This window comes from Terrapene carolina, unplaced genomic scaffold (assembly GCF_002925995.2).
Source record: "Terrapene carolina triunguis isolate 2854851 unplaced genomic scaffold, T_m_triunguis-2.0 Scaffold211, whole genome shotgun sequence".
NCBI classification, from domain to species: Eukaryota; Metazoa; Chordata; order Testudines; family Emydidae; genus Terrapene; species Terrapene triunguis.
In genome coordinates this window covers 20,548,931-20,662,194 of record NW_020664562.1, presented here as the reverse complement: position 1 = coordinate 20,662,194, position 113,264 = coordinate 20,548,931, and the positions used below count along the sequence as shown (strand labels likewise).

Below are 113,264 nucleotides of genomic sequence, written 5' to 3'. Positions count from 1 at the left end.
CCCATATGCCACTAGTCTGTGGGCTGAGATGGTGCCAGCCACATTCATCGCAGAGTGGTGTGGGAAAGTGTCCTATCATGGAGTAAGAAATAAGGCCGACATCCCTGGAAACCTTCCGGAGAGGACTGCAGAATATCTCCATGAAAGTTTTATCAAGATTTCTCAGCAGATGCTGACTATATTTCTGTTTGTTCTACCTCAAAATGAGCACAGGACACTGAATCAATGTGATTTATGTAATCCAACTGCCATAGTACTGTTCAGAAAGAAGGTAAGTGAGGTAATATCTTTTATTGGACCAACTTCTGTTGGTGTGTGAGACAAGCTTTTGAGCTTACACAGAGCTCTTCTTCAGGGACCTGAAGACTAGCTCTATGTAAGCTCGAAAGCTTGTCTCTCTCACCAACAGAAGTTGGTCCAATAAAAGATATTACCTCACTTACCTTGTCTCTCTGGTATCTTGGGATTGACATGGCTACACCAACTCTGCATATAGTATTGTTCGAGAATTTGGCTTGAATTTACTTTTTACTCTGACAAGATAAGATGGTGAAAAACAGTCCCTTTATTTTATAATATGGGGATGGGATGGGTGTCATCTTTAAATGGCATGGGGAAGGGGGAAGAGGAAGGAAAAGTAAATAAAATAAAATTTAAGGAAAATTGCCTGCACACACTTACCTAAGCTCACTTCCCCTTCATCAGTGGGCTCATCTGAGCTCACTTAACAAGACTGGCTAGAGTTCTGTGGCATTTCAAACAGGTCTTGGCTCATGGCACGGTAGGAGTCCCCCACTGCGTTTCTCTACTCCTGCTCCTCCTCCTCCTTGCTGTTCAAGCCAGTGGTCTCCATCTTGGGCTCCTCTGAGGTATCCATAGTGGTCTGTCGAGTGCTGGTGGGGTCACCAAGAAGTATGGCGCACAGTTAATTGTAAAAGTGGAGGGTCTGTGGGGCAGCATCAGATTTCCTCTCTCACTTTGTGGTATTCCTAGTGAACGTCCTTTACTTTCATGTGGCATTGCTGCTGATCCTTATTGTACTCCTTAGCCTGCATCCTCCATGCAATCTATTCAGAGAGATCCACATTTCTAGGGCTGTTCCATATCTGTGCTTGCATAGCCTCTTCTCCCCACAGGCTCAGGAAATCCAGTTCTTCCTGCCTGCTCCAGGCAATAGTGCATCTATTACCTGTGTGTGTGTGTGTAGTCATTGTTGGGTGGACACAATCACAAAGGTGAGCTGCTAAGTATGTTCACCAACGTGGGCAACAAGCAAAGTACATTTAAAAAAAAGTTTTGAAAGGGTGGGGGGAAAGCTTTCAGTATATGTGACCCCTCAACTGTGGAGTTTTAAATCATGAGCAGAGTGGTCACTGTCGTGGGGACTGGGGCATTGTGGGATAGTGGCTGGAGGACTGTTTGGTTTGACACTGGTCATACAGTGTCTACACTTCCACTACATCTATCAAAGTAGGTTGAACAAGGCTCTATGCTGTTTGGGGAAGTGATTTTACTCTATCACCATAACAGAATATTTATGCTGGTCACAGACAAATTTAATGTAGACACATGCATCAGTAGGTTGATGCAAGGCAATTTATGTCAACTTAACTTTGTAGTGTAGACCGGGGTGAGCAACCTGCGGGCTGCGAGACAGTTTGTTTACATTGACCGGCTGCAGCTCCCAGTGGCCGTGGTTCGCCGTTCCCGGCCAATGGGAGCTGCAGGAAGTGGTGGCCAGCACGTCCCTGCCAAAACCATGAGGTAGGACCCAGGAAATCATGAGATTGGCTTAAAAATCATGAGACTATATATATATATTTTTTAACAAAATGCATGTTGAGTTCTATTTATTTCCCTGCTGGTTTTTGAGCCCTTATCTTACCTTTGGTTCACATTTTTAAAGCTTTTCTCCATAAACACAAAGGCTAGAAACGTTTATTTTTTTTCAAAGAAATGAAAGCTGAGATTCTCCCATAATCAGCCATCTCCAGGAGCCTTGGATATAAGTAAAATATCAAATATTGCAAGACTCATGCTAAAACAGAGAGAGTTTGCAACATTGTGAAACCAAACATGCTACTAAATGGCCTTGTAGTGTAAATATACCTAGTTTAGATTTAGGCCCAAATCCTGCAATGTACAACATTTCAGGACTGTTGTGGCCATGAGGAAATTATATGTTCATCTTAATACCAATTAAAGTATATTTGTTATCAGCTTTGAAGGGGGAACCCTAACCCCAAGGGAAGTATGAGCCATTGTGTGCAATCTTTAATTGCTTGGAGGGGGGGAGGGGGAACATATTATAGCATGCTTGATGGTTTTGCTTTTTTGTTCATCAGGGGTCTTAAGAGTGGTTGATATCTAGGACTAACTGCACTAGCTGTGATTATTATATTGTGTGCAATAACATGTCTATCTTTTCCTTGCTCGTGTTTCAGGGCATAAGCTAATGGTTCTCAATTTAAAACAGGAAGAATTTCTTTCCTATCCTTTGAAATTCTGTTGCACAATTAGATGCATTATGTAGGTAATAATTTCCTTTGAAGGACCCTGCACTGGCCAATTGGAGAGGCAGGATACTACAGAAGATGGACTACTGATGGCAATTCCTCTCCAAAAGTTTCCATTACATGAGGAGAAAGGCTTTAACTACTCCCTCTCTGGCCCCAGAAATGAAGGAGATGCAGCACCAAGTTTGGACAGTCTCTTCCTGCAATAAGTGAAGCCTGGCACCAGGGCTGGAGCCTGGGGCATCCAATCCAAGTCCTGGGGCATCAGATCTGGCAAGTTTCTCGTCTCAGGCACAGCCGGGCTGAGGAGTCTCTCCCCAGCTAAAGGAGCCAGACTTTGAGGGAAACAGTCAAAGAATTTCCCTCCAAAAAGCGGGCCTCCAGTTAGCAGGGCTGGGAGATGGGCCTAGGAGTGGGCCTTGTGGGCAGCAAGGCTAGGAAACCGCCCTGCTTATCTAGCCTGCGTTGGCCCCCGCGGGGGGACTAGTTTGGCTCAGACAGGCAGGTGACGAGGGGCATCGCAGAAGCGCCAGTAGCTGCTGCTACTGAGCATGCGCACAGCGCACGGGCATGCCCAGTGACAACGAGGGAGCCCAATCTGATGGGGAGCAGAGCCTGGCACTCGGCAACCTTCGGCGGTTTCCGTGGGGGCCCGGCCGCCATTTTCTCGTTGCCTCTCTCCGCTCGCTGCCTGCGCGGCTCCCTGCCCTGCTCGCCAGCGCTTTGTCTTGTTCGGCGATGGACGGGTGAGTAACGGGGCGGTGGGGGAGCGGGTGCCGCCGTCGCACCCGCTGGTTTATTGTTGCCTTCCCGTTGGGGGCTGGGCAGAGCGGGGCTCGCTCTCCACCCCGCGGGTGTCTGGGAGGAGCAGGGTGCCCAGCACACCCCACTGAATAACGGGGATTAGCTCCTGCATCCTCCCTGTGGGGGAGCTGGAGACCGACTGGGGCCCAGCGAGGATGGGGGGAGCTTCTGCATAACGCGGGCTCAGATGCGGGGCTGGGGAGGGTCCGTTCCTGACTCACCTAGGGCTGTGTGAGCCCTTACTTAGCGCCCTGTTCATTCTGTGGCCCTCTCAATGGTGTGTGTGTGTGGGGGGGGTGTGTGCCCCCATTCCCTCCCTCTTATTCCCTCCCCCTCATTTGTGGGGTTAGGGGAAACGCTCTGAACAAGACCCCTGCTTGTTTTGGAGCTGGCCAGAGAGGAGGAGCAGCAGCAGGAGGAGGCAGATGTCAAGCTCTTTTGTTTTCAATAGCTGTTTAATAGCCCTCTGGCTTTTTTTTTATTTAAGGTAGAAAGATGCCTTTGTGTATACTGGAGACAGGCAGTAAAAGCCTAAGTAGGGAAGCGTTTGCAGGCGTCAACCATATGGGACAGCAAGGGCCTTCATTCGTGGCAGGGAGCTTGGGTGGGTAGTTATACACAAGGCCCTCTTTTCATTGGGGCTGGGAACCACCGCTGGTGTTTATAGCTACTGTCAGCATAAACACTTGTACTTGTGCAGCATCTTACAGTCCTCATTTAACTTTCCTCCCTCTTTTGAGACCAATTAAACAATCTCTTGTGTTTGTGTGAGAAATGTATAACCTATTGGTAATGTGATTTTAAAGTCTTTTTATGGTTGCTTGTCAGCATAATGTTGGTGTTACAAACCCTGTCTAAAAAGTCAATCCTTTGTGCTACTCACAAATTGATACCCATGGAAGTGGCATACTTTACTTATCATGTTTTGTTTTTAATATTTTATGATATTTGTGTTAATTAGGGTATCCTGGCTATATTCTGTTTTGGGTTGTTATATTCTGCCTACCCAATGCTAGATCCTGTAAATGGATCTGCATAAGAGCATGTCTGTGCTGTTGTTTCACATGGGTGTAGGGTGCCATTTGTAGGCGCTAGCCTTCAATGTGGTCAGCTTTTTCAGTTCAGAAATAGTATTAATCACTTTCTGCCCTGAATTGTTCTGTAGGGATCACTGTTAAAGAATGAACAGAAAGGTATCTTATGTACTACACCTGTCCTTAAATCCTCCTATTCTCACTCTATCCATTGTCCCACAAAGTCCAGAGACTTCCTCTTCAGACTTTCTGGCATTGGCCAAAATGGATATCTATCAGACTCTAGAAAGAGGAGGCTGGATGGGGTGGGTTCTCTGACTGTGGGACCTAATTCCTCTCACTTCTTAAGTCCTGTGTCCAGACAGAGCTTCTTTGGGTAGTGTTCACTGACATCATGGACACCTTTTGTAGCTGTGGGCACTCTCTGGGATTCTCTGTTCAGTGTGCCTTCTGGATGTCTTTTATTTTGAACCTTTGAGCCCACTCCCATTCCTGTTTTGTTTTTTGTTGACCCCTCTCCTCTTGAGGGGTCGGTCTTTGCTATTTTAATTTCTAAATACTAAAGTTAATTAAAATATATTAAGAGTTCAGTTTTATGGGGAAATCATTTATTTTGAGAGTCAATCTGTGGCTTGAAAACTCAGACATGTTTCTTACTATTAAATCAGGTTTCTTGTTTTCTTTACAGCATTGTCACTGATGTTGCAGTTGGCGTGAAGGTAGGATGTGAAGCTAGTTGATGCTAAACTAGCAACCTGTTAATATGATATATGTTAATTTGTGGAGTTGAAGTGAGCTGCAAGATTTTAATAAGTGATTGTCAGCTGACATTTTGTCATCGGGATATGCTTTAATAAACAGAAAACGTTAAGTTGGAAACTGACTAGAAATGAGAGAATCTGTTATCAAGACCAGTCACGTGGATGGCAGATGAATATAGTGATATAATTTATTCTAAAGATTATTCAAACAGATGTATTCTCTCAGAAATAATGTTTGGGCAACGTTCTGTTCTCACTGCTGCATGATGACCTTAAAAGCTCATATTTTCCCCTCTCCCTACCTGTAAAAAACTCCAAATGAGGCCAACAAGAATTGGATACCTATAATTGGAGCAGAATATGGGAATGAAGTTTTGACCTGCAGATCTGAGAGCAGAAGTTAGCTGTTTTTTTGTTTGTTTGTTTTTTTTACCCCCAAACTCCCATTTCCTCATTGGTACACTTCTTATAACTGGAGAACTTTCATATAGTTAATTTCAGTTAGCCCTCTGATTCTTTCACTCTTCAAATGAATTTTGCATTCAGGAATCCGATCAATACTTTTAGGAGCTGGATGCGACAAAAATATAGTTAGCATGAAGGGAACAATGACACAGGGCTAGCCTGGAACTATACAGACAAATATGTTGCCACAGGTGCACAATTTATGAACAGATGAGAGAGTTGTCTAGTGTGTGTATATTACTTGTCGAAGAGCATATTTGGGATTATGGAAGTGAACACAGCAAAATTCTTTCATTATGAAGTAGACTCTTGAAAGTAACACTCCATAAAATAAAGTTCCAGCTGTTCTAGAAACAACTAAATTGTACAATTTCAGCACTCTAACCCCTTTCGGTATCAGTCTCTTAGGGAATGCCCTGAATCATGTGTAATGAAATAATTCCTGTTAAATCATGCATTGTTTGAAAGGATTGTGCAAATTCTGTTAGAGATCCTTTGTTTTACATCCTGGGTACTTAAAGGCAACACTTTCCTTCATTGTAAAACCATCACATTCTTAGAATTCTAAGTTCATGTTGATAAGTGTAACTGTTGATGTGACATGTTCAGAGCAAATTGAGGCCACTTATCTGAAGTGTGTTTTAAAATAAATGTGAAATTTCTTGCTATCCACTTGCCTATGAAATGTAAACATTTCAGTGGGGATATTTATTTTGTTTATCTGATTGTGGAAAATGTAGTGTCATGAGCTTAAGCAAGATTAGCAAGCTACAACAATCATAAAGGGAGGAGCCTTTAGAGAACAAGCCTCAAAAATTAGATCAGAAATCTAGAGTAATATATAGACAGGGAAATAGTCATGGGTACTTGATAGTGTTAGCGGTATGTACCTCACCATTTTTTCTTGAAGATAGACTTTGTGGTATGTGTTTTTAAAGGGAAAAAGGATCTATTTGCACAGACAGGGAAAGTACAGAATAAGAGCTAGTCTTTGAAGAAAGCAATTACAAGCCATTAAGCCTAACTTCAGGCAGATTGGTTGAAACTATAGTGGAGAACAGAAATATAGATGAACGTGATATGTTGGGGAAGAGTTAACCTGGCTTTTGTAAAGGGAAATCATGCCTCAACAACATATTAGAATTCTTTGAGGGGGCTCAACAAGCATGTGGACAAGGGTGAACCAGTGGAATAGTTTACTTGGACTTTCAGAAAGTCTTTGACAAGGTCCCTCACTAAAGCCTTTTAAATAAGCTAAGTAGTCATTGGATAAGAGGGAACGTCCTCTCGTGGATCAGTAACTGGCTGAAAGATGGGAAACAAAGAGTAGGAATAAATGGTCCATTTTCAGAATGGAGAGAGGTAAATATTGGTGTCCCTGAGAGATCTGTACTGGGACTAGTGCTGGTCAAGGTATTTGTAAATGATCTGGAAAAAGCAGTAAATAGTGAGGTGGAAAAGTTTGAAGATGATATAAAATTACTTAAAATAGTTAAATCCAAAACAGATTGCGAAGAGTTACAAAGGAATCTCACAAAACTGGGAGATTGGACAACAAAATGGCCTATGAAATTCAGTGTTGATAAATGCGAAGTAATACATATTGGAAAATATTATCCCAACGATACATACAAAATGATGGGTTCTAAAATTAGCTGTTACCACTCAAGAGAGAGCTCTTGGAGTCATTGTGATTAGTTCCCTGAAAACATCAGCTGAATGTGCAACGGCAGTCAAAAAAGTTAAAAACTTTAGAAACCATTATGAAAGGGATAGATAATAAGACAGTAAATATAATGCCACTATATAAATCCATGGAGTGCCCATAGCTATTGTGTACAGTTCTGATTGCCCCATTTCATAAAAGGTATCTTAGAAATGGAAAAGACAGAGAAGGGCAACAAAAATGATTGGGGTATGGAACAACTTCCATATGAGGAGAGATTAAAAAGAATGGCACTGTTAGTCTTAAAAAAGAGGCAACTAAGGTCTATAAAATCATGAATGGTGTAGAGAAAGTGAATAAGGAAGTGTTATTTACCCCTTCACATAACACAAGAACCAGGGGTCACCCAATGAAATTAATAGGCAGCAGGTTTAAAACAAACAAAAGGAAGTACTTCTTCACACAACGCACAGTCAGCCTTTGGAATTTGTTGCTGGGGATGTTGTGAAGGCCAAAAGTATAACTGGCTTCAAAAAACAATTAGATAAGTTCATGGAGGATGGACCCGTCAAAGGCTTTTAGCCAAGATGGTCAGGGACACAACCCCATTCTCTGGGTGTCCCTAAGCCTCTGACTGCCATAAACTGGCACTGGGTGACGGGATGAATCACTCTATAATTGCCCTGTTCTGTTCATTCCTTTTGAAGCATCTGACATTCGCCATTGTCAGAAGACAGGATACCGGGCTAGATAGACGATTGGTCTGATCCAGTATGGCCGTTCTTATAAGTGAGCCAGACCAAGGCTATGTTTACACTAAAAATTGATGTTTACTCAAGTTACATCAGCATACAGCTGCCGCAGTTAGTACATCTCTTGTGCACGTGCATACTTGGCTCCTTGTGCTGGCAGTGCATGTATTCACTAGGAGTGCTTGTGTCAATGCAGAGTGCAGTGCCCAATGGGTAGGCAGTCTCACTGTGCAACTAGACACTATCCAGCTCGCTAGTTTTGGGGGAGTTTTGGCAATGCATGATGGGGCCAAAACGAGTCGCATGGGGTGACTGGGAGCATGGGTCAATGTCCCAGTTTACAGCTGTCTCCATCCCATAATTGTATGTGTCTCCCATAATTTTCGTGTCTTTTTTTCAAAATCCCACAAACCCACGTGTCCCTCCTTGCTGTCCGCCATCTCAGACAGAAGCACGAAGCCTGCACAGTTCTGCACTATTGTCAGGAGCATTGCAAGCACAGGGTTCCACGATCCTGTAGTATTTGCAGAGCCGCAAGAAGACCTGAATTGGGGGAAGGAGGGGGGAAAAATGATTCCTTGGAGGGCAGATTGTCATGGGACATAGCAAGAATCAATTGAATGGTGTGCATGGAACAGATGGAGAAGGTGGAGCACCACTTCTGGACCTGAGAAACAAGCACTGACTGACTGGTGGGATCGCATCGTAATGTAAGTTTGGGATGATGAGCAGTGGCTGCGGAACTTTTGGATGTACAAGGCCATGTCCCTGGATCTGTGTAGGGAGCTTACCCCAGCCCTTCAGCACAAGACACCAAAATGAGAGCTGCACTGACAGTGGAGAAGTGAGTGGCGCTCACAAGTGGAACACCAGATTGTTACCTGTCTGAAATCAATTTGGAGTCAGGAAATTCACCGTGGTGGCTGTTGCCGTGCGAGTGTACAGAGCTTTTAAATGCCTCATGCTGTACAGAATTGTGACTCTGTAATGTGCAGGACATACTGGATGGCTTTGCAGCTGTGGGGTTCCTGAACTGTGGTGGAGCAATAGATGGCATGCATATTCCTATTCTGGCACCAGACCATGTTGCCACTGAGTACATCAATAGAAAGGGCTACTTTTCTATGATTATGCAAGCATAGGTGGATCACTGGGACGCTTCACCAACATCAGTGTCCGATCCTGGAAGGTGCGTGACACTCACATCTTTAAGAACACAGGACTGTTCAGAAAGCTACAAGCATGGACTCTTTCCCTACTGGCAGATTGCCACTGGCAATATTGAAATACCAATCCCTTGCTCCCCTGGCTCATGAAGCCATAGATTGGTCACCTCGACAGCACCAAGGAACGATTCAACTACTGGCTCAGCAGGTATTGAGTGACAGTTGAATGTGCATTTGGTCATTTGAAGGGTCGCTGGTGTTGCCGACTCACAAGATTGGACCTCAGGGAGAAAAATATCCCAATGTTTATATCCCACAGCTACCTGCTGTGTCCTGCTTAATATCTGTGAAGCAAAAGGGGAAAAGTTTCTGCCAGGATGGAGGGCAGAGGTGGAGTGGCTGTCTGCTAAATTTGAACAGGGCTATTAGAAGAGATGAACATGGAGCTATACAGCTCAGGGAGGCTTTGAAAGGCAATTTTAACAGTGAGTGGAGTAATGTGTGGCGTTGTAGTATTCTCTATCTGGCCCTGCTCTTTTGTGGCCTGGTAAGAATTGTGTGGTGATTACTGTACATGTAGGAATATAACATTGTCAGCTCACCTATTATTTTTGTTTGTGACTGATCCTCTGAGTTGTGTGATACAGTGCAGTAACAGGTAATTGGTTGCTTTCTGAATTGCTAAGCACTCAGCAGCATATGTTGTGAATTAATAAAGATGAATTATGTTCCAAATAATAGAATTGTATTATGTAACAAAATCAGTGCAAAAGAACCACTGCAATTTTAAAACAAATAAATTGAAAATTTAATAAAACTTTCTAAATTAATAGAACAGAACTTTTCAAGAGGAAAGAACGTTGATGTCCATTTCAGCTACCACATATATCTACCATGGCTTTTGCAAGTCAGTGTATGTGAAGCTGTGTTGTCTTTAATGTCTCCCAGGGTGGAGTGGTAGGGAGAGTGCATTGACCTTTGATGCCATGTGGAATGTTAGTGGAGGAGGAAGAGAAGGTATAGGGAGATCCCAATATTGAGTTCTCAATGGGCTGCAGAGGGAGGTCCACCAGAGTCTGCAGGATCTGTGTTTGCTGCCTGAGAAGCCCCATTATGTCCTGGTACATCTCCCTCTCCTTTTTCCTGCTGGGACTCCTGGGCTTTTCTCCTCTACCACTCTTTCCTTCTCCAGACTGTCTACAATGTTCATCCTCCAGGCCCTGTGCTCATGATCCAATGCAGCACGGGCTTGCAGGATCTCATTGAACATGTCATAGAATCATGGATCATAAGGGGCCCACAAGGTCATTAGTCTAATCTGCTGCCAAGATGCAAGATTTGTTGAGTCTAAACTATCCAAGACAAGTGGCTATCCAACCTTCTTTTGAAAACCTCCAGTGAAGGAGTTTCCACGAGCTCCGTAGGCAGTCCGTTCCATTGTCCTACTGTTATTACAGTTAGGAAGTTTTTCCTGAGATTTAATCTACATCTGTTGTGCTGTAATTTGAACCCATTGCCTCTTGTCCTGCCCTCTGTGACAAGAGAGAACAGTTTTTCTCTATCTTTTTTTTTATGGCAGCCTTTCAAATATTTGAAGAATGCTCTCATGTCCCCCCCACCTCAGCCTCATCTTTTCTAAGCTAAACATACCCAGTTCCTTCAGCCTTTGCTCATATGGCTTGCATTCCAGCCCTTTGATCATCTTTGTCACATACCTCTGGATCCTTTCAAGTTTCTCCACATCCTTTCTATACATTGGTGACCAAAATTGGACACAGTACTCCAGCTGAGGCCTCACCAGCGCCGAGTAGAGTGGTACTATCACCTCCTGTGACTTGCATGCTATGCCTCTGTTAATGCAATCTAAAATTGCATTTGCTTTTTTTGCAACAGCATCACACTGTTTCATGTTGAAGTTGTGATCCACCACAACTCCCAGATCTTTTTCAGCAGTGCTGCTGCCAAGCCAGTTATCTGCCGTTCTGTATTTGTGCATTTGTTTTTTCTTCCCTAAGTGTAGCACCTTACATTTAGTGTTGTTGAATTTAATTTTGTTGTTTATAGCCCAGTTCTCCAATTTATCAAGATCCCTTTGAATTTTAGCTCTACCCTCCAAAGTGTTTGTAACCTCCCCACCCAGCTTTGTCATCTACAAATTTGATCCTACATCCAGGTCCTTTAACCAATTATGTATCTGCTTAATGGTAGTTTCACTGAGTCTGCATTTCTCCAGCTTACTTACCAGAATGTTATGTGGAACTGTGTCAAAAGCCTTGCTAAAATCCATGTATATATGTCCACTACATTCCTCCTATCCACCAAACCAGTTACCCCGTCAAAGAAAGAAATCAAATTTGTTTGGCATGATTTGTTCTTAGTAAATTCATGTTGGCCACTAGTGATTACCCCTTCATCTTCCAGGTATCTACAAATTAATAGAGCCCTGCAAATCTGAAGCTGTCTGCTTTGTATCCACGGATATCCGCAGACCATTTTTGCAGATCATAACTTGGATGTGAATACAAATTTTGTATCCGCACAGGGCTCTGCAGCACACCCTCACCCGAACAGAATGGCTGTCACCCAGCCTGCAGACTCCAGCTTGGCTCTCTGAATCACGCAGCAACATGCTGGGCATTCTGGGAGTTGTAGTCGTCAGCTTGCTCGGAAGGAGGAGGTAAACTACAACTCCCAGAAGGCAGTGAGCCAAAGCGCCATTTTGAAGGTGTGGTTGTTCTTTAAATGAGCAGGCAGCTATAGCTGCGTGCATTAGAGCCTCCGCAACTGCATAGGGGTGTCCGAGCCCACCATGGGGAGGGCGGCACTGCATAGAAGGGCCCAGAATTGTAGCCTCCCTGCCCAGAGTGGGTACGGCAGGGGTAGAGCGGGTGGCAGGGCAGGAGGTCTCTGGGGAGAAGTAGTTCTGGAGTGGGCGGTTGGGGGCTTGATGCAGTCCTGTGTCATTGCTGCGCCCTGACCTGTGGAGCTGTTTAGAGCCCTGCAAATCCCCAGCTATCCGCGGACAATTTTTGCAGATCAGACGCAGATACACCTTTTTGTATCCACGCAGGACTATACAAATTAAATGTTTTATACATTGCTCTAGTAGCTTCCCAGGTATCGAGGTCAGGCTGACTGGTCTGTAGTTCCCCAGCTCCTCCTTTTCTCCCTTTTTAAAGATGGGCACTCCGTTAGCCCTTCTCCCATCTTCCAGGTCCTCTCCTGTCATCTATGAGTTTGCAAATTTTATTGTCTGTGGCTTCGAGATTTCTTCAGTTAATTCCTTCAGCACCCTGAAGTGAACAGCATCAGGCCCTGCTGACTTGAGTTCATTCAGATTAGTCAGAAGATCTGATGTATTATTTACTTATCCTTATCTGCATTCCTTCCCCTTTATTGGCAATGATAATATGACTGGACAACTAATGAAGTTATTGTGAGAAGACTGAAACAAAGTAGGCATTGAGCAGCTCTGCCTTCCTATAATCTTCTGTTACCAACTCACCTTCTCCATTGAGCAGTGGGCCCACACGATTCATGATCTTTCTTTTGTTGTATGACATATTTGTAGAGCCAATTCTTGTTGTCTCTCTCATTTCTTGACTGCTGTAACTCAGTCTTTGCCTTGGCTTTTGTCCCTATATGCTCACACTATTCCCATGTATACTTCCTTGGTGACATGCCCTTGCTTCCATTTCCTGTATGTATCCCTTTTGGTTTTTACATAGCTAAAAGGTTCCTGATGCAGCCACATTGACCTCCTGTGGCTCTTCTTATCTTTCTTCTGCATAGGGATAGCTTGATGTTGAGCCTCTAATATTACATCTTTTAGGAATCATCAGCCCCCTTTGACTCTTTTTCTTCCTAATTGGTCTTTCCATGGCACCTTGCCTATCATTTCTCCGAGTTGGTTGAAATCTGCCTTTCTGAAATCTAGTGCCCTTGTTTTGCTGTTCTTATGTCCTCCTTTCTTTAGGATCTCGAATTCTATGAAATCCTGATCGCTTCCTTCCAAATTCCTGACCACCTTCATGTTCACAACTGATTCATCCCTGTTGGTCAACGCCAGATCCAAAATGGATGACCCCCTCCTGGTTTCTTCAACTTTCTCAATCAGAAAGTTGTTCCCTACACATGCTAAGAACTTGCAGGACATATTATGCTTTGCTGAAATAGTCTTCTAACAGATATCAGGAAAGTTAAATTATTACTAGCTCATCTTTGGTAATCTTGTTACCCGCTTGTAGAATGCCTCGTCCATTTCCTTCTCCTGATTTGGTGGTCTATAATAGACCTGCACCATAACATCGTTACTATTCTTTTCCCTTTTTATCCTCACCCAGACACTCTTAGTAGGTCTGCCGCTCACTTGCTCTTGGACCTTAGAGCAAGTATATACATTCTTGACATACAGTGCAACAGAGTTGTCCCACCAAGTCTCTGTATAATGCCAATTAAGTCATAATTTTCAACATATACCATGACTTCCAATTCATCCTGCTTGATCCCCATACTCCTTGTATTGGTATACAGACATCGAAGATATTTTGAAGACTGTCCTGTTGCTTTTCTCCTTGCCTCTTTAATGCAGTTGTAGTTTCTAGTCCCTTCTCCAGAATTTAGCCCCTTCCCCTTGACTTCATTACTTGAGCTTATATGTGAATTGGCTATTTTTTTGTCACCAGACCCCATCAGACCTAGTTTCAAGCTCCCCTTACTGGGTTAGCCAGACAATGTCCAAAGATGCTTTTCTCAGTGTTTGGTAGATGGAGCTGATCCCCGTACAGTAATCCTCTTTCCTGGAACATCAGCTCACTGTCAAAGAAGCCAAAACCTTCTCACCGTTACCACCTGCATAGCCATGAATTTACATTCATAGTTTGATGGTCCCTGCCCAGGCCTTTTCCTTCGGGAGAGAGGATGGATGAGAACACTACTTGCATCCCAAACTCTTTTATCCTTCTTCCCAGAGTCATGTAGTGATCCACTCAAGGTCATTCTTGGCAGTATCGTTGGTGTCCACGTGGATAAGTAGGAAGGGGTAGAGGTCCGAGGGCTTGATGAATTTCGGAAGACTCTCTATCACATCCTGAATTCTAGCTCCAGGCAAGCAGCACACTTTTACAGGATTCCTGGTCCCAGATGGCAGATAGATGACTGTCCTGCTTAGGAGGGAGTCCCTGACCACCCCCACCCTTCTCCGCCTCTTGGGACTGGGGGTCATGGAACCCCTGTCCCTATGACAATGCATCCCATGCCTTCTGGTCAATGGGGTCTCCTGCTACCTTCCTTCAGATGACTCTTCCAAGGCATTCTCAACAGGAGTACCTGTGCAGAGAGCCTAAAAGCAGTTGTTTGCTTCTATATGAGTTGGGGGTATATTGACTCTCCTTCTTCTGGAGGTCACACGCTGGCAGTTTTCTTCCCTGTTCTTCAGTCCCCCCTGCACTTCTGTCTCCGATTCTTGGGCATACTGTGCCTGCAGTATCAAATCTTGACTTCTGTCCAGGAAGTCTTCATTTTCTCCGATGCAGTGCAGGGTCGATACTTTGGCCTCAAGTCCTTTAACCTTTTCTTGCAGCATGGAGATCAGCTTGCACTTTGTGCAGATGAAGTCGCTTCTATCCTCTGGGAGAAAGATAAATATGACACATCCTGTGCAGCTGATCTCTCACTACCCACATTTTTTTCCTTGTAATGTATCACAAGCCTCTTCAGATGATGTATTTACCAGGGTGGATTTGATTTAAATCACTAAATCGAGTCTTCCTGACTAATCATGGATTTCTACATAAAAGTGCATTCTTGTTGGTTGTTATAACCTTAATACATATTCTTCACAACTCAGAGATAGATGTAGGTTTCATTTTTAGAAGGTACATACTATACATTTTTAAAGTGATTTATCTTGAAAACTTTATAGGTTAGTTTTACAGCTATATCATTAAATGAATGATTGGTTATTTCATTTTACCAAAGGTAATTGAAGCAGATATTTATGAAGTCATTGGGAGGTGAACTATCTCAAATTCAACAGGCTAATCATTAATATTTGGAGGATTTTTCTTGCCATGCTGTATTATGAGGAGAACATCACCAGACGTTTAACTAAAACAACAACAAACATATAATATTTTAACAAAATAAGCATATGAATTTTTGAATGTAGTTAAACATTCAAGTGTTTTTAAAATCAGGTTTGTTTTTTTGTTTAAAATAGTCTATTTAATTTTTTTTAAAATTCATTTAACTATGTCAGCCAGGTCAACATGAGAGAGTTAAAATATTGGCTTCTGCAGCTAACTCAGTTGTCTTCACTTTAATTTTCCTGTTTGTTCATAATCTGGAAAAGAAAAACAAGCTTTCCTGCTTTTTCAAATCCAAAACAATTTCTCAATTTGGAATGAATTAGTCCAAAGGAAGAAAATATTCTTTCTACACCGACAGAAGAAGCTACTGCTTTTAAAAGTGAGATTATCACTTCCACAGTCTCTGAATCCAAGTGCTTAAGTGAATTCCACCAGTTCACTGGTGTGACTTTCTTTAAAACATCAGCAAACATATATTTCTTGAATGGTTCACCCTTAGCTCTGAAGTTTATTAGTTGGTATTATTGAGGGACGATTGCTGGATGTCCATGTGATAGCTAACTCCTTTTTTCAGCAGTTAAGGTTTGACCCTGGTATTGAGAATATTTGCAAGAAAATGAGCTGGAGATAGTGCTTGTCCGATTCGTTTTTTTAATGTTTGTGATTTAACTGTCGTTGCATATTTCTCTTTTTTTAAGATCTCACTCAGTTCCTTCCAAATTTCAACAGCATCAGCAATAAAACAGCTATTTCCCTGCATTTTGTTCAAGGCTACGGAAATAGGCTTCAGGATACTCCGCATGTGTTCAACATTTCTCTTAAGCCCAATGTTGAGAACTTTGGCTGTGACTGTGAACAAAATCGTGAAAAAATAAATGGCACTAACTGTCATTGGATTAGGCCACTTCTTGATATAGTGCTCAAAACAGTCCACTACTGAGTTCCATTGCACATCTTGTGGGAGAGTTAGTTGGTTCCTCCCACTTTTTTCAGAGCAGCTGCTGCAAAGTGGTTGTTACGGAAGTATTTTGCAATTTCAACAACATTAGCCTTTATTTCTGGAATACTGAAGTCTTTGACTAGGAGGTGCATCAAATGAGCACTGCAACTGTATGTTATTAGTTTGGGACTCTCTTCTAAATAATTTCTTCTCATCTTGGATACATTTGCAGCATTGTCTGTGACCAAGTTGCGTACTAGACATTTGAATTTTTTTCTATGGTTTGTTATAGCTTTTACTGCTACTTGTAAGTATTTTGCTCTATGTGCATTTCCTGATGTATCAGTTGTTTCTATAAGGAAGACATTCCCTTCTTCTGTTGTCACACAAGCACATACAACAGGATCATTGTGGACATTGCTCCACCCATCAAAACTCAGGTTAACAATTTCTCTAGACCTTTTGCACGCTGCTCAATTTCTCTTTCATACACTTTATCCAGCAATTTGCCTGCGACATCTGCTCTGTTGGGTGGACTGTATCCTGGTCTTAATGACTGAACCATGTTAATGAAGTGTGGGTTCTCAATCATACGGAAAGGAGAGTTTGTTGCATAAACAAACCGGCAATTTATTCATCAATTACCTCTTTTTGTAATCTGCTGGTTCTTATCACAAACTTATCTATGGTTGTTTCTGGATGATGGAGATTTTTTTCTTTTTGCTACAGGTGATATACTGTGGCTATGTGACATACATGATGTGACTGAAACACTATCATTGGCAGATAACTCTGAAACTATAGAAAATGATGATGATCTTGAAGGTGGATAGTCTTCAGAATCCTGTATGTTGAGGATGGATTCTCCTAAACAAAATAAGTCAATGCAGTACCATACTGCTCATTTAGTATTACTCATTGCATTCACTGACACTCAGTACTACTTTAAAGGTGAAATTGTAAAAGGAGGTTCTGCCTATTTCAGCTATTTATTTTTTATCACAACTGCATCTAAAATGATAGTACGATAGAGTAACAACTATACTTTTTTTCTCAAACATGAGAATTCAAGAATAGTCCAGAAGGAAGACAAGCAGTCCTTAAGAAAGAAGTATGAAATAAAAGTTTACCAACCTGAAGACCCTGCGTGTTCAGACATGTTCCTTTCGTCATCTTCAACGCAACTTTCTCCTGAGAAGGAATGCTTCTCATGATGTTGTTTCATTCGGGTAATCAGGCCTTGCATTTTTTTGTTGCACTGTTTGCATTTTGCATGCGTGCCTGTCTTACCCACAGGTAGAGGAACTTCATTAAAATATTTCCAAACTGGGTCTCTCTTACGGCCTGCTGCCTTTATAGGTTTTCCCTTCTAGTGAGAGAATGGTATAGTAGATCTCAAATCAATGAAGGCTACACTCAGAAAGACCACAAGACTTCTGGACTATGCTGCTCAAACAGTTTCACTTTTGTTTCTACTGCTCGTCCCTCCCTTCTCACATTTATCTCCAGACTTCTTCCCCTTGTCCAGATCTATTCTGCCCCCAACATTGAACTTTTTGAAAATTTGCACGTTTAGAGAGAGGTAAGGGATTAACTCTGTGTACACAAATTTGCAGAGGGACAATATGGTTGAGCTCTGTTCTTTCTCACCTCTATATATTATTTATTTATTTAAAATATCTTTGCTGTTAATAAGCATGTTATCTCTGGTGACACAAATCCAGTTTGAGAACTGCAAAACTAAGCATCTCTAATGGTATCTTCTAGATTGAGCACTGAGTCCATTGGGTAGATAGAAAGATTAACCTAAATAATCTATACAGAAGCCCCTGGAACCTCATAAAATTGGGTCCGTAATCCATGAACTGTTGGAACTCATTTACAAAACTTTTCTTAAACATTACATGAATATATTGTTTCATACTATAGAATTTATAATCCCTATTCCATGAGGAGATACATTATAGCTCAAAAGGTATCTTAATTAAAACTGTCTTTAGATAGGTTTTTTCCCTCAAAAAGCATCTTATCAAAAATCTAATTTTAAATAAAAAAACACATTTATTATTTTATTTATTTTATTTTTTAAATAATTGATTTTTATCCACCCTGGTATTTACTGTTCCCAGAAGCCTGAAAGGCAAAAACTCTGTGGGCTCTATCCCTAGATGAACTCCTCGGTTGGTTCGCCTCTGTTCACTGCTCACTAGGTTGGCAACTGGCTGCCTTTTTATAAGGCTGCTGGCTCAAAGCAAGTGATCACAGGTCTGGGCTTCCCAGCCATGGCTGGGTCTGGGCTACTGTGGCCATGCTTGAGGCTGGCCCGTGCCGTGCCAAAGCAGAGTTGGGGCCAGAGGAGGGGCGCCCTGCGCCCTTGCTGCACCTAATTGTGGGCCAGGCTAGTTGGGGGCCGGGGAAGGGACGCCCCTCCACCAGCCGCGGCAGGTCCCCAGGTGGGTTCCTTGAGCACCTGCGTGGCACTAAATAGGCTGCTGAGCGGCCGTGCAGCTTACAGGGAACTGAGGTGAGAAGTGAGGAAGAGGGAGAGGACTTATAGGACAAACGAGGACACATATGCATGTAATGTCCAATTAGTCACAGAAAGACAAGTGAACTTAAAAACAAATTACTGCAATGAGTTACCACCTGGTGGTGGAATACGGAGTTGTTGGGCTGGTCTACGCACAGTTCTTGTCCTGATTTAACTAAATTGTATTTAAATCAGTAAAAAACTGTGTGTAGACAAGTCTTTTGTCTATATGGTGATGTGGCAGAGATGAAACTGGGGATTTTTGTAGCATACCTGTGAGCCTGCATGGAATTTCTTTTGGACTGTAGGTAGGATGAGAATGTGTACAGATGTAACTCGTATTCTTGGGGCCCTGGCCTTGGGGAGTCTAGTGATTCTATGTTGCTGTACAAAGTGAGTTGGCTTCTGTTAGTTATTTTTGGAGCAGATTGGGGATATTGCTGTTTGAGGTCAGTGTGTACGGTAAGATGTCTATACATAAATGCACTTCCTCTTCACTAAATAAGCATAAACAAAATATACGCATGCTGTATTTCACTAAAAATTCATCATGTGACAACAGAATATTAATTAAATTCATATCTATCTCTCATGCAAATTGAAATCTGTAAATGAGTGCTTATTGTTCTGTGCCCTCTCCTTCCCCCCAATATACTAACTCAAACTCTTAGTATTTTCATCCCTGGAGACAATGTTTTTTTTAAATGCCTGAAGACACTTTATATTTTGGATTTGCAAGAAACTTTCCCTGAAGAAGAATGACTCAAGCTACTGGAATGGTAGTCACTGATTATTTTGAACACTTGTTTTTGAATGCTGCTACTCCTCCATCATACTGATAGTTTTCACTTGCCTGCAGATGCTGTTAGAAGTTAAGGGTACATCTACACTTCAGTAAAAAACCTGTGGCACCAAGTCTCAGAGCCCGGTCAATTGACTCAGGCCAGCTGTGGCTCTGCTGTGGGTCTTTTATTGCAATGTAAACATACCCTGAGTGTTTCACAGTGGTGTTCTGCTCATGGCTTGACATATGCCCCTAGGCTGAGACTAACTGTGGTAAATGTACAATGTAACTAAAACTACCATTTAACATTTTTTCTGCTTTCTTTCATCACAGAAAAAGTGTCCTATTCTCTACTTAAAATAGATATGTATCATCGGTAAATCAAAATCTCTCCCAAGAGTTAACAGAATTTCTTTTTTAATTATTATATCCCCTTCACCAGATTGTAATTAAAAACTGTTTAGATATTAATTGTATCACAGTAGAGTAGATGATAGTGCTGGCTCTTACTACTATGTTTGAAATAGAGGGATAGTTTTGTTCATTTGTTGACTGTTTTTAGTCAACACCATTTACTTCGTGTTTTGTTTATTTCCATTGTCAGAGGAGACTGCAAATTTGAGTGATGCTTTTATTAAGCCTTCTTCAACCTAAACAAATCTCTTACGTTAGGTATAAGAATCGACTTCCGAAACATTTTTCTCTACTTAAGAGTTAATAAAAAATTGGGCAGACAACTTTTGGATATATATTTTTAGACTTTTAGAATTTTTTTGACAGGTAGCTGCCAAGTTTTAAGTGCAGTAATAGATTTTAAAAATGTTTGCGAATTGGCTTCTTATTTCTATTCTTTGCTTCTTACATGTGGAAAGAGATTTCTACTATAGTTAAAATATATTATTCCTGAGATGTGGGAAAAATAGTTGACAATAGATTTTTTTTGCCAGCCTGAATGGTTTCATGGTTAGACTTCAGGGGATTTTGATGACTGTAATGGCCTGATAAAACTAGGAAGGTGTATAACATAACCTGTGGCATTCAGATTAGATACATTTTCAAAGTAATACATGTTGGGACAAACCATTTTGAAACGAATTATAATATGGATACTAAATTAGTTGCAACATTTAAAGCAAAGATCTATACACTGTGGCTAGTCTCTGCACTTTCGTCCTCCTTTTCTATAGTTTTGTCCTGTAATTTTTGAAAGAACTAAAAGATTTGATTGTATTTGTTGTGCAGTGGTATTATACACAGTTAAACATTCCCTACATTCCACTTCTTTTAATTTTTATATTTCAGATTTACAGTACATGAAGCAATTTATGCTTCTGAAGTTTGTAAATTGCTTTTAGGAGTCACATATTGAAGGCTTAAGTTGACAGTTGAATCTCTTTTTCAAAATTTGGTCCTGCATGAGGAATCTCACAATGTCACTCTTACACATCTGCTTTTCTGGGTAGAACCACACTTTAAATATTTTTCTTCACATTTCTGGTGAAAGACTGCGTTGAGGGCGACAGGATGAGTTAGGAAGGACAAAACAGAATTTGCAGGCATGAGTCAGGATTATTTAAGAGGCTGGGTCTAATACCCTCCATGTTTAAGTTGTAAACTAGTAGTTCATCGAGTAGTTTGTTCTGTACAAAGTCTTCCCTTCGTAGGGTTAGTGTTCTGGCTTTTACTTAAGACAGATCAGGATTCCATGATTTTAAGAGTTGTTGCTTTGCCAAGACTGAAATAGCATCCATCTTTCCAAAACAAAAAGAAAAAATCATGAGAAGCAAGGGACTTGAAAGCCTTCTAGACTCAAAATTGCATGTGCCTAGATCCAGCACTCTTAGAGATGTGGCCTGTGAGTCATCTATGTTCAGGCATGAGAATGAGCAGGTAATTGCCCTCAAGTGAAGCAATGAAAACAGAATCTGAATATATCCAGGTCAGTACAGTGAGCAGCATGGGAATTCCCTTTGGATGTAGGGGAAGGGCTGTGTCTTACAAGCAAACTGAAATCTTAAATATGCAGTAATATTATATTACAAGTTTTTTTTTTTGTTGAGAAACTACCATAGTGTTGGTTTTTTTTAAACAACCGTGTATAATCTGTTTAATTAGTAGTAAAAATAACTACTTTTTTTTTTGTGATGGCTGCCATCACTAGTTATTTTTGTCCATTGCAAACAGAGGTAAAATATCCCTCAGTGGAAATATATTGGTGGGCTGACTGCACAGAAGTGTAGGTATTTTTTAAATTCAACCATCTTGTCGTCCATGATTTTACTTCCATAATTTTGATGTCAAACTATGATATCCTCCCCTTAGCAAATATTGGGGTAGAAATTTAGATCTTCAAAGAGAAAGAAAAAACATTTCAATGAGTTCCATCTGCTACATTTCAGTCATCTTTGTACTTGATAATAGTCATATAGAGTGAATAATGGAAAGGTTCCATAGCTTCTCTGATTGGCTTTCAATTTTGTCTGTTTTAAGTTCATTCTTTTGATCTAATTAAAAATGGTTTCCTCTGACAAGACTCATTGCTGTTTTCTTTTATTAAATTTAAAGTCAAATCATGTTGCCAGTTTGAACCCCAAAATTTGTAGAGCAGAATCTAGAATCAGCAAGGGTGTGAGGCAAACTAAAATTATTCAAAAAAAGAACAGGAGTACTTGTGGCACCTTAGAGACTAACAAATTTATTTTGTTAGCCTCTAAGGTGCCACAAGTACTCCTGTTCTTTTTGCGGATACAGACTAGCACGGCTGCTACTTTGAAACCTAAAATAATCTGTTTAACTTTGAGAACTAGTGCTCAAAACTGAATAAGCTTAGTGACTAATGGCTTGGTATGTTGTGGATTTTAGATATGGGATACTTCAAAACGTGTTTATATATTCCTCTTCATATTCCTATACGTGTGTGTGTGTGTGTGTGTGTGTGTGTGTGTATATATATATAGAATATATACACTAATATTACAGTTTGGGCTTGATTATATGCATCCTGGTATAAGCATACCACTTAGTATTGTGATATTCTCAGATTAGTTTAGTATGTATTTATTATTTAGAATGAAGAACTATCCAAAATATACAGGATGCTTTTCAAACAGAGATAGATAATACCTGCCTCAAGGACAGTACAGTCTGAAACATCTTGATTATTATAAAGATTTTTGTAAGTAAAGCAGTTTGTGGTCAGTACTCAGAATGGAAACAGATTCCATGCAAAGTAATATTTGGTGATTCAGTAACTGGCACTCATCCTTTTCAGCAATGACCCAATGGCCTGGGTTAGTGCTGAGGGTACTGGAGATACCTTTGAATTAAGACACAAAACTGAGGCCCTAACCTCTTTTGGACGTAAAAAATCCAGTAGCCTATTAATGATGACATGCAAAGGAGGGGAGGTTTATGCCCGTTTTAATTCATTTTGACTTCTGAGGAAGGCCTGAAAGATTTAAAAAAAATACACAAACAAAAAATCCTACTTGTTTTACATTGGGTATCTGGGTGTTTTTTTTCTATCCTGGAAGGAAATGAAACCTGATCACTGAGAGGGGAAGTATATTTTTTTAAGTGTTTAGACTGCTTCAGACTTATTTTTTATACTTATTTAACTCAAACACTTGGGGGAAAAGGATCCCTCTTTAAGGATTCAACACCAAATCTCCTCTGGTATCTGCATTCCACATTGAAATCATCTAAAAAGAAGACTCAGAAAGAATAGACTTGATGTTCTTCATAATTTTATGAAGCTTAAACCAAAAAGAAATCCATCCTCCAACAAAAAAAAAAAAGTGTTTTCAGCGTTCCTTTATATACACACCTCTACCTTGATATAACACTGTCCTTGGGAGCCAAAAAATCTTACCACGTTATAGGTGAAACCGCGTTATATTGAACTTGCTTTGATCCGCCGGAGTGCACAGCCCCTTTCCCCCCTCTCCCCCTCCGAGCACTGCTTTACCGTGTTATATCAGAATTCGTGTTATATTGGGTTGCGTTATATCGGGGTAGAGGTGTATTATAAAGAAGTGCAAAACACAACAGTCTGCTATGAACTTTTTCTAATAGGAGTGCTAGCCCTAGCACGTTGGTCAAATTCTAATTTCAGTATTTGCCTGAATTCCCCATTTAGTTTCAGTGGATAAAATATTAACTTCCTATTCTAAAATATTTCGTAAGTCGTGTACTGTTGGACAGCTCTTGTGGTCCCTGGAGGTTGCATTTCAGCTGTGGATGAAGTGATTGTGTGTATGGAATTATTTGAATCGAGAGATGCTATGTAAATATACTGTATTGTCTAGATTTTATTTTTTTTATTTACTGTCACTTTTCTGAAAAGGGAGAATCTGCCAAATCTTATGTAATGTTCATTTAAAGCTCTCTGAAGGGATTTGCCCTGTCAAACTGATATTTTTAATATCAACATTAAAGATGACAAAAATAGAGGGAAAAAAACTCTTATTGTCTCTTTCTTTTTAGAGAGGATCTGACGAACTTCTTTCAGGCAGTGTACTCAATAGTCCGAACTCTAACATGAGCAGCATGGTAGTTACTGGTAAGTGTTTCAAAGGAGAAATCTAACATTATATCTCAGAATCGTTTCCTGTTTACAAGGGGGAAATAGTAAAATTAAAATAGTAAAAGTAGATTCCATCCTATTGTACAAGAATAAATTGTTGGCATGCACCAGACTTTAACAACCCTGTATCTACATTGAAAGACTCAAAAAATATTTGAACGAGTAAACCAATTAAATTAATAGAAATTTACAGATGATGAAACAATTCTTAAGGCTGGGGAACTGGATGGGACATGAAAGAAATTAAACTTTTTAATATGGAATGAGTTATACAATTCTCTTCAAATTAAGGAGTGATACAGAGCAAATAATGGCTAACAGGAACTGCTATAGGAATTTAACTTTGTCATGTGTAGGCATCCACATGTCTGGGCATCCCTGCTGGATTAGCCTGCTCATTTCACAGTAGTGGAGTAACTTTATGAATAATTAAAATTCTAATAACCCTCAGCTAAACTGCCACAGCACAGACTCTGATCCTAGTTCACTGCCTTAGTATGGAAGCAGCTTTAGGCTCACAGCAGCACTTCAATGCAGCGTGTGTTAGTGTTCCTTTGTCAAACTGCTGGGGACTCCAAATAAATTGACTTTTCAGTAATTGAAACTTGTTCCCCTTTCTTTTATAACTTCCTTACAACTATTTCAGAGTATGTCTGTCAAAGGAGTTTTGCTCAGCCTGCTGTTTTGGCATACCTACCACTTAGGTCTTTCATTCTGGTGGCAGAGTGGTTTAGTTCATACCTCTAGTCTGTTAGTGGGTGATCTAAATAGTCGTAATCAGAAGACTTAGCTCACCACTTTACTGTGGTAGGTGAATTCTCCACAGCAGTGCAGCAGCGTGGTCTAGTAGCTCCTACTATCAGTGGACCATATCAGCAGTAATCCTGCAGTAAAAGGTAGCACTTTCCTCCCTGAGTGCTAATGACTGTGGCATAGCTTTAAAACCACTACAGAGAGCCTATAAATTATTTTTAGATTAAAGGAAGGCTTCTGAACACCAGTGCTTTACCCAACTCTCCTAGTTTCCTTTTTGCTTCTGGGGGATATCCCTATTTCATTTCTAGGTATCCTTGGACACAATAATAGTATGCTTGAGTTAGAAAGTGTCCTGACTTGCCATCTTTTCTTTACAATCTTTTCCATCTTCTGGGAAAAACTATGATTCCTTCTCCCCTGCTCCCAAACTTTCTATGCATCAGGACTAAATCCATGTTATTTAATCAAAGAAGATTCTAAACAAAAAAGCTATATTACTGTCAAGTTTTACTGCTACATTACAGTTAATGTCACTTTTCAAGTGAGCCAATATTAAAACACAAATTTGAGAGAACTAAATTAGTTTAAATTGACTGCAAATTGGAAATGTTACTTTCTTCTCAAATTGATCCTTTCCCCCAGGCTCTTACAAGGGCCACCAGTTGGTTGTGAAAGACTTCACTGTACTCAAATGGAACAAATGAACTCAAGATTTTTGTTGAAAAATATTCATTTACCATACTATTGGGCTTTTAAAAAATTATGGTCAAGATTTTAAAATGTGATTTGAGTATCCAACTTAAAACACCGAATAGGGCTCAATTTTCAGAGAAATGGGGTTTGGTACTTTGAGAAAATCAGAGCCTTTCAAGGTGTCTCAAGGTAGCTATTCAGAATCACTGTCACTTTTGAAAAATCTTAGCCCATACTTTTATTTTACAGTCAAACTAGCCACAAGTTTCAATGAACTAAATAATCTTAACCTGAGCTCTTCTATGATGCCCAGGTCCGTTGCCCATTCTAATGGTAATAGTAAATATTGGAAAAAGAGGAGGAAACTCTAAAAGAAATATAAGAATCCCTAACAAAGATGCTCCTGAATGCAGTAATATAATTGTCATTTTCAATGGGTAGTCTTGAAAATATCCTTGGAGAAAACTTTCAGGAATTCATCAAAACATAACCTGTTTCCTCAGTCCATCTCTCTTATGAGACATAAGCCTCTGAATAGAAAATATTGACTAACTCCCACATCTTGTCTGGTGAGATCTAATGGACAATCCTTCCAGCTGTATCCAGAGCCAGGGAATATTTTTCCAGCTTTGCAAGCGAGAGGTCAGTACAGATTCTTCTTCAACCACTCATAATGTAAATGATCAACTAAGGCGTAATTAAGTCTAAAAGGGAAACCAAGCATTTTTCTTATTCAAATTCTTGACCAGGTCTTAAGGCATATGGGTTTGAAATGTCATTTAAAAATGTATTATAGGTCAATAGACTAATAGGTTCACCTCTAATCTTTCTTCTGGCCTCTCTGCCATTGAATTTATATATATGTAATAGTATTGACATGAGTCAGAGTTCTGCTATCGCACTCAAAGCATCATGACTGTGAAGCCCTTATAAAGAAAGGATATAATCCTTGATCACTCTGTTTGTAAAGGAAGCATGATTTGGAACAGTAGCTACTCCATAACACACTCGAGAAATGACTCTACCTCCCTCTTTTGCACTGTGTAGTTCTCAAGAACTTTTCTTTCTGATTTGTCCTGGTCTTCATTTTCTACTATTCCTGGGAAACAAGGTGTATTTATGACCTTGTCACTTCTGTCATCAGATTCCATAATACTGTCCAAGCTGATGTCTTCATAGAAGAAGAGAAGGAAGAGGGCAATTTACATTTCTGTAACCGGGATGTGACCTGTTGGTGAAAATGCACCTGAAAGCAACTTACCTTCACGCAGCCCAGAGTCCACCTACCATTAGTTCTACCCCAACAGTGATTCATAATGAAGACTCTTTTTTTGTTTTTTAAAGCTTTCTCTCTCCTTTCTTTCCCCTTTCGTCCTATACCTTGTAAAGCACTTAAAAACGTTTTTGTAAAAATAATAAATAATTGCACAACAAGAAGCAAGAGATCAGATTTTTTTTCACTTAAACTTGTCTAAGTTTTTAGATTGGGATTTTCAAAGGAACCCAAGGGAATTAGGCATCCAGCTCCCATTTAATTCAGTGAGACTTGGGCACCAAATTCCCCTGGTCTCTTTTGAAAATGCCAATCATAATTCTCTTCAAATAGACGGTGAATGATATGAAAGATAGACACCTTCTCTTTCCTTTAAGGATTTCTGTATATCAACCTTTTCTCCCATTTTTTTCATATTGTCTGGGTGATTTGCAAAATAAAACTAGGTAAAGAATCTGTAATGCTTATTGCATCATTATTGGTCTCACAGGCCATCATCACACACGATCATGAAGACATGTTTGTGGAAAAACTTCAACATTTCATTCTGACCTTGGCAGGTTGAAACTAATAGTTTAGAATCTAAGAGAACGGAGCCGGAAACAACTCTGTTAAACAGTGGTAAACGTTCTGCAACCAGAACATACAAGAGGATTTGGAGTACTTGGCTTCCAAAGTACACAGACCTTTACCAAAATAGACTTCAAATCAAATATCCTCAGTTGTCCAGAGGTCCAGATCTCTTTATTCCATGTTATTTCTGGTATCAATACTTTTACACCTACTTCTGCACCCTTGCATTTCCTCAAAGCTATGTGGTGTTAAGGTGCAGTCGTCAACCCCAGAAGTGTTTGTATTTCACTTAAGCTATATGTATCTATATCAAAATTAGTTTTTACGAGTGATTTGTGAATCCTTTGCATGAAAAGTCCATAAATAACATTTGAGAAGAAAATCCTAGATGCTAGAATAGATTGTTTTAAAGGTGAAGACAAGAACTAACAACCACTACGTATTCTGGAAAGCAGTTTTGTCTTTGCTTAAGATTAAAGGTCAGGGCTCAGAGTTTTTCTAGCAATAGTTGATGACATCATTTACACCTACAGCTGAGAGCTGCACCGTCAAAATCACAGATAAAAACTATTGGAGTAAATGTTGTCCTTCATCAATTCTGAAGCTGATGTAAAATTCCATTCTTGTTTCCTATTTTAAACTAGTTAGGGTCAGAAGTCTTTGGAGAGCATGAGCCCTACTTCCAGTGTTTATTAAATCATCCCTTTTATATTAATGTATGGCAGATACTGACTCACTGAGAAGTATTCCAAGCAAAGAGATGTTAAATGGGACTCTGATACTCTATGAAATGGACCAGAATGGAAACAAGGAAATATTAGAATTTTACCTCAATTCTGGGTATTCTGCAGGGCACCAATGTCGTCTAGGTCATAAGTCCTGCACTAACTGGTCTTAAACTGGTGTCTCTAACAATATGCTTCCCTGTGCTTTTCACTAGTCAACTAAGAAGGCAAATGTTGCATGCCCAATAAATTCTTCCTTAACTATGTACTTTGCATAAGGTGAAAAAAAATTGCTCTTACTCATTCTAAGATTTAACTATAAAACACATTTATTTTCTATAGAACAAGGAAACATGCATCTCCTCTGTGGTGTGCTATTTCTGTGCCAAATTTAATCTTCTGAAACTTTATTCCTTTCAACTGTAGGACTGCTCAATAAAAATTGCAGGAATATTTTCATGTATGGAAAAGTATGTCTGTTTTCTAGTTCCTTGTACTTGGAAACAGCCAAACTGTATTTCCTGAAATCTGCAAAATCTTATCTCTCTTCTCTCTCTCTCTCTCCACCCTCACCAAAAAAAAGTGGGCAGACACAAAGAATGGAACATTTCAGCCTGATGGGGTTAAAGTTCCTGAAAGTTGAGTGACTGGAAACAAGGGATTAGAATGGAAAACAAAACAGAACAAAAACAGATTCCAAGGAGAAACTGCTGAACTTGAAGTAATATGCAAATTAGACACCATCAATTTAGGCTTAAATAGAGACTGGGAATGACTGAGCCATTGCACACATTGAATCTATTTCCCCATGTTAAGTATTCTCACACCTCTTGTCAAACTGTCTGTAATGGGCTATCTTGATTATCACTACAAACGTTTTTTCTCTTAATTAATTAGCCTCTTAGAGTTGGTAGGACAACTCCCACCTTTTCATGTTCTCTGTATGTATATATATCTCCTCACTATATGTTTCATTCTATGCATCTGATGAAGTGGCCTGTAGCCCACAAAAGCTTATGCTCAAATAAATTTGTTAGTCTCTAGGGTGCCACAAGTACTCCTGTTCTTTTTGTGGATACAGACTAACACGGCTGCTACTCTGAAACCTGTCAGAATGGAAACAGTTATCCAACTTTAACTGTAGCAGTGGCTGCTGCTGCTCCATTAAACCTACTAAAATTTGGGGAATTAACAATCCAGTGTCTGTGGTAACTTTTTTAACTCTGTCTCATTAGAGATATGCTTTGATAGATATTTAATTGCATTCACAAAACACTTAGCAATGTGTCATACAAATGATCATGTATATCTTAAAATATGGTTTAACAATGCTAATGGTGCATTGTTATAGATTGATGAATGAATTTATATGTCCTGTTTTTATAAAGCCATAGCTAAACTGACAGTGGTTAACAATAAAATGTTATAATTACAGGTACTTGAGTAACTAAGTTCACAAATAGTAATTTTTAATAGTATCTGCTGGAAGTTTAAAAAAATTACTACCCGTCCTAAGTTTTGGTGATATATTGGCCAGTTTATCATTATGTACTAATGTAAATTGACGTTTGATTATCATACAGATGTGCTTGTGCATATATGTGCATACATTAAGCTCACAAGCAAAAACGGTTTAAAAATAAGCTTTATGCTTGAAAGTGTGTTTTCAGTGGAATCTAGCTAAAACATCAAGAATTGTAACTTTGTTTATGAAACCTTATATAACTGCAGAAGACAAAATCCTAAACAGTAAATCTGGAAATGAATAGTTAAGGGATTTACTACTTTACTTAACTCATCTTTATCCCACCTAACTTATATTGTGCACCCAACCTTAATTTTGATCCATAACATTGTAAAAATATATTTAAAGTTCAAAATTCCTATATTAATAGTACTATATCGTATTCAGAGGATCAATTTCCAATTCACTATAACATTAACATACCCACTGTTACTCACTACCAAAATCCCTACCCGCTAGGTACTACACAAAATAGAGATAAAAATATAGACTTACAGCTTTTATGTCAGTGTGTGTGTAAAATCTATGTGTTTGGCTTAACTGGTAGACATTTACCTCCTTGAGCCAGGAATTCTGATATACCCAACATTCCACTCCTGTCTAATAAACAGTTGTATAAATTGCTGGCCATCTATGTCTTCTAGTAGCTGGTCTACAAACCCACTGCCAGTTATTTCTTTAGAGCAATTGGTAGAACTCTATCCTATGAATCTGAAGGTGTGGCGTCAAACCCTGTTTGTGATACATGCTGGAAAAAATAGTCTCTAATTATTTGATTGCATACTATCATAATGCATATTCTCAAGAGAGCAGAATTAAGGTTACATAGGTAACCTTAATTTTGGTATTTCCCATCTTTGGGTGCCTGACTTTGCAATCTTAATATTCTTAACATATTTTGTGTTTGAAATATATCCAGGGGATCCCCTCTGATTAGCATTTATTTGGAAACAGTAGAAAGATAGGTTCTGTGCATCACCACTAGGTGGATTATCTGTGCCTTGGATTTTTCTGTTCTTGTTATCTTGACATCTGGTAAATTGCTCAATCAGACACAATTTTCCTATCATATATAGTTTATTAATGAACTAAAATGAATAATCACAATTATGTAATATTAAACAAATCAAATAAATCTAATTATCTGTTTATCTAATTAAACAATGCCAAATAGGATAACAATTGCTTGTAACTCTTTTAATCTTGTAAAATGGCAGTCTTTGTTTAGCTGTCAGTCACAAAATAGGAGGGCATTTCCACTCTCAGTCCCAATTTATATGATTTTATGTTTGTCAAAAGACTCACACCGTGAAGATCAATTCACTTCCATGTTAAACATAAAACAATTAAGGTAAAGAGAACAGTTCATCAGGATTTAAGCACATAATCTTAATCCATAAAATTTACATGTGAGATCAGGTTTTTTTTTTTTTTTAAATTAGAAAAGGTACTTAATTTAATTTTTGTTTCTGTAGCTGACTTTAGGAGTTGTCCCTATGTGGGTTTACAAATAATCACACACTCTCTTACTTAACTGTGCCTAATAAGGAGAGAACACCAGACCACCTAGGAGTGTTGTCCTGCTGGAAAAAATAAAATCAAAACGTGTGAAACTTATAGAAGATGATTTACATTGTTATGGTTTCATGCATCTTCAGGAAGCTAATAATGATTAGCTGGTAACATTTTCAGCACAGCTTGTTAATGTTGATGGGAAATATTAGAAGCTGATTCCTCGTGGTTATCAAGTCTTAGATTTTACAAGTTATTGGACTCCTGCCCCTTGGTTGGTTGCCAAGCAGGGAATGGAGAAAACATAGGTCTTCTTGGCCAGCATGGACTGGCGTCATATAGCCAGAAGCAATATAGTCTCCTTGTCTTAAAGATGACAGCCTGGCTGGCTCCTCCTCACAAAAACCTATCCTTAGAAGTTCTTTGGCAAGTCAGAATGTGGCACTGTCACTCTGAAGTCACTGACATCACCCAGTGAGGATTGATTGGGACAACTTTATGCAAATGAAGAGCTTTCCCATTACAGTAAATGTTGGCTTGGAAAGTCCCACAATTAGTTTATTTTATTTTGGAAATAAATGGGCAGACAGTCATTCTACAGAACAAAAAAGTAGCTTAAAAGTCTCATAAAGTAGCTTAAAATTTTCAAAAATAAGATCAACTTTGCACTGGAGTTAAAAGTTAGAATTAAAATTATTCTTCAGACCTACTGGACCTTCCTTATTTCACAGTTGCTGCTGGCAGTTTAACTTTAGACAGCATTTTTTATTCAAAAATCTGGGTGAAAGGTAAAACTATAACTGTAAAAAATAGTCTTTTTAAACAAAATTCCCAGTTGTTGGTACAGTAGTTATATAGGCTCTGTTGTGATTACAAGTGGATGCCTTGACATATTGCTAATGGTCTGTGAAGATCACCAGTTTGAATCCAGCTTGGCTCTGTAGGGACTGAAAGTTACCGTATAATGGATGTTGTGTGACTCTGTGTTCCAACTCCTAAATCATAAACTCATCATTGTGCTTTTTACTGACAGATTCAGATAAGCCAGGAACTGCATGGGCAGCTATTTACCTGTAAAGAAAGTAGCTCCAGATCAGATTGAGGCATGTTAGCAGGGCAATGTATATGAGACGCTTACCCTGCCACTGTGCTATAGATAAGCGGAGGTCTTCATTTACCAGGGCTGGAAACTTGTAGCAGTGCTAAATCTATATACATTTTTTAAGATGAAGTTTATAGTTCTATGCACAATATTGGTAAATATACACATTATTTAATGGACTGATTTACATGAAGTGTTTGTGTGACCATGACTAAGTGTCCCTAACGTTTTCCCCAAAATGTGGCAACCCGAAATGGCAAGTTGCTCTAAAAAGTGTGTGTACATTAAAGAGGTGACTGTAGTGACTCCATAATGAAGTCTGCAATGAGATTTGAAATGGTAGGGGAGATTAAATCCATTTTCTTGTATGTTCGGTATTTCACTACTGAGCTTGGTGTCAACACCCCTTCCTAGACTTAAGATAGAATTTTCAGGAAAGTTAAAAGTAAATCTGTTCATTAGCTCATGTTGGCAATCAAAAATTATTTCTTTTTTTGAAATTTAAACGTGCAGTCTCAGCTCCTTTTCCGTTTCCTCTAAGTCAGTGGTTCCCAACCTTTTCTCTGCCATGGCACACCTTGAGCTCCATGGGCTCGTCCTCATTCTGGCTGGCGGCTGACAGTGGATAGGGGAGGGGCAGAGGAGGCGACCCGTTGCTCACACAGGAGGGGAGGGGGGAAGAGAGGGAGCTTGAGCTCTGATTGCTCTGCCCCTGGAGGAGCTGGGGCAATGAGGCAGCTTCCCCCCCACCCCCCTTTGTTCTCACTTGCAGTTTTTCAAAAAATTCTGCAGAACACCTGTTTGGACGTGACGGCACACCAGTGTGCCTCGGCACACCAGTTGGGAAACATTGCTCTAAGTATGATAAGTGTCTTGGATGTGACACTTAAAACTTCAGGTCCATGTATCTCTTTTAGATACAAACTAATTATGACAGGATCCCCGAGGTGCACCCAGGGACCGTGGGACTACTGTGCCCCCTTAACTCTTTCCAGTCTGGGCTGTGTCTCAATTCCTTGCTAGTGACAAGCAGCAAGCCTCTCCAGGCGCTATGATCACTCAGCACAACTGCATGTAGAGCCCCCCCACCCCAGCTAGGTTACATGAATCCTCCCTGAGCCACTCATGAATCTCACAGAGAAAGGCACCAGCCAAATCCCCCCAGCTCCTAGCACTGCCTCAGGAATATATCATCTTGCATTGCTCAAGATGAGCAGTACAAATTTATTAATTGGTTCACCACTTCATCAGTGGAAAGTGGATATATATACCAGCCTTTGCAAACCTGAGCACATTTGCCACACACTTCAGGCAAACTCACTGGTAAAGATAAACAGTAAAATAAGCTTATTGACTACAAACGATAGATTTTAAGTGATAGGCAAAAAGTCAGTTAGTTATCAAAATAAAATAAAATAAAATATAAGCACGCAGTCTAAATTCTCAAGTCTATTAGATTGGGCAACATCTAGATTAAGCAGTTTTTCTCACCCCACTGGATATTGCAGTTCATAGTACACAGATTTCACCCTTGAAACCTGGGCCAGTCTCCTCTGTTGGAGTCTTAAGTCTTCTCAGTGTCCTTGTTGCTTGCAGCATAGGTGGGGGCAGGGGAGGCCAAGCATGTGGCTGCTGTCTTCTGTTTTATACCCTTAGTCCATCTGCTTGTAGAACACAAGTACAGGCATGTCTCATGGGCATTGCTGAGTCTCCAGGCAAGGTTGAGCAATTCTCCTGGTGTGGCCTCATGCAGGTGAGTCATTGCATTGTAGCTCCCTTGCTGGACAATTGCTGGTGATGTCTGTTCAACAGCACCTACCTTGCTGTTGGTTACCTCCCTTGTCAATCTGGGTGCCTCCCAAACCCACAGCATATTTTAGTGAAAACCATACAACACAATTTTTATAATTTCAAATGCATTGGCAATACACATATTTAGATTTGATCTGCTGAAAGACACTATTCTAACCTTTCTCCTGATATCTCACATGGCATGCTTTATATGCAATATCACAATTATATACAGATGAGGAATGTGGGGGTTAACAAGACGCTCCCCCAATGTATAGTAGGTCACACTAATTTTATTTAACTATTAGATATTTGCATTGTTTGGTTTCAGATTGAAAACGTGTAATAAATGTTATGGTATTAATCATGGTCAGTTATTTTAGTTATGCTTAATGCATTTTCACTAGTGACTTTTTTCTATATCTTAATGTCAAACAGTAAAAATTCAGTTTTCATCTAAAGAATAGCTAACTCTTTAGGATATCTTTTGAAGACTTCCGTGTGCAGTATTAATATAATAACTTATCTCCACAGTTGCCTCATTCTGGGAACCTATTTGTACGTGGGAGAGATCCTATTCCCAATTTCAGGCTCTTTATCAGACCTATTAAAATTAATTATCCATATTAAGAAATATGCTGGAATATTTAATTTACAATCTTAACAGGATCATTTAATTACACATCCAGTATAATACAGATGTTTGTAACGTAGTGCCTGACAAAATTAATTTTTATGTTTCCATTCAGCTGAAAATGTGAATCTTGATTTATTCAGACTGCTGAATACAGGGGGAAAAAATCCCAAATTTGACTCTTTTGTCCTTTCTGTGTGAGGAGGTCAATTAGAAGAAATTGAGGTTATTTGAGTTCACCAGTTGTAATTATCAGATTTTAGCCGATGAACTAATATCAACTGTTATATTTGTGCATATGTACAAGAGAATTATAGTTAAGATTGAGATGGTAAATTTTAACTCCTCAAGAGAAACAATAGGTGAAAGTAAAGTTTTTTTAATAGACAGGTATTCTTCCAGGGCATAAACCTTGCCCAAACTACACAGAAGTTGCTATAGACCTAGGTAATGGAGGCTGAGCAAATATGGGTAAGGGAACTGCAGGGCATTCACTGTAGGAGGAAGAAAGAGAAAATGTTTGTTACAGTGGGTCATTTGTATCACAACATAGCAAGGAGATGTCTAATTTTTTAAATTTAATTTTCAGATTAAATCTTCAATTACATCTCAGTTTTTCACAGTAACGTTAAATTAAGTTGCCATAAGAAAGTTTTACTGATGGAGTACATTTTTGTCTAACATAGATTGCTCTGACCTCAGAACACTTACAAAATTGGATTTTTTTAATTCTTCAACAAAAAAGGAAAAGTGACAGTTCATGCTAGTAATTTTTTTTTTTTTTCAAATTTAGCTATTTCCAACATGAAGTTGGCCCATTGTTCATTGCTTGGTATTATTCTGGGCTTTGGGATTAGCTGTTTTCTTTCTAAAGCAGCTCTGACTTCTGAGTTGGCTCCAGGACGGTCTCTGCAGCCTGTATGATTGAGAGCCACATGTTCCGGATGATCTGTCATCTATTGGTTGCATTTAACATGGCTATTATTGAGGATGTGTATGATTCTCTGTTCTTTGGATCTGATCCCTGACCCTCTTGGTTGCTTAAAAGAAAGTAAGTGGTTGTTTTGCCCTTCATAGGAATTATCAATACCTTGCTGAAGGAGTGAAAGGTCCGGACTATTCTTAAACAGGCAACTTCAAGAACTCAGTTTATGCTAAATAAACAGAACGTTTCTAATCTTTGGGAGGGGATTAAGCCCCAAGGAGTCTTATGCATCTAATAGACTTAAAATAGTAGCATATGTATAGCACACCCATCAGTCTCTTAAGTTGTTGCTGGTTATTCAGCATCATGGAGTTCTGTGTATAGATTTGGAAAAGTAATGACAGTACTTTTGAGAAGGGGTGGGTGTGTGTGTGGGTGTGTGGTGTTCAGTGAAATTCCAAGTGATAATAATTTTGGCTATTGTAGAGATTACTTTTAACTAACAGATTACTAAATGGTATGTAACTGAATATTGAGTACATTTTACCTAGAGAGAGCTTTGGAATTTTCCCATCCTGTAGATGTGTCTTTTGAAGATGGGATTTGTTTGGAATTGGGAACAGGGATAATACTAAACAAATAATTCAGCCTAGTAACAATGATCATTTGGATGATCCTTTTGGATGATGCTTTTCCACAGTGAGTTGCACATATTTTTCCTTGTGAACATTAATTTTTATCTTGTCCAGAAAATAGCAGTGGGGGAGGAGGTTAAACTGATTAGGCTTTTCAGATCTGGTAAAAGTTAGATTTCATGATAATACAGGCCTGTTGGCAGTCAACTATTTAACGTGCCAAATACTGTAATTGTAATTTTTGGCAGAATTGAAACACTGACATTTCTCCTGGCTTGCCCCTATTTACTTCTTAGCCTGTTGCATCAGGGAAGACCTTTTAGGCTGGCCTGTTGTTTCCTTAATCTGTCTGTGATTGAGATGAGCCACAGTACATAATTGCTACAGCCATTCAGTGGTTGATTACGTAGGTATACCATTGTTAAAATGATTGAACATTTTCTAACCATAATTGAGTTCACCTTCCAGCGGCTTTGAACAACATCTGTTTTTTCATGTATTAAAATGGGATCATCATTCCCTTTTCCCCCACAATATATCATTAAACTTTATCTCCTGTTGAGAAGTATCATTTAAAATGGTAAGTGAGAGACCATGCAGAGTAAGGTGGAGAGGTTTCCTTCAGTGCCAAATGCTTCTAATAACTGTTTTGAAAACTGAATGAATTTCATATTTTCAAACTCAATATTTTTATTTTGAAAGTTCACTTTAATACATACTTTGTAAAAATTTACAAAGGACAGTGTTATTCAATCCTTGACTCATATAAAACACATTGGTTTCTGCTGGCTGGCAAAGAGAGGGAAGAAGCAAGACATCACTGCTTTCTGTTAGCAGGTGAAATTAGAATTTTTGAGAAACTGCATTTCTTATCATCTGTTGGAACTCCATCCTTTTTCCATGAGGTGTTGGGTAAACTGCTTTCTGTTGTTACATGCAACAGTCTCCTCATTTGATGAGCTGAGGTGGAGACAACCATCCATTTCACACTCTGAGCCACAAGTTAAAGGGTATCTCTGTATGTTTTCATTTTAAACAATCAGGAGCCTGGAATTTCTCAGAGTATCTATGCAAAGATAAAATGACCAGAACAAAAGTTCATTATTATACTTAGGACTCTAGATATAACTCTAATATCAAGCAACTTCAAAGTGTGGGGAGAGCAAACAATCATTTGAAAGGCTAAAAGTTTGTATATTGGGTTTGAAATCTAATCTTAAATTTACCCTTCTATTTCTACAAGATCAATAAAAAATAATAATTAAAATATGCACACAATGTTAAAATAAAATTATATTTCCTTTAATACAGTGTTTCCAAAGTGTTTTGCATGTACCCTTGTAGATTTGTGAAGTACTAGCTGGAGATGAGGGAGTATGGACTGACCTCTCAATTGTACTCCCGAGTCCCCATATTTCATTTTCAGTCCTAGATTTCATAGTCCTTAAAAACAAATAGTTAGTTTCTGGCTGTTCTGGTTGCTAAGAAAGCCTTCAAAATGAGACATTTTTGTAACAAATGCAGGGATCTCTGCCTGAGTTTGCAGAGAGCCTGAAATGAAACTTTGAGGTGTGAACTGCCCTATTCTTTTCTATCAGTGCTAACTCAGATGCTAGTAATAGTAGTTTAAATGTCAGCATTGTTAATAATGTTACTGCTTATTAAAACATGTAAGAAAGGAGAAAACTATGTATGAAAATCTGAGTGCTTGCTAAACAACAAGCTCTTTCATCCTACCGCTAACTAATTTAAAAGTACATTGGGTTGTTTGGTATAAAGAAAAAATTTCCACTTAGATGTAACAAATATAAAACAATCACTAATAAGTAAAACTATTGGAAACTTGAAAATCTTCTTCCACTTTAAATAATAAATAATTTTATGCAAGCGTTTCTTAACATCCCATATTGAATGTACTTTATTCTTTAATTAAACATGTAAAGATGTATTTTAAGATGTAGCTTAATTTAATAAAAAATCTAAATTATGGGTATGTTTTTAACATATGGTAGGACTGAAGGGAGCACAGTAGTTTTCATTTTCCTGAAACTTTCAGAAGTTTGACAAATGCTCTTTATTAATATAGATCAACAATTTGCATATTTCTGCATAAATATGATAACTTGGCACATAACACATATGAAGTCAAATAATGCTCCCTGGAATTACTGTCCGTGAAGTGATACTTAACACTTTCCTTAAAAGACTTTGGGCCCTTAGAAACCCACGTTACAACAAGTGTAGCATCAACTCCCTGCTGTTCACACTGACAGAGCCTCTTTATGGGCTGGCATAGAGTCCACCCATTATGCATAAACCCCATCTGTCAATGAGTCAGAATAGCTTTTGTTAACACAGTCAGGAAACTGGACTCAATAGTACATAGTCATAATCAGTCAAAATGAAACAATGTAACTTGATTTTTTTTTTGCATTTTATTAGAAAATGTCTTTTACACTAAATTTTCATAGAGTAATCATGATTTTTTTTTTTAAACTTGCTTAATTTCAGGAGTTTTGCCAGCTTAATTTTTATTCATTGGGGGGGAAAACCCCTACAAATATTTTTTTCTTAGCTCTGGTATTACTGCTTGTCCTATTAGTGAATAATTCTCTGTATAGACACCAGAATAGCTCATGGCCCTAGTTGAAGGGTGGAAGGGTTCCAGAGCTCGTGCGCCAGCCCAAGCTCGGAAGTCTCCACAGCAGTGAAACAGCCCAAGCCCTGTGAGCCCGAGTCGGCTGGTATGGGCCAGGCATGAGATTTTCTTTGCAGTGCAGACATACCCTCAGAGGTCGGGGCAAAGCATCTACTACTGTGTGGATTCTCCCTTCCCACTCCCATCAATGGGGGTGCCACTACTGGAATACTGCATCCAGTTCTGCTGTTTACATTTTAAAAAGGATGTTGAAAAATTGAAGAGGGTGCAGAGAAGAGAGAGAAACAATTTGAGGCCTGGAAAAGTGCCTTACTGTGAGAGACTTAAGCTCAATCTGGTTAATTTATCATAAAGAAAATGAGAGGTGATATGAGGTGTAGGTGGGTAAGTTTTTGTGCCGGAGGTCAGACTACATGATCATGATGGTCCCTTCTGACTTTAAAGTCTATGATTAGTGTATAAGTATTTTCACAGGGAGACTATAAAGCACTACAGGGTTCTTTAGTGTAGCAGAGAAAGGCATAACAAGAACCAATGGGTGGAAGTTAAAGCCATACAAATACAAATTAGAAATAAGGTACAAATTTTTAACAGTGAAGGTTCATTGGGACAAACTACCAAATGAAGTGTGGAGTTCTCCAGCTTTTGATGTTTTTAAATCAAGACTGGATGCCTTTATGAGTTAATCAAATACGAGTTATTGGGCTCAGTACAGGGGTAAATGAGTGAAATTCTATGGCCATTTTATACATGTGGGCAGACTAGAGAGCCTAATGATTCCCTCTGACTTTAATATATGAATATAATGCTGTAGTTATGACTGAGAGCTACCCTCACTGCTCTGAAGAGTTGAAGATGGTGGACTTCTCCATTCTCTTCCCTTTGTGGAATTCTCCAACAACAACTCTTATTACTCAGGCTGGGCTCTGAGAGGATTTTTTTTACATAAGTGCCTGCCTATCGATTTATTCTAGGTTTTTTTTCACAATCAAAGTGAAATTAACTGGACTTGTTTATCAATTACATAGGTTTGTCTCTGGTCCTCTGGCATCACATTTGTTCTCCACAAACTTGGTCATACGACCTCTGACAGTTTCACATTTTCATCTGCTTGTTAGTTCCTTTAGAAATTGTAGGTAAATGTTAAATGGCTTTGCTGACATGAATGGAAGGATGCATAGCTCACATGATGACTTGAATATTTAGCATCAAGTACAAAGCGCATCTTATTTGAAAAGTTTGCTTATGTGGATATTTTCTAAAATATTACTGACTTGTAAATATGAAATGGAGTTTAAAAATGTCTTTCAGCCAATGGTAATGACAACAAGAAATTCAAAGCAGAGGATAAAATGGATGGGGCTCCTTCTCGTGTTCTTCATATCAGGAAATTGCCTGGTGAAGTGACAGAAACAGAAGTTATTGCTTTAGGCTTACCTTTTGGTAAGGTAACCAACATCCTGATGCTAAAAGGAAAAAATCAGGTATTCTTCTTGTTTCAGAGTTCCATTTATAGTACAATGATTAAGTATTTTTTAATTCCAAATATACTGGTAAAATCTTACTGAGATTAATCCGGATGTAATGGTAAATAATTAAAATGAAAAGCCTTGCATTCTTTCAATTTGCATTCCTCTTTCATGTGCTCCATACTATTTCTAGTCTATTTTATATTAGAAAGCAGTGACAGGCTAATAGTTCAGAGCAGATGACACTCAAAAAATATGGCTTTCAAGCTAACTGTTTAGGCCAACCTCTTCAAAGGTATCGTTTTATGTGCACAAACCCCAGTTTGCTAAACTGGGCAGACTTAAAATGATGTCTTTGAAGATATGGGGTTTATTTGCCAACTACAGACCCATTCCAGAGAGCTTAGTTTTGTTTGTTTGTTTGGGTTTGGGGGGGGGCAAAACATGAAAACTAGAAATCTTATCAGATCCCTTCATTATGTGAATGTGTTTTATTCTAGCAATACAAAGTGTAAATAGTGTGTAAATACTATTTTTTTTTTTTAATTCTTACATTATAGGCTTTTTTGGAGCTGGCAACAGAAGAAGCAGCTATCACTATGGTTAATTACTATTCTGCTGTGACACCTCATCTTCGTAACCAACCCATCTATATTCAGTATTCTAATCATAAAGAGCTAAAGACTGATAATACACTAAACCAGGTATATTTACTGTTATGGAGTATAACGAATGCATACAATAGCAAATTAAGCTTAGCATACATTCAACTATACACTATGTAGCCATGAATATATTTTTGTATAAACTAAACTTTATTTCTAATAGCTGCAGTTTATTGAGATATTATAAAAGACATAGAGTTTGGAATTATACATGTTGCAATTACATGTTAGAATTTTATTAATGTATTTCATGGTTAATTGTTTCTATTTAAATTTGAATTTTTTTCATAAAGTAAGTCTTAATATTGACTCTTGGTTTAGAAGTTACATGACTAAAACTTTAAGTTTCTTGCTTCTGGCACATTTGAGAGTTCAGTACCATATGGAATTGCCCCATCACTAATGCAGAGTCCTACTCCCAGTGTTTTGAATCATAAATTCGATAGTATTGATAACCTCAGTTTGTTTGGTCTGCTCTTCCCACTGGACAGTTCCTGAAGAAAAATGCATTAATGATCACCCTGGGAAAAATGTATTCAGTAACTGAGAATTCTGTTGTTTGATCTTGGATGTGTGTAGAACCGATTATTCTTTCAAAACAGTTGTAATACATTTTTTTTAATAGAACATGGAACTGTTTCAACGATAACATAGCAGGGGCGGTAAAGGTCTTCTTAGTATTTGAGGTTGCTGTATCCTACAAAGAATGGGGAAAAGAAGCATTGACCCTTCACTGTTCAAATGTTAATATATTCATGTTCATTCTTGTGTTCCCTTTTCGATCAGACTAATGCTGCCTGTTGTGACAATCTACAGTTTCTATTACTCTCTATTATACTAGAAATGACTTTAAGTCATTTCTAGTATAATAGTGTGTTAATGGCAAATTATTTTTTTTATTATGTTTTTAAGAGAAGTTTTCTGGAACCCTCTGGTTGATATTTTTGCTTTCTGCTAAAATTTAGTTCAGTATTAATTTCCCTGCCTGGCACTACAAACATACTAGATCTTTTGGAGCTCTGAGTATTCTCCTATCCATTAAAGAAATATTTTAAATTGTACGTTTAAAAAGTGCCAGCTGTAAGAAATGGGTACTTAAAGGTAAATGGAATGAAGTTTGTAAAGGGAATGATAAAACATGCCACCAGCGTGGGCAATAAGTGGTGGATTCATGTACAACTTTAAACAATAGGAACACTATCAGTCATGTATTTGCCTTTCATTTTCTTTGGGGTCCTGTGGCAATGTCAGCCTTTTGGCAGTATCCTTGCTTCCATACCACCTTTGTTTTAGCACTAAGTTGGCTCAGTCTTGCAAGCACCCTTATTTTAACCATTTTTTATTTATAATAAATTAATTGACAGTACAATGCTGTAAATATTCTGTGACATCACCAGCATGATGGAGAAATATACAGAGCAGGAGCCAGTTGGCTATGATGGGGATGGACAGTGTAGTAATCTGCTGGAAAACTAAAAAGGAGTTATTCGCAGGTCATGTGCAGAATATCCCATTAAGTCTGGTCTGGTGAGGCATTCACCACATAATTTTGTTACCCAAATTTGAAGGTTACATTTGAAAGCTAGCCGGTTTCATTTTTAAAATGGGCCTTTCCTTACATTCGAGACAGAGAAATGCAAAGAAAATGAGGGTCAGTAGATTCATTGCAAAGATGAAATATGAAAAAGGTGAAAAGTACAAATGGTTAAGCTAAAGGGATGAGAGAGGGAGCTGTAATTAGAAAAGATGGCGTACCTTAAACAGCCAAGTTTTTGAACTCTGAAAGTAAAAACAAGTTGCATTTATGACTCTATGAATTTCCCATGATTGGTTGTCAGCAACATGGTTATTTATGAAAAAGTCTAATCACAATAGGTTTATGCCTGACTAAAAGAACAGATGTAAAAGTCATTTGAATGTTTCATGTCATTTTAATAATTTTGTAAAGATATTTTGTCCTAAAAGACATGTAAACAGAACAACAAAATAACATTAAAGTTCAGATTTAAAACAAACATTTTTTACCTTGTGTGCTGCAGTACCTAGGCACAACTAGGTGAGTTAAGAACAGAATGACTGCCATAACTGTGAATCTCCTTGATTGTCAGTTTGTCAGAATGAAATGTTTTAATATAGACTTTGTATTTTTATAAGCTTATGTATTATGATGTTCCTAGGATCAAAGGTGAAATAGTCAAATGTGGTAGAGTATTATGAAACTTGAAAAGAAATCAATGTTATGTAATACTTCATAAGTTAAATATGCAGCTGATTTTGCCTATTCAACATTACATTTTCTCAAACACCTTCAAAAGTAGGGTTTCTATACAAATATTAAAAATTAAACTGAATTTTTTCCTCCTCCAAAACAATCCATTGTTCTTGTAATTTCTAAGCTGTAGGCCCTACACTGCAAATGCTTATTCCAACAATCATGCTTGCTCTGGTATGCAGTCCAGTTGACCTTAGTGGAATTAAATGTAAGGAATAAGCACACACTGAAGAGAGTGTTTTCAGGCTCTGATGTAGAAAGCCAGATCAGACCAATCCTTACTTACTTGAATAGTCCTGATTGAGCTCACTTGTGTGAGTAAAAGTTTGTTGTACAACCTAAGGACCAGAACTTGCAAAAACTTTTCCCCAGATTACTCTAAGACATACATTTTAATTGACACATTACTATTTATTTAAAAATTAGAAGAAGACTGAAACAATGAAGTAACTCAACCAAATGTTTGAGTGGGTTAAAAGTGATGTATTTCATGTGTTTTTAAAAAGAAATTAACATTGTCTTCAAAATATTTTTGTCAGAGTAGCATTAACTAATACTTGACATGATACAGTAAACTTTCTTGTCCCAAGTAGTGTTCACCAGGTCTCTTTTTCTTACTTTCCTTATTCCTTAATTCGTTTCAGTGTGAGGAATATCATGTAAGTTGTGGGATCTGCAGTTGTGTATTGTCTCTGGTAATACCTTTAGAATATGCAGTATGCATTCATATATCGATGATTGATTGATTTTTTTTTTTTCCTGGCATGCACACTTTTGTCTTTTCTGTTGTGTATTGTTTTACTTCTTAAAGGTACTATAATAAAACATATGAAATGAAAACCATCTTTTATGCATTTTTTCCTCAGAAAATCATCTAACCCTTTTAAAATTTGATCAATTGGCAATAGAAGTAGTTATGTAGATGTGTGCTCATGTGTTGTTACTATGTGATTATCGTAAGAATTTTTAAAACTGTGCTTGTTGCTTTAAGAAACTCTTGGGATTTTTGTTTTTAAAGAGGATGGATAATACAAACAGCAGTTTGCTTATCTGTGACCACTTCATTCTGACTTTGTTCAGTTACTGTGTATTATTTCATTAAAACACAAATTGGAATATTTTTGAAGTACCATACTTGCTTTATCTTTTCCTATCAGAACCTTTTGCTTAATATTTCACTATTGTTTTGATTAACTCTAATATGAATATTGGAAATATTTAAAAAAAAACTTCAGTTATTCAGTAAATCACATTATGATTCTGTAGTTTTGTTTTTTGTTGTTGTTTTACTCCTCATTGTAACCTGTGGAAATATTCTTCTGAAATCCCCCAAAAGCTCACTTTTTTGTCCTACTAGTAGAGCACCATACTTGCTGCTAGAAAGGCCAGATATTGGCTTCATTTGAAGCCACTTCCTGTTCTTCAGTAAGAACCAATCATTATTTTCAGTGCTACTGCCTTCTCCCCTGGTAGTAGATTATGGTGGTTTCCATTATACTACCCTAATTTGGAATTGCACTTTATTGTCTAGATCTAGTAGATAGTTTAGTTTTGCTGCCATACCACTGAAGGAATATCTAAAATGTTTATCATTCTATTGTTACGTCAGTAGGTATATTTTTAAAGAGGTGAACTTTTATTGTGCCAAAGGTAACTGAATATATATTGGTAGTAACAATATGAATATATCTATAAGCTTCTGAACCTTTTTTCTTGAAATACTTTGTTTATAATACATATTTTTTCTTTTTATTTAGCGGGCTCAGGCTGTTCTTCAGGCAGTGACAGCAGTACAGACAACAAATACTCCCATTAGTGGAACTACTGTTAGTGAGAGTGCCGTGACTCCAGCTCAGAGTCCAGTACTTAGAATAATTATTGACAACATGTACTACCCTGTAACCCTGGATGTTCTTCACCAAGTAAGCCAGTTGTCTATGTAACTTTAGTTTATATGACTTGTAATACATTTCTATACATATAGTCTTGTTATTTTTGACAGATATTCTCTAAATTTGGTGCTGTGTTGAAAATAATCACATTCACAAAGAATAACCAATTTCAAGCTTTACTGCAATATGGTGATCCAGTAAATGCACAGCAAGCAAAATTGGTAAGTACAAAATTACTTTTGGGCTAGTGATATCCTGTGGTGATGGAATTATTATTATTTGTGCAGGGTATTACTATGACATTGATTTAACCATACATTCCTTTATTAAATCTGAAGGCCAAATGGTATTTATACAATTGCTCTAAACTTGCCTAAAACGCATAAATAATAAGCAGTTTACTACATCCAAACAGTAACAAAACATTTATAAGCATTTGAGTAAGATATTTGCAAATGGGCTAAACCCCAGGATGCTTACATCCATATTGATTCCAACATGGTTATTTAGCAATGAACCCTTTAAGAGTTAATTTTTTTATACCCTTCAACAATCATGTAAAGTCATTGCCAATTACTAACTTCAGATAAAAAAACAGTTTGAGACAATTCATCCTTAGTTCTAGTCTTAATCCACATAAGATTTACAACCTCCTTTCTTCCCAAGTCCTTTCCTCCCCTCCTTCTTGCTGACGAGCAGTTTTTCCATTGCATCTCGATTTATGTAGGCTTTAACACCAGTATGCAGGGTGGGAAGGCTTATGCTGGCTTCTTTTAAGACAGATTCCTTTTGTCTGATTTAAAACCATCCGCAGTCCCCCCTAAACGTCAGAGGCCTTCTTTTTAGAAACTTCCCCATATCTTATTAGTTATTCTTTGAACCAGACATCCTCTCTACATCATTCTTTCTGGCCTTATAATTTAGTATTTTCAAGCTCTGCCTTCAACTTGCTAGTTAGGGCCTTTCTTTACTGCACAAGTATTCCTTAACCAAACTTAAGCTAACCCTGATTCTTTAATTTCATATTTATCCTGTGTGGCTTACAAGAGATATTTGAAAAATGTGTTAGTATAAGACATTGCTAATCTTAGTAATGTCCTAAACTCTTCCCCTGCTTTTTAAAGAGAGTAATCTTTTTCATACAGAGATAATGTATACCCTAATAATTGTTGTTTTGTGTGTTGTGGTAGCACCTATAGGGCCCAATCAGATATCAGGACCACACTGTGTAAGTAAAATGAATGAGTACAGTTTTTAGTGTTAAAGTATTGGGTTAAAAAAAATCCTTTAAAAAGCCAAAATCTGTCCTGAGCATCACAGACTGTGCCAGCTAAATTGAAAATTGACTGGAAAGGAGACAAAAGAGAACAAGAAATGACTTGCCCTTATTTAAATACATTTGAAGTACATTAGAAGTAAGAAGACTGTGTGACGAGGCCTTCTAAAAAACTAGTGGGCTGCCTGGGGGTCAGTTGAAAAGCATGATGAGATAGTGAAGTTGTTAAATGATTTTTCCATCATTCTTACTATAGAAGATAATGGGAAATTAATTTTCCAGTGGCACACTTCAAAGGAAATGAGAATGTGACCTTAACAGAAATTGAAGACTTAGTAAGGAACTTAAAGAGCAATTTGAAAAACTCAAGTGATGTACTTGGAAGAGATGGTATTTATCTGAGTGTTGTGAAGAAAATGGTGAGGTATTGACAAGAATGTGTGCTATGAAGCCTCTGGCCCTATGGAACTTCACTCATTCAGATAGCATAAATAGTGAAAAATGCACTCCTCTACCACTTGTTTTCCATGAAAATGTCATTTCCTCTTGGAATAGATTCTGGACATGCTGATCTATGTTTTTATCACCACCTCTGGATTGGATCATATCTGCAACTGAAGTGAAGTGAAAAAACACTGAGACAAGACTCTGGTGTACTCTGAGCTATCATGTCTCTTTTAGAGGAAGGCTTCCGGACCTTTCAGATGCTGACATGCACAAAGTGATACATTTCAGTCACAAACATTGTCTTAGGGGACGTCTACATTGCAGTTAGACACCGAAGGCTGGCCCATGCCAGCTGACTCAGGCTCACGGGACTTGGGCTAAGGGGCTGCTTAATTGCAATGTAGATGTTTGGACTCAGGAGGTAGCCTGGGCTCTGAGACCTTGTGAGCGGGGGAGGGACCCAGAGCTTGGGCTCCAGCCAAGCCCAAATGTCTATGCCCAAATGTCTTAGCTTGAGCACGAGTCAGCTGGCACGGGCCAACTGTGGGTATCTGATTGTAGTGTAGATATACCCTAAGATTTATAGAGGAACAGAATGGCCAGTTCTCTGTATTGACATTGAGACTTGTATGAGTATTCCATATTTTAATGACAGTAGTCGGGGCCTACCTGGAGCCAGGCTGGAGTGCATATGTCTCCCCTTCTGGATGATGGGCTAATTCAAGGATACTGCCATGTAGGAGCCCCCAAAATAGTTTGTCAACACCGTGGTTTTGGCATCCCTATCTGAATTCTTAAGTCCCAGGGTGTCCCTCAGAGACCATTTGAGGACATCATACGTCTAGTAAGAAGATTTGTCATAGCTGGTCATTTTGAACCATACTTGTGAGTGTTATGGTTATCCCTAACTGTATGCATAGTACTTGTGACATATCTCCATATGGATAACCTCATTAAAACCTAAATCGTAGTGGAAGCAAGTTCCAGAGGGACTTTCCCATCCCATCTGAATGATCACTTCAGGGCAACTCCTCCCTGATGATAGGCTATGGATCTTCTTCGGCTAGGACTAGATTTCCAGTTTTAACTAATGTAATTTTATAATGTGTAAGAGATGTAGTCACCCTGGAATGGACTAAGGATTTTCAGACATTCAGAATCTTAAAGGTGATCTTTTTTTAAATAGGCTATTATTTCTGTATAAGCAAGCAGGGACCTCTGGATTGCAGCTCTTGTGTCAGGAAGCATAGTAGATGCAAAAGCAGGCTTTGTCTTGGATTTCCCATTTTCCTGGAGAAGAACATATGCTACAAGTGGTCCCTGGATCAAGGATTTCTCCGTATGATACCAGGAGATGACCATATTTGTCAGGATCCCGTCTCCATACTGTGAATGTGGAGGGTCCTATATGCTTATCCATCAGTACCTCTGCTCTCCATCAGTACTTGCAAAGATTCTGGCCAACCTCAGAAGAGATAAGGTTTCAATATTCTTGAAAGTGCCCCACACTGCCCCAAGCAGTTACAGTTTTCATGTCTGCTGCAAGGGGTCATCTTGTTCTCTTTGCCTCACTCCTGGCAAGAAGGAACTCCTGAGATTCAGTGTTCTTGAGTTATGTGCTTCAAGTTGTTCTTACGCTTTCAGGTGGTGACAGATGGAATTACAGTTCTAAGTTGAAAATACAAACAGGCACATATGGATGCTTTTAAGTGCCCTCTATACATGCCTGATTACCTTTGTCTTTCTGAATTAAAGTCTAATTGCATTTCTCTTAATTTAACGATTCTTTCTGCCCATTGTAAACCAGTTGAACGTAAATCTGTCTGCACCCCATAGTCATCAGATTAATATGAAGCTTCACACATTTGACACTCCTCCCTTTCGCTCCTCCCCCATTTTGTGGCCTGTTACTGTGGTTTGGACATAGCTAATGATAGCTGATTTTGAGCTATTTCTCTGCCTGTGAGCTCAAGATTTTTATTTTTTATGTGGAAGATAACTTTCCTGGTGGCAGTGGCATTAGCTTGCTAAGTGGGTGAGCTTTCAGCTGTAATGACTGGATCTACCTTATACCAAATATCAAGAGATACAGTTGGTATTGCTAATTCATCAAATATTTCTTCCAAAGATGGTAACTGAATTCCTCCCTGTTGAGCCAATCATTCTCCTGGCACTTTTTCTGTATTTGCATGTCTGTTTTAGTGAGGTCTTTCTCCACAAGTCACATTAGAAGGCTTTTGGGATTCTAAGTGTAGCAGACAAAATTTCTGTCACAGGTACCATATCTAAATGGCTGGCAGACTGTATTTCCTATTGCTATCCTATCTCCTAGAACTGGAAGGGACCTTGAAAGGTCATCAAGTCCAGCCCCCTGCCTTCACTAGCAGGACCAAGTACTGATTTTGCCCCAGATTCCTAAGTGGCCCCCTCAAGGATTGAACTCACAACCCTGGGTTTAGCAGGCCAATGCTCAAACGACACCGGGCAGGCCTGCAGCCCACCCCTTGCACAGTTTGTACAATGTGAGGCAAGGCAGTTTCTGATGCCAGCCTGAGTCTGTTTTTAATTTGACATATGCAAAGCAGCTACATGGCAGCAACCATCATACAAAGCATTGTTGCCTAGATTCAACTACAGTGGATGGAGTTTCTGTCCCTCAGTTCTGTTGAGCCAATGACCAAACTCGCTCACCCTCTATTAGTTTTATTTCTCTTCAGGCGTCTCATATTTGAATTGGCGAATTTTTGAAAGTTAGAATATTGGTCATTTGTCTATTTTTGTGCGGTGCCTGTTATAGTATTACTACTTTTATTTTGAGACATCCATTGAGTCAGAGTGAGAATCCTATGGGATAATGCCTTTCTAAAGGAGAGCGAGCGAGAAAGAGAATGTGTCTGTCTGGTTTGGTTTTTTTTCCCTAAGAACATATTTTTAGCTTTTTTTTTTTTGTGGTTAATTTTTTACACCTGTGACTAGTTTGAGAGGTCTTGATTTATCCTCCACAATTAGAGAGCGGACTAGAAGATTCTAGGAAATGAGGTAATGGCAGTTTGTTGGACCATGATCAGTGAGAAGGGCTTAGGTGGATAGTCCTGCTGCTACTACTGCAGCCTTTGAGCACTCAAAAGCTTTGAACTTTGGGAAATTCTGCCCTGTCTTGTGCTGGGAGCAGAAGACCCAAGAGTAAGAATTCTGTGAAATAATAGTTTCAAAAAAGAAGAATTCCAGGTGAGTAATTTTTCATTGTTAATATCCATTGTGCTATCAATCTAAATGAGAATTTGAAATGATCTAATTCTTTGCTTTTAGGAAAATTTCAATGCATAATTGTTTCAACTAGTTATAAAAAATGAAACTTGCAAAGAATTTCCTAAAAAATTAAGTGTAATTAAGGAAACGGGCATCAGTCAACTGGACTATCATGTGACATAGATTTCAACATAGTATTTGAATGTGGCCTTCTGTATTTGTATTTGGTGAGTAGTGAGGACCTCATAGAAGAAATTATTGTAGGGGACAACCTTGGTTTGAGCGATCATGTGCTAATTCAGTTCAAACTAAATGGAAGGATAAACAAAAATAGATCTGTGACTAGAGTTTTTGATTTCAAAAGGGCTAACTTTAAAAAATTAAGGAAATTAGTTAGGGAAGTGGATTGGACTGAAGAACTTGTGGATCTAAAGGTGGAGGAGGCCTGAAATTACTTCAAATCAAAGTTGCAGAAACTATCAGAAGCCTGCATCCCAAGAAAGGGGAAAAAATTCATAGGCAGGAGTTGTAGACCAAGCTGGATGAGCAAGCATCTCAGAGAGGTGATTAAGAAAAAGCAGAAAGCCTACAAGAAGTGGAAAATGGGAGGGATCAGGAAGGAAAACTACCTTATTGAGGTCAGAACATGTAGGGATAAAGTGAGAGGCTAAAAGTCATGAAAAGGGAATTAAAACCAATAGTAAAAGGTTCTCTAGCCATATAAATAAGAAGAAAACAAAGAAAGAAGTAGTGAGACTGCTAAACACTGAGGATGGAGTGGAGGTTAAGGATAATCTAGGCATGGCCCAATATCTAAACAAATACTTTGCCTCAGTCTTTAATGAGGCTAATGAGGAGCTTAGGGATAATGGTAGGATGACAAATGGGAATGAGGATATGGAGGTAGATATTACCACATCCAAGGTAGAAGCCAGACTCGAACAGCTTAATGGAACTAAATCGGGGGACCCAGATAATGTTCATCCAAGAATTTTAAAGGAACTGGCACATGAAATTGCAAGCCCATTAGCAAGAATTTTTAATGAATCTGTAAACTCAGGGGTTGTACCATATGACTAACATAGTTCCTATTTTTAAGAAAGAGAGGAAAAAAAGGGATCCGGGTAACTATAGGGCTCTTAGTTTGCCATCTGTAGTATGCAAGGTCTTGGAAAAAAATTTTGAAGGAGAAAGTAGTTAAGGACGTTGAGGTCAATGGTAATTGGGACAAAATACAACATGGTTTTACAAAAGGTAGATCGTGCCAAACCAACCTGATCTCCTTCTTTGAGAAGGTAACAGATTTTTTAGACAAAGGAAACGCAGTGGACTTAGTTTACCTCAATTTCAATAAGGCATTTGATACGGTTCCACATGGGGAATTATTAGCTAAATTGGAAAAGATGGGGATCAATATGAAAATTGAAAGGTGGATAAGGAACTGGTTAAAGGGGAGACTACAACGGGTCATACTGAAAATGAACTGTCAGGCTGGAGGGAGGTTACTAGTGGAGTTCCTCAGGGATCGGTTTTGGGACCAATCTTATTTAATCTTTTTATTACTGACCTTAGCACAAAAAGTGGGAATGTGCTAATAAAGTTTGCGGATGACACAAAGCTGGGAGGTATTGCCAATACAGAGAAGGACCGGGATATCATACAGGAAGATCTGGATGACCTTGTAAACTGGAGTAAAAGTAATAGGATGAAATTTAATAGTGAAAAGTGCAAGGTCATGCATTTAGGGATTAATAACAAGAATTTTTATTATAAACTGGAGACCCATCAGTTGAAAGTAACAGAGGAGGAGAAGGACCTCGTAGTATTGGTTGATCACAGGATGACTATGAGTTGCCAATGTGATATGGCCATGGAAAAAAGCTAATGCGGTCTTGGGATGCATCAGGTGAGGTATTTCCAGTAGAGATAAGGAGGTGTAGTACCGTTATACAAAGGCACTAGTGAGACCTTATCTGGAATACTGTGTGCAGTTCTGGTTTAAGAAGGATGAATTCAAACTGGAACAGGAACAGAGAAGGGCTACTAGGATGATCCAAGGAATGGAAAACCTGTCTTATGAAAGGAGACTCAAAGAGCTTGGCTTGTTTAGCCTAACCAAAAGAAGGCTATGGGGAGATATGATTGCTCTCTATAAATATGTCAGAGGGATAAATACCAGGGAGGGGGAGGAATTATTTAAGCTAAGTACCATTGTGGACACAAGAACAAATGGATATAAACTGGCCATCGGGAAGTTTAGACTTGAAATTAGACGAAGGTTTCTAACCATCAGAGGAGTGAAGTTCTGGAACAGCCTTCCAAGGGGAGCAGTGGAGGCAAAAGACATATCTGGCTTCAAAACTAAGCTTGATAAGTTTATGGAGGGGATGGTATTATGGGATAGCCTAATTTTGGCAATTAATTGATCTTTGACTATTAGCAGTAAATATGCCCAATGGCCTGTGGTGGGATGTTAGATGGGATGGGATCTGAGTTACTACAGAGAATTCTTTCCTGGGTGTCTGGCTGGTGAGTCTTGCCCACATGCTCAGGCTTTAGCTGATCGCTATATTTGGGGTCAGGAAGGAATTTTCCTCCAGGGCATATTGGCAGAGGCCCCGGGAGGTTTTCGCCTTCCTCTGCAGCGTCGGGCACTGGTCACTTGCTGGAGGATTCTCTGCACCTTGAAGTCTTTAAACCATGATTTGAGGGCTTCAGTGGCTCAGACATAGGCTAAGGGTTTGTTATGGGAGTGGGTGGATGAGATTCCGTGGTTTGCATTGTGCAGGAGGTCGGACTAGACGTTCATAATGGTCCCTTCTGACCTTAAAGTCTATGATTCTATAATTTGTATTTAATAGAATCACTTATTAATCATATATTGGTTTAATATGAGCACAATTTTTTCCAAACAAATAATAAAACTTAATCAGCTGTGAAAACCTCCACTATTACTCTCCTGTATTAAGCTTTTTAATTAGAGCTTATTTAGTCATGAGATTTGTTGCTGGGAAGTACAGAAAAATAGTTCTTATTAAGAACCACTGACATGAAAAATAACACTGATGTGGCTTTCTTTAAACAAAAATAAAATTTGAAAATTCATATATAGATGTTCAGTATTTTAGAAACCTCTAAAAGGGCCTGATACATGCATCAACCCCATTTGGAATTAGAAAAATACATAATTCTTTGAGTTGATACAGCCATGTATTCCACTTAGATGTGTGCACCCCCAGCACGTGTGAGCTGGAGAATTTTGCCTAGCCATACCTGTAGAGGAGCGGCACTTGTGTCTTTTGACCATAGCTCCTCCTCTGGCTGTATGAGGCAGCACCACCCCAACCCCCCTCAGTTCCTTCTTACTGCTCATGGCCGGAGTTGGAGCTGTGTGTGGTTCCTAACTTCACAACCTCTCTATTTCTTAGTGACCTTTCCAGTAGTATACAGTTAATTAGCACCCTTGGTATAGTGTTAGTTTTAGTTAGCTTTAGTTTAAGTACCGTATATACTCGTTCATAAGCCGAATTTTTTTAGTAGAAAGGGGAAGCATCAGAGAAGGGGGTCGGCTTATGAATGGGTATAGAGAGGGAGAGGTGGGACACAGCCCCTCCCCCCAACAGAGGGGGCAAGGAGAGGCAGCACAGCTAGCAGAACCAGAAGGGAAGAGGCGGGGCCAGAGTCTCTCTGCTTCTGGCCACGCTGCTCTCCCCCCAGCCTCTGAAGCAGCTGCAGCTCTGGGGCTGGCAGGCGGCAGCCATGCCGCCTGGCCCGGCCTGCTAGAGCAGGCTGTGGCTGTGCCGCCCGGCCCACCGGAGCAGGCTCCGGCCGCACCGCCCAGCCTGCCAAAGCAGCTCTGGCCAGGCCAGAGACATCCGCCCCAGCTAAGGTGGGAAGGGATGGGATGGGGAGAGAGTGGGGGTCCCGGGCTAAGGCGGGGGTCATGTGGGGGGGGTCGCAGGGATTACTCCCCTGACCCCCAGCATCTCTCTCTCTCTTCCCCCTCCTCCCGAAAATTTTTCCACCAGTTGCTGTCCAAGCCCGTCAGGGTAAGCCACTGGCGGGCGGGGATACTTTGTTTACTTAGGTTTACCTCCGTGCGTGCAGACGCTTGAGGTAAACAAACCGGCTTGGCCCGCCAGAGGCTTATCCTGATGGCCCGGGAGCCAAAGTTTGCCAACCCCTGATTTATAGAGTCGGCTTATGAATGGGTCATAAAAAAATTCCATTTTTACTCCTCCATCTTGGGGGGGTCGGCTTATAAACTAACTGGCTTATGATCGAATATATACGGCATTTCTCTGGTGATGTCCTCACCAGGGTTTAAACACTGTCCATCATGTGAGGGGGCAATTCCCAACAACAATCCGCACATACAGTACTTGCTGTGCTTAGGGGAAGCTCACATCAAGGATCGGTGTTCGATTTGCAAATCATTCACAAGATGGACTCAGGTGGCACGGGAACTTTGTCTAAAGCAGCACCTGCTCGAACAGGCAGTGCAGTTTCGGAACCGAGGCCTGTGTTAGATCAGAGGTCACCCTCAGGTTCTGAGAGTTTTACCACTTCCTGCTCTGGAGCTGGTACCTCTCCAAAGAGACGGAGGAGTCCCTCCCCATTGAGTGTGGCGAGAAACAGGTCGCATGAGACTGATTAAGGTTGTTCGAAGTTGCATGGTGTCTTGTCTTTCCAGAAGAGACGCAGCCCGGTACAGTGTGAATGCTGGCATGCAGGAAAGAGCAGGACCTGTCAACCACTCCCTGGTACCATGCAGGGAGGATGGAGATCCTGTACTGTTGACTCTGGTTCCGACCCCTGCTTCTCGGTCACAGAGGTTCCACTCTACATCTCGCTCTAAGGTGAAATCACTTTCCAGGTCTGTGGTGGTGACAGTTAATCTGCCACAAGCCCAGGCACCAGTGAATCTTTCCCTTACAGAACATCCAGAGTTGTCGCATCCAGGTCCCATCAGTCCTGGAGTAGGATCTGGCACAGTTAACCATTTTATCTTCATCCCCGGATGATTCCTTTGTGCCTGGCTCTTCCGCTCCTTTGTTATTTGAGTATTTCAAGGCATACCAGGATCTTTTGTAGTTCATGGCTGCTTCTCTGGGTATTCAAGCAGAGTTCCTGCAGGAGAATACCCATAAATTGTTGGATATCTTGCAGCTGCCTGCCCCGTTAGTCGCCCTCCCTATTAACAATGAGCTCTGAGAGCCTGCTAAATTCTCTGAAGCAATCCAGCTTCAGTATTGCCTATTGCGAAGCACACGGAGAAATGCTACTTCATTCCAGTGCAGCGATTTGAGGGTTTTTACTTACATCCAGCCCCAGATATCCTGGTCGTAACTGCTGTGAACAATAGAGCCTGACAGAGCAGATGTAAGTCAACTCCCAAGGATAAGGACGCTAAATGTATGGACCTGATGTATCCCCTGAAGCCCCGAGGGAGGAATTTCAAGCATTTATCACCAAAGACTGGTTGGTGGCTAAGACTTTGTTGCGGTCCACATTGCATCGCAGAGTGATGGCCTCAGCGGTGACGATGAGAAGGGCTTCCTGGCTGTGGAATCTGGGTATTGCTCCCCATGTGCAACAGGCCATAGAGGATTTGCCCTTCAACCGCTGAGTCCTTGGGGGTGTATATACCGGCAGTGCAGAGATGTCACTGTGGTGGTCAGCAGCATCTGTAGTCCACATTTGGGCAGCCTTTCCCTCCCTGAGACAGCAGGACTACCCCAGAAAGGGGCATAGGTCCCAGACGAGGAGGCATTCTGGTTTGGCCAGTCGACATGCTTTTCCCAAGAGTCCTCCATGTACCCATTTTGACTCCTTGGACCAGAGCCGTGTTCCAGTCATGGCTCCCTTCTGCTTGCTTGCTCCATTTGGGAACAGACTTGCTTGCTTTCACAGTGCTTGGGTCTCAGTCACCACTGACATCAGGATTCTAAGCATTGTCAAGTGAGGCTATGCCGTCCAGTTCCTTTGCATCCTCCTCCCCCCTCCTTCCCCATCCCTCTTCAGGGACACCTCTCATGAGATGCTGCTCCTTGAGCAGGATTGCTCTCTACTGGCTTTGGGAGTAGTGGAGGGGGGTTCTGCCGGAACACCAGGGTCAGAACTTCTATTTCTGGTACTTTCTGGTGCCCAAATCCAAGGGAGGAGTAAGATTCTTGACCTTCATGTCCTCAACAGATTTATCAGATACGTGACCCATTCTCCCCTGTTGTCTTGGAACGACTGGTTGGTTGCTCTGGACCTTCAGGATGCCCACTTTCATTCCTTTGATTTGTTATAGCGGAGCACCATTTCCAGTATGTGGTGCTTCCGTTTGGCCTGTTGGGTTTTTACCAAATGTATGGTCATGGTGATGGCATACCTCAGGAAGGAAGGAATCCACAACTTCCCATACCTGGATGACTGTTTACTGAGGGGCAGTGTCCAGAGAGGAAGTTCTTTTCCATGTCAACACTACATGCACTTGCTCGAACATCTGGGTCTCATCCTAAACGTCGGAAAGTCAACTTTGGTTCCCATTCAGAAAATTGAGTTAATTGTTGCCCTTATAGACTCTACGAGTTTGAGAGCACTTTTGCCAACTGACAGTTGCAAATGCAAGGTTGCGTCTTTGCCCCCTTCAAATGTGTCTCAGGATAGTTTACTGTCCAACTCTTCACTTGGACAGATTGGTCCATCTTCCTCCACTGGTCCTGGACATATCACAGTGATGGACACTTCCGGAGAATGTTTGTCAGGGTGTTCCCTTTGTCTGGCCCTTACCAACCAGGTCTGTTGTCACCGATGCCTCCCTGATGGGCTGTGGAGCACATCTGGGGCTGCTGAAAAGTCAAGGTCAGAGATGCAGGCTCACTGCATATCAGTGTGCTGGCACTTCAGGCCATCTACAATGTCATGCTTTTCTGGACCATATTGGGCTCAGTGGTTCACATACTTACTGACAATACCACCACAATGTATATGTGAACAAGCAAGGGGGAGCACACTCCAGGATGCTGTGCCAGGAGGCAATCATATTGTGGTAGTTCTGCATTGTGGAGAGTATCATGCCGATAGCTGACCACTTACTTAGGATCCAGAATCACCTTACGGACTATCTCAGCAGGAATTTTTTCCTGAGTCATGAATGGTCTCTGAAGACAAGTGTCCTCTATGTCATCTTCTCAGCTTTGGGCATTCCGGCGATTGTCTTATTCTGCTCTTGAGGGGACCTTAGTCTGGGTTCCCTGTCCTGTGCTTTCCGTCTCAGGTGGCAGTTGGCTCTCCTGTAAGCTTTCCCCCCAATTCCGATCATCCCACAGGTCATGCTCAATCTGAGGTTGGATCGGGCCACACTCATTCTCATTGTCCCGGTGTGGCTGAGGCAGTGCTGGTTCTCCGACCTCCTCACTCTGTCAGTTCAGCCTCTTATATCCCTTCCTCTCCATCCTGACCTACTCACACAGAATCATGGTTGCCTCTTATATCCCGTGCTCAGCTTCCCGAATCTCATGATGTGACTGCTTCATGACTAAATGAGGAGGAAGTATGGTGTTTGGTGGCTGTTCAACAAGTCCTACTCAACAATAGAAAACCCTCTACCAGAATGGCCTATTGGGCAAAATGGAAGCAGTTTTCATTGTGTTCGCTGGCCTGTGGAGTTCAAGATGCCCTGAATAGAAGCCAGCTGGAGTACTTGCTGCACCTTCAGTCATTCGGCCTTGTGTTTAGCTCATTGAGAGTATATCTGGCAGTGATATCCGCATTTCATCCTCTTATTAATTGAAGATCAGTCTTTTCCAATGCCAGGGTAGCAAAATTCTTAAAAGGATTTTGTCTCCATCCTCCAGTCTGAGAGTTGCTTCCTGTGGAATCTTAGCACGATCCTAGCAGCTTTAAAGAGGCTTCCATTTGAGCCCTTGGCATCTTGTCTGTTTCTGCTTTTGTGTCAGAAGACTTGGTTCCTGGTAGTGATAACATCCACAAGGAGGGTTGCAGGCACTGATGGCCTCCTTATACACAATTCTCTAAGGACAAAGTGATTTACTACCACACCTGAAATTTTTGTCTAAAGTGGTTTCTCAGTTTCATTTGAACCAGGCAGTATATTTACCTGTGTTCTTTCCAAAGCTGCATTCATCTCCATACATTAGATGTCAGGTGATGTCTAGCCTTCCATCTGGACAGGACTAAACCATTTCTTGATTCTCCTCACCTGTTTGTGTCATACGAAGTGGTCTCTTCACAGACAATCTCTAAATGGATAACATCCCGTATCAAGACTGCCTATAAAAAAGCTTTGGCTATGCCTCCTTAGATGGTGCAAGCTCATTTGATGAGAGCACAAGCAAAGTCAGTAGCATTCCTCAGTGCTGTCTCAATATTGGACATTTGCAGGGCTGCTATATGGTCATTCATATACCTATTTATGAACTAAACCTGTCACATTGTCTGAAGCGGCTCACCACTGTGAATTACTATCTCAAGGCAGACTGTCAGAAAACGAGGGCAGACACCCCAAACTGATTGTATGTTCTATAATTAGATTACACCAAGCCAGTAACAAATGTGAGCTCCTAGCTCACTATACCAGTCTTAACACCATGGAATCACAGACAAATCCCGTTACCCTCTCCAGCCTATCTTGCCAACCAGACAAATTGAACTTTGTGATAAAAGTTCAATTTAAACCTAAAATCATGCCACATCAGGTTTCTCCCAGTCCCAAGAGACCAGTTACTCACCGTAGATCAATTGGTACTCCAGACCTTACACCAAACACAATGGTCGCAGTCAGTTCTGTAGTAAACTGCCTATAGGTTTATTAGCTAAGAAAAAAGAATGAGTTATTGAGAGGCTAGGGCAGGTAAAATATAACAGGTACAGTTTGTAACTCCAAATGGTGGCAGTGATGTAATAGACACCAGTTTCCCAAAAGTCTTTCAGGGCTACCCAGAATAACTCTGGGGATCTCTGTTTTCTCATTCAGTTTTTCTGCCATGTTAGAATCCAAACAGTCCAGAGATACAGGAGCCTTTCTTTGAATTCATGTTTATATCTTCTCACAGAAGACAAGCTGACAGTCTATCTACCCATGTGCGCCTTTCCTTTGATGATGATGGCTGAGGAATGCACTTAGATTTTTTGACCTCCAGCCACATATATCAGTGGTCCCCAAACGTTTTATCTCGCGCCCCTCCCCCATGGAGTTGGAAGTGCAGACAGGGGTAAGGGGGCCGAGGCCGACGTAAGGGGGCCGAGGCCTGCAGCAGGGCTGGCGGATGGGACCCCTGGTGCGGGGCCAGGAGCGGAGCTGGGCGGAGCTCCCTCCCCACCCCCTGTGGGGGCTGGTCTGGGACCCAGCTGTGCCCCCTCCTCTAACATTACTCCGCGCCCCCTATGGGGGCACACCGCACAGATTGAAGATTTTTGATATACATAATGGCCACTTGCTTGAAATAAACTTTTTCTGTTAAAGCCCTTAAGTCCTTCATTAGCATTTCACAAGATTTCTTTGATGTGTAATGTAGTTGCAAGGGTATTTACCATGTAAATGTTTGCTATTACATTATGACAGGAATAGATAAGTGAAAACAATACAAGTAACTTTCTACTAGTTTCTATGAAGTTTAAACATCTGAATACAACACTTGATCTTAGCCAAAAGGCCGTACATTCAACAATTACTTCGATCTATCCTAATAGAAAGTAAATTGTCCTGAATACACTCTTACATCTAACAATTGCTTTTGGATACTGCTTGTGAGTCACCTAAATGGAATACATGGCTCCATGTACTCAAGGAAGAAGAAATTGTTAAGGATATGATGCAGATATGTATTCCACGACCCATCCTACGTCCCCTCTGCATTGGAGTCTAGTCTCTGGGTGTTCTGTGCAAAGGACCTGCGGGGGTCGAAGCAGCACCACCTCATATAGCCAGGGGAGGGATTATGGCCACAAGGCGCAAGCACCATCCCTTTGTGAGTACTGCTAGGCAAAATTCTCCAGCTCTGGTATGGTGGGCATGCGCACACCTAAGCGGAATACTGCTGCATCACATCTCGAACCACAGTAACAGTAAGGAATTGTTTGTTTTAAAAAATTGCCTAAAATAGGTGTAGCAGGTCTCTTTTTCATTTATCTTTTAAGTGTTGATGCTGCTCTTGTTTAACAGTAGAACAAAAAACATTCTACTAGAACACTGCAAATACTGTGATCCTCCACATAACCACTTTTTACATATTATTTTAATGCCTTTTATTTAGTCTTCTGTCTCTCTCTAATGCCCCTTTAAAAAGAATGGTTTATTGTGGTTTTAACTTTTGGAAACTTTACAGTATATCTGCATTAAACCTGAGTTAAATACCAAGCAGCGTGTAAAACAGGTTGATTCAGTAGATCTGACAAACTAGGTCCCAAGTTTTACTGCACTAAAATGCTACTATAAATCTCCAGGTATTTTGGTATGCAAAATTTTTCTAGGTAAGGGAATTTAAAAAGCTTCCAGGAATGACCTTTATGAGCTACATAATGCGTTTGATCTTTATTGGTTTTTAAACTAAATAATTTTAGTTTAAATGGACAAAAGTGTGCTCACTTTTATCAGACTTCAGCAGTTGTGACCAAGCAATATTGTATATTATTAAATACATTTTTCCTCTTTCAGGCATTAGATGGTCAAAATATTTATAATGCTTGCTGTACCCTACGGATTGATTTTTCCAAACTGGTGAATTTAAATGTGAAGTACAACAATGATAAAAGTAGGGACTATACTCGACCTGATCTTCCATCTGGTGATGGGCAACCAGCATTGGACCCAGCTATTGCTGCAGCATTTGCAAAGGAGACTTCACTTCTAGGTATGATTTTAATTTTCAAAACACTTCCCTCCCCATTCCCAATTAATCAAATGCAGGTTTTTTTAATTATTAATCATTGTAATTATTTAATGTTTATATTATGGTAGAGCCCAAAGATATGTTAGGGTTGTTTTCAGTTGCGGTGTGCAATTCTAGTAAGACAGACAGTTTCTGCCCCTGCAAGCTTACTGTATAAATAGATGAGAGAGAAACAAGAATAGGACAGAATATACACATTATCAAAAGTTTTTGTCTAGTTACTTACATTTTTTAAATTTCCCCAAACCATCCTTCCTTTTGTTCCGGTGTCAGTCAACTTCCTCCACCGTTGGTGACCTAAAGTATCTTCCTTTCATTCGGCCCACCTCATGGCGAAATCTTTGGGACTTGATATTGGTCTTGTTAAAATCAAGGAAGCTTCTCTATTGACTTCACAGGAACAGGATCTGTGTCCTTATTGGCACTGTAAGCAGGTCATGAAATTTTGGCTTGCTTTCATATATGCAGTGTCCATTTTCTTCAACTAAGAAAGATGCTTTGAGGAAGAAGTGTCATCCTATAATTTTTATAAAAAATACCAAAGAAATAAAAGAGCAGATGACAAAAAGGAGACCATGTATACAAAGAAATTCCATCTTAGCATTTTATTTTTCATAATTATTGAATTTTTTTCCTTTATATAGATCAGCACTCTTATCTCTAGCGCTTTGTTATGCAAGCTCAAGAGCTGATAAGATATTAGAACCCATTGGAAGAAGCAACTGAGATTCCCTGAGCAGTGCATAGATAAACATTCATAGCTTCTAACAGTCTTCTGGTTGTTGGTAGAGGCAGTGCATTCAGTACTTACTGTACTTATGCTTTGAGAGAGAAAAAATTTTAATACACTATCTTGTTTTTGTTTTATCATTTTAATTTGGCATCAACCCTGTAAATTTCATGATTATATAAACTAGTAAGCTTTAACCAGTTCCTGTTTTGGATGTCCTTTATATTTTGAAGTTTTAGGGTTCATTTTGTCAGCAGAGTTCAGATTGGATTTAGAGATTTTTTACAAGACCCAGTGAACGGTGTTGTGTTTATTATCTTACCCACTTCTTAGGGCCGGCTCTAGGCACCAGCGTTCCAAACTTGTGCTTGGGGCGGCACTTTTCAAGGGGCGGCACTCCGGCCCTTTGGCGGTGGCACTTTTCAAGGTGCGGCATTCTGTTTTTTTTCCCCTTTTTTATTTTTGCTTGGGGCAGCAAAAAACCTGGAGCCGGCCCTGCCACTTATTGTTTGTTTCCTTTGGAGTTGGGAAGCTAGAAGGAAGGATCAGCCATTCATGTAAAGTGCTGCATTCTTTTTTGGCAGCCAGCAAATAGCTTTTTGAAGTATTTGATTATGGGCAGAGCTGACAGCACTGTCTATTACTGAGGTTGCCCAACACTTCTGATTTCAGTTGCTCTGACCCTGTTGTCAGTTGTACATAACTTAGCCAAACTTCAGTGATTTGGGCTGATGATTTCCATGCCAGATATCTGCCTAATACTGAATGTTTTTTTTAAATATTCAGCCAAAATGGCTCAGCCATTTCTGAGAACAAGGCATGGGGAAAATACATTTGTTTTCCCCTTGTTAAAAAATTCTGGTGACCTTTTCTTTGAAAAAGTTTAGTGCTCCCCACCCCCACTTCAGAGCAGGGACTTGAAATTTGACAGGGGATGATCTTTGTGTCAGGGATGTGCCTTTTGCCATCACAGTGAAAATCGGCCCAAAGTTGCCAAGTTGTGAGCCTTAAAAAATCACAGTTCGCACATGTTCAGAGACTTCTTAGATTTTAGCAGTTAAAAAGAGTGTTCCTACATTGGGCTTGCTCCAGCCTGGGGCTGAGCAGGACTTCCACTGCAATTGCAGCTCTGGACTGCTGCAAACCATGCCAGGTCCTTGTCTGGACCCCTGAGCTGAAGGTAGGAAGCCTGTCTCTTCTGTGCTGTCAGCGTCTCCCTTTGTGGGTCCAGGCAGTGTGGAGTGAGGAGCTGCCTGATTCAGATGCCATGGAGAAAAGATCTGGACCTGTGAGGGGTGGGAGGAACATAGACTGGAACGAGGAACCTGTGGGCGAAAGTGCAGAAGACTGAATTTTGACAAGAGCCAATGGAGGGAGATTGGGACTGGGAACCAGTGGGGGTGGAGAATGTGAATGCGGGAGTGAGAGGAGAGAGATTGGATGAGGAGAAGCAGGGATCTGGGAATGACTGGGGAAGGAGACTGAGAACAAAGAGCTGAGGGTTGAAGTGGGAGAACTGGTAGTGGCTGTGTGGGGACACTGGGACCAAGGCAGACTGGAAGGATGACACAAGGACTTGCTGGGCAACAAGACTGGGGCTAGGACAGTGGTTCTCAACCTGCAGCCTGTGCACCACTTGTGGCCCAATCAGCACACAGCTGCAGCCATGTGACATCCGCAGGGCCATATAGGTAGTATTGGATGCAGCCATATAACACATTGTGGGCTGCGTAATGGTAAATAGGTTGAGAACCACTGGGCTAGAATTAGAAGCTTGATGAATGGAGAAGGACTGGTTACGTGAGGAGAATGGGACTGGGATGGTGAGCTGGGGTAGGGAAGAGACACGACCAGGACAAGGCCAGAGTAGGGAGGATTGAGCAGAAGGATTCTCACTTCAGGGAATGGGCAGAAGACTGTACTCACTGGTGCACAATTTATTCCAGAACCTGTAATGGAACCTCAGACTGCTGAATCTCACTATTCCTTTGCTGTTAGCAAATATCTGTGATTAACCACTAGTAAAGTGTGTATCTTGTTCTCCTCTAGTGTTAATCCACATATCATATAGAGAAGGACAGCCTACTACTGCTATAAATTACTCTTTTTTGCTCAAGAGGCAAAGGTCTGCCCAACTCTGCTGATAACCCATTTGGATGTCATGTGATCAAATTTCTGTATCTTCAGTTTGCTCATTTTAAAAACTAGCAAATTACACACACATGCAAAAACTCTGCTAAAAGAACATTAGTAGGGTTGCAAAGTCAAGCCAGAGGTTAGGAAATGCAGAATTAAGGTTGTGCATCATTAATTTGGCCATCTTGTGTACATGCATATGATCGTCTTTACATGATCACATACCATTTTTCCATAGGGCTTCTGTCTTATTCTGTGTACAGGATGGACCTGCTCTGGGGAGGAATCAGGGTTGTGTAATAAAAGAGATTGTCTGTAGAATCTCTGCCATATTTATTGCAGAAGTTGAAAGGTGTGTAATGAATGAGGGGGGATTGCAGGAACAAAGGATGGGTCTTATGGTTAAAGCAGTTGAATGCTGCCTTGAGAATTGGTTTATATCCCTTCCCCTGCCACAGAGCTCCTAGGTGATGCTGGGCAAGTTGCTTAAACCTTTCTTTTCACGGGTGGTCAGTAATTGTGTTTCTCATTTTCTGGGTGCCTGACTTGAGACCCCAGGGTCTGATTTGTATAGGTTCTGAGCACTAACACCTGCAACTAAAGTCATTGGGAGCTGTACTTTGAAAAATATAAAGTGATGTAGAATGCTAAGTTATCTGAAAAAATCCGTTTCTAGAAGTCTCAAATTGAGCACCCAGAATTAGTGAACACTTTTTGTTTCTCTCTGCTTCAGTTCCCCATAGGTAATATGGGTATGATAACCCCTCATTTCACAGGCTGTAATGAAAATGAATGTGAAGCACTCAGATACTGTAGTAATGAGCGCCATAGAAAAGCCCATGAGGAAATTGATAATTCTGTCTTTAGAGCAGGGTTTAATTAGTGTGCAGTAAAGAAGGCATGCGGGCACACAATGAACAATGAGGAGAAAACAGAGTATTGAAACTACTCTTTGTGAGCACTGTCCATTCTGTGCACTGAATGAGGCAATGATGTAGTCTATTTCAAAAAGACCTAGTTTGTATTAACATAGTCATCTTTTAGTTCATGCCAGCAGGGTCTACACAGGGTAGTTAGAATGCAACACATTAGAGTGCTCTACAGTTCATACCCCCATAGACTGGACTGCGGCACTTCTAAAAGATAAATCTTATTAGAATAGGATAGAAATTGTTATTTAATGACAAAATTATTTAACATAAGAACGGCCATACTGGGTCAGACCAAAGATCCATCTAGCCCAGTCTCCTGTCTTCAGACAGTGGCCAATGCCAGGTGCTTCAGAGGGACTGAAGAGAATAGGTAACCATCAAGTGATCCATTGCCTGTCACCGATTCCCAGCTTCTGGCAAACAGAAAAATTGATTTTTAAAGAATTGATTTTCTTTAAAAACCATAGATGATTTTTCCAACTTATTTTAATAGGAAAAAATTAATAGCATCTAGGTACATGATAAATTTCCCTTACCATCATCTATTTCATGAGTATGGAGATTTATATAATCTTTTTTTCCCTCTGTAAAATGTTAATTTTGTTGGATAGGTCACTGCATTGGGACTCAGGACCCTTGAGTTCAGTTCCTGGCTTTTGTTGCTGGCCTGCTGAATGACCTTGGGGAAAGACACTTCCCCTTCCTGTGCCTCAGTTTCCCCATCTATAAAATGGGTGTAATATACAGATTGGCTTTGTAAAGCGCTTTGAGATGTACAAGTGAAAAGTCTTATATAAAAGCTAGTCGTTATTATTTATTATTAAGGCTGTCAAGCGATGAAAAAAATCTCGATTAATTGCACGATTAATCGCACTGTTAAACAATAATAGAATACCATTTATTTAAATATTTTGGGATGTTTTCTACATTTTCAAATATATTGATTTCAATTACAACACAGAATACAGAGTGTACAGTGCTCACTTTATATTTATTTTTGATTACAAATATTTGCACAGTAAAAAACAAAAATAGTATTTTTCAATTCACCTAATACAAGTATTGTAGTGCAATCTCTTTATCATAAAAGTTGAACTTACAAACATAGAATTGTGTTTTTTAAAAAAAACAAAAACCTGCATTACCATGTAAAACTTAGAGCCTACAAGCCCACTCAGTCCTCCTACTTGTTCAGTTTGTTTACATTTTTTACATTTGCAGGAGATAATGCTGCCCTCTCCTTGTTTACAATGTAACTTGAAAGTGAGAACAGGCATTCACATGGCAGTGTTGTAGCCAGCGTTGCAAGATATTTACATGCCAGATGCGCTAAAGATTCATATGTCCCTTTATGCTTCAACCACCATTCTAGATGACGTGTCCATGCTGATGGCGGGTTCTGCTTGATAACGATCCAAAGCAGTGTGGACTGATGCATATTCTTTTCATCATCTGAGTCAGATGCCACCTGCAGAAGGTTGATTTTCTTTTTTGGTGGTTCGGGAACTTTTGAAAACATGCTCCACACCTCGTCCCTCTCAGATTTTGAAAGGCACTTCAGAGTCTTAAACATTGGTTCAAGTGCTGTAGCTATCTTTAGAAATCTCACATTGGTACCTTGTTTGCGTTTTGTCAAATCTGCAGTGAAAGTGTTCTTAAAACGAACAACATGTGCTGGGTCATCATCTGACTGCTATAGCATGAAATATATGGCAGAATGCGGGTAAAACAGAGCAGGAGACATATAATTCTCCCCCAAGGAGTTCAGTCACTAAGTAATTAACGCATTATTTTTTTAATGAGCATCATCAGCATGGAAGCATGTCCTCTGGAATGGTGGCCGAAGCATGAAGGGGCATATGAATGTTTAGCACATCTGGCACATAAATACGTTGCAATGCCAGCTACAAAAGTACCATGTGAATGCCTGTTCTCATTTTCTGGTGACATTGTAAAAAAAGAAGTGGGCAGCATTATCTCCTGTAAATGTAAACAAACTTGTTTATCTTAGCAATTAGCTGAACAAGAAGTAGGACTGAGTGGACTTGTAGGCTCTAAAGTTTTACATTTTTTTGTTTTTGAGTGCAGTTATGTAACAAAAAAAAATCTACATTTGTAAGCTGCACTTTCACGATAAAGAGATTGCACTATAGTACTTGTATGAGGTGAATTGAAAAATACTGTTTCTTTTGTTTATCATTTTTACAGTGCAAGTATTTGTAATCAAAAATAATATAAAGTGAGCACTGTACACTTTGTATTCTGTGTTGTAATTGAAATCAATATATTTGAAAAGGTAGAAAAACATCCAAAAATACTTAATCAATTTCAATGGGTATTCTACTGTTTAACAGTGTGATTAAAACTGTGATTAATCGCGATTAATTATTTTTAATTGTGATTTTTTTTTTAGTTAATCGCATGAGTTAACTGTGATTAATCGATAGCCCTATTACAAATAAGCAAGGTGCTTTATAGAATATACAAATACAAGGTCCCCATCTGAGGAGCTTACAGTATAAGTATACACATTCAAGTGACTTAAAAATGAAGTGGGTGTTAGGATAGAATAATGATCATGAGGTTGATTAAATGGCTGTGTGTGCAGATTGATGAATAGCATTTTTGTTAGGGTACTTGAGATTGAAATAGAAAAGGAAGAGAAAATAATAAGAAATTAAAAGATCATTGGAGGTGATGGTAAGGTGGGAGGGGGTGGGAAAACATGGTGAACAGGGATAACATTAATACTGTTCCAATGATCTTGCCTATTTTTTGGTCCTATCTTACTCCTCTTCCTCACTTCTTTTTAAAAAACATTTTCTTGATTGTAGGGGAATCTTGTATGGTTCTTCCTGCTGCTGCCTATCTTGAATATCTCAGAGAAAGTCTACTTGGTTAGTAGTCTGTGTGGCTTTTGTCAAGAGGAACATGGCAGGCTCTGTTCGCAGATTAAGTGTTTATAAAAGTGAAGGAATAACTGCACTGGATTGAGCCAGATATAGTTATAGGTGCAGTCAAAGCTTTTCCACACTGCTGCAGAAATGTACCTGAGCTCTGACCTGCAACACTCATGTTAGTGTACTCTTGGGCCTTTTTTTGTTTAGTTTTTTTAGAAGAGATAGTAAACTGTGCTACTTTCATATGTACAAGTACAGTAACTCCTCACTTAGTCGTCCCGGTTAACGTTGCTTCGTTGTTACATTGCTCATCAATGAGGGAGCTTGCTCGTTTAAAGTTGTGCAATGCTCCCTTCTAACGTTGTCCACTGCTTGCAGGAAGAGTAGCCCATTGCAGCTAGCTGGTGGGGGCTTGTAACCAGGGTGGACCGGCAGCCCCCCTATCAGCTCCCCGCTCCCCTAAGTTCCCTGTGCTGCAGCTGCCCAGCAGGCTATCAATTGCCGGACAGTTCAGCTGTCCCTCCCCCCACTTCCATATGCTGCTCCTGCACTCTGCCTTGGAGCTTCTCCCAGAGACTCCTGCTTGCTGTGCAGGGTGGGGAAGAGGGGCTAATGTCAGGGTGTTCCCCTCCCCCCTGCTCCTGCACCCCGCTTACCCCTTCTCCATATAGAGCAGGGAGGGGACACGGACGGGGAGAGAGAGAGAGAGAGCCTGGGGCAGCAGCCGCTGTCTCAACTTCCTGATCCACTTAAAAAGACAATACACTTAAGAGTGGGTCAGCTTACTTAAAGGGGCAGTGTGCATCTCTCTCTCTCTCCCCCTCTCTCCTTCCCTCCCCCCACACACAAGGTGTGTGTCTGTCTCTGTCTGCTATGCTGTCTCCCCTCCCTCGTGCTCGTGCTGTCTTGTGTGAGAGGCTACATTAACAACGTGTTAACCCTTGAGGGCTCAGCCGAGTGCAGTTCATCATTTAGCAGCAAGGCATTCCCTGGGAAATATCCCTCCCTCTTCCACCCTCTAACTTCACCACCTCAACCAAGCTTCACAATCATCATCGCTGTGAACAGTATTAAATTGTTTGTTTAAAACATATACTGTGTATATATCTATATAATATATAGTTTTTTGTCTGGTGAAAAAAATTTCCCTGGAACCTAACCCCCCCTATTTACATTAATTCCTATGGGAAATTGGATTCGGTTAACATCGTTTCGCTTAAAATCGCATTTTTCAGGAACATAACTACAACTTTAAGTGAGGAGTTACTGTAGAAGCTAGGATGAGATCACCAAACTCTGATAGGAAAAATAAGGGATCAATTCTGACACAATGGCTCATTTTATTACATATTTGAGAATTATCACAAGATCAGTTACTGATTTTACAAGAGAAGTTGTAATTCATAACCACATGTTGAATATAAGGGTTGAGTCCTAATAGACACTTCTTCAAGAATTTAAATATAGTTTTAGCAGTCTGACTAGCATTAAAGTCTTGGAGTAGAGAATCTAAAACTGTATAAGTGGAAAACCATTGTATCACTCTATATGTGGTTTTACTAGGACATTGACAAGCTGTTTTTTATTTGGGAATGTGTTTTATATTATTTGTATTACACTAATGCCTAGAGGACTGAGATTGAGGTTCCACTGTGCTAGGTATAGTACAAACACATATTAAGACATAATCCTTGCCCCAAACAGGTAAATCTATAAGTCTACAAGGCAGACCAAACCCACGGGAAACTGAAACACAGAGTTATTGAGTTTGCAGAAGGTCACTAAGGAAGTCTGTGGAAAATCTGGGACCTGAATCCAGAACTTCTGAGTCCTAGTCTAGTACGTTAACCACAAGCCTAGCCCTACTTTCATGTTTTTTAGCCTAATATAAACAGAGTTTCTTTTCTGTTTTATAAGGTTTTAATTTGTTTAATGATTCTAAGCTCTCCGATAAAAATGTTAGTTTACAAATACTGCTCACCATGCAACATATATGTACACTTAAAAAACATTGATGTGCTGTGCCCAGGTATACTTTAGCAAAAAGAGTTGATAAGATTGCATCTTTAACAGCAAAAAACAAAAACAGCCCCCCCTCTCCCAAAATGTGTTATCCATAAACTAGAAAGATTAAGTACAGCTATTGACCAAATTCATGAATGCAGGGTCACTGTGTTGAAATACGTTAAGATTCGCTCCATATCATGTATACTATTCTGTTGATTAATTACCAGTGTATCATACTACAAATTGATCACGGTTTTTATCAAAATATTTGTACCTGATCATTCAGAATAGCCAGCTGTAAATATCTACAGAACAAGGATCACTTTTTCCTTAGATGTGTAATTTCTCTGAACCTTCTAACCGATGAGGTCTCTGTACTATATAATCGGTTAGAAACCGTACATCCGAAAAGATAATCCTGGCCCTGACAGATGATTATTCATTCATATACTGCATTCTCTGCTGCGAAAGAACGAGGTGATCAGAAATCCTTGAGATTATAAATTGGATGTCTTTTAATGAGCCTTTTATCTTTTGAAAGAAGGAAAACTCATTAATGGACAGAAAGGAGTGCTTTCAGGTAAATTGTCAAAAGCAATAGTTGTTCCTTTGGAGTGGCATGTATTTTTTACATAATATGAAAAAAAACACATAGGGAAAATCCTCTATACAGGGAAGACCACTAGCTGTGTTCTGATATGTAAGCAGTTATATCTGATCAATATCAGTGTAATATATATTCCAAGATACAAACTGGAGTTAAGGTTTATTGTATATAGTAATGTAAGTGTAAAGTATTATAGTGATGTTATAATTATCCTCCATACAAGTATTACAAACTCTGGATATTCAGTTAAGGTTAAAATTAAAAGAAATTCAGACGTAGAAACACACCATAAAGGCATCCAAACAACCTTAACTCCACCCTGTAATGATGTTGTGCAATAACCATACTGTTATAACTAATGCATAATAGTGTTTGTGGTCTCAGGTTAGATAAACTGATTTTTAAAGACATTATATATTTTGTTGTTAGTATCACTACAGGGCAGAGTTCCCTAACTGATTTTGATACTTTAACTTTTTGGGGTTTCTTTTAAGGGTAACCTTAACTGTAAATATCCTGGGTTTGTAATGCTTGTTTGGGTGATAATCTGAACATCCCAGTAATGTTTTCAACCATTAAGTTACTGATATGTACTCTCAACCTTAACTCCAGTTTAACATAGTTCTGATTTGGGAATTTCCTTTTTATTTAATTAAAATGTTCATGTATGAACACTAAACAAGAATCCCAAAGAGAATGTTACAATGTGATATTTCTAATGATTTGAAGATGTATATTATAAACCTTCATTTTATTCCAACTTTTAGGACCATTGTCGCCTAAAACCTAAGCTCCATATTTCCCTTACTTGGTCACACACCACTTCCTCCTCACTATTGTCCTTCACATTTCTCTGTTCACATCCACCCTGAGTTCCCCTTCCTAACCTTCCTGTCAAGTCAATATGGTGCAGAGAGTAGTTATTGAAAATAATTTTCATTTTTGCCGTCATTCTGCATAACTTGGTTACTTCAACAAGGACTAAAGAATAATGTTCTGCAGAGAATTCCACAAAGAAGGGACTGGATAGGGTGCCATCGTCTTCCACGAAGGCAGTTTGGCTTCATTTCCATTGTTCCCAATAGGAGTTGGTGGCCATTTTGAAAGAGGGAACTGTTCACCTCACTCCACTGAGAAAAATAGTAGATAGTAACCATTTTGAAAGAAGGCATTTTTTGTGAAATTATCTGTCGTAGATTAGCAGTACCCTCCCCCGCCCCCAATTAATCATAAAAAAATGTTTTCTGATATAGCCAATTTCAATGAGTTTTACAGTTGAAGGATCTACAGTATTTTGTTACTGAGATCATTAGGGACTTCAAAAATAGCTATTAGAGCGCTAAATTTCTTAAAGGTTCCATTATTTTAAATTTTAACTCAAATCAATTGATTTACTTGTAAATTCTCTTAAGTCCTTCTGTATTCAAAGAGTAAGTGCTGTGAGGGCAGTGCCTGCTGGCGGAGGCAGCACATGGAGCTAGGAGCTGAGTTCCTGTTGCCTATTCATGGAGCCCCTCCCCCGGTAAGCACCACCCCGCACCCCAATCCCCAGCCCTAAGTCCCTCCAAACCCAAACTTCTGCTGCTGGGGGCAGGGAGGCCTGAGACTGCCCCAGCAGCCGCCACTGCGACTGGCCCAGGGGCTGCCTGAGCTGCTCAGGCAGCTCCCAGGCCAACCGCAGGGGCCGCTGCAGAAGTCACGGACGTCATGGAAAGTTGCGGAATCTGTGACCTGCGTGACAAACACGGAGCCTTACTGATGAGACTGCTAAAATGATTTGATTGTTATTGCTTACTGTATTTGGAAAAGCTGTCCAGTAGGGTTCGGACTGACAACTGCTTACCTACCCAGGCCAGATTTGAACCAGGGGCAGTAGGGTTCATTTGTATTCCGTTATCAGTCTCCCACTTCATCCAGACTCTTAATTTATTCTTACTAAATATTTATTTCCCTTTCTCCTCTAGATTGTGGCTATCTCTTGTGCCAGTTTTATCCAGTAAAAGCAAAAATAAGGTGTTTCTTTTATCGATTGGTCTAAATCATTAATAGGGACAAATTTCAAGCATTTCATTCTTCGTTTATAGAGATCATTAAAAGATAGTCACCTTTTTAGAAAGAACTTGCTTGCTTTTATTTGGAGTGTCTTCCTATAGATTGATTCATTTATCCTGCTCCCTGTTTGAGTTGTAATTCCATTTTATTCCCCAGAAACCTAGATCTTTTTAAATTGAAAAAAGAATTAATCATTAGAGGCTATAACGTGCTATGTATGTCCTCGGAGACACATGCTTTAATTGTTTCCATCTGAGGGGTTCTAAACTTTATAATTCAAGCTTTGCTAGTCAGCTCCTGAAGGTGCATCTGTGAGGACACAAGACTTAAGAATGTGGATCTTTAGAGCAGGGGTTCTCAGGACAAATTTTTTTGGTGGCCTCAGACTGCGACCACCAACTCTTGCTGGTGGCCGCTCAGACAATTTTTCCTAAAATGCTCTAGGAAAAACAAGAAATATGCACATATACATGTCCAAATCAGTGTAATTTATTTATTGCTAGCTAGTAAGTCTGTTGTGAAAAGTGATATTAACAAACATACAAGTATCACTTTTCACAGCAGCCTTACTTAGCCCTGTCAAGCCTGGGGAGAAATTAAGCCCTGGATTGGGGGTCAGGGAAGGAAGAGGGGGCCAGGTGCAATGGGGGAGGATTGATGGAGGGCAGGAGAGGCAGCAGGGGGCTGGAGCCTGGAGCCCCGCACCCGAAGCCCGGCAGCTGGAGCCTGAAGCCCTGCAACCAGAGCCTGCTGTCCCACTACCCCAGGGCTGAAGCCAATGCCTGAGCCATGCAACCCCTGGGATGGTGGGGAACTCACCTGCTACCTGCTCCTCCAGTGTTGTGCCCCAGCAGTCTTCAGAGGGTGGGGCAGGGCCCAATCCCTACTGGCAGCCCCAGCAATCAACACCAAGATGGTGCATCCTGGAGCAACAGGGAGGAGGAGGGGCCGCTATTTTGCCCCCCATCCCATCATAGCCCAGGAGGCTGTGGCTGCAAGAAAAGCCCCTGGTGGCCGCATGTGGCCCCAGTGGACACATTTGAGAAACGCTGCTTTAGAGGATACAACCTTTGGAGAACTTCCGCTTCAGGTCCTGGTAAGCTGTGCCTTTGTATTCTGCTTTACTATGCTAATTGTTAAGAACATTATAAAAATGCAGTCATCTGTTATTTTAATATAGTAGTAGTAGTAGTAGTAGTACACAGAAGCCCCAGTCAGGATTAAACCTGTATATTTATGGTTGGTTAAAGCTTTGTGGAAACACACAAAAATCATTTCTAATTAAAATCATGGTTATATATCTTTTCTAAGAGGGGGAAAGGCCCTTAAGTAGTGGGGGCTTCTGTTTCTGTTTGCTTCTGTTTATTCTTCCATTGAAGGTACTGATATTTTAATTATTATCTCAGCAACAAATTGATAACACAACACAGCATTTTGACATGAAGTGATTGATATGCAGTAGTAGGAGATACAAAACCAGAAAAGATAAATGCAGCTACATATTACTATAAATGTTATAAATTGCATGCCTGGGTGTATAGGAATATGATTTGGTATGTGTTAAAGGTTTTCCAGCTTAAATTAGGAATGGCTGCCTTGTGGAAATGACAAAACTATAAGGTGAGTTATGCAGTTCATCCCAGAAGAAAGCCATTGTGTAGTCTGCACAGGGGATACAAAAATAATATTTTAGGACTGTTTTAAAAATATTATTGGGACTATTTTTTATCCCTTTACCTGTAAAATATCAGTTACTACGCTTCTAGCTGTAGAGGGCTCAGAGGGAGCCATTAAAAAAACCTCTAAAAATGGCTTAAAATAGCTTTTCAATGCTTAAAAATGTTACTTCTAGTCCTCAAAGGTCCTGAAATAGTGAGTGTTAAGTCTCATTGGGAAGCTCTGCTTTCCAATGGGACAAAGCTACTGTTTCTCGCGCCTGCAGTGATTCTTTAGTGTCATGGCATTTTCATAGATAAAAATGGCCTACATTTAAACTGTGCTATGCTTCTGCCACTTCACATGGAAAAAGTTGTGCAGTGGGCACATAGTATTGTGCCCCGTCATGTGCATCTTTACTGAATTTTTACTGTGCAGCTAACGTATGCATATGTGACCTTCTTTAACTATACTTCTTGAGCTTACCGAAAACAGACATGAAAAATGGGTATGTACAATATAAAAATCTATTTCTGCATTTTTTTTATGTCTGAATTAAAGTCTTCCAAAATATCTTTCCTAGAGAACAAGTTTTATACATTGCTCTATTTCCTCTTATTTACATCACAAAAATCTGAAATACTAATATAATTCAAAAGTATACTTAAATCAACTACTACTGCTAGCAAGGAGAGTAAATGTATCATTTTTATGGCTGTCACAAAAATGTTGTGGCCCTCACAATACAGGGAGTGGTAAAAACATTTAGAAACAAATTACATGTTTGAAGCCCATAGTTCTCCTCCCTGTCACCCCCTCCACCCCTTGGAACTACATTACAAATATCAAAATTTATGACCAAATTACTTGGGTCTTGAATTAGTTGTACAATAGAATGCACATTTAAATTGCACAATAGGATAAATGTATTTTGTTCTCTAAACATTGATGTGCATCTGTTGTGGTTTGCCAATTATGAAGTAAGGGATTGGAGAGGGAATGTCTCAGAGGAGACCAGGATAATGTAAAAACGTGTGTAACTTGCAGAAAAGACCAAATTAGTTATTTCTTCACTGTAAAATATGTAAATAACGAACACAGGTGGAAGCTGCTTTGACAAATTTAACTCATGCAACTATCACTGGCCCCAGATTATACTAGAGGAATTACCGTACTTAGTTTTTGATTAACAAATGGTCTCTCCTGAAACTTCATCCAATTTATACAACAACTGATCTTAACAATCAGTCTTTTCAACATAAAAAAATAACATTTTATTGTATTTAAACTTTTTAAAATTATTCTGAAATAATATTTATTTAAAAATTGGTTGTGAGTACTTTTTTTTCTTTAAAATACAGTTTTGATACTGTTTTTGAGGGGACAGAAAGTAGCATTATGGGATTCCAAGTGTGCATCAATGTAACTTCCAAACACATTTTCTCATATTGCAAGCAAAGATATGTTTTTTTTTCTAACGGTCTGCTCTACAAACTTTTATGAAAGTTATGTTCTTTCTGGTTTGTAGCTTTGGGGGATGAGGGGTTCATCTTATCTTCTTTCATGGGATATGTGAAAAATTGGAGGTATTGAATAGTGTTCAATATTTTGGATATATTTTCATTTTTTCACTTATCTCAGCCTCTTTATTGGCTGGTTCTGTTGCTCTAATACAGTGCCTAATATCTGTGCATTTCTTCTGTGATACAACAGCAGAACATAGCTAGTTAAAGGGAAATCAGTTAATTGCTGAATGCCTCTCTGCCCTTTACTATTTGAAACATTCAGGGCATAACTTTAATTATGACTTTTGGAAAACTTTGGCACATCATTTTTACATCTAACTTACTTTTCTCTTATTTATTGATACATTTGTATATATAGTAGTATAAATTTGCATGGCGGTCAACTGTGGAAAAGAAAGTGAAAAGTGGATTTTGAGGAATATAGGAATTGCCATGCAAAACTACCAGTGGTCTGTCTAATCCCGTATACTTTCTCTGACAGCAAACAGTACTATATTTCAATGGAAGATTATAGACAACCTTCATATATTATGTCTGGGGCAGGGAAGTCTTTTCCTAACCCCCAGATAGTTAGTGATTGGCTTATATCCTGAAGCTTGATTGTCCATGTACACATATTTAGCCTCTCTAATATAACTGGATGTTCTTGTTATCCATAAAAATGTCTAATCCCTTGTTGAATCCCACTAAACTCTATGCATTGTGCTAAAAAACAAAGCATTCTTATTGTCTTTAAATATGTTGCCCTTTAATTTTATTAGATGCCTCCTTCCCCTTTTTTTTGAGTTACAAGAGGGACTAAATAGGATTGCCTAGTTAACCTTCTCAGTAGCATTCATTATTTTGTATACCTGTGTTATGACATTATAGACTAATATCTTTTAAAACTCTTCTATTTTGAAAATCCTTTCACATCATTAATTTTAATTGCCCTTCTTTCAACACTTCTGTATCTGCTTTTGACATGGAATGACCAGAACTGAACATGTTTTCTAAGGGAGAATATAACTTTGATTTATGTAATGCCATAAAAATATTTTCAGAATTAATCTCTATCCCTAACATTGTTTTTGTCGTTGTTTTGTTTTACCATTACTGCATAATAGATACTGGCTATCCCACTCAGTCACAATAAATTAATATTATATACTTAGCTAGTCCTTTTGTCCAGCACAGTAAAATCTCAATGTGTTAATTATTTCTCTCATAAATTTCCCCCCGTAAAAGAAACATGATTAATGAGTTGGAGCTTGGACATTTTACTTACTTTGTGTGAAATAAACTTTGTAACCACACTTATTTTACACTTCTCCATTTTTCTTCTGCTCAAATATCTATTGTTAGTAGTGTTGGGAATATTTTATTTTATTATTGACGAGTACAGTCACAATTAGCTTCTCAGTATTTACTCACTATCTGAGACGGGAGAATTCTTCTGCCTTTCCCTTATTTTTATTTTTAAACAAAATTAGCTCCTGAGGGGAAGAAGGGAGGAAACTCAATTCTCATCTGCAAACTAAAGATTTCTATTTAGATGGGTTAGTGGGCCCAACTGGTCAAGGTTACATGGTCCTGAGTTAAATTTTCATTTATCATCATCATCCAGGCATCAGAAGACCACATAGTGAAATCTGCAAGGCCTAGTGCAGTAGTGCAAAATAGCATGCAATAGAATAAAGTAATAAATAATTCGAACAATTATGATTTTTGTGCTAGTCTTATCATTTTATTTGTTGGAGACTAAATAAAATGTACTTGTACAAATATGTCTAATTTACCTGTAAAAGATAGTGCAGGCATAGCACAGGGGCACAACTTCACAGGATGGTGGGGAAGGAGTGTATCCTAGGGGGATAAGTACCCAAGGGATTCCACTGGGAAAACCCATCATAAATTAATACTATCCCTGCCTTAGCCTTTTTGGAGGGGAGGGGCTGAAGTGCAGGTGGCCAGTGGCAGCTGAGTTCCTGAATTAACTTTGTTAGGATTCAGAGAGGCTAGGGAGGATTACCACTATGGAGCCATATCTCTGGACTGAATATTCCTGCGTCTTCATGGCTGGAACTTTTTTTTTCCCCCCACTGAGCCTATCGCTATGGGTAATATGTAGGCTACTCGATTTGCCTTACTCTGCAAGGTTGCAACCTAGCCTAAAGCATCAAATTGAAGTGAAGAAAGTAACTAATACCAAAGGGTAATTTAAAGGAAATATAATGGTGAAGATAACTTGCATTAATATTTAGTTTCACCGACTTGACTGGTATATTCCAGCAACAAGATTAATTAAGCATCAAAAAGATTTTTTTCAAGTCATTTTGATAAGAACATAAAAAATGGCCATACTGGGTCAGACCAAAGGTCCATCTAGCCCAGTATCCTGTCTTCCAACAGTGGCCAATGCCAGGTGCCTCAGAGGGAATGAACAGAACAGGTAATCATCAAGTGATCCATTCCCTGTCGCTCATTCCCAGCTTCTGGCAAACAGAGGCTAGGGACACCATCCCTGCCCATCCTGGCTAATAACTATTGATGAACCTATCCTCCATGAATTTATCTACTTTTTTTTTTAACCCTGTTATAGTCTTGGCTTCACAACATCCTCTGGCAAAGAGTTCCGCAGGTTGGCTGTGCGTTGTGTGAAGAAATACTTCCTGTGTTTATTTTAAACCTGTTGCCTATTAATTTCATTTCATGACCCCTGGTTCTTGTGTTATGAGGAGTAAATAACACTTCCTTATTTACTTTCTCCACACCAGCCATGATTTTATAGACCTCAATCATATCTCCCTTTAGTTGTCTCTTTTCCAAGCTGAGAAGTCCCAGTCTAATTAATCTCTCCTCATACGGAAGTGATTACATACCCTAATCATTTTTACCCTTTTCTGAGCCTTTTCTAAACCTATAGATATTATTATGGAAGGTTTTTGCTTTAATCTAAGAAAAAAGAGCAATATGTGTGGTTCACAAGAACTACATTTGATTGAAAACAAAATGGTCTTTAGAGAAGTGAAGTAGCATATAAAGTGCTTTGAAGCAAGAAAATAGCGAGAACCTTGGTTTTTCTCCTGATATTTATTACTGATCCATTTCACTAAGCATTGGAAAATACGAATCGTGGAATGAATTTTTTTGTAGTGTAAACAATACAGTATTTGAACTTCTAATTTAAATATTTTTAAACGACTTGTTTGTATTTCGTAAAATATGCTTTATTTTAAAATTAGGGCTTCCTGTTGCAGCTGTTCCAGGAGCGCTGAGTCCTTTGGCTATTCCGAATGCTGCTGCTGCAGCAGCCGCTGCTGCTGCTGGCCGAGTGGGTATGCCTGGAGTCTCAACTGGTGGCAATACTGTCCTCCTGGTTAGCAATTTAAATGAAGAGGTCAGTGAAACCATAAACTCTTTTTTTTCCTTATTTTTTAATCACACTTCATTTGTAAATGTTTTCTTTTTTTTGCACTTGCCTCTATTTTCACTTGCATACTTTAAGATCAAAGTATTTTTTCTTGTTTTTTGTATGTTTAAATTAATTTTGAAACTATAAACTTTATATTTTTTTCTATTATAGTTAAATACTTTTGTTTTCCTAGGTAGCTAACAACTTAAAATATCCTTTGATATTTGGCTACCTATTTTTCCTAAGAAAAATATGGTGAATACTGCATGTTTGGCTTTCAATTTGTAATTAAAATATTTTCACAAAAACAGCAAATGTATTCTAATTTGTAGATTATATTTTATGTAAAGTAGAATTATGTTTTTCTTTTCTAATAATTTGCTGCTTCATTTCATGCTTACATGTCACTGCATTTTTAAAATCTTAATTTATGTGAACTGCTCTAACACATTTTTCTTTGAAGGTTCTCCCAAAGATCTTGACGAGGCACTCTTCCAGTCTCTCTTAGTAATTTTTTCTTTGCAGTTATTATTCATTTGTCTCCAAAAACATTTTTCACCTTAATACTGTTATCTTTCTTGCTAACTCTAAAAATCTAAGGGGTTTTATTTAGTTTTGCATTTTTACTGTCTTGTACAATTTTTTTTAATTGCTGTGAAAGCTGGTATGAAATGTGGGAAGTTTGATGTATCAGTTTGTCTAGTTGGAATACTTGTTTCATTTTTAACTGGCCTCTGTTATATGATTCATTAAGCTTATTTATCATTCGTTACTATTTTCTCATCCACAGTCTTGCATGTTAAAATGTTTGGATCAGAGTGCCATTTTGAAAAATTTTTACCTGCATTTCATACCCAGCCATGCTTATGCACTTAAAGTTCAATTTTTAAAATTTTTTTTGCATTTTTTTTTTTTTTTCATGTTGAGATGAAATGCTGTAATTTATTCTTTGATATGGATGTACTTTACCCATATTTGTCTTGGGTGACTACATTTTACTCAGTTTTTTTCTTGTACAGTACATAAACCAACCATTTTCTGACCAAATTCCTGCATTTCCTATGTACTGACTTATATTTTATTTTTTTTTTTTGTTCCCCACTTCCTTTTTTTCTTCTGCATTGCTGTTTCCCTTCCCCATTTCATCCTTCTCCTTTTGTGTTCACCTTCCCTTTCCTTGTCTTTCCTCAAATTCCCATGCCCTCCCCCGTCTTATCCTTTATTTTCCTTATCCTTGTCTCTGTTCCCTGTCTTCATTCCCTATGTTCATGCTTCTGTGCTTGAACAAAATGTGTTCCTCGGACCAACTTGCCCCAATTAACCGCCTTGAACCATGATCCATGACCACCTCACCATTCTGCGGGAACCACCCTTCGTTATGGATGATCTGTTCATCTCCGCTCTTCCTCGACTCTTCTCTCTTCTTGTCTTATGCTGCTTGCTCTTCTCTCCTTCTAAAGATGGTTACGCCCCAAAGTCTGTTTACCCTCTTCGGTATGTTATTGTTAGCACTATACTTTTATTATTGATTTAATTTTTGTTTCACCTTAATTCTTATTTGTAGCTAGCACTTTTGGCTTAAAGTTGAATAGTAAATCTTTTGCTATTTTTCTTTTGCTGTTTAAAAACTCTCCATAGACACAAGATTTTCTTTTAATGCATGCTAATATATTTTGCATGGTCTTTAATTTAATATCATTCACATAGCTTTTGAGGGTTTATCAAAAATTTATTCTTTTCAAAATTCACTATTCAAAATCTTGATCTTCTTTATTCATTTGTGTGAATGTTGAGATTGAGTGGGTGATCTTGTTGATGTCTGAATGTTTCATTGATATGTCAAGATGTGCTGTTTAGTTGATTAGACTTAAAATTAATTTTTCTTTTGGATTACCTCTCTGACTCCAAAAAAGGTGTTTATGGGGATGTGCAGCGTGTGAAGATTTTATACAATAAGAAAGACAGTGCTCTTATACAGATGGCAGATGGGAACCAGTCACAGCTGGGTAAGATTAGATTCATTTATGCCTCATTTAAATCTGTAAATTTAAGTATTTGAAATCATGTTGTGGAAATTCAAATGAACATGTTCATATTTGTCAGTCTATTCTTATTTTAGTTTTTCTCCGATCCCAGACTGTTCATGAGACATGAAAACTTATTACATCAACTCATTTTGTATTCCAAAAAGCGTATGTGTATATGCTGCTTTATGTGAACAGAATAATAGTGTTGTTGGAGGAGAAAGAGGTGTTAATTTATTTTTTGAACTAAACATTAGCTCCAAATCCTAATTTAACCCTATGGACATCAGTCTGCTACTACACTGGCCATATCAGCACAATAGCATACACAAAAATACCACAATTAAATCAGAAAAAAGAAGTTTGATCATAATACTAGGTAGTGGTGTATATGTTGATTAGTGTCATGGTGGGCTTTTTCACCTGGAATAAATTATTTGGACCATTCAAATAACAGAATAAAATAGGGTTGTGTTTGCAGGTTTGTTTTACTGAATACATGGCTAAACATAGCAGTGCAGTTTTGAAAATTTTACAAACTAACTTTGAAATGGAATTATTTTTCTAGCTTGCAATGTTGGCTGAAATCCGTGATTTAATGAGAAAGTATATGCCATCCTTGCAGGGTTTTGAAATGTAGTACTGAATTTAATAAACTTGTCTTTTTCAGCCATGAGTCATCTTAATGGACAAAAAATGTATGGAAAGATTATTCGAGTTACCCTTTCCAAGCATCAGACAGTACAGCTACCTCGGGAGGGACTTGATGACCAAGGGCTCACTAAAGATTTTGGTAATTCACCCTTGCATCGCTTCAAGAAACCTGGCTCAAAAAATTTTCAGAATATATTCCCTCCATCTGCAACACTTCATCTGTCCAATATTCCGTAAGTATTGTATGACAGTATGCCAACGGGATTCACATAAGCCATAAAATACTAGATCCACTAATAATTAATTCTTACGTTTTTTTGTTTTCCATTTTTCTAGACCATCAGTAGCAGAAGATGATCTGCGCACACTGTTTGCTAACACTGGAGGCACTGTGAAAGCATTTAAATTTTTTCAGTAAGCAACTTTTCCTTGAATCCTTATGTTTTTAACAAAAGATTGACTTCATATGTTTTAACAGAACGTCTTGAAAAAATACTCTTCTGGAGAGGGAAGAAAGGTTTTTAGGCCCTTATTTAGTATTGATTGAGTTCCTAATGTTGTTGTTTTGTTTCAGAAGAGATCACAAGATGGCACTTCTTCAGATGTCAACAGTGGAAGAAGCTATTCAGGCTTTGATTGATCTGCATAATTACAATCTTGGAGAAAATCACCATCTGAGAGTTTCTTTCTCCAAATCAACGATTTAAAATGGGAGATAAAAAATGAAGGTGTATCGCATTGTTCAGTGTCGTCACCTATTGACTGTTCAGGAGAGTGGGGACCAGAGTTTGACTTCTGTCTTTCATGCTGTTATCATTCCTTGGTTGTTTTTAAAAAAAACATTCATAAGAAAATAAAAGCAGTGATATTAACTGTTGGTTTTTCATCTGTTGTTTAGAGAAACATCGTTTTGTTTAAAAGGGTTTCAAGTTAAGCCCACAGTTTTTCAAGTTAGTTGACATACGTGCCTTAAAAAGGAAAACTAGTGTTGCTAGAATTGCATTTGCTAGTAAAATGAATTTGGTTGGCTGGGGCACAGTGTTACATGAGAATTAAAATATATTTAGGCAGGGGTGTGTTAAAAAGGTTAAGGTTTTTGTTTCTCCTGCTTGGAATTCTTTTATTACTTATTGGGTTGTCACGTACCTTTCTTTTTAATCAGATAAGATACATTACTTTGAAAGATTAAAACACAGTATATTTTATTTCTACTACTTTAACTATTTTTTTGTAAATGGCCTGTATTTCATGATTCTGGTCTAGATTCAGTTATGAATGTAGGCATTAGAGAAAATTAACAAGGTACAGAATATTAATTTCTTGAAGGAGAAAAAAGTGATTTCTGTGTTTTTGAGCCCTATGTGGAAAGCATTGTGGGTGGAATCTTAACCTTTTTGTACACACTCTTGTGGGACGTATCATATAAATGTCAGCACTAAGTAATGTCTTGTTTGTGGTTGAATATTTTTCGTAGATGTTTTTGAAGTTGACATGACTTATGTGCATTTAAATATATATTGCCATCTTTAGTTTGTAATTAAGATTTGGAATATGGTTGTGGATTTCTGAGCATGTGCAGACTGGTCTAGCTAGTTCAGGAACTGGTGCATGTATTTTTCAAAGATGAAGAAAGTGTACTGTGAACACTTGCAGGAAGGTTAATTTTGTGGCAGTTTTTTAAAACTGACAACCAGGTGGGACCAAAGTTTATGTGCCTTTAGTCTTAATTTACCTTGCATTGTAATATTCAGTTTTAATAAATCTCTTCAAAATATTTTGTATTTAGAAATCGATCTGACTTTACTATAAACATGGCTCAGAATCTACAGATCAAATTATTTTGAAAACAGTTCTTCTGTCATTCTGAACTGTTTAATCTGATTCTGTTTAAATGACCAATGCTTTTTGAAATTGATGTACTTAGTTTCAAGATTCATAGATTCTGTTATCTATGTAGAAAAAGGTCATGTATATTTTCTATTAGTTACGTTTTTACATCTTTAGAAATGTAAAATTCAGTATAGTTTGAAAGCGGCACAATTAAAAATTAATTTTCTAACAAAGTTGGGAGGTTTGACAGTCGTTTAATTTCATTTTGTGTGTACTCTGCTTACCTCTGTAGCATGCTCAATAAACACTTCTGTAGCTCTGTATTCACCTTTTCTGTCTTTCTCTGCTGCCTTTTCTCTCTTCTCTTCTTTGTTTTCCACTCCCACTGTGCTTCTGAATTCATGTTTATTCTCTGCCAGGGTGGGAAAAGAATAATCATAGTAATAATTTTACAATTGTATGGCTTTATACCATAAGTAAATCTGATGCTGTGAAAATACATCAGCTCCTTATATTTAGAAAGACAGTAACTGCTTTGGAGGAGTACATATATATTACACATTTCCCACCCTGTTATAACCTACTACTTTAAGGACAACTTTTGTTGTGGTTTGTTAGTGCTCTTTTTCTCTCTCTTTTCTGTTTTAAGTAGATTTATGCACTAATAGATCTCTCAGGTTTGCCATGCTGTCTTGCTGCAATTTCATCTTCCATCTTTTGTGTCTGTTAAAGATTTTCTACTAATCATAAAATATTCTCATGGGTTAAAAAACAAAACAAAAAAAACCCCAAAGTGACCATGTTGCTAAAACAAATATTAGAACAATGGACCATATTATAGTTGTTGGGGTTTTTTTTTTCACCTGTTCTGAAAAACATTCAAGAAAATTCTTTTGGCAAGTTAGTTTCTACACATTTATTTTAAATTGATTTTTCTTCGCATAATAAATGTTAATTTCTCTAGGTTAAAAATAACTTAACACACAGTCCCAGTTAAAAATAACTGTATAATTCTGAACTTCTGTATTGGTAAAAGTTATCAAGGTTCAAAACATTTTTTTGTCACTTCTTCAATACAGCTACTGTAGGTTTATTGATGTCAGATTACTTTGTGACCTGGTGTCTGTTCTTTAGGATGGCTGTATAATCAATAACTATCTGTCAAATATTTAAAGGTTACCACATAACCTAGAGGTGTTGCATTAGTCTCCACTGTACTAAATAAAAATGAATTGCATTGAAATCTGCTTGGTCAGGAACATGCCCTAAGTATGGCTCTGAAGTTATGCTTCAAGTATTGCAATCATCACCCAGACTGAACTACAAATAAAATCATTTCAACTCTGTCTGAAGCTTTGTGAACCAATTTAAAGCTTTGTATATTACAAAGTCTAAATTAAAAGCCTGTTGTAGACTAAAAGTCCTTCACTTTTAACAGCATGATGTGCCCTGTATTTTTAAAAGCAGAATTTTAATGAATTAGTTTGACAGCATCCAGAACTAATAAGTAATGAGATTTTGACTAAATTTGTCTTCTGAATGCATGTTAAAATGTGCTCAACTGTATCTGAGGAGAAATATGAATTGAAAGTTTACCATTCCTAGTATTCAGCTCTTGCTGAACTATTTATACCTTGAGCCATCTGTATCAGATAGCTGTACAGTAAAAGTTGTGTGTATAATGTAGAAATAACTTTACAATACGTGCATCTGGTGAGATGTTTACAAATTTAGGGGTGTTTTTATTTGTTTAATTGAACGTTGCCAAACCTATTATTCTAAGAATAGGTAGCTATAATTATTTTCTCAGGTTGTTAAGTTCTGTTACAAAAACTCAAGCAAAAAACAATGTATATTGAATTCTATTTGTTATAAACCCATTAACATTCATTATGAGGCTCTGTTTATATACATTTAAATTAAAAAATGATGGTCTTATAACTGCCATAAAGGTGTCGTCTATAAACTCAATGAAGAAAATCACTGTTCAGTTCTTGACTAACTTGAATTCTCTAATAATAGATGTGATAGACAATTGCAAGGTTATTAATTATAGAAATATATTATGGTTAATATTTCTGTAATTGGGAAGATAATGATCAAAACAATTCTTCACTGCATTATGCAAAAAAACAAAAAATAAAACTGCCTTACTGTAAAGAGTGAAAAGTAAAGATATTTGTTTAGATAATGCATAGATTAAATGTCCTAATTGCTGGAAGAACTGCTGGAAGACCGAGCTGACGTTATCTTTCTTACATTATTATCTAAATTATATAAAATGTTGATAATTTGAAAAATCAAGATTCATATTTTTCAAATGTAAATTATTCTTAGCATATAAAGAGGTTTGAATAACTTTTTTAGACAGCATACAAATAATGTGGTACCCACATAAGCTACCTTATTAGAACTTTCCAGTTCCGTAGGCATTTTTGATATTTTAAAATACAGAGATCTTGGCTTTGGAATATCTGCTTTAAAATAGCTGTAGTATGTTTCCTTTATGCAAAAAAGTCATTTTAGATAGCTCAAGAACTTTTCTGTGTAGATTAATTGATTTCTCCATCATTTGGAGAGGAACCTAGATTAATTTGCTAAACATCATGGGACTTGGAAAGATGGGTCCAAAAGTGGTTTCTTATTTGTCCAATAGTGCAAATACTATGAATTTATGTATGAACTTAAAAAAAAAAAATCTGGACAACCAAAAATTGTGGCAAACTTACTCCCTTTAAATAAAGATTTTCAACCTTCTTAGGTGATGTTATTTACTCTGACTTTAAAATGTGTACTGCTAACACATACCTTAGCTCTTCGGGGGAAGTGACTGATCTCCCTTGTTTTGTAAATTGCCATGTAAATTTATGCTGCTATATAATTTTTTAAGATTCAAAATCTTAAACTTAAGATTTAACTATTTGGCTATATACATTGCAGTGTTACATTGCAAACCAGCACTAGTTTAAGAAATACATAAAAAACTCTTCTCGTTCTTACTCTGAATGAACCATATAGATACAAATTTCTTTAAATAATGAGGATCTAAAAGTCACAAATCCCACGCTGAAGTACAGATCTGTGAGAAGTGGTCACAAAGGTATAACCAGCCATTTGAAAAAGGTACTCTTGGTCATCAGTTCCAACAGCTGCTACATATCCAGACCCAAATGGTGAATCTCCTGAATAATAGAGGGGTGAATCGTCTCAATAACAGAATCCTATCCTCCCATTAATTTTGTCTTGCCCTTCAGGGCTTTCGCCCAACCCAGCATACCTCTCTTTATTCTTGTCCAGGTACTGGGAAAAAGGACATTGAGCCATATGACTTTAATGAAAATGAGACAGAGCTGTGTTTCATCAGCATACTTATTCTGCTGCAGCCCAAATTTTCACTCTAGCACTCCCAGTAGTTTCATATACATGTTGAGATGAAACAGCGTTCCTAAACCCCATGTGAGAGTTTATTTATCCCTTTTTGTCCATCACATGGAGACTATTATGGCTTCATCCCTAGATGATTCTGAACATTTGAATGGACTGCTTGTCTCTGGGTGCCCAACTCTTCCTCCCAAGAGTGGTTTTTCCTGTGCCAAGAAGGGCAGTTCCCCTCTCCCTTTTGTGGTTTCAGATTTGTAGTAGTGCTTATTTCACCTTTTGACCTTAAGACTATTATCCGCTCTAAAGCAGAAGGTTTTCTTCAATGGATATGGCGTGATGGAGGAGTGGCAATGATCATTCAAATCATTTTTGAAGTTAAGCATTTTAAAAGAGGCAATCCAGCTAATGTAATTAAAGAGGTGACCTGGAAGATGGTACTCTGGAGGAAAGAGGAGATGCTTTTCTAGTGACTAGAAGGGTTCAAAGAATTTTCTGGCTCACTTGCTCAATCAGGACTACTTAGATAACCATTTCTCACCATCATCATGACAGATCACTAAGGGACGTGACCTCCTTACAAATTGAGCGCCACTCAGGTCGATCTCTGGCAAGATGTTTAAGGTGCACTGATTGTATATTCAGTTTATATCCATCACTGGCAGTTTTGTCAAGCCACCAAAGCTTTTAGCGTCCTTGTGATTACTTGGGTGTGTAGCAGCTTTCCTTGGCTGAAGCCCACAGTTCTTAATCCGTTGAAATGAACCTTTTTCTGTAAATAGTTAAAAGTTTGTTAGTAGTTTCCCTTAGTGTAGGTAGTTAGTTAAAGTTAGTCCTGGACGGGACTCAAACTAGAGATGAGGCATGCCCCAATCCCCAGACTTCAAACCCTGTGATTGCTGCAAAAAACTGATGCCCATCAGCGATCCTCATAGTAGCTGTCTGAGGTGCCTGGGCGAGACCCATATCAGTGACAAGTGTCAGATCTGCAAGAGGTTCAAGCCTTGGACAAAGAAGGAGTGAGACCTACATCTCCGGGTGCTCCTTACAGAGTCGTCGCTAGCACCGGCATTGGAGCCATCCAGGTCGGACTCTGCTCCTAGTACCGCAGCATTGGTACGAAGCGCTCCGCCGGTGCCGTCTTTGGACCATAGCCAATCCCTCTCCCCGGCACCAGCCGGGAGGCAAAGAAAGGCTGGGAGGAGACGATTGCCGACATCCCGTAAAGTGAAGGAGAGGGCCAGAGGGGAGCAAGGACCCGCAAAGGGCGGCTCTTCACCTCTGTGAGTCAGGCCCCAGCTCAGGTCGAGCAGGCAGAGCAGGACATCTTACTGTTATTGGTGCCGGCCATGGTGGTGCCCTGTTCTAAGGGCAAACCTGCCATGGGACCTTTCCAGCAGTCCCCATCTGTGTAGCACCGCTCTCCTCCTCAGGGAGTCCCACCAGCGGTCGCCCGCGCTGAGCTGCCAGGCCTTGGACATAGGGAGGCCAGCCCGAAGGAGCCCTCACCAGTCTCTGGACTAAGGGCACCGCTCACTGGGTTCAGTACGCAGAGTGCTGGTGACTTAGTGCAGGCCCATGGAGGTGCACCCGTCCCTGCAGCCCCGATATCAGGGTCGACCTAGCCACTCCCCGAGTGTGCGGCACGGCTCCAGGGACACAAGCCAATGGTCCCGAGAGCCTCGCCACCGGAGTGCAAGTATGGGTCGCCGCAATCAGGTCCATGCTCCCCACCTCGATAGTCAACTCGCTCCTGCTTGATGGACCGGCACCGTTCAAGAAGCATGAGGCATCAATCGCTGGGCCACCGTTGCAGATCCGCCGAGCACCGTTGGTCTCCAGGAGCTTGGCGCATGGAGTCATCACCCTCAGACAGAGCTGGGATCGGCACCATTGCAACCGGGACGATTGATCGGCACTGTCCTGGTCTCCCATATATGATCTCTCCTCTTTGGACTCCAGTACCGAGCAGGACTCCATACCCAGAGGTCGTCGAGATGCTCTTCCGCTCCGTGACCGGACCTGTTTGTCACCAGGCAGAACAGGAAGTGCCAGCACTTCTGCCCTCTCCAGGGCTTAGGCAGGGACTCCCTCTCCAATGCCTTCCTTCTGTTGTGGAAGGGGGATCTGATGTACGCATTCCCACCAATTCCGCTGATCAGCAGAGTCCTAGCAAAAGTCAAGAGACAAGGTACGGGTCATCATGATCGCCTCGGCGTGCTCATTAGCCTGGCTGTGGTGCCCCCTGGCCTCTGCCTAGCTGTCTGGATCTCCTCTTGCAAGACCACAGACGGCTCCTGCACCCGAACCTTCCCTCTCTCCACCCCATGGTTTGGTTGCTGAGTGGCTGAACCCGGAGGAAAGGGCCTGCTCCAGCCAGGTACAGCAGGTCCTCTTGGAAAGCAGAAAGCCTTCCACCAGAACGACTTACCTGGCAAAGTGGAAGTGGTTCTCCTGCTGGGCGGAGGAGCATGGCATCTCCCCAACATGGTCGTCTGTGCAGTTCATCCTCGATTACCTGCTCCACCTTAAGCAACAAGGCCTCGCGCTTTCCTCCATCAGGGTGCACTTAGCAGCCATATCAGCTTTCCACCAGCAGGTCCAGGGCAAATGGGTGTTCTCACATGAGCTGTCCATCCGGTTCCTGAAAGGACTAGAGCAGCAATTCGGTCTGGGACCCGATTGTGCAATGGAACCTCAACCTCTCAAGGCTCATGGGACCTCCCTTTGAGCCACTGGCCTCCTGCTCCCTTTCACATCTGTCATGGAAGGTAGCTTTCCTTGTAGTTATTACCTTGGCAAGGTGAGTCTCTGAGATTAAGGCCCTCACTTTGGAGCCCCCTTACACAGTTTTCTACAAGGATCAAGTCCAGCTGCGACCCCACCCGGCGTTCCTGCCCAAGGTGGTGTCTCACTTCCACGATAACCAGGATGTCTTTCTCCCATTCTCTGTCCAAAGCCACACTCAATTGCGGAGGAGAGACGGCTGCACACCTTGGATGTCTGGCACACCCTAGCCTTCTACCTGGAGCATACAAAGGCCTTCCACAAGTCGACCCAACTCTTTATCGCAGTCACGGACAGGATGAAAGGCCTGCTGGTATCCTTGCAGAGGATCTCTAACTGGATCGCCTTGTGTATCTGGACCTATTATGAGTTAGCGCGAACCAAGCCGCCACCTATACTAAAGGCTCACTCAACCAGAGCACAAGCGTCCTCAGCAGCCTTCCTAGCACACGTCCTCATCCAGGACATCTGCAGGGCCACCACATCATCAGTACACATGTTCACGATGCATTACGCCATCACCCTGCAGGCCAGAGATGATGCTGGATTCAGCAGAGTTGTGTTGCAATCGACATGTCCATGAACTCCTACCCGTCTTGGGTAGCACTGCTTGAGAGTCACCTACAATGAAATGGACATGAGCAAGCACCCGAAGAAGAAGACAGTTACCTGTTTTGTAACTTGTGTTCTTTGAGATTTGTTGCTCATGTCCATTCCATGACTTGCCCTCCTTCCCCACTGTTGGAGTTTCTGGCAAGAAGGAACTTAGGGTGGGGAGAGCCAGCAGCACCCCTTGTACTGCACCATATGGGCGCCACTCCAGAGGGCACCAGAGCCGGTCCCCTACAGATACCGCTATACCACATTATGGAGTTTTTCTTATCAATGCCATTATCTTCCCAGGGATGCTGAGACACCTCATCAGATCCCACAAACTTGATATACTGAATCAAAAGACTGACAAAATCTTATAAAAAGCACTGTGCACGGCTTATTAAATTTAGCCATCTTCTCAAAAAGTTGTCTCAAGGTAAAGATCTAATCGACAGTGAAACAACCAGGTCTAAAGCCGCACTGAGTATCCTGGCATTATTGATTTGAGACATTAATACAGAAGTGAAGACTTTCTCTGAGACTGACAATAGTGTAATACCCTCTATAGTTGCTACATTTAGCCTTTATCACCTTTTTCAACAGATGCAGATTAACCCCCTTCTTCCAGTAATGAGGGATGATATTAGTATGCCAAATGGTCTGGAAGAGCCTATGCTGCAATGGAACAAAACTCACTTGTTTTCATCAACTCTCAGGTAATGTTACAAAACCCTGGTGCCTTTCCAGACTTCAGCTTATGGACTCTGATTCAGATCTCTTCTTGGATGAAGGAAGATGCCTCTACTGGAACTTCATGCCATACCTCAAGTGGAAGAGAGACTTCATGGGATGGACGATTGAGGAGTGTCTTGAAATGATCTTCTCATTAATGCAACTGATCTAGCAAACTTTGGCTGACACTGCCATCCTGATTCTTTATGAAACAAGCTGGTCCCACCTTCCCCTGTAAACACTGCCAAGCTGAAGAGAGGCTATGGAGACTGTGTTTGGTAGCAGTCATTCTAAATTGGTGGCCTGATTTGACCACCAGGATTCCTCATCTTGCTTACACAATGACTTGATGACGTTCTGAAGTCAAACCACCACGGTCAGCCTTTGCTTTTGCTCTCAACAAACATGTCCTTGAAGACTTCAATTGTAGCCTTGCTTTTTTCTTAGCTCTGACTGTTGTGAGCATCTCCTCAGTGTTCCATGGATGATGTTTGAAGCATTGATGCTCCAGTACTGAACTGGCAGCAGTGATAACTTGACACAACACCTTTCCACATCAGATGACAGAGGGAGTGAGATATCAGATTCTAATGCTTCAATGGTCGTAAGCAGTTCAGAACAGAAAGACAACTGACACCTTGGGTGTAATAAAAGTTTTTGGTTGAATGGTATGAATTTTGGCTTTCTTCTAAGTGGGAGGTGCACTTTTGCCCTCCAGGATTGATATGTTCTTCTACAAGTGATTTATAGAATAACTATAAAGGTGTAAAGCAAAAACAAAAAAAGTTGGGGGTTTTTTTTAGAGAAAAAGAGAAGAAGTAGTACTAGCTACACTAAAACTGACAGGTACGTCGCTATCTACTGAGGGAAAAGGAGAAGTGAGCTCTGCTGCAGATTCCATCCCAGACAAAAGGCGGTAGAGAAGAAATTGGGGGGTGGTTGTACTGCACAGCACTATATGTATGTTCTGCTCGCAGCGCGAGAAGGGGGAGGTGCACAAGTGCAGCCTGACAGACACTGCTAATGAAGATCTCTGATCCCAGGCACAGGGAGCGCTGCCACACCTATAGTGGAGCATCCATAGGGCCGCACATCTTGAAGAATCTCAGTTACTGTACAAGGTGAATAACCTCTTCACATCATGAGGATGTTTACACTGAAGCCACCATCTGTGACAATCTGGTCAATTGTTCTTGTAGCTGAAAAGGCCATTCTTCTATCCTGTGTATTGGTGGCAAATGTAAAATTGGTGCCTGGAACATTTGAATGTTGTTTGAAACAGCTAAAGCAATCCTTGTCAAGCAAATGAAAAGCGTGAATATTGAGATCTATGCTTTACATAAAGTGGGACTAGCCAGGAAGTGATGAGAAGAAAGTTGAGAACTATATGTTTTTGTTCTCAGGCTATTCAGATTTACTTCAGCAAGGGGTAGCTATTGTACTTTGGCCCAATGTCCAATGGGCATTGCAGGGCTGGCTGGTGTTAATGAGCAACTTATCAGTGTCAGATTCTGTACCAGCTGTGGGCATCTTACCATCATTGCAGTGTATGTTCCCAGCAAAAACAAAGCCAATGATGTGGATACAGATACGTTTTACCAGCAACTACAGTCAGTCTTTAATGAAACTCCAAAAAGATGTTGTCGTAATCCTGGGCACGTTTAATGTACAGATTGGAAAGGATAATGACACCTGGGCGAGTACATTCAGGAAGTTTGGTATTGGGCAGAAGAACAGGAATGGACAGCAACTGCTGGAATTTGCCACTGCCAGAGACATGGTGATTGCTGACTCACTTTTGCATCCCCCAAAGATTCATAAGCAGACCTGATACAGCCCAGATGATTTCACCAGGACTGTTGATCATGTCCTCATTAACTGTCAGCAATCATGGATGTACAAGTTCACAGAGGTGCTGAACTTTACATTGACTCTTGTTTCCATGAACAAAAGTATGCCGTTGATTTCAAAGCCAGCCAGTTAATGGGCAGAACTTAGTCCGAGAAGTGGTGGATTACTCAACTGTATTTGTTTTCACTTTTAAAAAAATGTATTTACCCCACGCTCACTCTCAGCAAGTTCAGAGTACCATAGTTGTTCTAGCCCTCAAGTAATTTTTGGATAGCCAAGAAACTGATCACTAGCAGAGAGGGAACTCCACTCTCTAGAAACTGGTGTGGTTTAGCATACAATTACCCACTTCATCCAAGATTTGAAGAGCAATACATGGAGAATCTAGTAAGAGCATTCTATCACTATGACAGACAACCAAGCATCAGGTGCTGAGAGCAGAGGCTTACTGGTAAGGCATGCCAAGTCTTGCAGGCAGAGGAATTTTCTGTCCCTAGTTACCACCCACATTGTTAGGGTTCTTAAATCTGGAGGGGACTGTCTTAGCTAGAGCAAAATTTAAGTAGGGGAATAAGAATGGCAACTGTCATATCTCTTAACTTTCCACAAATGGTTAACTCAGTAGAGGCAGTGGTAGTTTCTTACCTGTACAGCTGCATAAGATGCCTGCCAGCCAATATGCCATCACTAGTTCTTCATCCATGGCCTTTCTGTCACCAAATTTTCTGAAAAATTTTATTCCCAAACTGTCCTCTGTTTTGCATTTAGAAAGCTATACTTCGGCTCTACTTCCTGTTACCATATAAGGAGATATATCAAATGGTATTCCACAATGCTCCGTCCTGGGTCCTGTACTATTTAATATTTTCATTAACAATTTGGATAATGGACTGGAGAATGTGCTTATAATAATTGCAGGTGACACCAATCGGGGAGGGGTTGCAAACACTTTCAAGGACAGTATTAGAATTCAAAACCACTTAAACAAATTAAAGGATTGGTCTGAAATCAGTAAGATGAGATAAAGATAAGTGCAAAGCATTACACTTAGGAAGGAAAAATCAAATTGAGAACTACAAAATGGGGAATAACTGATTTGGCAGTAGTATTGCTGAAAAGGATCTGAGGATTATAGTGGATCAAAAATTGAACATGAGACAACAATATGATGTAGTTGCATAAAAGGATAATATTCTGCTCTACTTGTCACTGGTGAATCCTCAGCATGAGTACTGTGTCCAGTTCTGGTAGCCACACTTCAGGAAAGAAGTGGAAAAATTGGAGAATGTCCAGATAAGTGCTCCTAAAATGATAAAATGTTTAGAAAATGTGACCTGTAGAAAGCTTAAACTGGTCATGTTTAGTCTTGAGAAAAGAAGATTGAGGGGGGTCAGGGAACCTGATAGTCTTCAAATATGTAAAGGGCTGTTATAAAGAGGATAGTGATCAATTGTTCTCCATGTCCACTGAACGTAGAACAAGAAGTAAGAGGCTTAATCTGCAGCAAGGGAGGTTTGGGTTAGATGTAAGGAGAAACTTTCTAACAATAGATTGTAAACCATGGCTTCTGATTATGTTGGCTTCCTATCCCTTGAGAAGTTCTCTGCTGTCCCTCTACCTTATTCACTCAGGGCAGCTCAGAGTCTCCATCAATGAGATATTAGCCACTGTGCTCCCTCAGGCTTTGAGATGTTTCCTTCTGAGCTCCTCTGTCCCCCTCCCAGTGTGCTCTTTGAGGCCACAGAGTCTAATTTAGAGGAAGGTGGCAGGAAATGGACCTCAACTCCACTATTGATCCATGCCTTAAGGTGGGCACCTTTCCATGCACACAAGGACTCCTGATCTGGAGTGTCTCATCCTCTGCAGCTGTCATTTTTCTTTGACTATCTGTACATGTGGATTCCACACTTGGTGTGCATTCAAAGGAATCTTTTAATCAGCAGTGTTCATTGGAATCCTACATGCCCTGGCACCCCCCTCTCCCCAGGTCATAAAGCCTGGAGTAACCCCAACTGCCACTCAGTTCCTTCTTATTGCCTGTGGCAATGAGTTGGAGCAACCTCAGTGTCCTCTTAGTTACTGAAGCTCTACGTGTTACATAGTTGCTGTAGTTACTGTACTTTAATTTTTCTCTGTTATGTTTTAATTAACTTAGTGCATGGGCTGGTGTCTGTACACACACATAGTTAGAGGTAGGCTTAGTTAGTCCTGGTACCAGGACTAAATTAATAATCCACATTTTATAACCTACCCATCTTGCAGTGCAGCAGTTCCTTTGAATGATGGACATATTAAGTGTCTCTTTTGTTTAGAAGAAGGTCATAGCACTGCAAAATGTGTAAAAAATTTCCAAAAGACCTCTAAAAGGCCAGAGAGGCACACTTAAAGTGGTTCCTGATGGAGAAGTCTGAATCTTACATTTCCCCCTCAGAAGTTCTCCCAAGGGAAGTGATTCCTACTCCTTCAAAACCTCACTCTTTGAGTTCAGGGTTTCAGAAGTCAGAGAGCTCATTCGTCATCTAGGAGTTCAAAGGCAATCTCAGATACCTTTGGAGCAGTCAGTTACCTCTGCTATTTGTGGGGGGAAAGGAGCACAGCTCCATGTCTATTTCTTGGCACTGCTCCCTCTTTCTGGTACCGAGCAAGAGAAAACCAGAGTCATCACAGCAGACTGCTGAATCTGCAGTACCACATTCAACACTGACCCCTGTACTCATCCTGCACAGAGCAAAACCATTCTCTTCTGAATAGCCTATTCTCTTCTTGCTTTATTCTCAACTTTCTCTCTGCATGTATCCCTGGAAGCTCTTCAATTGGAGGGGAAAGAGAGGACTGACTAGGGTTTATATAAATAGAGAAATCTCACAACAAAAAGTATTACCAGTAAGTAATTTTCCCTTTGCTATCTTTCCCTCAAGTTGCCACCCTAAATTCTGAAGTTTGGTCTGACTATTGAAAATTCCTTCTGGCTAGGTTGCTGTAGATGAAAATGGGAGAATTTATTGATTTTGTTTTTTTTCTTCAAGTCCCTCCATCCCAGCCCAGGCATTCCAGTCTGTCCAGTAGTCCAGTACTTCTACTACTACTACTACTACTACTACTACTACTACTACTACTATCAGCAGTCCAGTACTTCTATAGAGTTGATGCTATCTGAATATTTCCTTATGTTTTTTTTTAATAGTCTTTTTAGTCAGCAAGTTTTGCACTGAGCAGAAACCATCTATCCATCCATCTCCCTCTGAGAAATATCATGAGAACTCAAATTTTTTCTTTTCACCATCTGCTCATGATACGGCTTATGTTAAATGGCTGAATTAGCGTACAGAGAGTTTTGAAAAATAAAATTAGCAGTTTTGGTTTTGCCAATACCAATGTAATACTTAAATAAAACCAGTAATATTAAAACACCAGTAGCAGAACAAGAAATTGGGAAACTGTAATTCAAAATGAGGGATTGTAAATACGTAACACAAATATGACTACACCCTAAAGAATGTTCGTTCTCTCTCTCTCTCTCTCTCTCTATATATATATATATATATATAATCTCAGAATTTAACTGTATAGCAAGATCAAAGAGATGTCAAGTTTTAGAAGTTACAACGGGAGCTCTCAAGGCTATAATTGAATCTGTCATGCACTTGTTAATCATAAACATCCAAGAAGGCAGCCCAAATATTATGGGAGGGCACTGACACTTTCATTGCATTGAAATCTAAACCTTTCAAGAGGGACAGATTCACTCAAGACGGTTCATAAATTCCAGGGCCAGATTCCCATCATGATCATTTAGTCTGACTCTGACCTCCTGTCTAATACAGGCCATAAAACTTCCCCAAAATAATTTCTAGAATATGTCTTTTTAGGAAAAAAAAATCCAATCTTGATTTTAAAATTGTCAGGGATGGAGAATTCACCACAACCCTGGTACATTTGTTCCAGTGGTTAATTACTCTCACCATTAAAAACGTATGCCTTGTTTCCAGTCTGAATTTGTCTAGCTTCAACTTGTGGCCATTGGATTGTGTTATCCTTTTCTCTGCTAGATTGCAAAGCCCATTGTTAACTATTTATTCCCCATGTTGGTACTTATAAACTGAGATCAAGTCACCCTTTAACCTCTTTGTTAAGATACCCAGGACTCTTCTCTGAACCTTCTCCAATTTATCAACATCCTTGAATTGTGAGCACCAGAATTGAACCCAAGATTCCAGCAGTGGTCGCACCAATGCCAAATATAGAGGTAAAATAACCACTGTACTTCTAATCAAGATCTCCTGTTTATGCATCTCAGGACCATATTCGTTTTTTTTTTTTTTTTTAGGCTACAGCATCACACTGGGAGCTCATGTTCAGCTGATGATCCACTATGACTCCCAAATATTTTTCAGCGTCACTGCTTCCCAGGATAGAGTCCCTTATGCTGTAAATATGGCCTCTTTTCTTTGTTCCTAGAGATACATATTTACATTTAGCCATATTAAGACACACATTGTTTGCTGCACCCAGTTTACCAAGCTATCCAGATTTAGTGACCTGTCTCCTTAATTATTTACCACTCTTCCAATTTTGTATCCTCTGCAAACTTTATGATTTTATGTTTTTCTTCCAGGTCACTAATAAAAATAATCGAGAATCAATCCCTTCAGGACCTCTCTAGCAACACATCTGCATGATAATGATTCCTCATTTACAATTATATTTTGAGACCTATCAGCCAGTTTTTAACCCATTTAATGTGTGCCATGTTAATTTTATATTCTATTTTTTATTAAAATGACATGCAGTACCAAATCAAACACCTTACAGAAGCCTAAGAATATTAGATCAATACTAAGCGACAGAGTCCTGTGGCACCTTATAGACTAACAGACGTATTGGAGCATAAGCTTTCGTGGGTGAATACTCACTTTGTCAGATGCATGTAGTGGAAATTTCAGAGGCAGGTATAAATATGCAGGCAAGAATCAGTCTAGCAATAACGAGGTTAGTTCAATCAGGGAGGATGAGGCCCTCTTCTAGCAGTTGAGGTGTGAACACCCAGGGAGGAGAAACTGCTTTTGTAGTTGGCTAGCCATTCACAGTCTTTGTTTAATCCTGAGCTGATGGAGTTAAATTTGCAAATGAACTGAAGCTCAGCAGTTTCTCTTTGAAGTCTGGTCCTGAAGTTTTTTTGCTGCAGGATGGCTACCTTTAAATCTGCTATTGTGTGTGCAGGGAGATTGAAGTGTTCTCCTACAGGTTTTTGTATATTGCCATTCCTAATATCTGATTTGTGTCCATTTATCCTTTTTCGTAGGGACTGCCCAGTTTGGCCGATGTACATAGCAGAGGGGCATTGCTGGCACATGATGGCGTATATTACATTGGTGGACGTGCAGGTGAATGAACCGGTGATGATGTGGCTGATCTGGTTAGGTCCTGTGATTGTTTCGCTGGTGTAGATATGTGGGCAGAGTTGGCATCGAGGTTTGTTGCATGGATTGGTTCCTGAGTTCAAATTACTATGGTGCGGTGTGTGGTTGCTGGTGAGAATATGCTTAAGGTCGGTGGGTTGTCTGTGGGCGAGGACTGGCCTGCCTCCCAAGGCCTGTGAAAGTGAGGGATCATTGTCCAGGATGGGTTGTAGATCACTGATGATGTGTTGGAGAGGTTTTAGATGAGGACTGTAGGTGATGGCCAGTGGAGTTCTGTTGGTATCAATACTATTACTTTTATAAGCCAAACTTGTAATCTCATCCAAAAAAAGATATCCAGTTAGTTGGACAGGATCAATTTTCCATAAACACAAGTTGATTTCCATTAATGACATTATTCTCCTTTAATTCTTTATTTATCAAGTCCTGTATCAACTGCTCCAATATCTTGCCCAGGATCAGTGTCATGCTAACTTGCCTATAATTACCTGGATTACCATGAGGCTGTTTACCTTTTTAAAAAAATGGTACAACATTAGCTTATACAAGAGACTATAATTCATGGTTGAACATTTCCACTTCAAGTCCAGTTTGGTTGTTTAGTTGTTTTTCTGTACTAGACTTGCTATTATCCTTAACAACTTTGAATGGATCAAGAATAACTATGGATTCCCTAGATATATCAATAAGTATTAAAAATTAGACTGTATATCATCTTAGAATGCAAAGAATTGTAAATATCCAATGTCCCTCTTACGTATCGACTCAGTTATACCTAGTGATACTCCTTTTGTCTCTTAAAAATCTGAATTTTGTTTATTTTTCATTTTATTTCAAATTTTATTTATGTCATTTTTTCCAGTCAGGAGGGCCACGGGCCCTGCCTAGTACCAGGGGAGCCTGTGCCAAGATCCCCAGGTTTTAGGCTTTCTGCAACCTGAGCAAAGTTTATGCCTGTCAGTGACCATTATTCACTGTCTCAAGTGTTTGGAGGAGGAACATATTAGAGATGGATGCTCCATTTGTCATGGTTTCAAGACCAGGACAAAGAAGCTGAGGGAGGAGCACTTCCATTACATCTTGGTGGATGTCATCAGCATTGTCCACCTAGGTGTTGTCACATTATGGAATTTGTTTTTTCAGTTTGATTTTTTTAAAAACCTAGGAAACTACACACACAGAAATTGTATTAAAATTGAATTGCCCACTATGTGTTGAAGGAGAAACAGTATGTTTTAAACTGGCCCATTCAAAAATCCAGGGAATAGTTGTTATATTTAGGTTAATATTTAGAAATTTTATAAATGTCAATCATACATCTTGTATAAACATTTAAATAAATGCAAAGAACCTGGTGGTAGGAATTGTTCTTGATCACTGTACACTAGTTTTGGCATTGTTTCTACAAAGATGCTTGAAAAATGTCCTTCAGCTGTATACCATTGCTTCTGTGTAGGTTTCCTACCTTGTTAGCTGAGCTTTCTTAATGTACCAATCATTGTTCGGGGGGGGGGGGGGGGGGGGGGCGGGGGGGCAGAGAAAGCTGCTTTGCCCTTTTTTTCCCCTTTTGAAAGTGTCTGGACTGTTTTCCAGAATCTCTTAGTCTTCTCAGTTTAGATGCCCTATGTAATGATAGTAGGAACCTGGGAGTGGAAACCAAAGTTACCAGTAGTGTTGTATGAAGGGAAGTATTATGTAGTGAGCCTTAGGAGAAGCACGTTGCTATGGCACTTGGAGCCAAGCAGACAATCCAGCAACACCTGTGTGTACAGTTCTCAACAACAAGTTGTGTTTACTGTCGTTTAAAAAGTTTCCAGGATCTCTTTTTCTGTTATAATAGCAAGTTGGCAATAGCTATTTCTCCCTAACAAAGACAGAACAAGCAGAGAAATGTGCTCCAATGCATATTTCCATGAGGAAGGATATGATTTGATGCAAATACTCCCCAAATTCTTCTAGTTGGCTTGGAAGCAGACCAGCTTCTTAGCTCAAAGCACTATGTACATCATTGCAAAAGTTCTGCATCTGCTATAATTCTTCTAAAAACAGTTTTTTTTATTCTTGGAAGTTTTTAAAAAAGAAAATGTATGTGATATTTCAGGAGAAACAATAAAAACAAAAGGCTCAGATGGATCAACCTAATTCTAAGACTAACTGCCAGTTTCTCCTTGCCCTCTAGAACATTCTGTTTCAGTTGCTTTCTGACCACATTGAGCTAAGGACCTGCTCCCCATCAGAGCTGCATCCATTTAGGCCAGTTCCAGCATCCACTCCCCACTACAGATTTTGGTTTCAGTTTGGACAGTGTTTCTGAATCGTTTGATTTGATCTTTTTCCCTTATAGTTTTCCAGTGCTCTGGTTTGGCTTCTCACAACCCCAGCTTCCTTCAATGCTTATAGCTGCATGGATGAAATAATCTGTGAGCTGTCCTTTTTTGAGGCAGGGAGGGATTCATAGCCACTGCAGCTCATGAGGGTCATTGGCCTCATCGTTTTCTTCAAGCATTGACAATCCCTAGTGCACTTGGCATGTTAATGTGAGCCTCATGGTTTTGTCATCAGAATCGCCTTTCATCGTGCTGTGTTTTCGTGGTCTCAGTGCTTAAAAAGTTTCATATCTAAATCATTCACTTTGGCACCTTCTATGAATCATGAGATTTTGTTTCTATGTTCTTGTCTCATGTCTTCACTTCTAGATATGACTGAAATATGTTCAGAGGTGAAGTCCTTAGTTTGTCTTTGTTCTCACAGAAGATGTGCAGATTCCCATGGGCTACCTTCCACTATTGCTTGGTAGCCAACTGAGACGGTGAGAAAACACTATTCTCTTGCTTTCAAAAGTATGAGCTGTTTCTCCCGGCATCATATTTTGAAGCTGAAATTATTAGAAAGTGATGACTTTCAAATTCTCCTGTCACTTAGAACTGTAGACATCCTCAGATCCTTTGGAGTTTAGTCACGTAGGTAACATGAGGGTTATGTTAGGTGAACTTTTCTGGTCTTAGGTAACTCAACTCCTGACTCATCTTTGAATATGAATGTGCTAGTGTTGTCGAGCTGTTACTGCATTAGTATGTATCTAACTCTGAGAATTCAAACAAATGCTATCCTTAACTGCAGTGAAAGATAGAGTGTAATGGACCTTCTGTGTAGCCCTATGGATGAAACCTAGTTTTCACATTTTATGGTAACATAACTGTCCCTGAGCAAGTCCTCAGTACACATCTGTCCATCAGGAATTATAAAGATTTGAGGGTTTGTTTTCTCAGATTTTGCACTAAGAGTTGTATCAAAAACAAAATAACCCAATAGTATTGTCAGAAAGACTGGAGGTATTTACTGATAATTGATAGTTCATTTAAGTTGCAACAGAATCAGAACAATGTTGATGTTTGTCTGCAAATGTTTTAGGGGTACTTGAAAGAAATGGTCTATAGCTATTCCCTTCTTGACACCATTCCCATATAGTAACTGAGAATTATTTTCGTATTGGAACCTAGGTTCCATTTGTCAAATTGGGTAGACATTTACATCTATGTGAGATAGAGGCTTTTGCCCTCCTGAAGGATTTTCCTCCTCTGAACTAGATGTTCTTGGGGAGAATGCTCTTAAACTGGTCCTTAGCCTTTAGCTTTTATGTCTGGTATAGTCAAGTCTGCCTTCTGGTCTAAGGCTTGAATTTTTGCTAACACAGTGGAATATATTTCTTTCTACAAAACTATATTTCGAATTTGCAGAGATCTGCTTCCTTCTCATCAAGGAATTGAAACAGAGAGTTCTATAAGGTCCTGAGGGACTGGCAATTGGTCTCGGAATGAAGACCTGTCTCTCAAAGGGTCAAATGTCTGTGGCAGCTGAGAAAGTTTTGGCCTGTTTTGTACTAGGCAGTTGAGACTTAGGGCTTGTCTATACTGAAAGCTAAATCGATGCCGCTGCGATCAATGCAGCGGCATCGATTTAGCAGGCCTGGTGAAGATGCGATGAGTCGATGGGAGCGTACTCTCCCGTGGACTTCAGTACTCCATCTCCATGAGAGCTGGAAGGTAAGACGTAGCACGACATAGACACCGTGTTAGGTCGATGTTAGCTACATCGCTCACGGGGTATTTTTTTACACCCCTGAGCGACATAACTTACATCGACTTAGGCTTGGTCTACACTGCTGCTTAAGGAGCGAGAATCTATTCAAATGAGGTCTGGAGAAGCAGAATTACAGATAGGTAACTATCCCATATAGATTAAACTGTTTATTATTATTATTATTTTATTTTATTAATGCATTTATTTATTTATTACCATTATTATTATTTATATTACGATAGTGCCTAGGAGCGCTACTTGTGGACCCCAAGATTCTTGTAGACAAAGCTGTTTCAGTTAATAATATGACTGATTCCTCTCTACAATTTTTGATCAAATTTGAAGTTACCTGGATTAGCAATTTCTAAAGATCTGGGACAAAGAAAACAGTTGTTAAAGATACTCTCAGCTGGAAGTCTAAGGTAAAATTCTCAAAAGCTCCTAAGTGACTCGAGCTAAGTGCCATTTTCATAAGTGATTGAGGAGCTTAAATCCCATTGACTTTTAATGTGACTTTGGCTCCTAAGTGCCTTAAGTTTTTTTTTTTTTAATGAGATTTAGGTGATTAGGTTACTTAGATGCTTTTGAAAAGTTTACCCTTTGTCAGTAAAATAAAAAAAAGTTTAAAAGTAGGTCTAGATCTTACACCTGTTTTCTACCTAACTTCAGCTAACTTAACTTTTTTATCCCACTTATGTCTGTTAAAAGTCAAAAATTGAATAAGCAATTTATAAGTTGCCTTTGTCAGGCGACATTATGGAAATTATCTGAATATCATTGCTAAGCCAGGTGAGCCATTTAAAAATGCAAATAACTTAAGATACCATGAATTTAGCTGATGAAGAACAAACTTTATGTTGATTGATTTATTAGAATCTTTTGCTGATTAGTAATTGCCTCAAATATCATTTCTGAGATTTAAGATATCATGTTTTTAATACACGATCTGAACATATTTATGTATATCTATAAAATCTATTATAAGCATAGAATCATAGGACTGGAAGGGACCTTGAGAGGTTATCTAGTCCAATCCCCTGCACTCATGGCATTTTTACATTATTAGTCCCAACCTTCCAGCAGAATGCCAGTTGCTGAACATTTTTTGTTTTATAGGTACTAATTCTTTGGGTTTCCTACTTTTTTATATTGTTAATGACTTGATTTGTATGATGTGTCAGTTTCATTGATTTCCTTCAGTTTGGGATTTTTAATCCTGGACTTTATATTGTGAAGCACTGCAACATCAAAATGCCCTTGAGAGTTGCTAACTTTCAACCTCAAAACCTTGACTTTATAATTATTTCAAGCAGTGAGGCAAAGGGAATAATCATAAAGTTGGAAGATTTTGAATCTCAGTTTTGTCTCAAATTTGATTATGGTCTTAAGGGTAAATATCCTACATGCAAGGGCCTAACGGAGCTGTCCAGAAGTTAACCCCATTTACAACAATGAAAATATTCAGGTTCCCCCTGAAAAATCAGTAAGATACATCAAATATTGGGAATGTCTACAGATAGAGCAGTGTTTTAGCTCTCTCCATAATTTACCCATGGGGTGGGGCGGAGAACAGAATAATAGATTGCTATTAAAGCAGATTGCCATTTCTAACACTTCTGCCTCCTTGAATATAGTACTTTTTGATAACTATGTTTTATTATCACAAGTATGTTATCATCAGTACAGTGATGCTGAAAAATGACCATTCTGTGGGCATGGTACTACTAAAACCGCTGCGATTATACAAATTGCTAAATAGAGGTCAGAAGCAATACACTTAATGCTTGTAAAGTTATTAGTTACATAATTGGATTTTTAGAGTCTTTAATTCATAACAACTGCCTGTTTCTTGAAAGTGAGTATTATCTTCCTTAGGCAAAATGCAAGCATTCAATTTCTAATAAATCCAAAATGTAATGACCCCACTCTGTAAGCTGATGTCCTTTCCTCTTATTAGTTTATTTTATGACTTGTCTATACAGAAAAGTTGTATCACTTTAACTATACTACTACAAGTACAACCCCGCTCGTGCTGATGCAGTTATACCAGTATAAAGGATGCTTTATACTGATATCTATTCCTCTACAGAAAGTAAAATAAGCTATTCCAATGTAAGACACATATATACTGATATAACTGCATCCTCATTAAGGGCTATACTGATAAAACGTTTTTGGTTAAAAGAAAATTCTACCCTAACCAGAATAGGGTATAAAAACTGTGTAGACTAGGCCTAATCTGTAGATCAGTTTACCACATGGTATGTGTTGATAGATTTTATGAATATGAACATGAATTGCTGTTGTATTCAGCCCAAAAGGAGAACTGAGGTTATGAACATGTGATAGTGGTATTATAATACAAATTTTAATATAACCTCAACTGATACATTTACTAAAAGCAAATGTGGTAAACACAAAGAAGAAACAAGTATGAATACACTGTTTGGTGTATTACCCATATAACACAGAGATTATACATGATTTTCCAAATGTTATTTATAATTGTGTGTGGATTCTCCATTTCTGCCTCTACCCTTGATATGGGAGAATTCCATTAGGAGAGTGCCATTTTAGGCAAGACAATGCTCTTCTCCCAGCAATAGGTGTAGGTAGTGCCAATGCAATATTGTCTTCTGAACAAACTAATAAATAAAAATTGTAATTAAAGACTGCATCATTGTTGATGTACATAAGGAGGACAAATTAAGGTTGCCTCCTTCTGGCATTACTCAACTTATGAGTGCTTGTCTTTGCAATCATAACTTTTTTTTAACTTAGCTTTTTCTATTTAACTTCCTACATCTTTTAAAAAGCAAAATGGAAACAGATAGACATTCCATCATGTGGAACCATATTTCATCATTTGCATGAGTCATCAGCAGGGTGAATTCACAGCACAGAACTCTACCACTTGAGATAAAGGAGTGAAGAATTAGTACCTTAACAATAGTAAGCTGTTATCCTCTATGGACCAGCCACTAAATAAGAACATGGTATATATTTTGCCAGTGGTTTATACAACTTTTTACTAGAGAACAGAGAGATATTTGGAATCCTATCTGCACAGAAATCCGGGTTTCTGTTTCTGGCTCAGGGAGAGGGAAGTGGAGTGGAATGTGTCCTAATAGTTTATAGAGAGCGCAAACAAGTGCTTTAGATTTGTCACATTCAGTCTGAAAGGAAGTGTAATGAAGGGAATGACACTTCCCATATCAGAGTTTTGGATTCTTCCCCCAACCTTGCCAGAAGTGACTTTGAGCAATCTCTGTGACCTCTGTAAAATGGATGAATAATACTTGCTTGTCTCCTAAGGCAAGGGTATGGCATATTGCTCAATAGTAAGGGCTGTGAAGTGCACAGACTAGAACTCCTAGTTTCCTCTTGACTCCCAACAAATGCGTCTTCCTCAAGTCAAGAAGGTGGGGTGGCAGCTCTTGGTGCTGCTGCAGTCTCTGTTTAGAGCTCTGTGCCTACCATACCTGAGGCTTATTTGGGGTCTGGAAGCATGCTCAGTGCACCTGGCCATATAGTCAGAGCTCTATTCAGAGGAGCATGCTCAGTGCAATGGAATTTTCAGAGATTTTTAGCTGCAGCTTCTAACAAGCTCTACTGAGCACGACAAAGTTGAACTTGAAATAAGACATAATTTCCTAGCAGTGAGGGTAATTTAAACATTGGAACAGCTTGCTGGGGAGGTGGTGGATTTAGCATCGTGTCGAGTCTTTAAAACAAGATTAGATTCCTTTCTTAGAGATGCGCTTTAATCCAGTTTTGGACTAGATGGTCTTGGTAGTCCTTTCTGGCCTTGGAATCTATGAATCCCCAGTTCAGCTCTTTCCTTCATGGGCCATGGGGTAAACAGGATTGCCTGAAGTGCCCTCAACATGCTCAGAACACTTGCAGCTCTGCATTAAGACAATAACTGTTATCAAATATCATGTATCAGGGCTTCAGCCAGTCACCTGCAGTGCTCAGGAAGGAATATTTCTCTCAGATGGATGGTTGGCCAAATGTATTAGGGGTGGGGGGTGTATTACTTCCTTTGACATATCAGGAATCCGCCTGCCTACAATTCTCAATCCGATTCTTCCTCAGTAGCAATCCTATTTTATTTGATCTAGAAATTGCACTACTACTAACCCTACCATGAGCTATTCAACTCCCCTCACCAACTTACACCTGAGCTTTCATCATCCTACTAATTCTAACATTAGGCCTTATTTATGAGTGAATTCAAGGAGGCCTAGAATGAGCAGAATAGGTAACTAGTCTAATATAAGACAACTAATTTCAACTTAGTTAATCGTAATTAAATCTCATGGTTCCCCAATGCTACCACTCGTTTTAGTTAATATTCTGCCTTCAGCAGCAGCATTACAGGTCTCTCACTACATTGAACTCATCTAATTTCAACTTTATTATGCTTACAAGGTATAATGCTATCTCTATTTATTGCTTTATCAATATGATCAATTCAACACCGGATGGGGAGGACCAGTGCTCTGAGGTGGTATAGGGAAGTCACTTTCTTAAGTACCTGTCTGGTGTGTATTGTATTCCTAATCATGCCATGTCTAAACTACAAAGTTTGGTCAATGCAAGTTACATTGGCATACAGTTGCTGACTTCTGCATATGGCCTAGGCACGCACACACTTGAGTACTTGTATTGACACTGCACATACTCACTACAAGTGCTTTTGTCAATATAATATGTGATGCACTGTGGGTAGGTGTCCCAGTATATCTTGCATTGCTGTTGGCTCCATGTTTCTTGGGATATCAGCAATTCGCCTAGAGATTTCTGGGACCTAGGGTCAAATTGCCACCCTCTCTCTTTCTCCATCCAATAATGCTTTCCACATCCCATAATTTTCACATCTTTTTGAAAATTTCACAGTCCTGTCTGCTGCTTTTCGGTCTCTGCCATTGCCCTGGCAGAAGCATGGACCCTGTGCAGCTCAACACGATTCTCATTAACGTTGCTTGTACAGAACACAATTCTCCTGTATTTGCAGAACATGAACAAGTGCTGGTACAATCAGGATGGCTATGAGGAAGATACATAGATCTTCAAACACAATAACCGGATGCTGCTGGGGAAAAAATGTCAAGTTGCTGCAGTTGTTCATGAAGCAGCTCCTCTTCTGGGCCCAAGAAATGTATACTGATTGGTGGGGGTCACATCGTAATGCAGGTTTGGGATGACGAGCAGTGGCTGTAGACCCTTTGGATGTGAACGGCTGCATCTCTGGAACAGTGTACTGAGCTCATCCCAGATCTCCCGTACAGGGACACCAGAATGAAAGCTGCACTGACCGTGGAGAAGCAAGTGGCAATCATGCTCTGGAAACTAACAATGCCAGATTGCTCTCGGCAATGGGTAATCAGTTTGGAGTTGGGAAAATCTGCAATGGGGTCCATTGTCATCCAAGTGTATGAATCCATTAAGCATCTCCCACTACACAGGACTGTGACTCTGTGTAAGGTACAGGAAATAGTGGATGGATTTGCAGCAATGGGGTTTCTGAACTGTGGTGGGGCAATAGACAGCATGAATAGTCCTATTCTGGTGTCAGTCCATCTTGCTACTGAGTAACATTAACAGAAAGATATACTTTCCCATGGTTATGCAAGCGCTAATGCAGTGGTTCTCAAACTAGGGCTGCCGCTTGTTCAGGGAAAGCCCTTGGCGGGCTGGGCCGATTTGTTTACCTGCCGCGTCCGCAGGTTTGGCCGATCGCGGCTCCCGCTGGCTGTGGTTTGCCGCTCCAGGCCAATGGGGGCTGCAGGAAGGGAGGCCAGCATGTCCCTCAGCCTGCGCCGCTTCCTGCAGCCCCCATTGGCTTGGAACAGCGAACTGTGGCCAGTGGGAGCCGCAATCGGCCGAACCTGCGGACGCGGCAGGTGAACAAACCGGCCCGGCCCGCCAGGGGCTTTCCCTGAACAAGCGGCGGCCCTAGTTTGAGAACCACTGTCCTATCGGATCACCAGGGGTGCTTCACTGATATCATTATGGCCTGGTCGGGGAAGGTGCATGACTCTTGGATCTTTAAGAACACAGGATTTTTCAAAAAGCGCAAATAGGGACATTCTTCCCCAACTAGTGGATTATCATTAATGGTGTAAAAATACCAGTAGTGATTCAGGGGAACCACTCTACCCCTGGCTCATGAAGCCTTGCCCTGCCACACGGACAGCACCAGCAGGTGCAGAATGACAGTTGAATGTACTTTTGGTAGATTGAAGGGTCACTGACACTGTTGGTTCATTAGGCTGGATCTCAATGAGGAAAACATCCCCTTGGTTATAGCTGCATTTTGCATTATCTGCAGTATCTGTGAGACAAAAGCTACCGTTAGGGTGGAGGGGCAAGGTGAACAGGCTGTCTGCTGAATTTGAATAGCCAGGCACAAGGACTATTAGAAGAGCCAGCTGTGGAGCTATACACTGAGGTAGGCCTTAAAAGACCATTCTAACAATCAACCACAGTGGTGGTTTTCTGATGCTTTTATGAAATAGTCTCTCGTATATATGGAGATTAAATATTGGTGAGTCTTTGCCCCCAATATGAATTCCATAATGCTTGGGGTAAACTAATACAGATTCCAAACCTAGAATTTTGTGTGCAGAGAAATGGGCAACAAAATGAAAGTGCAAACATACAAGTTTAAAAATCTTTTATCAACACGGTAACAGGATGAATCATACTTTAAAAGCCCAAGTAAAAACGGAAGTCAACAGTCATCATGTATGTAAAACCTACTACAATGTAGTAAGCTGTGGCTACACATGCCCCGACCTGTGTAATCAGATGGCTATACTGCTTTTTTATTTTATTTTCTAACATTATACCAGTAAAACAGGCAATCAAAAGTCAGTGCCTTTGTTCTGTTGTGGATGGGATAGGCACCACTTTGAAATGGGGAAGAATTGTAGGGGTTGGAGAAGGGGAAGGACATGAGATTTCAGGCAATGAAAACCAAAAAATGATTATAAGGAAAAATGCATTTATGCACTTACCCAAGCTCCCTTCCCCTTCCTCAGCAGCTCATCTGCACTCACCTGGAGGGACTGGCTTCATTCTGGTGGAGTTTCAAACTGCTCCTGGTGGTTCGAGTTCCCCGCTGTGTCTCCCTCTCCTCTTCCTTGCTGTTCACATTAGTGGTCTCTGCCTCAGGCTCCTGCGAAATGTCCACAGTTGTCTGTGGGGTGCTGGTATGGTCACTGACAAGTACGCCATGCAGTTTGTTGTAAAAGCAGCAGATTGTCGGGACAGCTCCAGATTTCTTGGTGCCCTTCCTCACCTTCTGATATCCCTGCTGAAGTTCCTTTGCTTTCACGGGGCACTTCTGCTCAGCCCTGTCATGCCACTCTTTCAGCATCCTCTACTCAATCTGCAAATAGATGTCAATATTTCTATGGCTTTTCCATAGTTGTGCTTGCACAGCCTCTTCTCTCCACAGGTCTAGTATATCAAAGACATCTTGCCTGCTTCAGGCAGGAGTGCGTCTAAACCTGTGTACTTGGAGCCAGCATGGCAATCAGGAAAAGGCATTTCAAAACATGCAGTGTGTTTTAAAGTGAGGAGGGTAGGAGGTCTTTGAGCCTGGGGCAGTGGAGTTCAAAATTGTGACTGGACTGACCACAGTCACAGGGACGGAGCATTGAGGGACAGCTGCTGGACTGTTAGTGTTGACGCAGTCATTCGGTGTCTATAGTTGCACTGCATTGACCTAAGTAGGTAAACAGTGACTGTGGTGTCGCTCCTGGAGTTGGCGTTATTGCATCACTCTAATGGGGGCACTTATGTTGGCGGGAGACATATTTTGATGTAGTCACATGCACATCTAGGTTAATGCAAGCTGACTCACATTGACTTAACTTTGTACTGTAGACCAGCCTTCAGAATATCTGCCCTATTTGGGATCCATATTAACATAAGCTGTAATCTATTGAGCAAAAGAAAAAATAGAGCGAATTTGCCTTGGCAAAATAAAATATTCTCTTTCCACAAAGTTAGCTCCTTACAATGAGCAAATTAAGGGAATTACATTGATGGAAATTCTCACAGAATCAATGAAAATAGAAAAGGAATTGAAAATATCTCCATGTACCGCAGAAGGTGAGAATAAAGGTGACAAACAGAATAAGACCATTATGACACGTAATCATAGCCCTTTATGTGCCACCAGTTCAACCATTGACCCAAGACCAACACCCTGCATTCTATTACAAGAGTATATTCACACTGGAATTCAAGCACACAAACATCTTTGAATCTGAAGAAGTAGAGTGGAAATTCACTAAACAAATTAAAGAAGGGCTGGAGATCAAGAACTGAACTCAAGCAGATCTGTTTTATGCAAAGGCTAATAAACATAGAATAAGTTACCAGGGAAAGCAATTGGAACTAATAGAACAAATGATTTCTAGAGACACCTTGATTAGTGTGTGGAGAACAGAAGCCAAAGGGCAATTGTAAAGACTAGTGGAGAAGCAGGAGGCAAGAATTAAGGTGTGTGAGGTAAGGGGAGGCATGCTGAATTAGGTGGCGTTTTCCTGTATCTACCACTGATTGTTATGACACAACATTTTAAAGATAATAACAGTAACATTTTGACATACACAGGGCCTGTTCCATTCTCAGTTATCTGAACAGCCAAAATTAAGGGGGCAGGATACAGAGTGATCTTTTGCAGTTACGGATCCATCCCAAATTCCAAGCTCTGATCTGAGGGAGAGGGAGGAAACCCATTTTCATCTATTTCTTCATTGTGTCTGGCTCCTGCCCTGGCCTTGCCTTTCCTCATCCATGAGAAACCTTCCTCTTGCTTCACCTCATCTAATACTGGTTCCCTTCTCCCGAGACACCTCTGCTTCGCTGACCCTTTCAACCCCCCCTCCTCCCAAAGGAGGTGATTATCCACACTTCAAGAGAATACAGAAAAACTACATATAAATACAGCACAAAGCTTATTTTTAAAGCATTTCACCTAAGTATTTTATTCATGGTACAGAACTGTACATTTGTTTGACAGTATATGATCTCTTGCTTGATTATTGCAAACTATCCTTTATCCAATCTTATGCTTTTTTTATTGGCTACAGGGCTGAGGCATCAAATAGAGATGTCCTTAAAATGCAATAGGTATACTCTGAAACCAAGAACAACTTCCCAACCCCCCTCTCGAACTACTGCCTCTTCCTTCATCCTCTCCCAAGAGACTCCTAGAAGCCCCTCCCCATAGTTGCTCCCTTTCCATTTCAAACTAATTGATATAAGTGTTTTTATTCTCCACCCCAACTCCACCTACTGTTTTCCTTCACAAGACAGAACCCGTCTGCTCCCATGAGTTGCAGCTTCCCTTTCCTCCCTGAGACACCCCACTTCTTGCCACCAATGTTGCTCTTCTTCCCTCACAACCTTTCCTACTTTTCTGCTCTGAAACAGACACCCCAACTCCTGACTGAAGCTAATGGCTATGTGATAGCATTTACGAACCCCACACTGGACAACAAGGGGTTAAAGAGCTGCTCTGCGTTCAGCCCCACCACACCTGCAAGAGAGCCACAGACTGGAGGAGGAGTTAAAGGGGAGCAGAACAGCTCACGTGGGGGCAGACCCAAGGGGAGAACAGACCATTAATCCTCAGCTCCTGAGGAAGGGCCAAGGGAAGACAGAAGTTTCTCCAACAATTGCCTGAAGGCGCCTGCCTGAGGGAAGGGAGGGCCTGATCCTGATACACCCTGAGAAGGAGACATTCCCCCCTCTTTCATACTAACTCTGTTTGTGTTAATTTTTCCGGCTCTTTGAGTATGGACTACCCTGGAAGAGGTGAGGCTTGGAAGTGACCTTGCCAGAGGACCAAGTCAGAGGTAGAGGCAGCCTACTACAGAGGTGGAGCAGCCAGTACAGAGAGAGCTGCCACACCAGGCCTGGCCACAAGGAGGCACCAAGCGGTGAGTTGACCCCTTCACAGTGTTGCCACCCAAAGCCACTTCCATCCCCCTCCTTCAAATCATCCTTAAATTCTCCCACCAGCTGCTTATTCCATCCTCCACCCTCTGCTGCTTTCTTCTGCTCTCCCCACAGAGCACAATCACAACCAGCGTCGCTTTCTTGTCATTCACAGACACTCCCACATAAGTGACCCTACACACACACACGCTCCATGTCACTGCATGCTCTTGCGGACAAGGTAGCAGTCCTGCAGCAATTTCACCTTCTAGGCCCTGTAGCTAAATGGCTGCAGTAGGGAGTGGACAGCAGGCTGTGCTTTAAGGTGCCCCTTTCTCTCTCTCCCCCAGCCAGAAGACTCTATGGATGGGGACAAGGTGGGTCATACCTGTAAAGTGCCACAAAAGGTTGAGCTGGCGGGGGGGCTGCCTTCCAGCACAGACCCTGGGACAGATGATTCCAGGTGGTGTGGGTTGAGAGTAAGGGAGATGAAGGTAAAAGGGAGGGAGGATGCTTGAGGCCTGGCAGGAAGGCAAGTGGGAGAGTGGATGCATAGCCTGAAGAGATGTGTGGAAAGGTACTAAAGGATGTTGTGGGCCAGCTGCGGCCTGCTCTCCTTCTTGAATGTGAGCAATGTTGGGGGCTGGCTACCTGCACATGCTGTACAGTACACTGGCTAATTGATACTATGCTGCATATAGATTTGTAATGTTGCACTGGCGGTTGGCATGGTTTTTATTTTATTGTCCTAAAATACTCTAGAAGCAAGACAATAAGTATTTACAAGACAGAGAGATTGTTGTTTTACTCGATAATGTTGCAAATGGAATGGGGGGAAGTGGAAAGCATAAAGTCCTTTGTAATCTTAGAGGCTGTAGTGGGTTGGTGTTTGTCAGAAAGAGAGCAAAATGACACCATGGAGGAAGGTCTTGTGGTGTTGGTTGC

At 39.9% G+C, this 113,264-nt stretch overlaps 1 protein-coding gene across 5 annotated transcripts; it reads left to right on the top strand.

Annotated features, from left to right (window-relative positions):
- The first annotated feature begins 3,103 nt into the window (after positions 1-3,103).
- LOC113407382 (polypyrimidine tract-binding protein 2-like) lies at positions 3,104-82,556 on the top strand. Of its 5 annotated transcripts, none has more exons than XM_026655812.1 (14): positions 3,104-3,262; positions 5,043-5,073; positions 23,993-24,068; positions 40,207-40,379; positions 40,925-41,068; positions 45,059-45,223; positions 45,304-45,414; positions 60,832-61,027; positions 78,852-78,991; positions 80,467-80,500; positions 80,920-81,012; positions 81,701-81,917; positions 82,021-82,098; positions 82,262-82,556. In XM_026655812.1, the coding sequence occupies exons 1-14, from the start codon at positions 3,255-3,257 to the stop codon at positions 82,389-82,391; spliced, it is 1,596 nt and encodes a 531-aa protein (XP_026511597.1). In that variant the 5' UTR covers positions 3,104-3,254; the 3' UTR covers positions 82,392-82,556. The 5 variants fall into 5 exon arrangements, with proteins under 5 accessions (XP_026511597.1, XP_026511596.1, XP_026511595.1 ...); XM_026655811.1 differs by having other exon boundaries at positions 82,259-82,556; XM_026655810.1 differs by having other exon boundaries at positions 78,837-78,991.
- The last annotated feature ends 30,708 nt before the right edge of the window (positions 82,557-113,264 follow it).

Bases quoted from the DNA above. Each gene is read 5' to 3' on its own strand.
- LOC113407382 (XM_026655809.1), top strand. The intron at 5,074-23,992 runs GTAGGATGTGAA...CTTTCTTTTTAG, and splicing joins ATGTTGCAGTTGGCGTGAAG to AGAGGATCTGACGAACTTCT. The intron at 41,069-45,058 runs GTATATTTACTG...CTTTTTATTTAG, and splicing joins CTGATAATACACTAAACCAG to CGGGCTCAGGCTGTTCTTCA.